The sequence below is a fragment of the Megalobrama amblycephala genome, linkage group LG5 (genome assembly GCF_018812025.1).
Source record: "Megalobrama amblycephala isolate DHTTF-2021 linkage group LG5, ASM1881202v1, whole genome shotgun sequence".
Lineage (NCBI taxonomy): Eukaryota > Metazoa > Chordata > Actinopteri > Cypriniformes > Xenocyprididae > Megalobrama > Megalobrama amblycephala.
In genome coordinates this window covers 630019-774197 of record NC_063048.1, presented here as the reverse complement: position 1 = coordinate 774197, position 144179 = coordinate 630019, and the positions used below count along the sequence as shown (strand labels likewise).

The 144179-nt window shown below is 39.0% G+C and overlaps 5 protein-coding genes across 7 annotated transcripts in view; 2 read left to right on the top strand and 3 right to left on the bottom strand.

Annotated features, from left to right (window-relative positions):
* paplna (papilin a, proteoglycan-like sulfated glycoprotein) overlaps positions 1-39731 on the bottom strand; it is a 42616-nt gene extending 2885 nt beyond the window's left edge. Inside the window, exons 1-25 of one of the 2 annotated variants that reach the window (XM_048190333.1) lie at positions 39594-39731; positions 36931-36968; positions 36758-36844; positions 33854-33957; positions 31733-31793; positions 30971-31073; positions 29663-29793; positions 28299-28422; positions 28136-28216; positions 27880-28052; positions 27403-27526; positions 23056-23182; positions 22792-22863; positions 16588-16792; positions 15790-15966; positions 15532-15682; positions 15009-15092; positions 13303-13468; positions 13053-13140; positions 9598-9718; positions 7483-7813; positions 3018-3176; positions 1356-1483; positions 630-702; positions 389-529 (exon numbers count right to left, since the gene is read on the bottom strand). In XM_048190333.1, the coding sequence (XP_048046290.1) occupies positions 389-529; positions 630-702; positions 1356-1483; positions 3018-3176; positions 7483-7813; positions 9598-9718; positions 13053-13140; positions 13303-13468; positions 15009-15092; positions 15532-15682; positions 15790-15966; positions 16588-16792; positions 22792-22863; positions 23056-23182; positions 27403-27526; positions 27880-28052; positions 28136-28216; positions 28299-28422; positions 29663-29793; positions 30971-31073; positions 31733-31793; positions 33854-33957; positions 36758-36808 (2975 nt within the window). In that variant the 5' untranslated portion in view covers positions 36809-36844; positions 36931-36968; positions 39594-39731. The remainder of the gene's footprint in view (positions 1-388; positions 530-629; positions 703-1355; positions 1484-3017; positions 3177-7482; positions 7814-9597; positions 9719-13052; positions 13141-13302; positions 13469-15008; positions 15093-15531; positions 15683-15789; positions 15967-16587; positions 16793-22791; positions 22864-23055; positions 23183-27402; positions 27527-27879; positions 28053-28135; positions 28217-28298; positions 28423-29662; positions 29794-30970; positions 31074-31732; positions 31794-33853; positions 33958-36757; positions 36845-36930; positions 36969-39593) is intronic. The other variant, XM_048190334.1, reaches the window with a different exon arrangement.
* Positions 39732-46541: 6810 nt separating this feature from the next.
* Positions 46542-60662, bottom strand: psen1 (presenilin 1). 2 transcript variants are annotated; one of them, XM_048190331.1, is made up of 11 exons: positions 60535-60662; positions 59908-59986; positions 56191-56462; positions 53948-54089; positions 53796-53863; positions 53302-53522; positions 51705-51803; positions 51528-51614; positions 50905-51072; positions 48670-48788; positions 46542-47585 (listed from the first exon to the last, which is right to left on the bottom strand). In XM_048190331.1, exons 2-11 carry the CDS (start codon positions 59941-59943, stop codon positions 47430-47432), a joined length of 1368 nt encoding a protein of 455 aa, XP_048046288.1. In that variant the 5' UTR covers positions 59944-59986; positions 60535-60662; the 3' UTR covers positions 46542-47429. The 2 variants fall into 2 exon arrangements, with proteins under 2 accessions (XP_048046288.1, XP_048046289.1); XM_048190332.1 differs by having other exon boundaries at positions 59908-59991; positions 60535-60618.
* Positions 60663-61788: 1126 nt separating this feature from the next.
* On the top strand, positions 61789-63409 carry adi1 (acireductone dioxygenase 1). Its single transcript, XM_048190330.1, has 4 exons — positions 61789-61976; positions 62468-62587; positions 62671-62850; positions 63033-63409. Exons 1-4 carry the CDS (start codon positions 61851-61853, stop codon positions 63147-63149), a joined length of 543 nt encoding a protein of 180 aa, XP_048046287.1. The 5' UTR covers positions 61789-61850; the 3' UTR covers positions 63150-63409.
* A 1646-nt stretch (positions 63410-65055) lies between these two features.
* trappc12 (trafficking protein particle complex subunit 12) lies at positions 65056-97434 on the bottom strand. The gene is given in 14 exon segments (XM_048190328.1): positions 65056-65570; positions 65947-66034; positions 68427-68530; positions 69590-69688; positions 70172-70245; positions 74837-74909; positions 75017-75129; positions 76299-76437; positions 80285-80398; positions 91266-91382; positions 93568-93695; positions 93698-93781; positions 93784-94722; positions 97303-97434. Coding segments are annotated over 13 exon segments (2295 nt in total). The 5' UTR covers positions 94703-94722; positions 97303-97434; the 3' UTR covers positions 65056-65327.
* A 65-nt stretch (positions 97435-97499) lies between these two features.
* eipr1 (EARP complex and GARP complex interacting protein 1) lies at positions 97500-140582 on the top strand. Its single transcript, XM_048190329.1, has 10 exons — positions 97500-97656; positions 98095-98178; positions 102806-102938; positions 109306-109462; positions 118669-118768; positions 124429-124565; positions 133422-133589; positions 135888-136055; positions 139961-140140; positions 140222-140582. Exons 1-9 carry the CDS (start codon positions 97615-97617, stop codon positions 140133-140135), a joined length of 1164 nt encoding a protein of 387 aa, XP_048046286.1. The 5' UTR covers positions 97500-97614; the 3' UTR covers positions 140136-140140; positions 140222-140582.
* The last annotated feature ends 3597 nt before the right edge of the window (positions 140583-144179 follow it).

The window sequence follows — 144179 nt, the reverse complement described above, 5'->3', positions numbered from 1 at the left end:
ACATTACTCTGATTAAAATGAAAATAGAAAATATATAATAGTATGAAACTACAGTAGTATAACAATGACACTAAAATAACTGCAAATTATTGCAGTGTTGTTTAATTTCATTTTATTTTATTTTATTTTATTTTTAAAAATTGGTGTGTTTGTGTGTTTTGTGTAGTTTTAAGGCTCAAAATCTAACTTGGAATCAACTGTGAATGGAGTCTCCTGTGTACTTTACTATTTGTATGACACAGAGTTGCTGCATATTTTTAGCATAACAAATCATTCTCTTATAAGGTCCATTGAGGGTAGGATGCTGCGTTCGAAGGGAGCTGCCCATGTAGACAGCACAGAGCAAAGCTGCTCACTAGGGTTTGAAGAGAAGTGCAGATGAAGATACCTGAGAGAGTTGAGTGGCTGTCCAGCTCTGCTCCAGTGAATGGTGACCGCATGTATGGCCGAGACTGGCAGCACTGTGCACTGCAGTTTGGCCGTCTGACCTGCTCGAGCCTCAACCAGAGACGAATAGTCAATCGTGAACCTGAAAAAAACAAGGACCATGATGAGCAATGCAAGTATGAGTGAGAATATGTGCTGCATAATTTACCAGCAGTGTGTCATTTAATGATTGATGACTGTACCTGGAAGATGAATGTGATGTGATTGATTGAGAAGAGTCCACCTCTGATATTCCTGCACCATTCTGGGATGTTCCTGTATTTGGTAATGAAAGAAACTGTTCCTTTAGTCAGAAAAACTATTGTGTGTATACACCAGGTGAAAATGTTAACCAGATAAGATATAAGTAAGAAAAAAGGTAAGAAAAGGTAACAGCACACCTCTCTCACCATTAACATTTAATAGGGTTTATTTAAAGGGAACATATCATGAAAGTCGGACTTTTTCCGTGTTTAAGTGCTATAATCGAGTCCCGGTGCATCTACCAACCAGAAAACATGAAAAAGACTGAACACCGTTACTGACAATCCTCATTTTGGCTGCGTGAGATTCTCCAGCTTTGTTGTTGTTGAGCTGTTAAAGCTCCGCCCTCTTCTGGAAAGGGGGCGGGAGCAGCAGCTCATTTGCATTTAAAGGGACACACACAAAAACGGCGTGTTTTTGCTCACACCCAAATAGGGGCAAATTTGACAAGCTATAATAAATGATCTGTGGGGGATTTTGAGCTGAAACTTCACAGACACATTCTGGAGACACCAGAGACTGATATTACATCTTGTGAAAGGGGCATTATAGGTCCTCTTTAAATCATTAACCCTGAATGCGATCAATAGTAATAGTGATGGTTGCAAGCATTGAATGAAGTATAAATGATTTGTAAGTAAATCAATAGATAGGCTAGAGCTGACCTGAGACAGACAGGTAAATGTAGCGGTGATCTCTCTCACGCTCTCTAGTGGCCACACACAGAAACCAACCAGAGTCCAGCAGTGTGATGGGCCCAACCAACAGAGAGCCATCTGACTGCTGCTGATGCCTACATGATCAAGTAAGAATTAGACAAAAAGTGCACATATCCAGCCGGCATAAAGCTCAATGAGGGTGCTCAACCACAAAAAACAAAAACAACAACAAAAAAACAATCACAACAAAGGAAAAGTTGGCACACTACAGATCCATAGATAGAATTTTATTTTATTTTTTGGAGTAAGGTGTTCATTGTTAGATCTAGTCATTTGATGTTTTTACTTTCAGTCGAGTTTAGCTGTTTGTTTTTGCTAAATTATTTGCTCGTATCATCAGATCGTGGTTGTATCTCTCTATTAGTGTTACTGGATCTTAGTGCTGCATTTGACACTATTGATCACAATATTCTTCTAAATAGACTCGAAATGAAACTATGTTGGCATTAGTGGAATTGCATTGGCATGGTTCAAATCATACTTATCTGACCGTTATCAGTTTGTAGTAGTAAACAATGAGATGTCATATCGATCACAAGTTAAATATGGAGTACCGCAAGGCTCAGTACTAGGACCGTTGCTTTTCACTCTGTACATGCTACCCTTGGGAGATATCATTAGGAAGCATGGCGTTAGTTTTCACTGTTACGCTGATGATACTCAGCTCTATATTTCTTCACGCCCTGACGAAACTTACCAATTCACAAAATTAACAGAATTAATAGCTGATATAAACAAGTTGGATGACCAGTAATTTCCTACTACTAAATCCTACCATAGATTCTAATTATTGGACCAAAAACCTCTTCACGTAATAACCTAGAATACTGTCTAACACTTGATGGATGTTCTGTCAAGTCTTCATCGTCAGTTAGGATAAAAAATAGTTATGTGAGAGTGCCCAGGAGGTGTGCTCTTTGCCATCTTTCATTTGAAAGCCACATTTCTAGCATCTGTAAAACTGCATTTTTCTAAATGACATATTTTTCTTACATTTCTAAATATATCTAAATTACGACATGATGTCTTTACTGCCTTTCTGGGGCTTGAAAGTGGTCATTTTTTGTGTAGGCTGTCAATGGAGGGACAGAAATCTCTCAGATAATTATTAAAACGATCTCAATATGTGTTTTCTGAAGATAATTAATTAATGACAGAATTTTCATTTTTGGGTGAACTATACAAATTTTGGAATCTGAATCTAGATTACATGTAATCAATTACTACCCCGCACTGTATATGACATTCATATTATACACCAATTATACACTCTTAAAAAGGTTCACTGGGGTTCTTGACTCAATTTTATACCAACAAAAGGTTCTATTTAGCCAGAAATGTCTTAAATTAATTGCATAATACTTTTATGTTTATCAGGTTATTTGAGTTTTTTTTTCTAGTCATAAAGTGATTACGACCTGCTTAATTCAAAAATTCAATAAAAATAAAATTAAATAAAATTAAAACAAATTTAATTAATTAAAACTAAATCTCTAAAATGATCCGATGATGGGAAAGGTTCTACATATGAAGCACTGACAGAACCCTATATATATATTCCCATATATTCTGAGAGTGTAGAAGGAGGTAAATGCTGCAGGTACTCACCTGGAGGGGTCAACAGGGTCACCGTCGCGTCTCCACTCCACAAGCACAGTGGAGGAGGGCCGTGGGGTCACCCTGCAGGGCAACACTACCTGCTGACCAACCAGCCCCTCCACCGTGGAGGGATCCGACTTGTCTATACTCACACCTACAGATGTCCAGCTGAAGTAAAGGAGTACGGAGAGAAAGAGGAAACAGACACAGGTACAGAGAATAGAGGGACAGAAGAGATGGGGTAGAGACAGACAGACATGCAGAAAGAAAGACAGAAAGAAAAAAGGGAGGAAGAAGAGAACACATATGACTTTATGCTGTACTATTGGGAACGGTCACCACAGCAAGCATAAAGATCCGCCTCGACCGGCTACAGCTGGAATACAGGACCCCAAAGAACAACACCAGCCCAACATGCTGACAACTCAATCAAAAGAGACCACAGGAAGAGGCTAACATATTCAGACAGAAAGGATCAAAACCTAAAAGTTAACCATTTCCTTATGGACCAACCATAGAGTGCTGCAGGAATGACGTATTTCGGTGGGTTAAAACCCACAAACAAGTGGCATTTTAGCACTTGTGGTTCCATCGCCCTGAAATCAATGGGTTTTTGAACAGGTTTTTGGTTAAATGCCTGAAATAAGGTCTGTGGTGAACACAAACTTGAGATGTTTTCATGTTTTATTCTAAGACCAAAAATACATCAGTAAGACCTGTGTGATTTTCTAAAGCTTTTATTTGTCTTGAAAAACGTGCTTCCTAACAAGTGTCTGAATGACGCTGCAGAGGTTGATGGGGACATTAAACATCATCACACTGAACAGGTAAACTCATCTACTCACTAGCAGCTTTTTACGTTTATAATTGTGCTCTTGAAAACTATTATAACTCAAACTTTAAGGAATTTCACCCTCATGCCGTTCCACACCCGTAAGACCTTCGTTCATCTTCAGAACACAAATTAAGATATTTTTGATGAAATCCGATGGCTCAGTGAGGCCTGCATAGCCAGCAATGACATTTCCTCTCTCAAGATCCATTAATGTACTAAAAACATATTTAAATCAGTTCATGTGAGTACAGTGGTTCAATATTAATATTATAAAGCCATGAGAATATTTTTGGAGCGCCAAAAAAAAAAAAAAAACGACTTATATAGTGATGGCCGATTTCAAAACACTGCTTCAGGAAGCTTCGGAGCGTTATGAATCTTTTGTGTCGAATCATGATTCGGATCGCGTGTCAAACCGCCAAACTGCTGAAATCACGTGACTTTGGCGCTCCGAACCGCTGATTCGACACACTGATTCATAACGCTCTGAAGCTTCCTGAAGCAGTGTTTTGAAATCGGCCATCACTATATAAGTCGTTATATATTTTTATTTTTTTGGTGTACCAAAAATATTCTCATCACTTTATAATATTAATATTGAACCACTGTACTCACATGAACTGATTTAAATATGTTTTTAGTACATTAATGGATCTTGAGAGAGGAAATGTCATTGCTGGCTATGCAGGCCTCACTGAGCCATCGGATTTCATCAAAAATATCTTAATTTGTGTTCTGAAGATGAACGAAGGTCTTACGGGTGTGGAACAACATGAGGCAGAGTAATTAATGACAGAATTTTCATTTTTGGGTGAATTAACCCTTTAAAGGTGGTGATGTTGAAGTCATGCAAACAAGCGTAGTTCATTATGTTTAGCTCTTTACTTCTGGTGATTTTATTTAGGCTTCAAAATTCATAAAAGCTGTTAAAATTCATAAAAGCTGTTTTCATTTGTGAAGATTGTCATGATGAACAAAAAGTGTAAAAATCATAAACTTTTGTTTATCACAGAGCTTATGTTCTGCTATATTTCAAAAGGCAATGGAAAAATATTATTGGTTTCTGTTAAGGGAACCAGCGTGATGCGAACGTTTGAGTTGGTCTACAAAAACACATCATCGCTGCAGCACTCTATTACTATCTCTCAGATCAGCATGTCTTTAAGTGTCATCAGTGAAGGGGACGTTTACACGACAAAGATGTACAAAAACGGAAAAGTGTTTACTTTGCTTTTTTTTTTGCATACAGAAGACAACATTTGTGTATTTGTAGTTTACACAGAGCCGATAACTGTATTGTTTTCAAAAACCTGCACTTTGAAACCGGTTTTCAAGTTTGGTTTCAGGCCCCCAAAATGCTGTAGTTGTGTAAATGAACGGTTTCCGTTTTTAGTTGAAACAGTGTCGTGTAAACGGACCCTGAATCTTCTGTCCTTTTCAGTTACTCAGACTGAGAGACAGCAAAAAGATTTTTTTTTTTTTTGTGACAAAACATTAATCCAATATTGCATTTTTGTGCTTTGTTTCATTTATATTGCTTACTGTTGTATGTTTAAAAAGGAATAAAAATACATTAGGAATAATTCCCAATGACAAACAGAAGAGGAAATTAAAGGGTAAGGTCTGGGTAAGGTCTTTAGTAAGTTGCATCAAGTTTTATATGGTCAGAAACAAAACAATTACTTCCTTAAAGTGATTGTTAGAACCATTTGACCACTTCACCAGCAGCCTTTGTCAAAGCAATAGTGCTGCCTTCCAGAAGTACAATTTATTACTTGATACTTTACTATATTTCGGACTTGGTGTTAGTATTAGGATGAGGGAATCAATAAAAATGCAGTCAACAGTTCAACATGTATTGTTGGCTCTGAAACATTCAGAGGGGAGCATGTAGATCAGGCCTCAACATCAGCCCTAAATCTGATTGGTTGATTGGAATCTTGTTCCAGAACCAACAAGGACGTTGATCCATGGACACTTAGCAAAATCACAGCAAGCATAAAGGCTCCGATATACTTCAAGCGAAATCACCGTGAGTATATCAGGGCTTAAAGATGAGGTGATCTACTCTACAACATTCTGTTTCACATGTTCACAGTCCACCTGAATCATCCTACAGCTTCATTGTAAGGACTTGGGAGAGACACACAGAGATAGTCAGGGATGACTGGGACCCGCAGCAGGTTTTATTAGCCATACTGTAATGAAATCATGTACCACACACAGACCTGGGGATGGGAGGAAAACTAAACCTAACTAAACAACACTAAAAGCAACAGAGAAAGGAGGTTAACAGTCTGCGTCAGGGCAAATAAACCAGTCCCAAAAGCACAGCAATGTCCAACACGTCGCGGTGAGGGGTGTACACTTCTGCAGGGTGTGTGTGAGAGTGTATGTTGATTAGTATGATTAAGAAGCGTGAGGCAAGTTATAATACATCAAATGACATTACACTGCATTAGAATTGCAAGATAACGTGTTACGAGTGTGTACACAGGGTCTAAAATTAACTCTGGTGAGGAACAAAAACTTGCTAGTTGGCCAATAACCTTTTAGGAACTTAACATCATACATGTTTAAGTTGAACTTTATGAATGATAGTATAATACTCACTGGTTGCGAGTGATTTCAATCAAAGACATACAAACATTGACATTTTATTGTCATACATTTATCTAGGATGGTTTGAAGTTTTTCTTTTTCTCCAGTACTCCAAATAATGCCACATATATGGAATATTCCTCACATTAAGCCACCAAAACTAAAATATGCCTGTAAATTATTTTTATTGAGAGACCAATCTATACTCTATAAAATGCTGGGTTAAAAACAACCCAAGTTGGGTTGAAAATGGACAAACCCAGCAGTTGGGTTAAATGTTTGATCAACCTGCTGGGTAGTTTTATTTAACTCAACTATTGTTTAAAAATGACTACATGTCTGGCTTAAAATGAACCCAAAATATGTTGGAAATTAAAAATCCGACACATAATTACTAGAGGCAACAATAATGATCAAAAGGTGAACATTTATTTATAAGCAATTTAATAAATGTTTATTGTTTAATTATTCATTAAACATATTAAAAATTTTTCATTTCCAAAATATTTTGGGTATCAATATCAATAGTTGAGTTAAATAAAACTATCCAGCAGGTTGATCAAACATTTAACCCAACCGCTTGGTTAAAACAACCCAATTGCTGGGTTTGTCCATTTTCAACCCAACTTGGGTTGTTTTTAACCCAGCATTTTCTAGAGAGTAGCTTGTATGTGATGTTGCATGTGAAACAATTGAGGACAAAGTCAATTTTTCATAAAAAAATACAGCTTCATGGCCATCAAAAATAGATATATTTTTACTCACCATTGTCAGATGAGGTAAAAAGTTAATTTTGGATCCTGTGTGTACATATGCTGCAGTCTGTTAGTGAAGCAATGCTCACTATCACTACCTTTGTGCATGTAAAAAGCATATGCATTTAAAACGTCTATGTAAGACTCTGCGCATGTCCCATGGGCTCCTCTCTTGGCTCTTCAGCAGGGCGTGAAGGGCAGACAGCAGAAGAGAACTTGCAGGGGCTTGGGATTGGGCCTGGGAGAGGAGGAGAGCGATCCAGGGCAAGTTGGATAATCTTACCTGGCGGCGGGGCTGCTCTGCTGCATGGCACTGGCGGCCAGCCGGTGAGCCCGGTGCGCGTGGATCGCACCACTAGAACTGAGATGGACACGTGCTGGGAAGAGACGTTCACCGTGCTGTAAGACATGCGCCTGGTCCCGCTGGATTAGTTCCGATCTCAGGCACATCTTCTGGCATTCCTCCTCCGAGGCGAAGTTGTTGCTGTTGCCATGGCAGCCGCCATACCAGAAGTGCATGCAGCGTGAGGCAGAGCGGTCATAGTAATAACGGGACGTCCACTGATCGCATGGCCCGACCGTATGGGGTAGGTCACAAGACAGAGAACCCTGTGCTGAGGGGCAGAGGGGTAAGAGACAATATGCAATATGACAATAATCTGTTCTAAAACATTCAATAGGTCAGCAACTTTCCTCAAACACCAGTGTTGTTGTTGAGACCAAGTCATTCAAGTCCAAATCAAGACCAGAAGAGTTCCTTGGCCTTGAATATTTCATTGTCTTGCTCATATTATCATGGTGTTGGTCTTGGTTCTTTCGGACTCATTCTTCTTCTCAGACTCAAATGAGCTGGTCTTGACTACAACCACTGGTGTAACTTTGTTTTAAAAAGTGTGTGGAATAGGAGTGTGTGTGGGGGGAGGGGGTATCAATAGTAAATTGAGTTAATTTATCACATAGAACTAATGTTTATTGTGATAGTTTCATCCTTACATCTACTGTAATACAATATATTGTTAGTCCCTAGAGCAGTGTTCTCAAACTCAATTCCTGGAGGGCCACAGCTCTGCACAGTTTTGCTCCAACCCTAATCAAACACACCTGATCCAGCTGATCAAGGTCTTCAGGATTACTGGAAACTTCCAAGCAGGTGAGTTGGAGCTGGTTGGAGTTATACTGTGCAGAGCTGTGGCCCTCCAGGAATTGAGTTTGAGACCACTGCTCTAGAGTCTTTAAATCAGTGAAAAAATACATAGAACAACATTTAACGTTTGTGTGTCTTAAGTCTGGTGGTAGAATTTTTATTGAGCGTGTCAGAGGTTCTGGATTTTAATCTGCAGTTCATGAATGTTCATCACTGATTGTATATCAAGAGCAGGGACACGTCTGACTCTCTAACCATTAAGCCACGACTGATTTCAACTAGATTGAAGCGCTCACCTTTTACACTGGGCTCGTTTGCTGCGGTCCGAGCCCAGGCACGATTATTCGCGGTGCCCCCTGCAGCATTGTTCTGGTTTCACACTAAACTTGATTCTATCGAACCCTGGTGCGTTTGCATTCATCTTACGTCATCACAAACATGCACGGCACATTATAGAAAACAGAACGTGGGTCAGTGAATTGAATTTTTTGTTAATTTGGTGCTATTATGTGCAGCAGAGTAAACAACACTTGTGTTTACTGTATGTGCGTCGCATGTAGACGGCTTTCTACTGCTTGCAAACAGCCTATATGGAGGAGACAGTCGATTGCCATTCATTTGCTGCTCTGATTGCACTCGCAAAGCGCAAATACACTGCAGGCTGTTATTGAAGTAAATACATTGTAATTAGCTAAAACGCATGCGCAGGTTACTTTACTTCCTGAACAAGGGCGCACCCGAGTCCGTGTTGCTTTCATATTCACGTGAACTGTGCCACAGTTCAAGTGCAACCAAATTTAGACCACCTCCTTCAGGTAGTCTTGGGTTCGGTACCCCAGTGCGCACCTGGGTTTGCACAACAGCTTTCAGTGAGTGAGTGGGGACAAAGTGGAGGGTCCCACCTGCCCCACCCGCAAATTACACCTATGACTACAACGTAGTCTAACTCTTCCCCAACACATTTTGCTCAAAAATATCAATATCATGAGCTCAAAATTATCAATATTCAGACAGGCATATTCTCAACAGTGCATGCATTACACCACAATACTCCACTTTAATTTTGAAGCAGTTTACATGAAAACCATCACTAGTACCCATTAATGTAATATTCAAAATCAATTTAAGCTAATTTTGACACATTGTGAAACATTATTCTTCAGCGAGGACAACAACTACTTTTGAAAATAAAACAACTAACATTTGAAAACTATTGGAAAAAAAGACGATCACTATGTCAATACTGTGACTTACTATTGCTGTGGGGGTTGGAGCACCCCTCCCCGTGAGTACCACCAGCTGCCGTCACACCATCAAAGCAGCAACCGTAGGTGGATGTTTGGCAGTCTGTGGGTTCAGATGGTAGGGTATCTGACTTTATAGGTAAAATAAAAAAAATAAAAAAACAGAAAGACAAAGACAGAGTGAGACATTAGGGTAGGGGTCATCAACTATATTTGTCCAAGGGCCAGAATTTTTCACTGCAGACACTGTAAGGGCCAGATACTCGTAATATAAAATAAAATTCGAATTGTATCCTAATACTGTATGTTATTATTTGATATACTAATTCTAATTCCAAATTTATGTTATTTTTTACATATTACCTGTACTGCAGCAAGCCACCAGGGGGCGATAGCGATATTTTAGGCTTCATATTTGTGAGGCTTTCAAGCTGTCCATCACTGTCACGCAATTGTGCGCAAATCCCAGGCAAGGAAAATTTTGACATTTGTGAAAAAATGAGCACGTGAAACAATAAAAGATGTTCAATGAGAGAACGCGTTTATCGTCATTCTTGACTGAAGGCAGGCTATGGCACAAGCTACTTTTCAGAAGGCTTTTTGTTTCGTTAGATTAAAAATAAAAAACGGTTCTCATTCCCCCTTGAATAAGGCCGGCGACACACTGGCTGCGTGAGCGACTCAGCTGCGTGGCGTGTCCGTTTTTATTTCGGCTCCCATATTTAACAGATTGGAGTTTGCACACTGAGACACGCGTCTCAGGCGCGCTCGAGCCACGCAGAAAACGCGTGCATGCTAGAAATAGAACCGACGCGTGTTCCAGCAACGGGAGTGTTCTCTGGCTAGAGCGCAGAACAGCGGAGTTTGTGCATGTCTGAGCTTGTGTTTTGTTGCTTTGACATTGTGGAAAATAGAATAATAGACAAAATGTATTAGCATTTTTACCCGTTATTATCAATCTAAATTAATCTCGTTTTTAATTTAACTTAATTTCGTTTTTCTTTGTTTAAATTTCTGTGTCAATTTGTTAGTCAGAAAATTATTAGACTACCTTAAAAGTATTGCTTAATTTAACAGACCTGTGTGTGTGCGTTTTATATCACTAGTGCAGTGTCCGTTCTCGGAGCATAAGCCCTGCCCGCGTGAGGTGCGCCGCTTCCCGCTCGCGCTGCTCTAACTGTAGTTTACTAAAAGTTTATTAATTCTGAATGTGTCGCGTCTCGCGTGTCCATCTATATTGCACCAAATGCGACACTGCACTCCCCTGTGAAGTCGATTGGATGAACGGTTCTCGAAATAATAAAAATGCAAACGGATATACAGACACAGATTCCTGCCTTTATTAGAGAGAAAAATATGTTCAGCCCCTCTCTCCGAAGCTTCGAATAGTCGATGTTCATCAAAAAATGGTATTCGGACCAGCCCTAAACTTTTTCCTCTTACAAGGCTATTCCTGAATTCAGTATTATTCTGGGGGCCGGATGGAAATCTCTGGCGGGCCGGATTTGGCCTGCGGGCCGCCAGTTGACGTTGCATGCATTAGGGAGTATCTTTCAGAGGGTGTAAGGTGTACAAATGCAAACAGCAGGTCATAAAGTCTCAATAATAAATGTAACCCGTTAACAAAAGTAACTCACAGTTCCACAAAAATGGTTTCTAAACAAAAGATCCAAAAAAGTAGTGGCAATTAACTTTCCTAAATTAAAAAGAAAATCACTAGACAGATCTTAGAAACTCAAATATGTAGATAATGCAATCTAAGAGCAGGACTGTCAAGAGAACATCACATATTTCCTCAAAATCCCCAAACAGTGGACAGGCATCAACCTCCAGAACATGTGCAACGGACCACCAAGAATAATTCCAGCCAGAAAGGGCAAGACCTCGAGGGACACAAGTAGGAAGTGAAGAGTCTGTTGAAAAACTAAGCTCACTCACAGACTGTTGGACATCGAAAATCAGTAGGCCAACTTGAGGGGTTCAATATAATGTGGTGAGAACATCTTTGAGACCATCTTAAGGGGTAGATGTTGTTTTTTTGGTTGACCTGCTCTGAGCTAGAAGGTGCCCCATGTTGATCTGTTTGGCATACAGTCAAGCTGCTTGCTTTCTTTAAAGCCACTTTCTTCTAGCCACTTCTCTTCCAAAGACATCACCCTGCTCATGGGCCATACCCGTCTTGGGAAGTCATATTCCCTTGCTGCACTGCCTCCAAAATGTTCCTCTGCGGATATGATCCCAGTTGTTCAATCGATGAATATTGTATAGCTTCAATCCAAAAGGGGGAGTGTACAGTTTTGCATTACTCCACTGAATTTACACCCTGATGGTTTCCCGAGGGTGGGATTTGGCAGCTCATTGGCACCCCTTCCTATATGGTCCTGCAGATGACATTCTGGAGGAGGTTTACACCCTTGACCTTTTGACGCAATATGATGATCTGGAGCAGGGATTTCCAATCCTGCTTCTGAAGAGCCACCTTCCTGCAGAGTTTACTTGCCTTGAAGTTTGACCATGGAGACCTTGATTAGCTCATTCAGGTGTTTTTAATTGGGACTGGAGCTAAACTCTGCTCAAAATCAGCCATTCAGCCCTGATCCGGAAGATCTTGCCATCAGGATGACTGGCTTTGTGTTGCTGCAATTGCTTATCATGGGCCTCTTGGGGACAAGGGGACTTCCTCATTCCCTCCTAATACTGATCCTGTGACCAGGACCAGGAGTTATGGAGTATAACTCCAATCATAAAATCCTTTGTGATGTCCACATGCCTCCATACAGTGGGGGCAATCCTTTTACAACTGCTCTGTCCTTGTGGACTTTGGGGCCGAGAGCAACTGCATTGGCTCCTCACTGATATCCAAGTGGGGCCACAAGGGGAAAGTGAACAATATCTGTGTGGCTCTCCAACAAAAACCTGCTAATAATCTCAGAAGCTGGCATGATGGTTCACTGGGTCCGTTGTTCAGGCTCCCACTCTCCCTCCATAGAGTCCTACCCATGAGTCTAGTGTTGAATGTGTCTGCTGTAGTTTTTCGAATCTTCGTGTCTCGAGTGCATGTTTAACCACCAGTAAGTGTCATTCACTGGGAGAGAGATGTTGGGAAAAATAGACATGGATGCACCTTGTCTGGGGAATGCTGGGATAACAACATCTTAAAAATATGTATATCAGAAACAGGGTTGTGTAATTTAGTTAGTATTTTTAGCATTTGTTAATTTGTGAAATTAGTTTTTATGAACCTATAAAGTCTCTTTGTTCATCAGACCTGCTCTGTTTTACTGTTCCTCGATCTTGTCTGATACACAACGGTGATTGTTCTTTTTCTGTTGCACGAGTATTTCTAAGTACACTTGCTAAATGGAAACTAAATGGAACAGGCAAAGTCTAGACAGGAACGTAGCTTGTGGAACACTGTTCTGGATCATTCCAGCTCAATTTGGTAACAGCAAATGGAACACTCACTGCTGGAGACCAGTTAGGCCAGGAATCTGGACAGCCCTCCTTGTTGGGGCCTTGGGCTATGGTCACACCATCATGACAGCAGCCGTACCTGAGAGAAGTGTTCATATGCATTATATTTTTGGTAAGGATTGTTAAGGATTGTTAAGGATTGTTAAGGCTGGATCTGCAAAACCAGCAGATTTTTTGTTTTAGGCTCATGAATATCTGTCAATTAGTCTTTGTAATAAACCAAGTCCAAGTCCATGTGTACCTGCTCCATGTGCAGGATGCTAGGCTTTGGTCCTGGGGACAGCCTTGGTGCTGTGGTCCATTAGCTGGTGTACTTCCATCAGGACAGCAGCCATAGTGAGTCTGGCTGCAGTGAGGAGTGAGAGTCGTGCCATGAGGATTGTGGACTGCATTGTTTTGAGGAGTTTCTGTTGTGTTAGATAATAAAATAACAAGAATTTTTTTAAATGTTTCCTGCAGACAAAGAGCTTCTTCATAAAACAAAGTGTCTGATAAAATGTATGGTCGCTTGACTATGTCATCTTTTCAACACCTTATTACAGGACACTTACCATATTTGATCAGATCTGTCCAATGGAGAGACAAGTTTATACTTTGTAGTAATTATTATGCTGGGAAAACCTAGTGTTTTACACACCCAATTATATGTACTTCTGAATTATTAACCATAACAGTGTCCCCGAATTTGAATATCCAATAGTCATACTGATGCCTCTATTCAGTGGATTTTTTTTTCTGGACAAAATGAATAATTATGACAATTCAACAATATTGTCACAGTCTTGTTTAGTTTCTATTCTTACCCTGCATCCCAATGTCCATACTATCCATCCTAAATAGTATGTGAGATTACAATAAGTGTGTCCCAAAGCATAGTGTGTCGAAGAGTATGCCGAAATTCCCCGGATGGTCTGCTATTTCCGGTATATTTTCGAAGTGTGGATCTGTGCACACTATAACGCCTAATATTGCCCCAAACCCATTGTGCTTTGGAGGAGGATTCAGTTCAGAACTACAAACACAAATAAAAAGTGTTTAAAAACTACAAACATAGTGCATGTGTGCAACTGGCAGTTTAGATAAAGGGGTTTTAGTGACTAATAATTTAACTATGTGACAGAGACAATTGTATAATGTGATAGTATGTCTCAAAGCTTGGATACACACTCAAAAGCATGTACTTTTTATCACAAAAATAGTAAACACTTTTAGGGCGTAGTATAAATAGGTGAACTAGGATGCAGCATTAGTTTCACTGTCACTATTTGTCTTGAGTTCTAGTCATTCATTAGTTGTCTTGGTTTCTAAATAGTTTACACCTGTGCCTTGTTTTGTCATCATCCTCTGTGTATTTAAGCCTTCAGTCTTCCTCAGTTCATTGTCTGTGTTAAAATTACATTCCAGTGTGTAGTGCTTTCTGGTTCCTGTTTATTAAAAAAATATTATTTAGTATCGTTTATTCTGCAACACACACCCCTGACAAATATATTTGAAAGTCATATTTTTTTTTAACATTTTAACAATAGGCATAAACTGTTAATTATCAGCATTTATGAACAACTGCTTGGCAAAAAAAGATGTTGCATTAATTCTGTTAATTATTTTAAACATGTTAAACAATCCAAAAAGTGAAAAGTAGAAATGATTGTTTTATTTTTCCCTCACAGACTCTGTGAGGGAAAAATAAAATGCATCACAAATTTATTTTATTGGCTCTGATCAAAAAGATCAAATTAACTAGTCTTTGTTGTTGTAAGCAGGGAACTGCACACAAGAACCAGCTTTAACGAGTATAAATTCCCATGCTGGTCTAAGCTAGTTTGATGCTGGTTTGATGCTGGTCTAGTCTAGCCGATTAAGCTGGTTAAGAACTGAACTCGGGATCAGACCAAGATTAACCTTACAATGAGATAAAAGTATGACGGCCAACTATGCTCAGAAACCAACCTAGTGAAGGATCCTCAAGGGTGTACGGCAGGAAGCCCTGGACGGTGTTATCGTGACCTGTCGGGTCCTGCATGCTGGGAACCTCTGTTCATACCAATGTGAAAGAGAGAGATAAACTTAATAAACAATGTGGATCAAACCCATTTAAACACTTTAGAGTTCTGTACATCTACACTTGCTCTCAAATGTTTTGAGTAATTAAGTTTTTTTAATGATTTTGAAAGTCTCTTCTGCTCACTAAGGCTGGATTTATCTTATTTAAAATACAGTAAAAACAATAATATTGTGAAAAATTATTGCAATTTATTGTTTTCTATGTGAATATATAGTAAAGTGTAATTTATTCCTGTGATCAAAGCTGAATTTTCAGCATCATTACTCCAGTCTTCAGTGTCACATGATCCTTCAGAAATCATTAATTTATTGTGAAAGAAAACTGTTACCATGAATGGAAATGTGGGGAGCATATAAAGGCTCAAATGAATGTGCTGAGGCGTATGTGATGTGGAGAGGTGTTGTGTACCCTGAGGCCTGTAACAAGGCTGGGCGTTGCATCTCTCAACGGTGGGAGGTTTGGGTTTGGCCTGGCACTCCTCTACCCTGTACATGTTCCTCTGTCTGTCTGAACAGATCACCTGCCGTTCCCGCAGCCCCGAGCCACAGCTCTTAGAGCACTAGAGAGAGGGAGAGAGCAGGTAAGGTTATGTCATATATAATCAAGAGGGAGGGTGCATGCATTTCCAAAGGTGTGTCTGTACATGAGGTGTGGATTATTGCTCACCAGGCCCCAGTCTCCTATATGCCAGCCAATGGGGCTCCTGCAGACGGGCATCTCGCAGGCCTGTGTCTTGGGTGGCTTTGGTTGAGTCCCACATGCATAGTCTTCCAGAGAAGCTCCGTCTGAACCCACACACACCACATCTCGCATCTGTTTCCCAGAGCCGCACGTCACAGAACACTACACAAACATCAACAGGTTTGAGTTCATGCACGAATCTGCTGCATTATATATAATCAATTACTATTTAAAGCATTGGAATATTAGGAATGTCTTTAGTAAGAGTTTACAGACTGACAGATCTCTAATTTCTCCCAAAAATCAAAAGGAAAAAAAAAAGACAAAGAAAAAGAAATATCTTATCTTAACATTACATAATCATGTTGGAAAGGTCACACGTGACGTAGGAGGAAGTACCGATTCAGTGTTTACAAAGTGAACGTATAAAGACTAAGTCAAACGGCCTTTACAAAAAAAGGTAAAATCACGATGTCGGATGATTTTGAACTTGGGGGACAAAATGAGATGGAGTTACGGTACTTCCGCCTAAATCAAGTGTGACCTTTTCAGTATTTCTGCTTAAAAATTATATATATATTCTTTTTGACTCATCTTGGATGACAAGGGGGTGAGTAAATTATCAGGAAATTTTCATTCTGAAGTGAACTAATCCTTTAGTAGTCATCAAAATAATACCACAATGCACAAATAGGCTTAATTTTCTTCTACTTAATTTTGATTTTGGTGTGAAATAAGACTCTGGCAGGTTCAGTCAGACAGCATTACATGTAGTTTACATACCTGACTCCAGCTGGAAACTCTGTATTGAGCGCATTTCTGCATGTTACAGTTCTGTTGGCTGAGAGGTCTGGGAGTGTAAGCAGCACACTGCGAGTCCTCAACCACTCGTGATCCTGCCGAGTCGTGAGACGTACACTCCACTCTCCTCACCTGAAGGCCCCCGCCGCACGTCACCGGACACGGGTTCCACTCGCCAGTCGTCCAGCTGACACACATACACACACATCACCAGAAAGCAAGGACAATCTGAGTGAGTTCTAGCATTTACAGTGCCAGTCTAACCCAAAGAAGCTGAACACTTACATTCATGGACTACATGAATATCCCGGGTTAAATACAACCTAAGATCTATTAGCACAAAAATATTTTGACTTGTCTCTCGGTTGTTAAATGCAATTTACAGTATTGCACTTTCAGTGGCAAGTGGGTCAAAGCATAAAGCCATGCTTTTGAAGTGGGAATACTTTTCTAGCAGATGAACATTTGATTATGCATTACAGAAGTAATTGCAGTATAGTTTGCTCCATGTAAACAGACTTTAACATTCCTCACAGGTCCCATTCTGGTAAACACAGATAAAGAAACGAAAGTAACTGAGTTAACAGGGTTTGTTATTGATTCTATCAACTGCAGTCACATCGATTGTTTTAACAATGTCTTTAGTACCTTGAAAGGAAGGACAAGCAAAGGTGGGACGACATGAGAGTGAGTACTTAATGACAGAAATTTCATTTTTGTGTGACCTAACCTTTAAGTGCACAAATGTAAACACCCTGTAACTTGCAATTGTTACCTTAAAGAGCTGTTTTTTTTACTTGATTTAATGCATAAAAATGTATTTTGTTGGTATGAATTAATGTATTTAGGTGCATTCAGCAATGTTAAATAATATTATTTAAATTAATACAACCACTTAATTTAGATGTTATTTTTAAGTTTTAAGTCATTGTTATTTCATATCAGCACAGGCCCATTAAATAATATTAATTATAATATATATAATAATATTAAAGTAAATGTTGAAATGAACATGGACATGAACATTTTGTTTGTTTTTACAACATTACAGAAAAGTCAAAATTATTTAATGTGGTAATTGATAGCATGCCCAAGAAATTGCATTTAACCTAGAATATTCAAGCGAAAACACAAAAGGTGTTTTAATAGTTTACAAATAGGCCTACCACTACACGTACATTAAACAAACATATAAAGATTTGTGCATTCTGGAAAATTAGAAGGACAAAGCAAGTGTTCAACAGAAACACTTCGCCTGTCAAAGTCAAGCAGGTGCTCCCAGAAACCTGAAGATGAGAGAAAAAAATATGAAGATATGAGTCACGGGGGACTAAAGAATTTGGTCTTTCCCACAACAAAAAGCAAAAGCACATGTTCTCTGGCAGGTCGATCTGCTCAGGGACCATGACAGCTTCAGGTTTCTGTACATAAACATCACAGGAAAATCCCAGAGGGCACCACCATGACAAGTCAAAGGCTTTTTTGTTTTTAAAGATCAAATGCTGCTTTCCGTTTCACACGCAAATATATTCAGGTATTCAAGGCAAAGTAAATCAAAAGAACACAGAAGACCAAAGACACCCAGATATAGTGCACTCATCAACAAAACATCTATATAATACATGCAGGCCGTGATTTACTAAAGGATTGCATGTAAAAAAAAGTCTTAGCTGATCTACTAAGGACTGTGTTTTTCAGACTTTCAGAATAGTGTCTTGTCAGTCATATTCATTCATATTTATTTTTACGTGCCAGATTTTATCTCATAATAAAACATACATACGTTGATTCTCACAAAAGATTCAACATATGTACATTTATATAAATAGTTTTAATATACTCTAACATTCAAAATGGGGTAGCTTTTTTAATGTTTTTAAAAGTAGACTCTTATGCTCACCAAGACTGCATTTATTTGATCAAAAAAATACAGTAAAAACAATAATATTGTGAGATATTATTAGGAGGAGGCCGTGGAGCCAACAGAGGGAGACACCAAGGAGGAGATGATGAAGGGTGGAGTCAGGGACTAGACGATGGAGGAAGGAACCATGGAGTGACCCAGGGCAGACCCATTAGGATGAAGGCCCATAATGGAACCGATGGAGGGAGGAGCCAAGGTGGAGCCAGGAGCCTCACAGACTGAGGTGGAGCTGGAAGGGGTAGAGACCCAGGCAGAGGCAAGGAGACAAAGACCCGGGATGACACCATAGGCCTGGAGGGAGTGAGAAAAATGGCAGAACCGGAGCAAAGGCAGAGCCGGGTGGAGGGTTGAGGCATAGCTGGAGACCCAGAAGTCAGAGCAACGATGGACCAAGGTGGAGCCATAGGGACGAGGAAGCCAGGCAGAGCCTGAGGGATGATGGAGCACAGTGGAGCCGAGGAAGCATGGAGACAAGCTGAAGCCGATGGGAAGCAAGGCCTAGGTGGAGTCTAGTGCTCACAGGCTTGAAGTGAAGGCAGGGGATCAACACACCAGGGTGGAGCTGGTGACCTGGAAGCCCAAGGTGCTACTGAAGGAGGAGTGAAAGGGCTGAAGGGAGCCAGCAGAGGTGGGGCCAAGGAACTGAATGCCAGGAGGGAGTGGGAGGCTGGGCTGAACCAGCAGCAGCGAAGGACACTTGAGGCTGGGCAGGACCAGCGGCGAAGGACAGTTGAGGCTGGGCAGGACCAGCGATGGCGAAGGACACTTGAGGCTGGGAGGGACCAGTGATGGCGAAGGTCACTTGAGGCTGGGAGGGACCAGCAGCAGTGAAGGACACTTAAGGCTGGGCGAGACCAGCGGTGGTGAAGGACACATGAGGCTGAGAGGGACCAGCGATGGTGATGGACACTTGAGGCTGGGAGGGACCAGCGATGGTGAAGGACACTTGAGGCTGGGAGGGACCAGCGATGGTGAAGGACACTTGAGGCTGGGAGGGACCAGCGGTGGTGAAGGACACTTGAGGCTGGGAGGGACCAGTGGTGGTGAAGGACACCTGAGGCTGGGCAGGACCAGCGGTGGTGAAGGACACTTGAGGTTGGGAGGGACCAGCGGTGGCAAAAGACACTTGAGGCTGGCAGGGACCAGTGGTGGTGAAGGACACCTGAGGCTGGGCAGGACCAGCGGTGGTGAAGGACACTTGAGGCTGGGAGGAACCAGTGGTGGCGAAGGACACCTGAGGCTGGGCAGGACCAGCGGTGGTGAAGGACACTTGAGGCTGGGAGGGACCAGCGGTGGCAAAAGACACTTGAGGCTGGGAGGGACCAGTGGTGGTGAAGGACACCTGAGGCTGGGCAGGACCAGCGGTGGTGAAGGACACTTGAGGCTGGGAGGAACCAGTGGTGGCGAAGGACACTTGAGGCTGGGAGGAACCAGTGGTGGCGAAGGACACTTGGCAAAAGACACTTGAGGCTGGGAGGGACCAGTGGTGGTGAAGGACACCTGAGGCTGGGCAGGACCAGCGGTGGTGAAGGACACTTGAGGTTGGGAGGGACCAGCGGTGGCAAAAGACACTTGAGGCTGGGAGGGACCAGTGGTGGTGAAGGACACCTGAGGCTGGGCAGGACCAGCGGTGGTGAAGGACACTTGAGGCTGGGAGGAACCAGTGGTGGCGAAGGACACCTGAGGCTGGGCAGGACCAGCGGTGGTGAAGGACACTTGAGGCTGGGAGGGACCAGCGGTGGCAAAAGACACTTGAGGCTGGGAGGGACCAGTGGTGGTGAAGGACACCTGAGGCTGGGCAGGACCAGCGGTGGTGAAGGACACTTGAGGCTGGGAGGAACCAGTGGTGGCGAAGGACACTTGAGGCTGGGAGGAACCAGTGGTGGCGAAGGACACTTGGCAAAAGACACTTGAGGCTGGGAGGGACCAGTGGTGGTGAAGGACACCTGAGGCTGGGCAGGACCAGCGGTGGTGAAGGACACTTGAGGCTGGGAGGAACCAGTGGTGGCGAAGGACACTTGAGGCTGGGAGGAACCAGTGGTGGCGAAGGACACTTGAGGCTGGGAGGGACCAGTGATGGCGAAGGACACTTGAGCCTGGGATGGAACCAGTGGTGGTGAAGGACACTTGAGGCTGGGAGGGACCAGTGGTGGCGAAGGACACTTGAGGCTGGGATGGACCAGCGGTGGCGAAGGACACTTAAGACTGGGAGGGACCAGCGGTGGCGAAGGACACTTGAGACTGGGAGGGACCAGTGGTGGCGAAGGACACTTAAGGCTGGGAGGGACCAGCGGTGGCGAAGGACACTTAAGGCTGGGAGGGACCAGTGGTGGCGAAGGACACATGAGGCTGGGAGGGACCAGTGGTGGCGAAGGACACATGAGGCTGGGAGGGACCAGTGGTGGCGAAGGACACTTGAGGCTGGGAGGGACCAGTGGTGGTGAAGGACACTTGAGACTGGGAGGGACCAGTGGTGGCGAAGGACACTTAAGGCTGGGAGGGACCAGTGGTGGCGAAGGACACTTGAGGCTGGGAGGGACCAGTGGTGGTGAAGGACACTTGAGGCTGGGAGGAACCAGTGGTGGCGAAGGACACTTAAGGCTGGGAGGGACCAGTGGTGGCGAAGGACACATGAGGCTGGGAGGGACCAGTGGTGGCGAAGGACACTTGAGGCTGGGAGGGACCAGTGGTGGTGAAGGACACTTGAGACTGGGAGGGACCAGTGGTGGCGAAGGACACTTAAGGCTGGGAGGGACCAGCGGTGGCGAAGGACACTTGAGGCTGGGAGGAACCAGTGGTGGCGAAGGACACTTAAGGCTGGGAGGGACCAGTGGTGGCGAAGGACACATGAGGCTGGGAGGGACCAGTGGTGGCGAAGGACACTTGAGGCTGGGAGGGACCAGTGGTGGCGAAGGACGCTTGAGGCTGGGAGGGACCAGTGGTGGTGAAGGACACTTGAGGCTGGGCGGGACCAGTGATGGCGAAGGAGAAAAGCGGCAGCAAAGGTGACAGGAGGCAGGGTGGGACCAGTTGAGGAGGGAGGGCTTGGGACATGTTATGGACTAGCAAGTCATCTAATCCCCACGGGACCAGCAGGGGCAAAAAAATCCTCGGCTCTCGCACCTGGTCAGACTCAATCTTTTGTGAAACTAAGTCTGTTACTTTTGATAAATTGAATGCATCCTTGCTGAATAAAACAAATAAAATATATTTTAAATATGAATAATAAATAAATTATTTATTTTCTTAAAAAAACAAACAAACAAACAAACAAACAAAAAAAACTTATTGACCCCAATCTTTTGAATGGTAGTGTAAGCCTATATACAGTGTATTATGAAATAAATAAATAAATGATGGCATTCAGTGAGAGCTGTGGCTGGTACTTGGTACAACCTCCACATGCAATAGCCTCGTTTTAAAAGAGGGATCCAACCTATATGCATGTATCATCACTTGTGCAATTATTCTTCAACTAAGTGCAAACACTAATTAGTACTCTCTGATCCTAGTAAATCAGGGCCATCATGTATATAAAATCTATATATATAGAAAACAGATCTATAGTGCCCACAAAATAGACACTGAAACAGACAATTCCCTACCTAGAACACAGACAGCAGCTCAGCTCAGAGCTCCACAGTTCATGTCATGTGAACGTCAGGAATCGGTGAAATATTTACTGAGGTGAAACGACTGCAGTGTCTATAAAGCAAAAGAGAAAACCCTCCTCTGACATGAGGGAGGATCAAAGAGATGTAAAGCTCTGAGCTGAACAGTTGCCCAAGGCCTTGGTTCATCTTCACATGTGAAGGAACAAAAGCAAACAAGACTCTAACAAATAAGAATCGCACTAAACATGTGAAACACTGGTGCAAACTGAACTCAAACACATATTAATGATGTGAACAATCTCTTAGCTGTGCCAGCCTGAGTTATTATAGCTAACTAAACAAAAACTTAAATAATAGAAGAAAAAGATTTTTATTTAGTTTAACTTGAAGTACTAAAAAGCTAAGACCATAGAGGCCATAAAAGACATACATCAGTGTTATACTGGTGATCCGTTTTTGATATACGTACAAGGAGAGGATGGGAAAACAGTTACACACTTAAAATTCTTCAGGAAATATCATGATGTAGCCCAGATTTTGTGACCCAGAGCATGAAGTACTTGAGATTCCTGAGAGATTGCACAGACTGGACACAAATGTGTGTTTGAGGTCATGCGCTGCAGTATATCAGCCTCTGAAGGCTGTTACCTGTACACTTGTACATAGACTCGTGGTGGTTCCATGGGCCTCCACAAACGCGGCTCGTACACATACGCCATCCTTACAGAACAGGAACAGTACAGCCAAAGCTGTGAGACCCAATGGTTCTCCACAAGTCAGACAGCAACCGCACAGTTTTAACACATTTGTCGACAGAAATCAGTTTCTGGTATTCAATAAAAACTACATTGTTAAAGCACAAAACACATGCATTACAGTTGGCTTTTAGCCGAATATGTCGTGTTAATGTACCTGTGGGTTTGTGGGCACTGCTGCTCATTGCATGTGCGGTTACTGAGGGGTCGAGGGAGGGAGGCACACAGGTAATCAGAGTAGGCTTCATTATCAATGGTACAGAAGACAAGACGGGACTGGTAACCTAAAATATATGGAAGAAAAATATGTAAAATTGGAGAAGTGTAGAAATCCTTTTTTAATACAAATTCACCAACCATGGGCCCTATTTTAACGATCTAAACGCAAAGTGTAAAGCGCACGGCGCAGGTGCACTCAGGGCATGTCCAAATCCACTTTTGCTATTTTAACGACGGAAAAACGGGCCGTGCGCCGGGGCGCATTTTTTAAATGGGTTGTCCCTATTCTCTTAATGAGTAATGGGCGTAACGTTCAATAAACCAATCAGAGTGTCATCTCCCATTCCCTTTAAGAGCGAGATGCGCTCGCGCCATGGCGGATTGCTATTTACATGGCGTACACGCGATGAGTCAGTTAATATATATGTGTGTGTATTGGCACGATTGTTCAATTAATTAGCCAATTTCGTTCATCATTATAAGTAGTAATAGGCTGAATTGAAAATAGGTAGCCTAATTCTAATACACGCAATGACTATTCATCATTACATTTTTATATTTATGTAGCCTACACAATAATATTCTTTTACACTGTAATCCTTTTGTTTTTAATATTTGGCATGTTTGTGTGACGCGCATCCCTGTGTGTAATAAGCAAAGTCAACGCGCACTGTGGACCCGCCCAGAGGCGCAGTTTCTTCCAACGCGCTCTAACAAAAAAATATTGCGCCATTGACTTTAGACTTTAGACCAGGTTTGAGTTGGTCTATGGCGCAGTCTATTTTCAGCTCCTTAAAATAGCAATGCGCCTGAACACACCTCTTTTTTAGACCAGCACGCCCATGGGCGCACTAACTGGCGCAAATGCATTTACTAATTTAAGGACGAGGCGCTGAACGGGAAAACGCGAACGGCGCCGGACGCAAACTAGCAAACACACTTGCGCTGCGCCTTGCGGCCCCATGAATTAATGCATTACAAATATGGGAAGAAAACCCAATCATAACAACTTCATGTGAGACATAACATTAGTAGCCTTTCTCAACCAGGGGGCTTCAGCAAGAAGGCTTAAAATGATTTAAAATAAGACAAAAAACATTAAAGGGGTCATGAACTGCGTTGTTTTATTGTTTTATAATGTTTCCTGGGGTGCACTTATAATGTTAGTATGCTTTTCTTACATCAAAAATGGATTTAGAAATAAAAGGCATTTTTCCTACCCTACGCTCTGTTTGATTGACAGCTCCAGTGATTGTAAAGGGAGCGTTCTTTGATCTCTTTCTATATATAATTTAATCATAGTTTAAATAACAGATTATTTTCATCCTACTAAGAGAATCAAGGTGAAGTTGAGCGTTTAGTCGCTGGTTTGATTTACTGACACACAGACAAAGATCATGTGACTGCACATGAATCATTAATATCAGATCAGGCATTAGAATGAACACAGTTACTGACATGTTGTTGCATTACTGTCGAGTTCATATCGTAAAAGTCTGTTTGCGCCAAAATGCGATTGATTTACCAAAGAGTCCACAGTGAAATGTACCGAAAACAAATAAATAAAGCTCAACTGAGACATTCAGTGTTGAAAATAACCATATTCCTGCATTAGGATCCTTTGAAAGGTAATGTTATTTTAGTCCTGTATCGCTCTTCTCTCCTCCTCATCTCACTAACACACCAGTGGGCGGGGCTAACGTTGCAATGATGAAGTTATTCTTATAGTACGATGACCTCTTATATACACTATATTGCCAAAAGTATTGGGACACCCCTCCAAATCATTGAATTCAGGTGTTCCAATCACTTCCATGGCCACAGGTGTATAAATCAAGCACTAGGCATGCAGACTGCTTCTACAAACATTTGTGAAAGACTGTGTCGCTCTTAGGAGCTCAGTGAATTCAAGCGTGGTACCGTGACAGGTTGCCACCTGTGCAATAAGTCCATTCCTGAAGTTTCCTCACTACTAAATATTCCACGGTCATTTGTTAGTGGTGTCATAACAAAGTGGAAGAAATTGGGAACAACAGCAACTCAGCCTTGAAGTGGTAGGACACGTAAAATCACAGAGCGGGGTCAGCGCATGCTGAGGCTCACAGTGCGCAGAAGTCACCAACTTTCTGCAGAGTCAATAGCTACAGACCTCCAAACTTCGTGTGGCCTTCAGATTAGCTCAAGAACAGTGTGTAGAGAGCTTCATGGAATGGGTTTCCATGGCCGAGCAGCTGCATCCAAGCCTTACATCACCAAGTGCAATGCAAAGCATCAGATGCAGTGGTGTAAAGCAGCCGTCACTGGACTCTAGAGCAGTGGAGACGTGTTCTCTGGAGTGACCAATCACACTTCTCTGTCTGGCAATCCGATGGACGAGTCTGGGTTTGGCGGCTCCAGGAGAACGGTACTTGCCTGACTGCATTGTGTCAAGTGTAAAGTTTGGTGGAGGGGGGATTATGGTGTGGGGTTGCTTTTCAGGGGTTGGGCTTGACCCTTAGTTCCAGTGAAAGGAACTCTTAATGCTTCAGCATACCAAGACATTTTGGACAATTGGGAATGGCCCCTTCCTGTACCAACATGACTGCGCACCAGTGCACAAAGCAAGGTCCATAAAGACATGGATGAGCGAGTCTGGTGTGGAGGAACTTGACTGGCCTGCACAGAGTCCTGACCTCAACCCGACAGAACACCTTTGGGATGAATTAGAGCGGAGACTGTGAGCCAGGCCTTCTCGCCAACATCACTGCCTGACCTCACAAATGCTCTTCTAGAAGAGTGGTCAAAAATTCCCATAAACACATTCCTAAACCTTGTGGAAAGCCTTCCCAGAAGAGTTGAGGCTGTTATAGCTGTAAAGGGTGGGCCGACTCCATATTAAACCCTACGGATTAACAATGGGATGTCATTAAAGTTCATGTGCACGTAAAGGCAAGCGTCCCAAAACTTTTGGCAATATAGTGTATTAAAAGCTCAAGGAAAAGTTGATTTCTCAATTCATAACCCCTTTAAAATAACCTAAAACTACTAAAAATGCAAAATGAAAGATGTATTTCTGTTTTGTAATTAGTTCCCTTAATAACTCATTTTTGTTAATGAACCAGGATTCTCACAGTGTTGGATACACGAGGGAAAATGTGATTTTTAGACCTGAGAAAGTCATTGAAATGAATAAAATCATAAAACGTTGTGGAAATTTTTATGATTTTCTTCCTAGTTAAGTCAAGTTCTAAAAGATTTTATTGTGTAGATATTGTTGATAAATTGCTATCTGTGTTTAAAAAAAAATCCTGTAAGAAGATTTGGTTATGGAATTGTGAAATTATGGAATTTAAATGATTTGTAATTATTTTATTGTATTATTTTAATATATTAACACTGATCCAAACACTGAAAGTTTGGAAATGAGCAGCTCTGTCATTAAAGCAGAAGTACAAGAAAATACCAGTTAAATGTTCAAGCTTTTTAAAGTCTGATGGATTCTGCTTGGCTGTCAATGTTTTTAATATCCATCAGCTGGAAAAAAAGCGGTTTTGAGAGTAATTCCAACATTATCGTTCCTCTGTGTCGTTATCATTATAGCTGTAGTGTGGACTTCCCTATTCTCATTGAATTAAATCGAATATTAAAACTTTATAGTAATTGTCCATGGTGTAAACACGCTTTAAGGATTAGGCTGCTCTATCTTGGCGCACAGGCTTTTTCTGCTTTCCTTCTTACTAGACATTCATAAAGACTGTTATTATACGTCATTGGATTATCATGTCATCTTATTTGAAGCCACGAAGAGGAGTCTTTCCAAGCTGTGATGATACGCTTCTCCTGATGCCCCTTAGTGAAATAACCTCCAGATTGCCTAGACACTCCTGATGAGGCTGGCCTTTCATCAGAGATGAAATATGCCAAAAATTAAGCACGCCCTTCAAGCTCTTCAAACAGTGCCACTTTTGAGCTTAAATACCTCAGGATGTAGTGCTCTGCTGTAACCGTTTGCCTCGAAACACACCCTACCTATCCTGTTCAGTTCAGTCCAGTGTGCTGGTGACACAAATCTTCACCAATGAATGCACTTTTAACAAAATTCACAAAAAGCTTTACTGGCTTTTTCTGGCAGTAATTCCAAATTCACAGAACTACAGTGACACTCCCTAAGACACGATAGGGTAAAACTACTAATAGATATCACCATACTTTCACCAGTTGATTAATCACAGTACATTTAGGACAATTTGTGGTCTGTAGTGTCTTGCATGAAGTGAAACACAGACAGATTTCCTTTGACACTGACCTGAGCCACACTCTTTGCTGCAGGCGGACCAGGAGCCATAGCTCCAGTAGTAGCCCTCGGTCAAGCGTCCGTTCGGCAGGTAATACTCATACTCCACGCCCTCATTGGCCTCTTGAGTGATTAGCTGTAGATCAACAAAGACACTGATGCTCACAGTATTCAATGTGAAAAAATGCCTAAAAAAGATGCATGTAGTATGTTTAGGTTGATTTCACTGGCTCTTCTTCATTGCAGTGGTCTTGGATATATATTGGCTGTCTTTCAAAAGCCCTTAAAGCTTTTCTCTCTTGTTGATATGTGCTTCTCATTACAAGTTTGTAAAGATGGTTGGTGCATGTTTCATTCCTAAATGCACGTTCATATTGAGCAGCATTAACTGCTCGAGACGCTCTGAGATGCTGAAAACACTGGTGGATCATGAGCTGAACACGTGTAAATGAACACAGTGCTGTGCTTCACTCTGAAACTGGCTCTCACCTCTATCACCAGAGGCTCAGTTGTAGGGCCACGGCCAGTGATTATCTCAGGGGTGTTTTCCCCTTCTGTTCCCCTCCGGTAATACAGCACGGTGCTGGCAATGTGTGCGGCACGAGAGAAATCGATCACCCAGTGTCCGTTGAGGTAGTACTCGCCACGCAGGTTCTTGATTGCTGTTAGAGAAAAAAATGCAATGATAAAAAGGTTGATGCTGATGATGAAAAGATTAGGATTGCGATCGCATTCACACACTCACCAAGGTAATTGCGTGTTGGTACAGTTTCCTTGATGCTAATAGTGGTAGCTCCAACAGGGATGATGAACATTTGATTGTAACCTGTAGGTAAGGGGTGAAACTACTTTTTTAGGCATATTTGTCCATATATTTCTAAATCCGGTTGGATCTTAGGTGAGTTTACCTTTGGGCAGGTTGCGCATTGAGAAACTGTTTTTGACTGGACTGCATGACTGTCCATTTCCTCCACACTGCAGGCAGGGATCCTCCTCCTGGGGCGACTCCAGCATGTTATCACAGCCGAGACGCTGTGAGCAGACGAAGGACAGAGATGGAGCAAGAGTTCTCACAACACACCCTTCACAGTCACGGCGAAATACAGGGACAGTGTTTGAGGCTGCGCTTCTTCACAAGGATTCTATTGTTCAACTCCACGCCCATAAGGCTCTCCATGTCCACGGAGAAATCTCAAACAGGCAATTAAAGGCTCTTACATTTTTTGACACAATAAATAAAGTTCATGTTTTCACTGTTCACTGTCTTCAGTGTATCTGCAAGGTTTTTAAGGCGAGACACCCCAGGTGAATAGGGTAAAAATTAACTAATAGATATCACCATACTTCCCCAGTTGATTGTTGATTACATTAAAAAATTGCAAACATTTTTCGTATTACAAGTTTTCTGAAATGTTTTGTTTAAATATGCAAACAAGGCATTATCTAATTAAATATGCAATAATTTGCATAAATGTCTAGAACAAAGAAAATTGCAATAATTTGCAAAAATTTCTAGAACAAAAATTCTTGTTTCAATCAGTGTTTCAACCGCATAAATTATCCGCCTGTAAACACGTGATCTCACATTTACTTCAGGAAAGCCATTCAATGTCCATAAACTCATTAGTCAACTAGAAATAATAAGTCTAAAGAGGTGCTTTTGGCTAAATATATGCACTACTAAATTACATATTTGTTTTATTTTTAGTTCATTTTTGCTATTTTAACCTGTTGTCTTCAGTATTTAATGTATATTTGAATAAATCTGTCATGAAACAAGTTTTAATTTAAACAGCAACCGTTTAAATGTATATATTTCAACAACGAACTAATATATCATTAAAAATGTATATAAAAACTTTATTAAAAGTTAAAGTTTTATATTTAAAGTTTTATATACAACTCAGCTTTTATTTGAGTGCTGATTATTAAATTTGATTAATTGATTATTAAGTAAACTTTATTATTAATTTTGGTTTTTGGCTAAATGAGAACTTTAATTTCGGTTTTGATGTTTCATTAAATAAATAATTTCAGTGCATCACTAATGATTATGATAAATTAAACACTTTTTCGTCAAAAAAAAAAAAAAAAAAGATTTAGTCTGTACTCAGGTAGGTTGGTATTGTTATTGCGAATATTATTGTCTCTTTTATTGATCCTCTTGTTTAAGTTGCTTTGAATAAAAGTGTTTGCAAAATGCATAAATGTAAACGTAAGTTGTTTAAAATAAGCGATAACGTTGAGTGTTCTAGAAGATCGCTGTGCTAACCTTACAGAGCCCGTCCACACAGATGTCCTTTCCTCCAGGGTGGCAGGGTGTGCCGTCCACCACCGCAGACTTGTGGCGAAAGTAGAAATTCTCTCCTCTGGGAATGCAGTTCAACTCACAGGGATTCTCTCCTGAACAGAAGAAAGAAGATTCAGCTTAACATCAGCACTGTCACTGTACAGAATACTGGCAAAGAGCCAAAACATTAAAGAGATAAAACACTATTTAGATCTACATGATCTTTAAGAATGTAGATAAAATGAAACAAAACTATGTCACATTCATTGTAAATGCTGTAGCATTGAAAGCATGAAATATAGCACACACATCACATGGGCTAGTTTTATATTAGTCATGCACTGAACTTTTGGGGGCCAAAAATGAATTTTCAGTTTGAAAATGATGCAATTTTGGTAGGCTGAAATAAATGACCAAATTATCACTTCTCTGATGGCGTATTTTGACTGTGTCAGTGTCTTTTCTGTGAAAAACATTGATAAGCTTCAACATGTAACATGTCAGCGGTGTGGACACGAGGGCTGGGCTGCAATATCGATTTCTTGATTTGAATCGATCTTCGTTTTGATGAAGCGAGATCTTTTAGTCTGTGCTGTTTTCAGTTGATGTGTGCACAAAACTTCAGTAAACATTATTTGTTGCGCCTCACATCCAATAATCACAATAAGCTCTGTGCTTTGTTACTTTTGATGTGAAACAAAGACACATCTTTCAAATTCTGTCTATTTTCTTACGAAATTCAGTCAATAAATGTGGTTTTGTGGCTCTTAAATGTGTGGTGACAGATCCCTGTAGTTGAAGCGATCATCTCTTCCTCTTTACTATAGTTACAGCACCAAATAAACATGAACGATCATCAGAAGATACAGAACAACTCTGAATCACGTCTCATGTAATCAATCAATCAGTGTTTCAAACGCAGAAAGACAGCTTGTAAACATGTCATGCAACATTACCTATTCATTGTATTTTTACTTAACCTATTGTCTTGATTAATGTATGTATAATTATATACTTAGAACGTTTATATAAAAACTGTCTTATGTGCAATTTATATTTTTATATATTTATTTGAGTGCTAATTATTAAATTAATTTGATTAATTGATTATTAAATAATCCTCATTTTTGGGTAAATGAACATGGTACATCATTATTTTATGATGTTATTGTGTGGAAAAAGTAAAAAGCAGGATGTTAAACATTCTGCTAAACTTCCAGTTGTACAATAGTCAAAAATTTGGGGAACTATCAGCCCTGACACAGAAAATCACTTCCTGTCTGTACATACCACCATAATATGGCAGCCATTTGTAGCGCTTTCCTTGAAAATCAGTGCCATCAAATTGAGAGCACTGTTCTTCTCTGAAATCCCTGGATCCCTCCGGACAGTCCTGATAACTCAGAGAATTCAGATCACATACACTACCGTTCAAAACTTTGGGGTCAGAAAGATTGTTTTAAAGAAATTAATACTTTTTAATCAACAAGCATGCATTATATTTATCAAAAGTGAGAGTAAATAATTCTTTATAATTCTTTTAAACTTTCTATTCATCAAAGGATCTTTAAAAATAAAAAGTATCACTGTTGCCACAAAAATATGAAGCAGCACAACCGTTTTCAACATTCATAACTGAGCATCAAATCATCATATCAGAATGATTTCTGAAGGATCATGTGACACTGAAGACTGGAGTAATCATGTTATTTGATCACAGGAATAAATTACACTTTACTATATATTCACATAGAAAACAGCTGATTTACATTGTAATAATATTTCACAATTTCACTTTTATTACTGTATTTTTGATTAAATAAATGCAGGTGAGCAGAAGAGACTCTTGAAGAGACCCAAAGCGTTTAAACTAAAGTGTAAATATTAATTATGTAAAAAAAAAATAATAATTTAAAAAAATCAATATACAATGCTAAAAAAGAATAATTCTCAAATATATGAATGCCATTAATTGATCAAGTATAAGATTTAATTAAGATATTTAAATAAAGATTCACATGGGTCATTGAGTAGAAGACCTTTGGTGTGTACCTGGACATTACATGAGCGATGGGACTTATCTGGACCCACACAGCTGTGACCACCATCAGTCCTGCAGAGAGAGGACAGATGAGTACAAAGATGGCACAGCGCTGTCAAAATAAAAGTCCCACTCACAACACTTATTGGCCAAGCCTGATGCTGATAATTAAAAACTGCTAAATATCAGCCGATAATATCGGCCTTATATCAGTCGACCACAACATGATGCATGTTATAAGACTTCTGCCTCATTTGGACTTCAAAAGTGTAAAAAAAACCCCCTAAAATAGCAAGTGTCTCATATTATAGACATGTCTAAGGATGCATACAAACGCACACCCTCACTAACGAAACACACACCCACACAGACACACAAACGCACAGAGATCATAAGTGTTTATGGGTGTGTTGAGGGCTGATGCCTCAATCTCTTCTGAGACACAACAAATTCACAAGAAATTCTCAACCTGCTCCACGTCATCCTGTTCTTCTGTACTCATGCATCAATAACATTATTAATGAGCGGATACAGCTGCATGGACTTTCCAGTATTTCTAAATGTTAAGTCAGCACATGACAGACAGTAATATTGTCAGGGCGTGGTGCCTGATTCATTCAGCCGGCGAGACTAGAGCGCACAGGTATAAACACTTGCAACAAGCTGGAAGAGAGATGTCTGAAAGTCTCAGAAAGATCGCCTCAGGGGGACGTTTTTGTGTTGAGCGAGAAGTGTATTTAGGAGCTCACATTTCTTCCAAGTTACTGAGATCAATGTCAAAACTGTTTCTGGGAAACTGTGACACTCATAGATTGTTAGATTTCTCATGCATTTTAACTTCATTCAAATACAGTAGCATAGATCAGACAGAACAGATTCGGACTGGTAGAAATACCGTTTGTATTGTTCAGTTTCTATAGGCATGGGCAATGGGTTTGTATTAGACCACAGAAGTATCATTTACTAAATAAATATGGGCTAGGCAAATAATTTAAAGAGGAGTGGTAAGTTGATGGACAATCTTCCTCATTTTCATAAGCACCATTCACAGAGTAAAATACAAGACAGAACAAGCAGACCAGATTCCAACACCCAGATTTATGGCCAAAGCTCTCAATGTCCTGGTGAAGACTTTCCCCAGCCAAGTCCCTATCACTCAAACGCATAATTATACAATGTAACGAGTTCCACTTAAAGTGCATACTTGACCTTGCATACTTGACTAAACCAGTGTGTGACAAAAGAACTGTTTCAAGCGTTTCGAGTTCCATAAAGAATCTTTCAGTGAACAGTTCTTAAAAGAAACACATTTTCCTTTAGTGTAAATAATATTTTAATAATCTAAAGAAACTTTGTCCACTATAAAGAACTCTTTCCCTGTCAGCGTTTTAGTTTTAAGTTGCCAGTTTTTAAGTTTTTGATCATATTCACAACTTTCATGACCAGAATATTTTATTGAATAAACACTGTAGACACTCAATGTAAACAGTGAAGAACAGAGCCTCTGCTTTTAAACAGAAAACAAAAGCATTCTAGCTTCATTCTTTTTTAATCAAAACTTGAATTTGTGGGAGGAAAAAAGAAAAAAAAAAGTCGAACAAAAAACTGAGAAAATCACATTTTTGTCAAAGACTTCAGAGCGATGATCAAAACATGAATTATCAGAGATCGAGTCCATCAACACCCCAAAGCTTGCACAGTCGTAAACCTCTCGTAAACATCCACCTTCTGGTTTAATCAGATCTTATTCTTTGCTTGTTTTTGGATTCAGAGATGCTGTACTGTTTCTGAAAATCCATAACAGTGCCCCCTACTGTATAACAGCGAAAACACAAATTGCCGGAGTAACTCATCAATGGCGGGGGAAGCGGTTGTGTCATAAATGACGGAACATTTCATCAAAGTTAAGTGTGTAAAATAATATCTTAGAAAAAGAGATATTATTATTATTTATATCACTTAAGGACAGGGATGGTTCCCATGAGGCTTCTCTATAAAGGAGAAGAGGTATTCAAGGGTGAACTATAAACTCTGTGACATCTGTTCTACCCTTGAAGCATTGGGTGACACAACTCAAGTGTTATTACAATTACAGTAAATAAAAGAGTCTCTCAAAGACAAAGTCCACTTACCGCTGGGTTACACACCGCCTGGTCCTCAGGGTAACCCCACCGCCACAGCTGCGACTGCATTCTCCGTACGGACCCCACTCGTCCCAGAAATCACCAGTGGGTTGCTATAAACAGTTAAGAAATCATGCGTTTCTATCAAATAACATATGAAGTTAAAAATGCAATGAAACAGAAGTAGCGGGAGATATTTTCTTCCTCATTGTGATGTACATCTGATTATAATAGATTGTATAATGAATGGGAAATGCTGAGATTAAGGATGGCTCCATACCACTTTTTCATGTCCGAAACCGACTCCGCAATCTTGAGTATCTGCTGATATCACTGCCAATCCGATACTAATATTTACCAGAACGTTTTTGTTCTTGATCAGTTTAGAATATCTATAAAACATTAACTACATACTATTTCATTATAAATAAAGAGAAAATATGGATTTTTAGTTAGTTTCTCTTCATTTGCCTGTTTCTTTTGTTCTCGTTTCCCACTAGTCATTAGTTGTCATGGACACTCATTAAATAATCACACCTGTTTGTTATTTTGTCATCATCACTGTGTATTTAAGTTCCTCTTTTTGCTCCATTCAGTTGTCCAGTATTGTTTACATGCTGTTTCGCTACCTTCTTCGCACCTGTGGGTAACCTGAGTTTGTTTTACTTAATAAAAACTTTTGTTTTGGAACCTTTTGTATCTTTAATGTTACAGAATACTGGACCTGAAAAGTGAAGTCAATAACCATAAACATAGCTCCAATGGGGAGATTTTCCAAGCCCAACGGGGCTATGATTTTAATTTTCCAAGGAGGAAGAGACCTGGAAGAGTACTGGAAGGAGTTAATTAATGCCAGCCACCTCGCCGTCTGCAATGACATCATGCTCATGGAGGGATTTTGGATAGGTCTGGACTACTAGTGGTGATGCCTCAGGGAAACTCCTGCTGGACACAGGCCGAGTACATCAGCTACGCCCTGTGGGTCGACATATCTTCTTTTGCAGTGGATGAAGTAGAAGAGGATCCCACCGCCAGCATTCAGCCCCACTCAACATCCGTCACCACCCCAGAGCCAGGCCCAGCTCCCACTGTGGATAAGGAGCTGGAGAATCAGCTGATTCCCACCACAGAGATCGAGCCTGAGCCAATGCCTGCTATGGAGCTAGAGCCAGAAGCCACATCCATCCCAGAGGAGTAGTCCGAGGTCCCGGCTGACCAGGTGTGTGAGCCGGCCATGACATCCGCAAAAGTGGGGGTTTTGGTGGACCTGGATTCAAAGGAATGGATGATAGACTTGGAAGCAGAGGTAGTGCTTCCCAGCGTTCCCACCCACGAACCTTCTCTGCTGCTGGTCCCTTCCTGCACAAATGTATGTCTGTCATGTATGTTTGTCACCTCTGTCTTCATTATCGCCGCTGGTCCCATCCAGCTCGGAATCTTCTATGCCTTCATCGCTGCTGGTCCTGTCCAGCCCTAGTTCATCGTCGCCACCAGTCTCAACCATCAGAGTGTTCTTCGTTGCCAGCAATTCCCTCAGCTCTGCCACTGCTGACTCCAGCCCTGACATGCAGCCCTAATCTGCTTTGGGGCTTCCTGTCCCCAGCCCTGCCCTGGCATGAGGAGTCCTGGCCTCTGCCTGTCAACCAATCAGCTCTGCCCTGGTTCCTCGCCCTCTCGGCTCCACCTGGGACCATCGTCCCTTTAGCTCCACCAGGCTCCTTCGTCCCACCGGCTCCATCTTGATCAGTCATCACTCTACCCTCACCATGGACTTCCGGCCTTCGGCTGCGCCTCATCCCTCCACCCCTGTGGCTCCATCAGGTTTCTTCCTTCCCCCTGACTCTGCCTCTGTTCTCACTTACACCAGCATTGCCTCAGTCCTCCAGCACCCTGGCTCCACTTTAGCTGTTCGTCACTGGGACTCCGCCTTGGCCTTCCAGTCCTTCCATGTCAGCAGGTCTCTCTGTCCCACAGACTCCGCCTGGGCCTCTACATTTCCAGGTGTCATCGCTGTTAGTTGGTGCTCCAACTACCACCTTGGCCCCTCCCTCCATCACTGCTGCCCTGGATTGCCTCCCTCATAGCTGTCTCCTGGTTCGCTTTGAGATCTCGTCGGCCATCTGTTCCCTGGATCCTACCACCATCCACGCCTCCATGGGTCCTTCCACTGTCATTTCCTGCATGGCTACTCCCACCGTCAACTCCTCCGTGGGTTCATCCCCCATCCTCAACTCCATGGCTTCTTCGGCCATCTGCTCCGCCCTGTTTCCGCCCACCTGTTCGCCTATCAGTTTCCAGCGCCTCGCCAGACCCTCGTCCACCCATCCAGAACCTTCCCAGGTGGGGCCATTCTATCACGATCTGTGTTTACTTTCATTCTCTTGAACTTTTAGTTTGTTTCTCTTCAGCTACCTGTTTCCTTTGTTCTAGTTTCCCACTAGTCATTAGTTGTCATGGACACTGATTAAATCATCACACCTGTTATTTTGTCATCATCACTGCATATTTAAGTTCCTCTTTCTGCTCCATTCAGTTTTCCAGTATTGTCGTGTCTATATGCTGTAATCATGGCCTTCTTCATACCTGTGTTTTGATGTTTCCCTAGTTTGTTTGTCTGTTATCGTCGATGTTAAGTGTTTCTGTTATCTGCTGAGTTTTAGAGGGTGGATATTAATAAAGACTGTTTTGATTTTCTATTCCTTCGTCCAGTGTGTCTCTACAGCACCCACACGTGACATTAAGTGTATATCTGGTAAAATCATGATTTTAAAAGAAGAAAAGTAGATGAGGTTTGTTCTCTCACACCATGTACTGGTTACACGTCTCTGTTTCAGGTTTCGTAGCTGTAATGTACATTTCATGGTGAAGCTAGTGTAATTTATTGGTTGTAGTGTACTGCAGTATTTCACTCACCATAAAAACAGAAGCCAGTAACAGCTGCAGACAGACCACAACCGACAGCATCCTGATCGCTCCTGATGAATCCTCACTGATGCAGCACTATGGTACAGCACACAGCAGATATGATGAAAAGACAACACCTGCGCCACACAATATTATGCCCACATGACACGTGTAGAACATACCTGCTTTGTGCCAATTCAATGCTCACACACCCAACGTCCTGCAACAGACAAAGGTGTGTGTTAGTTTTCTGTTGATTTGGAAAAGCCCCTGAAGCTGTGCATGCTCAAACAGACAAGACACATCACCTCATCTGAAAACATTAATTATGAAGAAAAAAAAAAAAACATTAGTAGGAACGCCTGCCAAACATCCTCTTCAAATATCATTTGACATTTGCACAAAAAACAAAAAACAAAACAGGGCATCAAACACTAAACGACACACTTCCGAACTTTCAAGTCATTCCAAACACAAAAATTCACACAGAAACAAATGAAAACATGTGCTCTAAAATTGGCTCAAAATATCAGACATGTTTGACATCCTCCAACTGAACTGATTCAGTCTGAAGTAAATAAAACAATCAAACAAACAAAAAATCTGTGCCTGTCATACACACATTTTTCTGTGATATTAGTCAACTCAGATTTCCCAAAATATGTATAATGCCTCAGAAATTTGGCAACTAGTGTTGACTCAACCAGACTGTGTACTCTTAAAGGTTCTTTACTGGCATTGATGGTTCCATGAAGAACCTTTCTATTGCACAAAAGGTTCTTTAAGGTGGAATAAGGTTCTTCCGATTATTAAGATGTTCTTCACACTAAGAAAAAAATGGTTCTTTTAAGAACTGCTCACAGAAAGGTTCTTTGAAGAACCAAAAAACAGTTCTTCTAATGGCCAATGTTGGGCTGTCGGTGAGCGTCTGTCAGGCTAGTTTTTGCAGTGTGCTCCACACGTCGGCTGTAGTCGGGCTGCCGGTGAGGGAGATCACTCTGATTAACTGTTCAGTTTAGCAAATGAGTCAGTGCATGAGAATAAAAATCAAAGTGATGACAGCGAGCAAAGAAGTCAAGATGGTACAGACAGAAGGCTGTTCTAATTTTATGTCATCAGTTCAATACGCAAATATTTTCATAACACCCTGGAATGAAGAAAGTGATCAGCATGACTGATATTCAAAATGGTAAGCAAGCGCTGTTTGAATGATGAATATAAACTATTGATACCTGCTGATATACAGTTATTTCCTTTCATGCAGGTGCAGAACGCACATGCTAGTTGGTTATCGACTGTAGTCTTTGCAGTGTGTTCAAACACAGCTTTATGGCTTTCATCAACACTATAGTTCTTTGACGTTGGTTTGGTGTTTCTTTCTGAACCTATATTTTTAAGATTGTAAATCATCCTGGCAAAAGTCGCATACTGTATTCCAGTCTTTAGAATGACTTTAAAATTCATATTCAAATACTGATTAGAACTGAAGTAGCAAACAGGATACTGTTTTGATGGATGCATCACTTATTTTGGAACGGTTGTACATCAGATTGCATGATGCACGTCATGACCAAGCCTTAGGTCCCAATAACCTTGTAGTACACAGAAGCACTTTCATGACTGTGATGCACAATTTTCGACACTGCCAGAATTTCAGAGGCTAAGATTTATTGAGATCGCAAATAAAATGAACATCACACCCAGTGCAAAGACCCAAAATCTGCCTCAGGTGGCCAACCATAGCTTCAACTCAACTTTAGTTTAGTTTCAGTTGAGAAAAAATATTACTCTACATATCAAAATCACAAGTGTGATGAATTTCTTTACATTGCAATTCAGGACCTAAATTTCTAAAATTCAAATCCCAATTCATCATCATCCTGTGTTCACTTCAAACCCACATGCCAGTTCATAATGTCTGAATGTGTGTGATGTTGCAGTGATGTGGTTTGTGTGTGGCACAGGAAATGACCGGACCTGTCATCTGGGGCGGCCAACAGTGAAAGCTCTTCAATATCCACCAATGTACGTTAAACTTCTGAGTAATTAAGCAACAAATCATGTTCTATCAGTCTGAAACAAGCTACAAATGATCTTTATTGTAAGAAACGGCTGTTCTGCTGCCTGTCTGAGCATGCTGCCATCTGCTAAGATGAGACTTTCTGAAGTGAGAAGAAGACTATAGGTGATTTTGAGCCCACAGATAAAAACTTTACTTATGTAATCTCTCCCATTAACACAGCATACAGTCATCACATATTGCCAAAACATGCAACTACAAATATACCAAGACTATAAATCTGACAAGAAGCCAGTTTATGACTGTCAGGATGATATGCATCTAAAACCAAACAGCATGTTAATCAAATAATGTTGTTAATTAAATTACACGAGACTATTTAAGTAACTGTAAAGGGTGATTAAAATATTGCTACATAACAAAAACGGTTATAAAGTATATATATATATATATATATATATATATATATATATATATATATATATATATATATATATTGATTAATCTGAACTTGCTTTGTTTCATTTAATGTCATCCGTTGCTCTTTTACCGTTTACTTTCATTTCAGTGTTTCTACGTTTTTGTTCTTTTTTCTTTAAAAATTGCATCCAATGACGGCATTCATCCAGATGAAGAAAACTGCTAAGACTCTTTTTAACAAATAATCCAGCCCCAGTTAAACACATTAACCCTCATCAGAGATCAAACTATCACTCAACAGGGTTTGATGCTCATGTTTCAGCGAGAACGTCAAAAACTTTTAGTCTCACACAGAAACACACTGAAAGAAATGAACATTAGCAAAGTCACACACATATAACTCACTTTTTTCCCGGATGTCGAAAGAAAACAGAGCTGATGTTCGCATCTCACGGTGATGAATCTGCTCTCTGAGCTCTCCTGTTCCCTCTGAGGCGCGTGAGAGAAGACTGGTGTTAAATGTCCACAGTGCGTCACACACACACACACACACACACACACACACACACCAGCACTGAGAAAAGAGTGGGAAAATCTCCCCTAACAAAAATACCAAGATAACTATTAATAGCATACCTTACAACTTCTGATTAAATGTATTATTATTATTATTCTGAGGCTGAAATTGTAGCTTCTAATAAAGGTGCTTCTAATTTAATAATAACAGCTCCAAACGTTTTACAAAACACACATTGATCTCTGCACCACTTCATGTTATACTGATAAATATCTAATGAATTGAACTTACACTGGAAAGTTTTCCTCTACATCTCACATGAGTTCCTGAACATGATGAATACACCACCATATCAAAAATAACAATGTATAGTGAGATGTTTACAAAATATACAACTCATTACTTTCACAAATAGCTAACTGCAATGGCATTTCAAAAATATGTTGAGGCATGAATGTGTTGCTGACATATATAACAAATACGTCATGAAAAGAATATTTTTTAATTTATATTTATATTTTGACATATCATATTTTTGTTTATTTAAATGCAGATGTAACTCCAGAAACAGTGCAGTGTGTACGTGCCCGCTGGTCCCCGAACCCGTTCATACAGACAGTATTGGAGCCAGTACTGTAAAGACATGATGGAGATTTCTGTAGTCACATCATTACTTCAACAGGCGGCGATAAGTGACTTTCTTTATGAGCGAGTCATTGAATCATTCGCTCACGCTATTCGTTAAAAAACAATGAAACTTTCCTGTGTGTTAATCGGAGAGGACTGTTTTTTCATCCCGTTTGAAGTCCACATATTCCCTATTTACTTTGTTAGTGCATTACTAGTCTTGTGGTGAAAATGAATCCATGCAAATTAATAAGACAAAACATTTTATGCAATTTAAGAAGATGATTCAAAATGATTAAACAACAACCTCCTCTATTGTTTTCAGTTTCGCTAGGTTACTTTTTAATACTTAAAGTTGTACATTTTACTTTCACTCATGTTTTTTGAACAGATATGTGTTTTTGAGTAAAATGCTTGTTTAATTGAAATTTATTATTAATATTCAAGTCTAGTTTTCAGTAATGGTTAAACTTCTAGGACTGCATATTTAGCCTTTATTTAAACAAAAAAGGAGATGATCTAATAATTAATTGTCATTATTCTGTGTAATCAGGATGCATTTGCCTTGTTGGACTCTTGCTGCACCCTCTAGCTTCAAGAGCTGGTATTGACAGGATTTACCTTTGTCGTAATCTCATTTACACTCTGATCAGCTCAATGACAAACTGCCGAGGCAGAAAAGCATCATGAAATCATCCATGCACCATGATTTAATGTTAGAATGGGGTTCCTTTTGGTTTATCTCACTACGGCTCATGGGAATGGCATTAGTGATTAATTTCAGACATGATCCTGTGATAAAGGCATGGGGTGAAGGAACATTTTAGCCACAGAGAAACTACATTTCTGTCAATTTACATACAAAATATGTTTGTTTGGGGTTTTTTTCTCAATATAATGTTTTTAATCAGAGGACCTTTTTCAGTTTCGTTGAAATGACAATCACACATTAACACTAAACATTAAAAATAATGTTGAAATTTTTAAAGGTAAATACATGTTTTCATGCAATGACATTGTTCACACTGCATAAACCAGCATATGCAGAGAATCATCAGAGAAGCACGCTAGCATTAGAAATCATAACACACATCACAGCTTCATAACACTAGTCATATCACAGCAAGACTGTGGGTTTTATTCAATGACATCCAGGGTGGTATACAAATGTTTCCCCACAATGCTCTGCAGGCTATGTAGTCTACACTATAGCGTAATTACTTAATTTTCCAGTGTATGAGGACGGTACAAAGAGATTGGTGGTTTCCGAAGAATTCGTGTATGGACGTAGTAAGGTATGGGTCTTTGAAAAATGACGATCCAAAAGTGATATGATGAAATGACACACAATTAAATCCACATGTTAACATAAAACGATGATTTATACCAATATTTTACAAATTGCTGAATCAAATTGGAAGGCATTTTTAATGTGAAACCACAGTGTAAATAGAGAATTACTGTGTTAAAGAAAATAAAGTGGACTTTAAAAAAGGTAGGGCTTGGGAACAGGCAAATTACTGGCCCTGGTTTATTAGGCTTAGGACTTAAAAAAAAAAAAAAAAAAAAACATATTGCATATTGTGAAAGGGCCCAAAAAGGCATTAGAGAAACATCTATTTTTTTTCTCTTTAATAGAGGAGTTACTTGTGTAATGTTTAGAGTATAGGACGAGGAAACAATAATTCAAGGTGAAGTCATTCAAAGTCATTTTGAAAATCAATGCAGAAGGCAAAGCTTGATCTAGTCATTTTTCTAAACCGATTACCTGGAATGGGATATTTTTGGATATAATCTTTGTAACTATACAGGGCACCAATACCCATGTTGGCGCAATCTATACTCTAACCACCAGGGTTCAAAAGAGAGCGTTTCCATGACTATTTCAAAAACACTGACCTTGCATGTACAGTCTCCCGCAGTGATTTTACATTTGATTAGATAATCCTAGATAATGTAGTCTGACCATGTGTTCAGGCATTAATCAACTACAGTGTGATTTTACTTTGCTAAATCACAGTGTCATTGTCACAGTTCCACAACCACAACTAACTTCACATTTCAAATACGGACAGCTAAGTATTCTAGTACCAAGGCTTTGTTTTGACCCATGTCCCTTTTTCAACCATAATAATCTGCAGTTTTGTCCATCTTTCATTGCATTGAAACCAAACATTTACAGGGTGAACTCAAGTACAGCATCAACATCAGTATTGGCATATTTTACATTGATTCACTCCTTGGCCTAAAACACCCCCAGCAGGAGCACACAGTGTGTAATCATTACAAATACGTTTCCACATCCACGTAGTTTTCTTCGCTTTTTTGTAACAGGTCTCTGCAATTAATAATATTCCCAATAACGTGCCACAACGTTGGGTCACCAGGTCGATTTTTGTCTTTCAGAGTTGTCGGCTGAGCTTCTGGGCTTGCCTCTCCTTTGCGTCGAAAGCGTACTTGGTGTCCTGCAACTGTTCGATGATTTCTTTAGCCTCCTTCATGTCCTGCGCCAGCTGGTTGTACTTCTCGGCGAGCTCCTGGTTCTCCCGACGGAGCTCCACTACTAGCTGGCTCAGCTCCTCACTCTGCCGGCCGCAGTGCAGCTTCAGCTGCTCCATCTCCACGAGGGTCACCTCCATGCGCTTCACCAGACCTTCTAGTTTTTCCTTCGACATGGTTGTGAGTAGAAGGTGCAGGACTAAGTTGCAGAGTGTAAGAGTGGCTGTGTCCTTGGTGCCTGCGATGTGACTCGGGATACGTGTCCCAACTAATCACTTATGGCCTAATCCTTCAGCGCCGGCTTGTCTTGCGTGTCATAGGACACTCCCTCACACTTCTGGTAATCCCCTTAGAGGAGCTATCCTTAGCCACATCTCCTGTAGTCTTGGTGGTCTAAGTGCTCAAGACTCACCTCAAGAGATTAGAATGTCTTACACCCTTGCATGGCCTCAAGTAAGCCAGCTTAATACCTTACCGGGAAATCAATGGACAGGCTATCAAAACAATGAGTGATCAAATTTAGCTCTGCTTCCTCACACTGGCATAAATAAATTTCTTTTAAAGATCAAACTGAATTGAACCAACTACAAGATTGATGTAAGGTATTCTGGGTGGTTGCTCATTGGCTCAAACTCAAAAGAGTACATCCCTCATTCTCTGTGATGTTCTAGCATCTCATTTCATATTTTCAGATGCTTGAAATTATTTACATTGCCTTCAAGGTATACTGTACATCTCATCAATGCATTCCATGGGAATCAAGCCCACAACCCTGCTGTTGCTAGAACCATGTGTGGCAAGCAGGACAAGCGATGACAGTGAAGGTTTTGTTTACTTTTGTTTTCTGTTTGTTTATTTTATATGATTAAAGTTATTGTTGAACATTCACAAGGGGCGATGGGGATGTGTAACAAGCAGGACAAGGCTGAGGGCAGTGAGAACGGCATGAAGCCGATGGCATGATTGATAATGAGTGCCACCTGCGCGCTGCACCGGTCTCGTATCTCACAGAGGAGCCCTGAAGCATAAAAGGAGGAGCAACAGCAGTGAAGGGCGAGAGAGGACCAGGCCTGGGGCCTGTTTCATAAAACAAGTTTACCAAATAATACAGGTTTATTTCAGTAAGTCTGATTTATTGTCAGTTGATTTGGTTCAAAATAATCAGACTAACTGAAATAAGCCTAGCTTATTTGATAAACTTGTTTTATGAAACAGTCCCCTGAAATATTTTACGCTATGTTTTATGTTTTTGTTTATGTGTGTGTGTCAGTCATCCATGAGGGACTGCCACATTTACTTTTGTTTTGTGTTTGTTTTATATGATTAAAGTTATTGTTGAAAGTTTGCCGGTTCCCAACTCCTTCTTCCCTGGGCCAACTTCCAGCAGTTTAGCTCTAGTCCCAATTAAACCCAGATGAACCAGCTAATCAAATGAAGTGACATGTAAAGGCCAATACTTGGAACCCATTCTTGGAATTTGTCCACTGCATTTAACCTATCCAAATTAGTGCACAGGAGCAATGGGCAGCAATTTTGCTGTGGCACCAGGAATGACTTGGGTGCCTAGGTGCCTTTCTGCCAATACTGAGAATCGAACCTGCAACTTTCGGGTTACCAGTCTAACTCTCAAACCACAACTGCCCCAAAGTCTTCAGGATCTTCCAGGCAGATGTGTTTGAGCTAAACTCTGCAGGAAAAAGGCCCTCCTGAAGCCGGATTGGACACGCCTGACCAACAGAAACATGTTTGGCTTAGATCAGGGCTCTTCAACTCCAACCCTGGAGGAGCATCCTTCTGAGTTTAGCTCTAACCCCAACTAAACACACCTGATCAATCAAGATGTTAAGAACTAGCAAATTACAGACAGATGGGTTAAATTGAGATTAGTACACAAGTCTGCCAGACGCTGGCCCTCCAGGACTGGATTTGAAGAGCCCTGGCTTAGGTCCTTCATTCATTGCAAATCAGCCATTTTATTGTCCACCAGGGAAAACTCACAAGTCTGAGAGCAATTTGAGGTATCACATATGCTTCAGTGTTTCTGCTTAAAACATGAGTTACAATAGCATCAGTGACGTGTCAGTACCTGATGTGTTTTTGTAAAAATAATCTCTGTTGATTTGATGAACAAGATAATTGTCGACTTCAGGTGAAGGCTGAGGTGGAACGTGAAGGCTCAGCTTGATGCAAATCACCAAGGTCCAATCACAAAGGAGAGTGCATGCCATGCCAAGCGGTTCCCAGGGAAACTACTACTACCTCCAGAGTTTCAGGCAACATGCCAGTTCCAAAGGGTCAGGGACTCGGTAAAGGGGACAACAGTCCTACAATATTCTGGAATTTCTGAAATGTTCCCACCATTTTCAGGCCCTTCGGCATCAGGGAGACTGAACAAAAGGTCAAAAACAATGAGCCCCACAGTGATACACAATCACATGAGATTAGTCACACACACAATGTCCTCAATATTGGAGAGTTCAGATAAACCTTACATCAGAACTACTACAGGTAAACAAATGTGTTAGGTAACATTGGGTTAAATACTCTTTCATGCACCATTGTACTGAATTGATGGTAACAAATTAATATAAAAACATAGAAGTGGTTCACAAGTTTGTCCTGCAAACGTCTTCTAAAAGCAGTATGCTCTTCGGTCAACAAAAGGCGTTGCAGGAATACTATATTTTCTTTTGGTGGCCTTGCACTAGAAATTCATAGTCACTTTTTTGACTGCCTCCAAATGTGATGTGAATGATTGGATCACAAAACTGTTTGAACAGCCCATTTACATGATATTTACTGTATACTCAGAGGCCGCTTTTCCACTGTCGGGCCAGTGCGAGCCAGGGTTAACAACGTGTCGGGCAGGGTCAATAGCCTCGGACCTCCAGCACCAATATCAAGTTGCGTTTCCACTGTCGGGCCAGTAAAACCCACCCTTAAATGATTAGTTCACTTCAGAATTAAAATTTCCCAGAAAATGACCAATCGTTTCTCTAGATAACACTCTTATTCCTCATCTGGGATCATGTAGAGCTCTTTGAACATTTGGACCTTCAACCCATTGAACCCTGTTGAAGTCCACTATATGGAGAAAAATCCTGTAATGTTCTTTTCGACCGAAGAAAGAAAGACATGAACATCTTGGATGACATGGGGGTGAGTAAATTATCAGGGAATTTTAATTCAGAAGTGAACTAATCCTTGACCTCACCATTTCACCAGCTGACTGAAAACTAGCTAGACAGAAGTAAACATATGATCTTTACTTAAAAACTTAAGATACCAGCATCTAGTGTTTTACAATAAAAAAAGGTTACAGTAACAGTAATTTCCATTTCACATAAAAAACAACATATTAGTCCGGTACGGGAGACCGATACAAAATAAATATACGATTGAAAATTGTTTTAAATGTCTTAAATGTTGAGGTTATCTGGTAACCTGGTATAACGTGGGATATTAGCAGTGGTGTTTGTTCATGTTCATGACCCATCCTCAAGGCCCAGTTGGCCAGCTTGGGACCTTTTAGAGGTATTCGGCAGGCCAATAACCCCTGGCCGTTGGCCTGAGGAAGCTCCGATGAGGCCTGATCAAGCCCCGGGAAGTGACAGTGGAAAAACGGCTAGTGTGTAATCAGGGCTGAAGAAAAATCAACACCACTTCAATTCTAAAACTCTTTCGACAGAAAATAATGCAGGAGTCTGAAATTTGCTCACAAGAGCAACCCCTTTATTTGTGAATCTTTCAATTTAGTTACAAAACATTTGCATTTTCTTGAAATGACAAAAGGTGTGGGTAATATGAAAGTAAAAGTCATTCATAAACCGTTTTGCTGGTAAATAAAAAAAAAAAAAAAGAAGAGAAACAAAACAAAAACACTGAAAACAAACAGCTCCTGAAATGTTGTCCAAACATGAAGGAAATTTAAGAGAAAGTTTATACATTCCAAAATTATGCTCCCAGACTTTCTAGGAGATCAAAACAGTAGCTTGGATCAGCACTTGATTTAATGCTAGAGTTAACCAGAACATATGATATCATCTGAAATGGTCGAACGGACTCTGTTGGTGTTAAAGAAAACTCAAAGCATCACAGGCACCCTCAGAAGACCAACAAAAGCCATCAATACCTACCTGTGTGCGTGCAGCCATATCATTCAGAGAGCTTTGGGTTAATGCTTGCTATATCGCAGCTGGAATTAACATAATGCCTACAGAGTGAATCCGAGATCGGGAGGACAAAGCAAGCTCTGGTCCCATTCCATACAACAGAGTTGATCAAACTCCGAATTAAGTCTTAACCACTGTCATCCACTTACGGTAATGCATTCATACATGTAAGGTGACTTTAGATGGCCTCTGCGTTTTCTCCCAACAAACAAATGTTCGGAACAAACCGAAATAATTATATATCAGGATCAGATGAGTCACTGGAGAGGCACTGTAATTAATAAAGAGTCATTCAATGCCAAAAACAGCAAATCCAGTCATGTGTCCAGAGGAAGAGGAAAGGTGTGCTAGTTTACAGGGATCACGTTCCCCGAAAGAAGGGTTCTGGGAATTAGCTGTGAGTGGAGTGCATGAGAAGTGACCTCTCTAAATGTAGAACTGATGAACAGCCAGCTGATCCATGAACGGCCGCACCAGGTTATCGGTGGCAAAGTAAAAGACCAGGCCGAAGGTAATGGAGATGGGGAGAGCTGGAAGGGCCTTTTTGAAGATCGCCAGGAGGAGAAGAGTTAGACATAAACCCTGAGGGAAAAACAAACTAAATCAGACTACTGGAAATGCGAATACAAAAGTGAGTAGGTCATTTGCATCCTGGATTAAATAATACTCCAACATCATTTGCTTTAAATTATCTAATGCTATTACATTGTTAAACTTATTGTGAACGATTCATCTGTGCATGTTATTGCACAGAAAAAAGCATCAAAATATAATAAGCAGCTCCACCTCTAAAATGACTTTATTTTTCAGATGCTTTCACTACTTTTCACAATCTAATCAATTCTCCTGGATAAAATCAAGTCCAATGTTTCTCCTCACTTCACACTCAGATGGGTTCATGTTGAGGGCATTTTCAGATCTGTAGATTGTAACAATTTTAATCCCTGTTTTGGAACAGGAAGCTCTCACAAGGCCAAAATATGTTAATGGGTCAATGACATGGCGTGCACATTTTTGTGTGTCCAAGCACATTATTTCCTTTTAAAATATTTTAATAAGTTCATGACATGCATCACTTTATTCTATAAAACCTATTTAGTTTGAATTCATTTTTAGTACATTTAAATAATACATATTAATTTATGTTTTGTTATCATAAACTCCCAAAATGTCAGGTTGTGCAACTGTCTGGACAAATGAACTGTTTAATAAAATGAAAAACTAATATTACCTAGTTTGTTAATATTCCTAATGGCATCATTTTAGGTTTGAAACCTTTCATATAAACAAATTTCATAAATATCAGTAGTTTTAAAGCTGTTGAGATGATTGAAAAACAGCTATTTGAATGTCAGGGTGGAACAACTGAACTGATGTTGATGGTCCACTGAAGTGGTTCACTTGCAATCTGTCCCAGAGTTCATATTCAAGAGGGCCTAGACAAATTAGATTTTTTTTGTTGTGTATCCTAGTGCGATTACCATGTTCATACATATGCCTAAACAAAATGAACTAAGGGAAAAAATGGGTCCAAAACAAACACTCCAAACAAGCCAGGTGTGAAAACGCCTTTAAGTGTGTAAATAATAATTTTTGGGGCCAGTGTACATGACTAGAGAAGACCTGAAATATGCCTTATTCAGTGAGTTTTCTGAGGGATACTCACGATAAGAATCGCCACAAAGCAGGCCAGCGTCGTGTTCCAGTCACCGCTGGCTGTAGCTGAAGCTTTACCCACCAGCATACTGTAGAAGATGAAATCTCCCAACCCCAGCTTCACTCCCCCTGAAACACACACACACACGTCAGAAAGTGCACAAAATCCTGCTCAAGACGGCTACAACAGGCAGTGAGGGTTTTGTTTGCAGTTAATATTATGCAACTTCAAATGATTTTCTAAAAACATCCGAAATAATAGGCAACGCAATTTAAACAATGTTTAATTTTTCATATCACATATCTCATTACAAGCACAGATATACATTTGACCCATGCTGGCAAAATGATTCAGAATGCGCACAGGATAATTTTGAGCTACAGGCAAAATAAGTCAAAAATGTCGATTTTGGTCGGATTTGAGATTTTCACAAATATTAGTTCATTAAGCCCTCGTCTAGTGATCCCAGTGCATCAAATAGCAATTAAACATCTAAAAGTATCTTTATTTGTATGTTTTCTGAGAGGAGTACCTTTCCTTTGACCATGAAAAATGCTGTTTTTCTCTGATCACTTCTGCACTCACACTTCCCTCAGCAACTTCTTCATTTAGTCCAAGTTTGGTATCGTTTTAAAGCGCAACATTCCAACTTTGTGAATGTTCATATGTTCATAGTGAATTTTAAACCAATGAAATGAGATTTTCAAACTCATGCTGATGTAAACAAATCTATCTTACTGACAGATCCGAAGCGCGCGCACAAAGACGCCTCAGATCCTGATATACACATACACACAGAATTACAGTACTTCAAAATATTGAAGTAAAATATTAGAAAAAAAGTTGAATATATATATATATATTTCTATAGATATGGGTTATGATGAGGTGTTTTGGAACCTTCACTAAACTTTAACTCGATTTTTCTCAAAATTGACTTTCAGACTCCATCGACTTCAAACAGGTGTAGCTCAGATTCCAACAAACCATTCAACATTTTGAAGGTTTTTAATAGAGAATTTGTAATAATAATTTTTGTAAATGTGCTCATTGTGACTCATTTTGTCAGCACGGGTCACATATAGTAAACAGATACATACTAGGCCTTGATTCTGTAATCCTATCATCAGCTTTATTGATTCCACAGTCTAATCTGTCCCTCACAGTTTCATAATGAACCCAAAAGATTTTTAACCTCTCATTATAACATAAAAGATCACTCACGGTGTATTTTGTGCCATCACTTTGGCAATCGAACTAAAACGAAAGTGTGATATGGCCTAGAGCGCTTATCAAATCAAAAGGCTGAATCATACGGTCTGATGCGTTTCAAAGCGAAACACAAAGTTTACTCTCATGAATCAGTGTTTTCAGCATCTCAGTTTGCAGTAAATGTCAAGTGTGTGTCTCTGCATGTCGGAGAAATTAGTGTGCCAAAGCTCTTCGCAATTGGTCGCAGAAGCTGTCTCTTAGCCTGTGACCCCAAGCAGACATTGCTAATTTTACTTACAGCACACAGTAAACATGACTCAGACACTGGGTTCTCAGCGCTGGTAAAATAAGAGTCTGATCAAATGTAATCGATCATTAAAATAACCAAATATCGGCTGATATATGGATTGGGCATTATTTTACAGCAGTGTTGTTCAGCAGTGAGCACTAGAGCATTAGCTGTGGTGTGAAGACACACACATGCTGTCAGGTCCAGTTCACACCGGACATTAACACGAACCTCAGATGTGTTTCCTCTGAATTCAGGACTATATCCATCTCTTGCTATACAAGCATGTCACTGCATGTTGATCAAACACTTGAATCAGAACTACATTTGAATGTCATCTAGGGGTGTGTGATACTGACAAAATGATATCTCCATATTGTGTGTGTTTTTGTGCTGGTGTTTTGACTGGTTTAAGCCTGTTGTTGACAGCTGACTCCATGACTCATATTCTACATATTCTGTGCAGCGAGTTAATAATTTAAAAAAATGAAGTGATACTTCAAATAAGAATCTATAATAGATCGATAGATGAGTCATTCATTCAACTGATTCATTCAAACGATTCATTCAAGAACAAAGCAAAGATCAATGTAAAGTCAATATCACATTTTCAGTCATGCTGATATTCAGGAAAACCTCACACTTGCTCATGTGATATTGAGTAACTATATCATATAGAAACATCGCACACCCCTACGTTTTGATCAGAAAGCTCATGGTCATGTGACCCTGCTGATACTCACTCTCTTCTTCGTCGTCCACAGGTGGCGGCCGTGCGGAGGGCATCTCCTGGATCTCTCGTCTGCTATCCTCAGTGGACTGCATCGGGCCGAGCTGGTGCTGCTGATGATCCACCCATGCTGGCGTGAAACCCCCATCATCCTCCGGCTGAGCTGTGGGCGCCACCGCAACTACAGGAGACAGAGAGACGCCACAGGGTTCATACGGACTGTGAGTTTAACTATTAATTTGTAGTTTGAGTTTAATACTTTTATTCAGCAAGCGTACATGAAACTGATAATCATAAATGTTTCTTGAGCAGCAAATCATCATATCAGAATGATTTCTGAAGGATCATGTGACACTGAAGACTGGAGTAATGATGCTGAAAATTCAGCTTTGATCACAGGAATAAATTATATTTTACTATATATTCACAATAATATTTCACTGTTTTTACTGTATTTTTGATCAAATAAATGCAGTGTTGGTGAGCAGAAGAGGCTCTTTCAAAACCACTAAAACAAAATAAGTTTTGAACAGTAGAATACAGTATATTTAATCAAAGAGCTCATCTTTTTAAGTCATAGATCTGAAATGAACATTTCTTCTGTCAAGCAAACAGTGTCCTCCTCCGAACACTCACCCTGGTTCTCCTGTTGAGGAACCGGATGGCTGGAATTATTCCTGGTCTCCGCAGTGTCCGCCATATTGAACAGCCACACCATGGTTGCTGACGAATCAAACGAGCGCACGAGTAAATGAGACAGTAACAACTAAAAACACTGATTTGACACAGGCTGAGAAGAAGAGGTTATCTTACAGGAGTAGATGAGAGCTGGGAAAATGGGTTCGTTCCTCTCTTGAGCCGTTTCCACCAGGATACGCAGAGGTCCTTTAGGGCACAACACTGCCAGCAGATCTACAGAAGTGAAGAAGACATGATTGAGTGTTAATTCACACCACAGGGTCAAGTCTTAGGAGCTCACAAAAAAACAATACAATAGTTCATATCTAAAAATTCTGACTTTTTTCTCAAAATTGTGATATAAACTTGCAATTACAAGAAAAAAAGTCTGAATTGTGAGACATGAAGTCCCAATTAAAAAGATAAGTTGCTATTACCCTTTTTTATTCTGTGGCAGAAACAAGTCTCCATAAATACCTGACATGACCTAAATATTATTTTATTCATGATTAAAATAATCAATATCAAAAATTGGCATTAATAACGGCATCAGTTGTGGACACACTCAAGCTCTTATGATCTCCATTTTGAGTCATTTCAGTGAACTGAGACCGGATCATTGCTGCAATCAGATCAGTCCAATTAGCGAATCACGGGTGTTGATTTTTTCAGATTGAAATAATTAGAAATTATATGTTTTTATGAAATGAGGTGTTAAAAAGTAAGATATTATGTTTTGGAATGTACAGAAGTAAGTTTCCCCAAATAATTTAATAAAGTAGGGCTGGGCGATATGGCCAAAGATTTTATCACAATATTTTTTTTCATATCATATGATATTAATATTTATCACGATATTCATTTACCATTAATGGGCAGAAATGCTTTCCACAGATCTGTTAGACTCTGAGAATGAATGCACACATGTAAACTTGTTTGTTCACAATTAAACTCCACAGAGTAGATGCTTTTTAAATCAGAGCCCCATTAAATCCTTTTTATTTTTCTCTAAATTCTGTGTTTTCCATTTCATTTTTTGGGGGATTCTGTGTTTTATGATTTAACACAAATTTATATAAACTTTAAAAATGTAATCCAGTGAAAATATAACAATTAATTTACAACAAAACTTTGCATTTTTATGATTTGTCAAATTTACTGTATAAATTTAAAACACGGATGAAAAATTATCTTGGTTGTATGATATTTTTTAGAAATAATATTATTATTATTGCTTTGAGAAGTACAGTTTAGTATACAGTAGTGATATCTTTCTGTCAATTAATTGAAGTTAAAATGTTTTGTTGTGAAGATCTTTCAGTTTCAGTGTGAATTTGACAGTAGTTTTCCTCAAATTAAAGCTCATGAAGAGACTCTCAAGCATCTCTAGAGATGAAGTTCACGTGTTCATATATAGAGACGGCAGACGATGAAAACACTGCGAGTGTCACATGATGTGTGTGTATCAGACGAAACCGTGCCGTTCATTCACACAGAGAAATCACTTACTAGCGGCATCCACTTATTTCTGCCGTGTGATTAATCCATTATATCAAGTAAAAACATCCAGAGCTCATCATCATTTTCGACATAAATTTTATCACGATCTTGATGTGATATCGTCTATCACCCAGCCCTACGGATATGTGCAGATGCTTGGAAAAAAGTAAGTAAAACTACAGTATATAACTGTAAATATGAACTCAAACAGAAGCTGTCCTCAGTGACTGACCGTAGACAGATATAGAAGCGAGGATGAGCCAGGCGGTCCACTCGGGGAGGTACTTGATGAAGACCAGAGCCATGAGAGCGCTGATCATGATCAGATACGCCTGCTGGAGCCGCAGCGGACCCTTCCAGTGGATGCAGATCATTCCCACCACACCGAAGTTCCAGATGATCAAGGCTAGCGTGAAGTAGTCCATGGCCACGTTGTACGTCTTGAACACCTCCCTGGTGTGAAGAAACACAGTGCATCTGTCATCAGAACCAACGCTTTCACGCCACAAGATGGGCTTGATCATTGTTACTACATTTGTACTGCACTTTCCTTCAATACTGTCAATAATGATAATAATACTCTTCCCACCACAGGTCCAGGGTTATTATACTTAAATAATACAAAAAACATTTCTGTTACTTGCAATAAAATTAACATTAAATGAAATAAATGATTATTTCTGCTAGTTGCTCTGTTAATTACAGCCCTAAAGCAGCAACACTCACCCCAAATAAATGAAGGAGAAGAAGAAGAGCAGGAGAAGGTTGGAGAAGAACAGCCAGGCTTGAATCACCTGCAAGAAAACACAAAAACAAATGGTGAACGCGCTCAAGACCAGCTGATGTGAAGCGTCACACAGACACGGGAGCGGACGGACCTTGTAGCATCTGTACTTGTAGAGCACCACCAGCACCAGCGTCATGACCACGATCACACTGATCATGATGGTGGCGTTCAGCATGGAGTTCAGGGCGCGCTGACCCACCGTCTCTGTGTCCTCGCGGAACGGAGTGTAGATCCTGCACACACACACACACACACACACACACACACACACACACACACACACACACACACACACACACACACGTCACTCTCAAACCTGTCCAATACACCTGACAGACTTCACAATAGCAAAAAACCTAAACCTAGCAAAAAAAACAGGTTTAACTTCAGATTAAAGTTGTGTTACACACACACACACACACACACACAGGATATGGCATAACAGGAATAATACTGTTAAAGGGTTAGTTCACCCAAAAATAAATTTTCTGTCATTAATTACTCTCCCTCATGTCGTTCCACACCCGTAAGAGCTTCGTTCATCTTCAGAACACAAATTAAGATATTTTTGATGAAATCCGAGAGGTATATGACTCATAGACAGCAATATAATCAACATTTTCAAGGTCCAGAAAGGTACTAAAGACATCGTTAAAACAGTCATGTGACTGCAGTGGTTCAATCTTAATGTTATGAAGAGACGAGAATACTTTTTGTGCGCAAAAACAAAACAAAAATAACCACTTTATTCAACAATCTCTTCTCTTTCCTCTCATTATCTTACGCAGGTGACGCAGTGAAGCTTCCGTGTTTACGTCTGAATGCCGGCTCATTATTGGCCAAAGCTGATCATGTGATCAGCACAACGCATGCGTGTGATGCTGACGCAGGAGCCGGCCAATAATGAGTCGGCGTTCTGACGATGAACCTGGAAGCGCTGGACGTAAACAACGTATGAAAATGACACAGAAGAGATTGTTGAATAAAGTTATTTTTGTTTTGTTTTTGTGCACAAAACCATATTCTCGTCTCTTCATAACATTAAGGTTGATCCACTGCAGTCACATGACTGTTTTAACAATGTCTTTAGTTCCTTTCTGGACCTTGAAAGTGTTGATTATAGATATTGAGTCATATACCTCTCGGATTTCATCAAAAATATCTTAATTTGTGTTCTGAAGAATGAAGAATGAATGAAAGTCTTATGGGTGTGGAACGACATGAGGGAGAGTAATTAATGACAGAAATTACAGTTTTGCATGAACTAACCCTTTAAATTGTACCAAAATATTATTTGCATTTATTAACTATAGTATGCATTTACATTTATGCTGATTTAAATGCTAGTATGTGTCAGCATGTTATTCATACTGATAATAAATCTAGTGATAATCACTATTGATAACTCAAAAATAAATAAATAATTGCTTAATTATAAAAAAACATTAATTATGCTAAATATTACAATGCAAAAAGTGTTTTTGGTTCATAAAGAAAGATCTCAACTGATGAGATAAAATTATCACACTGAGTAAAATCTAATGGTTATGAGAAACGTAGATTTACAGTAATGAGGGGTCATTAGCGCTGCCTGGAGGACAGTCACTGTAACTGCATCGCTGGACACACTGACCTGCTTCAAATGATTCTTCTCTCATACACACTGATGATTTAAACTACTGCACACATGATGACTGTACGGGGCAACAGACTGAAATATGGTGTGTGGGAAATGGATACAAAATGGTGCCAGAGCAACTGGATCATTTCAGAACAAACAGTTGGATCTGAAGAACATATGAATGATGGTGTTTACTGTGTAAAAAAGCTCTGATCTTCTGAAGATGAGGCTCAGCCCCTCCTTCAGTGCAGATACGGGAGTGTTATTCAGACATTTCATCATCAGACAGATAAAAACATTAAGTCAGATGTTTAATATTTGGTGTTTCCTCCAGCAGGAGTTCTTCTCTATATCAGTGTCAGTGTTTCTGAACTTTTTCTTCACAATATTCCTCATTTGAATAATTCATGCGCAGAATAAAGGGGCGGGGCCTGGTTGAGTTAGTTGAAACTGGCGGTTATGGTAAGGGGCGGGACATTTCCCAAACACCAATCACAACACACTGCTCCAGCCGACCAATCAGAGCACATTGTGCTTTTCAGAAGGAGGGGCTTCATAGAGACAGGAAGTAAACAGAGCGTTACTGACAGACTGGGAAGAGAGGAGCTGAACAATGGAGAATATGAGGAAAATAATCAACATTCAATCTAGTAGAGCACAAAAACAACATCAAGAGTGTAATATGAAGATCTGATTCCAGAGATGATACTCACAGCTGCTGCCCGTCCTTTTGCGTGTAGAAGCTGACGGATTTGATCGTCGCCACCACCACCACCATACACAGCGTGACGGGGATAAACAGCATGATCACATGTTTAGCTCCATATTTGAGAGTCAGTTCCTCGTCCTCGTCTTCCTCGGCGTCTGTGACCACCTGTGGGGGTCGTGCGGTGGGCGGCTGTCCGTTGAGCTCCACCTCGTTCCGGCCGGGAGCCGCCGTGCTGCCCGTCTCGGTGTGCCGGTTGATCTCCGCTCCGTCATGTGACTGCAGAGAGAGAGAGAACAGAACGTGTGGCTTCATTCACAAAAGTGTGTCGGTGAGATGGTTCATAAAGAGTCTGCGTTAATTTGATCAAAAATACAGTAAAACAGTGAAATATTATTCCAGTGTAAATCAGCTGTTTTCTATGTGAATATATAGTAAAGTGTAATTTATTCCTGAATTTTCAGCATCATTACTCCAGTCTTCAGTGTCACATGATCCTTCAGAAATCATTCTGATATGATGATTTGATGCTCAAGAAACATTTATGATTATTATCAGTGTTGAAAACAGTTCATATTTTTGTGTAAATTATGATCCATTTTATTTTTCAGGATACTTTAATGAATATAAAAGTTCAAAAGAACAGCATTTATTTGAAATATAAATCTTTTGTATCATAAATCAGTCTTCTTTTTCTGTGACAACAAGAACTCTGAACCTTCAAATACAATAAAACAATATTAGATGATAAAATGTATGAAGTAAACAAATGATTCAAACTGATTACAGTGCAAAAGAACAACTATAAAGAATCAATCAGTCTAGAACATGTTTTTGTGTAAACAAATGTTGAACACCGCAGCTCTAGAAAGTGCCTCCAACAAACGTCTTTCAAAGATGTCAAGCCATGAATGAACGTGTGGAAAGAAAGGACATTAACATCAAGAAAAGGAACAATGTTATCTGTGGACTCCTTTCATCACGTGAGCGCCGCCTCGTCCCGGAGAGAGTGCCAGAGTTTCCAGCTGTGATTACTGGAGTCAGATAAGACGAGCGACGCCCGCAGCTACAAACACTGATGAATACCTCCGTGTCACATGGGTGCGGTGCGCTCTTACACAACCTCTCTGAACACTCCTCTTCCCATCTACGGCCTTATCATGAGGAAACGCTCTCGATGCGCCAGCGCGATGGTCAAAGGGCCGTTTCTCCACTCTAATGAACCGACACTGACCCTTACATCTCAAGATCTGATCTCTTACTCTGTGAGGTTTTCAGCTGATGAATGAACAAAACTTCACTAAACATTATTAATCCAATAATCACAATAAGATTGGTTGCTTTTGGTTTGAAAAGGTCTCAACTTTCATATTCTGTCAGACAAAATTCAAACAATAACATCCATATTCCCATTTTATGTGTTTTTATGACAGCCAGTTTAAATATTTACTTTTTAAAAATCAAACTGGATTAAAAACATGACTGTGTCATTAAAAAGTTATTATTGGGTCATTGACGAATAAGGTTTGTAAAAGTGTAAAAACATAATGGAGATATAATTCATTTTGAAGTTTCATTAAATGGTTTTTATAATCAATTAACACTGATTTTGTCATTTTTTACAAGATGGACAAAATTTGTCTCAAAAAAGTCATTCAGTTTAACCAAAATTTCAGTTTTACCGAATGACGATATTTTCAAACAATGATAACAAGCTGATATCTAACAAAAGGACAATCAAACATTTTATATTTAATACAAGTTTTTAAAATATCACATCATTTTCCATGTTTTATAGCGGTTGCACCGAATGACCTGATGTTTCGGGACATGCGTATGATCAAGAGAAAACATGAATTCATCAAATAGTTAAGAGAGAGTTAGTTACTTTGCTTCATGACCATGTGATCCTGTGCAGGTGTCTGAATGATGTCACATCCTGTCACATGATATTGACCGCATGACTCGATCCAAAATGGTCCCTTTATATCGGTTACTCCGAATGACATCAATGAAATTAATTTTTCCGGACATTCTTTCTCATAACAAAGCAACGACTTCTACACATAATTTTAATATCATTTTGCACTATGTTGATATATGATGTTATAAAATCATGCCAGAATAAAAAATATATACATTTATTACATTTTAAGATATTTTAATCACAAATGAACGGTTGGACAGTTAAACGAACGACCTTTTGACACTTCAAAATCTTTAAAATACCTTTATATGAAGCAAAATATAATTAAAACCTTTTGGATTCAATAAAAGAGATCTAGTTGTGCTACCTTACATAGTTTGGATGTCATATATTTGTTTTTTATTATTATTAAGGCCTTTGTCACTGACCCTATTATAAGAACTACATTATGTGAAATGTAAGTGTTTGAATACACCAGCTGTTAATTTTAAACTTTAATATTACAGTAATGTAGTTTACAGCTTTAGCTGAGAGATTTCCACCTGTACTCCACATCTGCTGTACCTGATATATTCAATCAATCAATTAAATTGAGATTGAAACTGAATCGAACTGAAATTAAATTGAGTCATGAGATTGGTGTCCTACTAATAAATATTAAAAAGAACTAATCTACATATAACATTTACTTCTCCAATCCCTAAAATACATAATAATATGTGAGTATGTGAGTATATATTATATATATTACAGTACAGTCCAAAAGTTTGGAACCACTAAGATTTTTAATGTTTTTAAAAGAAGTTTCGTCTGCTCACCAAGGCTACATTTATTTAATTAAAAATACAGTAAAAAACTGTAATATTGTGAAATATTATTACAATTTAAAATAACTGTGTACTATTTAAATATATTTGACAAAGTAATTTATTCCTGTGATCAAAGCTGAATTTTCAGCATCGTTACTCCAGTCTTCAGTGTCACATGATCCTTCAGAAATCATTCTAATATGATGATTTGCTGCTCAATAAACATTTATGATTATTTTCAATGTTGAAAACAGTTGTGTACTTTTTTTTTCAGGATTCCTTGATGAATAGAAAGTTCAAAAGAACAGCATTTATCTGAAATACAAAGCTTCTGTAGCATTATACACTACCGTTCAAAAGTTTGGGGTCAGTAAGAATTTTTATTTTTATTTTTTTGAAAAGAAATTAAAGAAATGAATACTTTTATTCAGCAAGGATGCATTAAATCAATCAAAAGTGGCAGTAAAGACATTTATAATGTTACAAAAGATTAGATTTCAGATAAACACTGTTCTTTTGAACTTTCTATTCATCAAATAATCCTGAAAAAAAATATTGTACACGAATATTTTGTACAATTGTGCACATTAAATGTTTCTTGAGCAGCAGATCAGCATATTAGAATGATTTCTGAAGGATCATGTGACACTGAAGACTGGAGTAATGATGCTGAAAATTCAGCTTTGATCACAGGAATAAATTACTTTGTCAAATATATTCAAATAGAAAACAGTTATTTTAAATTGTAATAATATTTCACAATATTACTGTTTTTACTGTATTTTTAATTAAATAAATGTAGCCTTGGTGAGCAGACGAAACTTCTTTTAAAAACATTAAAAATCTTAGTGGTTCCAAACTTTTGGACTGTACTGATATATATATATATATATATATATACACACAGACTTTACGTTAGATGAGATTAATGGATTTGACATTTGAAACAATGCCATAATCAAAGATGAAGCTGGATAATCAGACTTACCACATTATTGACGGGATTTTCCACATGATCAGCCATGGATGCAGTGAAGAGACCCAGAGATCATAGAAACAGCTCACCTCTGCACTGACACACAATAACAACATCATCATAATGTGAAGATGATAACTGAGGTGAATGAACATCTCACTGATTATCACCCTGATGACTCACTGTTTCAGATGGACATATTATTCAGCTTTAATAAATATAACATCAATATATATATATCTCAGGACCACCCTGTTATTCACACAACACAAGAGCACACAGAATCAGTTGTGTGTGTCTCGGGCTGTTATCAGGGGTTTGATTGAACCACACAGTTTCCTCAGATGTCACTCTGCGGACACACGGTTTCCTCTTCAGATGGAGGAACACAGATCAGACTGAAGAAGAAGGTTTGAAACATGATCGAGCAGCGCTTAATGTCATAATGTTAGCTCGAGGCTAGCTAGCGCTTCTGATAGCTCGATTCTCTGCTGTTGAGCCGATAAATCACACTAATAAGGTCTAAGATAACACTTCACAACTACAAGAAAACAGCCCTACAGTCATACACCACTTTATGGAAAATTAACAAACGGAACTGTTGAAATAACATGATTTCTAGATGAATGTCTGACAAACCTGGAGTCTGAATTCACTCTGATAAAAGCCCGACACTGTGAAGCGAGACACGACCCGACAGAGGCGAAACTGTGAGGCTTTCAAAATAAGAGTCTCGTTCCGCACACGTTATTAAAGGGTTAGTTCACCCACAAATTAAGATATTTTTGTTGAAATCCGATGGCTCAGTGAGGCCTGCATGGACAGCAATGCCATTTAATCTCTCAAGATCCATTAATGTACTAAAAACATATTTAAATCAGTTCATGTGAGTACAGTGGTTCAATATTAATATTATAAAGCCACGAGAATATTTTTGGTGCACCAAAAAAACAAAATAACGACTTATATAGTGATGGCCGATTTCAAAACACTGCTTCAGGAAGATTCGGAGCGTTATGAATCTTTTGTGTCGAATCATGATTCGGATCGCGTGTCAAACCGCCAAACTGCTGAAATCATGTGACTTTGGCGCTCCGAACCGCTGATTCGACACACTGATTCATTTATGATATGATTTATGATTAATCGGCCATCGCTATATAAGTCATTATTTTGTGTTTTTGGCGCACCAAAAATATTCTCGTGGCTTTATAATATTAATATTGAACCACTGTACTCACATGAACTGATTTAAATATGTTTTTAGTACATTAATGGATCTTGAGAGAGGAAATGGCATTGCTGTCCATGCAGGCCTCACTGAGCCATCGGATTTCATCAAAAATATCTTAATTTGTGTTCTGAAGATGAACGAAGGTCTTACGGGTGTGGAACGACATGAGGGAGAATAATAAATGACAGAATTTTCATTTTTGGGTGAACTAACCCTTTAATCTTTCTAGTAGGGTTACTAGTACTAGTATTTATTTATTTTTTTATTTTTTTTATAAATGCGTAATTGTAAAAAAAAAAAAAAAAGGTCAGAAATGTGAGATATAAACTAGCAATTGCGGGAAAAAAGGGTCAGAATTGTGAATTAAAAGTTTTTTATTTTTATTCAGTGTCGAAAAACAAGCTTTCATACTTAAGCTTTTAGGTGCACCTTCATCAAAATATGTTAACCTTTTAACATTCATATTTATTTATTTATTTAATATTATTTAATTGTTTTTTGTTTCATGAGATTTATCCAAAGTCCAAACTGGAATATCTGGTACCCTGGTTGGTATCACTGAGATAGTTTGAAATAGAAATATAAAGCAACATACACAGAAATCAAAAGCAATATTTATTTATTTATTTATTTTGTTTGTTTGTTATGGGACACTTTTATTTTGAAAAGCACACTTCCTGTCAGTGGTTTCTGGGCTCGCGCATGAGGAATAAACTGGAAGATGAGTGGGATCGAGGCATGGTACATGGATGAGTCCAGTGAGGACCAGAGGCTCCCGCACAGACTGAGCCCGAACCGGCCCGTGACCCGCGAGCAGCTCGAGCAGATCGGAGTTTACCACTGGAAGGTCCGAGCAGGAGTCTCACATCACGTGACACACACCAGCACCAACTCCGCGATATCTCCACTGTTTTGATGAGAGTTATGTTTAACTTAATTTAGTTTTACTGCAAGTATCTTGATACTACCATACAAATATACCCTGGTATTCTCTTTCAGTTACCATAGTATATAAACCATCAATATTTACAACATAAACCACCACAGATAGACTTTTCCAAACGTTCTCCACATTTATAGTTAACTAAAATCAACAAAAACATTACTTGTGTTTTTCATTACTGGAAATAATGGAAATACAATAAAATATATAAAAACTTAATTTATTTCCAAGGCAACATTTCTCATTTTTGTTTAGTTTAAGAAGTGGAAGCACTAAAAAAATAAATAAATAAATAAAAAAGAGAAAATATAAGCTATATATAAAAATTATAATTAAAAATATTAACAGAAACTATTATATTATGACAGTTTTTGATGGTTCTGCTCTTTTTTCAGTTAAATGCTGACATTTATGAAAACGACCCTGAACTGCAGAAGATCCGTGAGGAAAGAGGTTATTCCTATATGGATATTATAACTATTCACCCGGATAAACTTCCTGACTATGGGAATAAAGTAGGTTATGCGTATCTACGTGATTCGTATGAGATGAGAATAATGTTCAGCATATGCTAATGAGATCCATCTGTAATCCGCAGGTGAAAATGTTCTATGAAGAACACCTCCATCTCGACGACGAGATCCGCTACATCCTGGACGGATCGGCGTACTTCGACGTGAGGGACAGAGATGACCGCTGGATCCGAGTGGCCATGTCTAAAGGAGACCTCATCACGCTGCCGGCGGGGATTTACCACAGATTCACCGTCGACGAAGCCGTACGTTGGTTCTCAAACCAGTCCTGAAGGTCCCTGTTTCTGACACACACATTTCAGGTCTTGCTGTCTCTCCTAATGAGCTGAATCAGGTGTGATAGATGATGTGCAGGGCTGGAGGTCCTCCAGGACCTGTTTGAGAACCTCATCCAGTCACTGACCAGAATCTCTGCTTCTCTCCTCAGAACTACACTAAAGCCATGCGTCTGTTCATCGGGGAGCCGGTCTGGAAGGCCTACAACCGTCCAGCCGATGACTTCGACATCCGTAAGGCCTACGTCAGCTCCCTCGCGTGCTCCTGATTGGTTTGGAGTGGATGAAGCAGCCAATCACAGGACTGATGATGTGATCTTCATCAGAACGAGGCTCTGTAGTGCCTTTAACCAACTCTCTTGAGTAGATCTGTGTGACAATACTAAAACACTTTATTAGTAGAAACACTTTATACAGTATTAGTGAGTATTTTGATTGTTATGATGATGAATTGTAGAGTTTAATGTTCTCACATGTTGTTGAATTTCATTTAATTCATTTAATATTAAAGATGTGAGGAACAACTACAGACTGCTGTGTGCTCATGTTTTATGTTTCTGCACAAAGTTGCAAATGTAACTTTATATCGAATATGTTTGTAAGAATGATCTCGCCCCTCATTGGCTACCATAGTATTTATTTTTCCTACTATAGTAATCAGCGAGATCTGTTTGGTTACTGACATTCTTCCAAATATCTTCTTTGTGTTCACATTCAGACATTCATCATGTTTGGGTGAACTGTCCCTTTAAGGTCAGACACTAGAGGTGAAGAGGGTAAATATATACCACCATACTTCCCCAGCTGATTGATTACATGAACAATTTCATTTTTTTTTATTGCATGTTTTTTGAAATGCAATGTTTAAATATGCAAATTAAATATGCACTCATTTGCATACATTTCCCGAACATAAATCTGAACAGTGGATGAAGCCAGATTTATAATTTAGTTTAATTTGGGTCACATATTAAGAGTTTTTGAATTAGTTATATTGGGGATTTTTAACCTGTTAGCTGTCACCCCCACTTTAACAGACATGAAAATGCACTAATTCAAGAATAACTTTGGAATATAGACATAAGGCTGGATGAAATTTGGCAGATTATTGTAAAAGTGAAAGAACTTATGTAGGTGAAACAGAAAAAAGTTTATGAAAATGTAAAAATACTATATTTTATATAAAATATATATTTTACAAAACAAGTTTTACTCTAAAACTGCGAAGGAAATCAAAACCAAAAGTTGCGTTCCAAATTTCAGGTTGATATCTCAAAAAATGAGCTTTCAGTAAGATTTTGTTTGGGCGCAGTACCACACTTTTTCACTAGATGACACCCAAGCTCCATTACTGACCATATAAGGGCGCCTCCATTTCCATATATGGTTTGAGTGATCTGAACCATATATTTCCATTATTTTCATACTATTTATGAAGTAGACATCCTATATAGAAGTAGTATGGGAAGTTTGGCAGAAAATTGAATATGAATTCAGCCTCTAATAAACATAAAAATAACATGTATGTGGGTTATAGATCGCCGCCGCAATCATACAATGTATTTTTTTTTTTCTATTAAAAACATTTTCAGACATTTTTTTCTCAAAAAATTGAATGGATGTTATCTTTTGAACTCTTGGCATGAAAACAAACATGTTTCAACCAATCTTTAATGACTTTTTCACATTCATCACTATTTCAAAAGAAAGGTCTGAACATGCCTTATGAGTATGAAAATATGCTTGTTGCAAATTGATAAATTACTGCTCCCATGTAATTTATTTTGAAAGTCAGTCACCAAATATGAAAACTAGAGATCGTAAGCTTTCAAATGATATATAGTTTGTCAAGATTAGTTAAAGACTGTTTTAAATATGTAATGGCTGTGGGCCCAACCGCTGGCTAATATCTCTTTTTATCACTGCATAAATAAGAAAACACTGTCAATAGCCAGAAAAAAGATGTGTTATTTTATGAATAAAATGTATAAAATCAGGCGAATGATATATGAACAGCCTTCAGAATATAGATTTGAATGTAAAGCTGCTGAAGTTTTTGGTTCAGTGAATGAGAAAAAAATAATTCAATAAATAGTCTGAAACAGCACATTATTTTAAGCCAAAATCACGGAGCTGGGACTCATAAATGACACTCAGCATCACAGCAGGCGTTCACACAGTTATTAACAAGATTTTATTTTCTCATTTTCAGAATACACAGTACAGTTGTGATTAGCTTACACTCTTGGAAAACAATCATTTAATGTGTTTAAAAGCATTTCTCTTGATTCCTGAAACACGGGGAAAAGTGTGCGAGCCTTTTCCTGTCCTGTGCGGAGCGTCACGTTAACATTGGTCCTGTCTGTACACTGTAAGACTTGTAAAAGCTTCAAACAATATTTTCAGCAATATTTACGGCCACAGCTTGTTCACTCAATCCTCTGGTCTCATACCAGCTTGAGGCACTGGATGTTGAAGCTGTCTCCTTCTCGACAGGCCGCGGCCTCCAGCAGAGCCTGTTTCTTCTGCGTGCTGCGGGACGACTCCAGCTCGTACATGGTGGTGAGGTTGAAGAGCACGCTCTCGTGCAGGTACAGCGCCGGGTCCTTGTGCACCAGGCTCTCCAGCTGGCCCAGGGACTCCTTCAGCCTTCCCAAATACAGGAGACACACGGCAGAATTGTTGTTCGCCTGAGGAAAAACGGCTGAAACTGTTAGTGCTGTCACATGCGTCCAATATTCATCAGCTGCCGTTCTTCTAGAGGTGTTACAGTCTCCCATGAAATCAAAATGACAATTCTTGTTTATTATGGAATATGGCAGTATTACAGCATGTTTCTTCTCTTCTCTGATGATGAGGGCGGGGCAACCTGTCACTCACGTGAGATCCACCAATAGCAAACCACAACCACCCAATCAATTCCCCACAAACAGAATCAAGCCCCGCCCTACATTTGTTCTTGTTTGAGAAGCGTTTCACTCGGATATACAGCACAATAGAAGGAGAAAAGACCTACTTCATGCCTACTTTAATCATCACTTGATCATAAAGAGAAGCAGCACTTACCACGGGGTTCTTGGGATCAATCTTCAGAACGCTGGAGAAACACACGTGTGCGTCTGCGTAGTTATTCTGACTCAGATGAACAAAAGCCCTGTCGACAACATCACAGACGGGTTAAACAGAAGCACAGACTGTACACGACTGCTCACACGTCTGGAGTAATTATGATTTATTAATGTTTTTGAAAGAGTCTCTTCTGCTCATCAAGATTGCATTTATTTGATCAAAAATACAGTAAAACAGTGAAATATTATTATAATATAAAATAACTGTTTTCTATGTGAATATACACTGTGTGCAGAATTATTAGGCAAGCTGAACTTTTCTGATCATATTTTTTTTCCAAACACATTTTACCAATTTCAATCCACATCAATCTTAATAACTACTATTAATAATGTTTTTAATCATTTATAAGTGATATATAATTGTTCATGAAGGCTGGAAATGAAAAATGCCTTATATTCAGGTGTGCAGAATTATTAGGCAGGTTTGCTTTTACAGGCAAAATGAGCCAAAAAAGAGATTTAACTCAGACTGAAAAGTCAAAAATGATTAAATACTCATGAGAAGGACGCAATACTAATGCAATACTAGAAATTGCAAAGTTAAAGCATGACCAAGGGAAAGCAAAATGCTCATTGGGTCAGCGGGGTCATACAAAAACAGGTGGAAAAGAAAAGACACAAGTTAACTGCAAAAGAGTTAAGAATTAAGGTGAAGAATTAAGTGTGAAACCATCAGGAACCCTTTAGTCTCCAGCGCCACCATTTTCCAGAACTGCAACCTACCTGGAGTCTCCAGAAGTGCAAGGTGTCAGGATCTCAGAGACTTAGGTTAGCTAAAGAATCCTAAAAATGACCCGCTCTTAATAAGAATCACAAGCTGAAGTGTTATAAAATACATGAAGACTGGGTTTTTATAGGCCTTATAAACAGACAGCTTGAGAGTGACTCCTGAAGGACCAGCACCACATCCTCTTGTAAATTGATCAAAAGTGACAGTAAACACATTATAGATATAATAAATTCTTCAAACAGTGGTACAAGAGGATGTGGTGCTGGTCCTTCAGGAGTCACTCTCAAGCTGTCTGTCTATAAGGCCTATAAAAACCCAGTCTTCATGTATTTTATAACACTTCAGCTTGTGATTCTTATTAAGAGCGGGTCATTTTTTAGGATTCTTCACCTAACCTAAGTCTCTGAGATCCTGACACCTTGCACTTCTGGAGACTCCAGGTAGGTTGCAGCTCTGGAATGGTGGCGCTGGAGACTAAAGGGTTCCTGATGGTTTCACACTTAATTCTTCACCTTAATTCTTCCATCTTTTGCAGTTAACATGTGTTTCTTTTCCACCTGTTTTTGTCTGACCCCGCTGACCCATGAGCATTTTGCTTTCCAACATTGATCATGCTTTAACTTTGCAATTTCTAGTATTGCATTAGTATTGCGTCCTTCTCGTGAGTATTTAATAATTTTTGACTTTTCATCTGAGTTAATCTCTTTTTTTGGCTCATTTTGCCTGTAAAAGCAAACCTGCCTATAATTCACACCTGAATATAAGATTTCTTTCCAGCCTTCAAACAATTATATATCACTTATAAATGATTAAAAACAATATTAATAGATTATTAAGATTGATGTGGATTGGAATTGGTAAAATGTGCTTGGAAAAAAAATGTGAAAATCACTGCCTAATAATTCTGACACAGTGTATAGATTCCAGTGATCAAAGCTGAATTTTCAGCATCATTACTCCAGTCTTCAGTGTCACATGATTCATATTTTTGTGGAAACCATGATACACTCCCATTCCAAAGTTTTGTACAAGTAAGAAAAAAAGAAGAAATTAATACTTTTATTTAGAGAAGATGCATTAAATTGATCAAAAGTGAGAGTAAACACATTATATATAATGTTACTAAAGATTCTATTTCAAATAAATGCTGTTCTGAACTTTCTATTCATCAAATAATCCTGAAAAAACAAGCATCAAGGTTTCCACAGAAACTGTTTCCAACATTGATAATAATCATAAATGTTTCTTGAGCATCAAATCATCATATCAGAATGATTTCTGAAGGATCATGTGACACTGAAGACTGGATAATAATCTGAAAATTCAGCTTTGATCACAGGAATAAATTACACTTTACTATATATTCACATAGAAAACAGCTGATTTACACTGGAATCATATTTCACTGTTTTTACTGTATTTTTGATCAAATAAATTCAGCTTTGATCACAGGAATAAATTACACTTTACTATATATTCACATTCACACTGTTTTACATTGAAATAATATTTCACAGTTTTTACTGTATTTTTGATCATATAAATGCAGCCTTGGTGAGCAGAAGAGACTCTTTCAATAACATTTAAAAAATCATAATTATGACACATATTTGAGCGGTAGTGTAAACATGAACAGGTTTCAGTAAGCGTCTGCCATCATGCTGCAGTTGTTGAGTCAGTTTTACCTGTTCATCAGAACTGAGGTGTCTTCATGAGGTGTTTTTCCCTTTGATTGACAGGCTTTTTCCACATCCTGAAAGTACTTCTCAGCAGTTTTGATGTCTCCAATCTAAAAATATGAACAAACAGAACATTAATTACCTTCTCTGTGTGAAGATAAAACATGAAGAGCAAAACAGACTCTTTGATTCTCTTCAAAGAAAAGACACTGTTCACTCATCCACTGATAACACGCTGTTTTCTGCAATAATCACTTGCAAAAAACTAAAAAAATATCTTATTTTACTCTGCGTAACCTGGTCTGGGCGTAACCAACAGCAGTTTACATTGAACTAATCTTTCTGTACTGAATACTGAATATAACAGTAATTAACAAGGTTATTATTATCATTATTATTATTGTTTTTTTGTTTTGCAAACCTTATATATATATATTTCTAAGAAATGTTACTCATGTTTGACTCATAATGTTTGTTCCACATTAAAAATGTGACCAATACTGAACTCAACTTCTTTCTTGCATTTATGTGCATACTGAACTGTGATTGGTCTTTTTTCTTTCTTTCTCTGCATCTTTACACTGCAGAGATGATGTGTGTTGATTTTCATACACTACTGCCATTCAAAAGTTTGGGATCAGCAGATTTGTTAATGTTTCTGAAAGATCTTTCTGCTGCTCACCAAGGCTGCATTTATTTGATTAAAAATACAGTAAAATTGTGAAATATTATTCCAATGTAAATCAGCTGTTTTCTATGTGAATATATAGTAAAGTGTAATTTATTCCTGTGATCAAAGCTGAATTTTCAGCATCATTACTCCAGTCTTCAGTGTCACATGATCCTTCAGAAATCATTCTAATATGATGATTTCAGGATTCTTTGATAAATAGAAAGTTTAAAATAACAGCATTTATTTGTAATAGAATCTTTCATAACATTATAAATGTCTTTACTGTGACGTTTCATCAATTTAATGCATAAAAGTATTAATTTTTTTTTTAAAAATCTTACTGACCCCAAAACAAGACACATACTAAAACTTTGCCACTATTGTAAAGCGCTGCTAAAATGCCCCTAACTCTGTCTTGCAGTATGTCATGTGATCTGGTGGCTCTTCCTGACGTCAGGTGAGTGCTGCAGTGGTGTTCAGGTGTCTCTGCTCTCACCTGTAGGAAAATGCGTCCGATTCCACTCAGCAGCTGCACGCTTTGCTCCGGCTCGTACTCGATGATGGAGTGATACGTCTCCACCGCCAGCACATAGTCCTGAATGTGACAGGAAGGGGAAATCATTTCAATAACATGACATATATAGAGATATAGAGAACCTCTTCAACAGTTTTTCACCTCACAAAACCCTTGTTTTGGCTTTGCTAAAAATCTCGGGTAATCCGAGTGTGACATTTATACAATATATGTTCAACGGTGTTTGTGAGTTTCTTTGTTGTATGTCTGATAACCACTACAGTCTTTAGCCAGCAGATGGCACTCGTTTAACATGATAACTTGCAAAAATCAGGCGTATATTTCAGCTACTGGCAATGCAAATCTAAGTGTATACTATACAGGTATGGTATGTGCGCACAGACACGTTTACCAATAGAACCAATAATCAGAAAACCAATTTTATCCCATTTCAGCACTATCTAGTTTGAAGGATTCATAACCCTAGATAGAGGATGTTTGTATGCGCACAGATATGATTCAGCACTGAGTGCATGTGGTAGGCGTCTGTGTTCGCCCACGTACCTTCATCATTAGCAGACAGTTGGCCATGGAGTACATCACCCTGCTCAGACGTGACCTCCACAGCTGGATCGAGGCTGAAACACGGAGCAGAGAGAGAGAGACCGACTGAGCAAATGGAATGGAATTGAAAATTGCAGTCTTTGCCTCCTTTTCCCGGCTACAAACCATCAATTATTTGTCTGCTGGTGGGAATTATAGTGCAGGAGGAAAAGACACAGTGACAATCACATTTATTTTCCCTCTCTGGCTCACTGTAGACCCCCATCAGCGAGCCGATCTGATCTCAGATCTGTGTGTGTGTGTGTGTGCATGAACAGACTTCAGTGTGTGTCTCAGTACTGATGGTGTGTGATCACAGCTGAAGAAAGAGAACGACACACCTGCCGCAAAAACAGACAATGATAATTATGAGAGCATCCCTGAAGTGCATATAAAGTAAAATTACAATTGTACAATATATATATATATATATATATATATATATATATATATATATTTTTTTTTTTTTACATCTAAAAAATGTTTGCATGTATTTTTTTGTTGAGCATCATATTTGAGCATCATATTTCATCAAGCTTTTATGGCTCATGCTGATATTTATATGGACAAAGGTTAAGATTAAATTTTGATAGTTTGTAATGTAAATCAATGAGTACAGTATAGCAGATACTTACATAAATACATATAAATATGCTAAATGTATTACTGCCCCCCACAGGTCAAAGTTTGAACTAAATTGTCATATACAATATGCTAGTGCAAGTATATAACAATTAGTTAAAACTCTGACCTGTGGAGGGCAGTAATACACTTAGCAGTGTCTACACTGCTGGAATTCTAATAGAGAAGAAGAAGAAGAGAGCTAGTTCAAGATGAGCATTTATGGTTAAAACATATCAAATTTTAATTTTTTTTTAGAAAATGAACAATGGTTTCTCTAGATAAGATGCTTATTTACTGGAATGTTTTCCTCAAAAACCTTAATTTCTTTTCGACTGAAGAAAGAAAGACATGAACATCTTGGACCACATGGGGGTGAGTAAATTATCAGGAAATTTTAATTTGAAAGTGAACTAATCCTTTAAACGAGTAAAAATCTAAATAAAATACATTATTTATTGCTGTCACATTGTTTTTTTGTGGCATTTTATCAGTACACTAAATGGAGGACAGAAAATAATATTGATTATATTGAAAATGATATTGCTTTGAACCTGAGCCACCCCAGCTCAGACAAAATTTGCTCTTTCAACGCACATTATAGGATGCTTGCCATCAAACTGAACCCATCCTCCTCGGATTAACCTCTCATCCTCACCAAAACACCTTCACGCTGCCAGAGGCAAACGGGAGCAATGAACAGCCACACAAAACTCAGGGTGAGAGTAAAGGGGGCGGCAGCAGTCTGTCAGCACTTGGCAGCTCCCTCAGAGACATGTGCCCATGACAGAGGGAGTCCGTCCCGCTGAAACCACATCAGGAGCACAGGCGGCGGGCCGGTGGGGGGCTGCTGAAATCACAGACTCTCCTCATAGCTATGCTGAAGCATGTATTTATCTCTGTCTTCACCAAAACAACATGTGAGCAAGTCAATCGAGCATGCAAGACTTACAGAATGCGTCAGCTCTCTGTTCTGATAGATCGCTGCCATCTACGGCTCGCTCTTGATTTCTCTCTGGCTGGAGGAATCTTTAGACTCGAATTATAAAGGCGATGGTAAATGGTGATGTTTTTTAAACATTTTAAACTTTCTATACATTTGAAATAAATTCTATATGTTGTGAACATAATGTGTTTGTATTTTTTCACAATGAAAATAAATGTCAAAATATATTGCAAAATGTATTTAAAAGGGCATGAAAGTAATTTCCAATCTTAAAATACATTTTGGGTAAATTCAATTTTTTTTTTAAATAAAAGCTTCTGTAAATAGTATTTAATGGACTTGAGCTCACATGAACTAACAATGAACGGTAAAGAATAATAAATACCGTAACAAATGTATTGCTTATTGTTTGTTAATGTTAGTTAATGCATGAACTAATGTTAACTAATGGGACTTTACTGTAAAGTATTACCAGTGATATTAATTAACAACTTGTATTTACTATAGGGCTAGGATTAGGAATAGGGCACCATGGCAGAGCAGAAGACCACGGGTCAGGGGACCATGGCAGAAGCAGGGACAGGGAGCGCAGAAAGTTCAGGGGTGTCCTCTGTGACCATGACAAAGAGCACAGAGAGTTCAGAGTAGGCCTCTGTGGTGGATACCACCGCCTCATGGGAAGTATGTGCAGCCCAGACACATAAAATGGTGGTAGCCATTACTGGAAGTGCTGAGGACAGAGGAAAGACCTCCAGGACCACCGGACTAGAGAGTATTGGGACCACCAGGCAGGAGAGTGCTCAGACCACCTTGTTGGGGAGCGCTGAAACCAGTAGACCGGGAAGCACAGAGTCCAGCGGGCTGGGGAGCGCTGAGACCACCGGGCTTGGGAATACTGGGACTACCAGGCTAGAGACAACTGGGATGGGGAGTGCAGACACCATCAGGATTGGGATCGCTGGGACCACTAGGCTAGAGACCACTGAGCTGGGGAGTGCTGAGACCACTGGGCTTGGGAATGCTGGGACCACTGGGCTAGAGACCACTGGGATGGGGAGTGCTGACACCATCAGGATTGGGATCGCTGGGACCACTAGCCAGAAGAGTGCAGAGACTACTGGTCTTGGGAGCGTTGGGACCACCAGGCTAGAGGCGACTGGGTCCGGGAACGCTGAGACCACCAGGCTTGGGAGCGTTGGGACCACCAGGCTACAGACCACTGAGCTGGGGAGTGCTGAGACCACTGGGCTTGGGAGTGCTGAGACCACTGGGCTTATGAGAGCGGAGACCACTGGGCTTGGGAGTGCTGAGACCACTGGGCTTGGGAATGCTGGGACCACTGGGCTTGGGAGTGCTGAGACCACTGGGCTTGGGAGTGCTGAGACCACTGGGCTTATGAGAGCGGAGACCACTGGGCTTGGGAGTGCTGAGACCACTGGGCTTGGGAATGCTGGGACCACTGGGCTTGGGAGTGCTGAGACCACTGGGCTTGGGAGTGCTGGGACCACTGGGCTAGAGACCACTGGGATGGGGAGTGCTGACACCATCAGGATTGGGATCGCTGGGACCACTAGCCTGAAGAGTGCAGAGACTACCGGTCTTGGGAGCGTTGGGACCACCAGGCTAGAGGCGACTGGGTCAGGGGACGCTGAGACCACCAGGCTTGGGAGCGTTGGGACCACCAGGCTAGAGGCGACTGGGTCGGGGAACGCTGAGACCACCAGGCTTGGGAGCGTTGGGACCGCCAGGCTAGAGGCGACTGGGTCGGGGAACGCTGAGACCCACGGGCTAAAGACCACTAGGACAGGGAACACAGAGACTGCCGGGCTTGGGAGTTCTGGGACCACTGGGCCGGGGAACACGGAGACTAGAGACCACTGGGCTGGGGAGCGCTGAGACAACCAGGCTAAAGACCACTAGGTCGGGAACTCAGAGACTACCGGGTTTTTGAGTTCTGGGACCACTAGCCTGAAGAGTGCAGAGACTACCGGTCTTCGTACCGTTGGGACCACCAGGCTAGAGGTGACTGGGTTGGGGAACGCTGAGACCACCAGGCTTGGGAGCGTTGGGACCACCAGGCTACAGACCACTCAGCTTGGGAGTGCTGAGACCACTGGGCTTGGGAGTGCTGAGACCACTGGGCTTGGGAGTGCTGGGATCACTGTGCTAGAGGCGACTGGGTCGGGGAACGCTGAGACCACCAGGCTTGGGAGCACTGGGACCACCAGGCTAGAGACCAGTGGGATGGGGAGTGCTGAGACCACCGGGCTAAAGACCACTAGGACAGTGAACACGGAGACTGCCGGGCTTGGGAGTTCTGGGACGACTGGGCCGGGGAACACGGAGACTAGAGACCACTGGACTGGAGAGCGCTGAGACAACCGGGCTAAAGACCACTAGGCCGGGAACTCGGAGACTACCAGGCTTTTGAGTTCTGGGACCACTGAGCCGGGGAATGCAGAGACTACCGGGCTTATGAGTTCTGGGACCACCAGGCTATAGACCACAAGTTACCAGGGTGGTACAGGTGGTGTACTTAGCAGCCAAGCTTCGCAATTGCCAATGCAATAGGTGCATAGCCCCATAAATATATTTATATATTTTTATAAATATATATATATATATATATATATATATACCAACAATATTAGTAATACACTGAAATAAATTTTAAAATATATCTGAAAGTATATATAGTATATTTTTGCCATATGGGTGGTTTCATTCACACATAATGAGCGCAGTTTTCTTTCTTGTGTTAACATTTTTCCAAGCACACTGAAGGGATTGTATAATTTATAAAGCTTTTTATATACAAATTTTTGATATCTGTGATTGCAAGATAAGTCATCAAAAAGAAAGACTGTAAAGTCTACAACTGTATATCTGCCAAAAGTCTAGGATGTAATTTAACACAGGCATCATAACAGATATGGAATCTTATAAATAACCATTTTGCATGGTGGTGGAAACAAGAATGAGTGAACAATGACGGATTTTTCATTCTTTTTGTATTTGACATGCACTAGGTCTAGAGGAGAGATTTCAGTGGTCTGTACCGAGTCTGTTGTCCTGTGTGAGGTTCATCATACTCCCGTCCTCAGCTAAACCCTCCTGCAGGTTATTCAGGATCTGTGAAAGGACGAGAACAGTTTTACAACACCAATTACAGCTACGCTAATTAAATTTCAGAGCTCTGTGGAGCAGGTGCAGCCGGTGAGGTGTAAAGTTCAGCTCACCTTCTGACAGACGCTCTTTATTCTGTGGAGGCGGTCCAGAGTTTCCTGAGGCTTCTGCAAATACTGAGGGAGCTCGGCGTGCAAAACACGCATGGAGAACGGCACCATCGAGCCTAGGCCATCCAAGACAGAGGGAAATGACACACACATTTAGGGATATTAATACTAATGCATACTCTTTCTCTTAAGCAAAAACTAACAAGCACAAATGTTCCATTCTTGCTTCTTTTTCTGTCAAGAAATACATTGAAGAAACAGACTCCATGATGGTGAGACGAGGGGCTGTAGCTTTGATCACACCACTCTTTGAAATCAGGATGGATCCTGTAACGCAGACCTGAGTCAAGGGCTGTATCTTCAAATTTCACCTGACCGACTGCAAAAAGGTTGACTGGAAATAAAATTCTGTTGGGTAATGGGCTGATATTATGATTGCATTTGAGAAGGAACTAATTGCTGGATTTGCCAAATTTTGCCAGGTTTGTGGCATCATTATAAAGATATCTACAGTACCATTCAAATGTTTGGGGTCGCAATCTAATAACACTTTAGGCACAGTATTAATTACACAATCAGTGATTACAGATAGTCATCAGTTACTAAAATTCAGCAGCAACAGTTCTATGTGAATATATAGTAAAGTGTAATTTATTCCTGTGATCAAAGCTGAACTTTCAGCATCATTACTCCAGTCTTCAGTGTCACATGATCCTTCAGAAATCATTCTAATATGATGATTTGATGCTCAAGAAACATTTATGATTATCAATGTTAAAAACAGTTGTGCTGCTTCATATTTCTCCCTGGTTTCACAGACAAGGTTTAAATTTAATCCCAGACTAAAACGCATGTTTGAGCTGTTTTAACTGAAAGTACATATTAAAATATATGAGTGTCATTGTTTTGTCTCAAGATGCACAACAGTCATGTTTTTTTGTTTTGTTTTTTTGTTTTCTAAGGCACGTTTATAAAAGCTACTTAAATGTCCTAATTGAACTAAGGTCTAATCCTGGCTTAATCTAAACCCTGTCTGTGAAACCAGGCCTTAATGTTTCAGGATTCTTTGATGAATACAAGAACAGTTCAAAAGAACAACATTTATGTGAAATAGAAATCTTTTGTAACATTATAAATCTCATGAATGCATCCTTGCAGATTAAAAGTATTCATTTCTTAAAAAAAAAAAAAACAACTTGTGAACATTGGATGGGAAGATATAACTTAATATATCAGAATAACTTAATATTGCCTTGCACATAAAATGTAGTTAAACAACTTTTACCTCGTCTTCCAGGATAAACCGTCGGATAATATTCATAGTAGAGGTTTGGATGGTCAAGATTCCCAAAGGGCTCAAACTCCAGTTCAGCGTTCTGGAAAAGGTTGAGCTTCACCAGAAGAGCGAGACGCACAAACCACAGCTGTAGAGACAAAAGAGGTGTCTGCTTCAACAAAACAACTCAACATATTGTTCTTTCTGTAACTTAGTTGTGCAGTGCTTTCTGATCTTCATGTATTACAGACGAGCTCTTCTCTGCAGCAGTACGTGCGGAGCCGCGTGAGGCCGGCACATCAAAGCGAGCGGGTGCTTTGATATGAGCCGCGGGCCCGTCAGCGGGTTACTGTGGACTGAGTGGGAGTCGGGAGTCTCGGGACGGCAGCTAAAACACCGACTGCTCTGCGCTGCTTCACATGTACAGCGTATCAGTGTGGGAAAACTGAACACAACTCTAGGACACAAATTTCATAGTTCGATTTCGATTCACAAGCTTGCGATTCAATTCGATTCGATATCCAATTATATATCAGTTACATTATGTGTCAATTTTTCTCAACTAATGCAGTAAACCATACAGGGAACACTGTCAGTTGGTACATAACTATAATATTTAAGTGGGTTGTAAACAAACATTTAAAGGTGCAGTAAGTGATTTCTAAAAAATGCTGTTGAAAGTGGATCGGACCGAGCAGCACAACAAACTTGTAGCCAATCAGCAGTAGGGGGTGTGTCCAACTCATGATGGGGGAGGAGAGAGAGTGAGCCAATCAGCAGTAGGGGGCGTGTACACATGATGGGAGAGGAGAGAAAGTGAGCCAATCAGCATTAAGGGGTGTGTGTGTCCACTTATGATGGAGAAGGAGAGAGAGTGAGCCAATCAGCAGTAGGGAGTGTGTCCACTCATGCTGGGGGAGTAGAGAGAGTGAGCCAGTCAGTAGTAGGGGGTGTGTCCACTCATGATGGGAAAGGAGAAAGAGTGAGCCAATCAGCAGTAGGGGGTGTGTCCAACTCATGATGGGGGAGGAGAGAGAGTGAGCCAATCAGCAGTAGGGGGCGTGTACACATGATGGGAGAGGAAAGTGAGCCAATCAGCATTAAGGGGTGTGTGTGTCCACTCATGATGTAGAAGGAGAGAGAGTGAGCCAATCAGCAGTAGGGGCGTGTCCACTCATGCTGGGGGAGTAGAGAGAGTGAGCCAGTCAGTAGTAGGGGGTGTGTCCACTCATGATGGGAAAGGAGAAAGAGTGAGCCAATCAGCAGTAGGGGGTGTTTCCACTCATGCTGGGGGAGGAGAGATAGTTAGCCAATCAGTAGTAGGGGGCGTGTCCACTCATGATGGGGAGGATAGAGAGTGAGCCAATCAGCAGTAGGGGGTGTGTCCACTCATGATGGGGGAGGAGAGAGAGTGAGCCAATCAGCAGTAGGGAGTGTGTCCACTCATGCTGGGGGAGGAGAGAGAGTGAGCCAGTCAGTAGTAGGGGGTGTGTCCACTCATGATGGGAAAGGAGAAAGAGTGAGCCAATCAGCAGTAGGGGGTGTGTCCACTCATGCTGGGGGAGGAGAGATAGTTAGCCAATCAGTAGTAGGGGGCGTGTCCACTCATGATGGGGGAGGATAGAGAGTGAGCCAATCAGCAGTAGGGGGCGTGTACACTCATGATGGGGGAGGATAGAGAGTGAGCTAATCAGCAGTAGGGGGTGTGTCCACTCATGATGGGGGAGGAGAGAGAGTGAGCCAATCAGCAGTAGGGAGTGTGTCCACTCATGCTGGGGGAGGAGAGAGAGTGAGCCAATCAGAAGTAGGGGGTGTGTCCACTCATGATGGGAAAGGAGAGTGAGCCAATCAGCAGTAGGGGTGTGTCCACTCATGCTGGGGGAGGAGAGATAGTTAGCCAATCAGTAGTAGGGGGCGTGTCCACGCATGATGGGGGAGGATAGAGAGTGAGCCAATCAGCAGTAGGGGGCGTGTACACTCATGATGGGGGAGTAGAGAGAGTGAGCCAGTCAGTAGTAGGGGGTGTGTCCACTCATGATGGGAAAGGAGAAAGAGTGAGCCAATCAGCAGTAGGGGGTGTGTCCACTCATGCTGGGGGAGGAGAGATAGTTAGCCAATCAGTAGTAGGGGGCGTGTCCACTCATGATGGGGGAGGATAGAGAGTGAGCCAATCAGCAGTAGGGGGCGTGTACACTCATGATGGGGGAGGATAGAGAGTGAGCTAATCAGCAGTAGGGGGTGTGTCCACTCATGATGGGGGAGGAGAGAGAGTGAGCCAATCAGCAGTAGGGAGTGTGTCCACTCATGCTGGGGGAGGAGAGAGAGTGAGCCAGTCAGTAGTAGGGGGTGTGTCCACTCATGATGGGAAAGGAGAAAGAGTGAGCCATTCAGCAGTAGGGGGTGTGTCCACTCATGCTGGGGGAGGAGAGATAGTTAGCCAATCAGTAGTAGGGGGCGTGTCCACTCATGATGGGGGAGGATAGAGAGTGAGCCAATCAGCAGTAGGGGGCGTGTACACTCATGATGGGGGAGGATAGAGAGTGAGCTAATCAGCAGTAGGGGGTGTGTCCACTCATGATGGGGGAGGAGAGAGAGTGAGCCAATCAGCAGTAGGGAGTGTGTCCACTCATGCTGGGGGAGGAGAGAGAGTGAGCCAGTCAGTAGTAGGGGGTGTGTCCACTCATGATGGGAAAGGAGAGTGAGCCAATCAGCAGTAGGGGGTGTGTCCACTCATGCTGGGGGAGGAGAGATAGTTAGCCAATCAGTAGTAGGGGGCGTGTCCACGCATGATGGGGGAGGATAGAGAGTGAGCTAATCAGCAGTAGGGGGTGTGTCCACTCATGATGGGGGAGGAGAGAGAGTGAGCCAATCAGTAGTAGAGGGCGTGTCCACTCATGATGGGGGAGGATAGAGAGTGAGCTAATCAGTAGTAGGGGGTGTGTCCACTCATGATGGGGGAGGAGTGAGAGTGAGCCAATCAGTAGTAGGGGTGTGTCCACTCATGATGGGGGAGGAGTGAGAGTGAGCCAATCAGTAGTAGGGGCGTGTCCACTCATGATGGGGGAGGATAGAGAGTGAGCTAATCAGCAGTAGGGGGTGTGTCCACTCATGATGGGGGAGGAGAGAGAGTGAGCTAATCAGTAGTAGGGGCGTGTCCACTCATGATGGGGGAGGAGAGAGAGAGTGAGCCAATCAGTAGTAGGGGGCGTGTCCACTCATGATGGGGGAGGATAGAGAGTGAGCTAATCAGCAGTAGGGGGTGTGTCCACTCATGATGGGAGAGGAGAGAGAGTGAGCCAATCAGTAGTAGGGGGCGTGTCCACTCATGATGGGGGAGGATAGAGAGTGAGCTAATCAGCAGTAGGGGGTGTGTCCACTCATGAAGGGGGAGGAGAGAGAGTGAGCCAGTCAGTAGTAGGGGGTGTGTCCACTCATGATGGGAAAGGAAAAAGAGTGAGCCAATCAGCAGTAGGGGGCGTGTACACATGATGGGAGAGTAGAGAGAGTGAGCCAATGAGCAGTAGGGGGTGTGTCCACTCATGATGGGGGAGGAGAGAGAGTGAGCCAATCAGTAGTAGGGGGCGTGTCCACTCATGATGGGGGAGGAGAGAGAGTGAGCCAATCAGTAGTAGGGGGCGTGTCCACTCATGATGGGGGAGGAGAGAGAGTGAGCCAATCAGTAGTAGGGGGCGTGTCCACTCATGATGGGGGAAGAGAGAGAGTGAGCGAGAGGGAGATGAGCGAGAGGGAGATTTGAAGAAAGACTGTAGAAAGAGAGATGGCTGGATGCAGAGGTTGTGTTGTTTCTGCTCCATACGTGAGTAACGTTTGTTTTGAGTGTGTGCTGCTGGTGACTAACAACAAACTTTTGCTTGTATATACTCTTGTATACTATATGTTATTTTTTTTCTTCCTTGTCATTCGTTCATGATCTTCACTTTATTTTTCGTGGGCCTTAAGCTTTCGCCGCAGAGAGACCATGGTGCTCTGCTCACCTGTAAGGAGTCTGTGGTGTGGCTGGTGGGCTGGCCGCTCTTGCCGTAGCCCTGGCCGTGAGCCGTCAGCAGTCTGCCCGTCAGGTCCACGGCCGCCCTCCAGTTCTTAGTGCTCTGTGTGCCGAGAGAGAAGATGAAGTCATTAAACAAACAGCTGCTCGCTCAGGAGGAGGCGTGAAAGAGACGACAAGGTCACTGTGAGCACTCGCTTTACATGACGCTGGCATTTGTTACAGCAAGACTTCAGTTTCAAAACTTGCATATGTTGCAAAATAAATGAAAATCAACTGCAATACAAACTAGGGACTGACAAATTAGGCTTGTTCACACTAAAGTTTTCTTCACATGTGGCATATTGTGCACATACATCTGATTTGTTTTTCAGATCTGATCTTCAGGACAGAGTGTCTGCAGTGTTATTTTGCATGGATGAAATCTTGATCGGTTTGTTCAGACAGTGCGGTTTTCACATTTTTACAAGCCCTGCCACAAAATAAATTAATAAAATAAGATGGTTATTGTTGTTTAATTGTTAATATTCTAATAAATAGCTTATTATGACACCAGAATTTTAGATACCAGTGAAATTTCACAGTGAATTTCAATACCACAGCAAAAACTACTAGCTGGACTAATATAAAGTTCAAACATTATGAAAGTGAACAGTCAATAATAAAATAAGAACAAATAAACAAATTACGGGTATTTGACATAATTTTTATTTGTGTATTTGTCCGTGCAAGTGAAGAGAAGAGAACTCAATTCTGTGTTCAATTCCATCAACTGTTAAAGGTGCAATATGTAATATTTTTGCAGTAAAATATCCCAAAACCTCTAGGTCAGTGTTATATATTTTGTTCAGTTGAGTTCTTACAATATCCCAAATGTTTCCAACTATTTTGTGAGAAAATTGCAGTTTTAACCAAGGCTCCGGGACGTGTGAGGAGTCGCCTGTCAATGGCGTCATACCCGCGTTACCCTCGGTTTCTGGTTTATTTTGTAGAAACCATGGAAACACCAAAGACGCTTTAATATATTAAATGTTTTAATAGACAAGGGAACAACTGTTTTGATATATTTATAGACAGAAAACTAATAGTTGTTATATAGCTCAACACATTAAGTCTTATTGTTTAAATCCAATTTTCTTGATGTTTTGCGAGTACCGTGCTTTACCATGCCTCAGAGAAAAACACTATTTTGTGAAGTAGCTAACATAGCATAATCAGATGCAGCTTTATTTTTAGTAACAGTAATACAGCATTTTCTCCATCATACAATACATTTTAAAATTAATTGCATGCCATTTATCAACACAATCATCCAGCATTTAATATGATATTGTAAAATCGATCTATCTTACTGCAGTGTGTAACAGTGTCTCACAGCAGCCGCCGAGCGAACGCACAGAGTAACGTTATAACATCATTTTCAACACTCTCAAATGTATCTAATATGATAAACAGAGCTGCGTTACCTCATACTCATGACCGGAAAAGCGGCAGCGGCGCCGGCGACTGTGTCATAATAAAAGTCCCGCTGCTCGTGAGGCGTGTGTTGATCAATCGCTCCAGCTCCTCGTTCAGCTCCACAACACTCGCTCCTGCTCTGCTTCATACTACAGTAACGTTAATAATCTCATCCATGAACATGATTTCTTCCCGAGTCCAATCCCGATTCTTTTGCACCGTCCGTTGAGGTGAAGACCACATGTCCCAAGATTCCTCTCTAAAACTTGGCATCATCAAGCTACGCCTTTGTTTTGAATAGACCTCTAGTGACCTCTAGCGGCCAAAATTATTACATATTGTACCTTTAACAATCAATCGCTAGATTAATCGACTAATTATTAGTAACAACCCTAAAATCTATCCCTCACAGCCTTCATCCACCATACATTCAATATCATGTCTACCCTTACTATACAATCTATAAAAGACTATATTCACATTGTGAATTCATTCAGACTCACAATTTGACATTGTGCAATTTGCTGGTTACACTCCATGCAATGTTCACACCATTCTAACTGTGGATTTGAGGAGAACACTGGATTTTGGCACTTTTTGCCTATGGTGTGGACATGTGCCTTAGATGGCATGCTGTTTTGTTTTTCTCATCCTGAGACTTTAGTCTTTCTTCTATATTTTCACAGGCATTGAAAATGCTTGCTCTTTCCTTCTGTCCTGCTCTCTCTCTCTTCTGTCGGAGCCTCTAAATCTTCATTAGAGGGGCAAATGAAGCCGAAAACCACTGGCAGGGAAACGGGCAAAAGCAGCAGCTGCCACTGAGATAAAACATAACAGACGTCAATGACGGTGGAAACGAGGGTCCTTTCTGATGTACTGCACACTTGGGGACTCCAAATGCACGCACAAGATGGATCAGAGACTCAGCTCTTTTAAAGGGATCATTCCCTGTCATCATTAGGGGCTTTTGCACCGGACGAACGTTTTCATGGTTTCTATAACTATTGGCGGAAGAACACGCTGGGCCTGGAAATGATTTTAGCTATAGAAACGACTGTTAGGGAGAATCATTTAGCTCCTACTTTAGAGTAGGGTCTAATGATGCATTCCAGACAGATCGGAATTTGGATTTTTCCCACCAGCTTCAAGGAAATAATGTCTGGAGCTCAACTCAAAGTCGGACATTCTGCGTGTGAACTCGATCATCCCCAATCTACAGCGAGACCCGTCGGCAAGTCTTGCTTTCATCGAGCTTAAACATAAAAACAAACTTTAACTTTAGACATTAAGTTTATGTAATGATACATTAGTTTTTGCTTTTTGTCAGCTGTTTTCAAAGCGATTCTATGTTATTTTTATTCTGTATTTGTATTTATTTTTCCTACTATGGTAGTCAATAGGGGGCGAGATCTGTTTGGTTACTGACATTCTTCCAAATATCTTCCTTTGTGTTCAGCAGAACAAAGAAATTCATACAGGTTTGGAAGTGAGTAAATGATGACAGAATTTTCATTTTTGGGTGAACTAACCCTTTTTACTGCGTATAGTTCACACTGAATGTTTTTGAACACTGTCAGCAAATTCACCTCTAAAGCAAGACATTTCATTGAAACTAGTGTTGGGTTCACACCATATTGTAAGTACCATAATTACGAGATGACAACACATGACACTCCACTTGGAGCTGTTTACGTCCTCAGACTCGGAATTACGTGTTTCTGTGACAATGATTCAATGACTCACTCATAAAGAGTTTGCTTGTTTCATTACTGGATGAATCAGCATTATTGAATCTTTTAAAATGAATGATTCAATGACAATACATGTTTCAACAGTCTCTTGTTGCCACCAACTGGTCATTGGACAAAAACACAGAATATGTGAAAGAGTAAAATTAAAATAGTTTTGGGTTGAAGAAGGGTTGTACACCATTCAGAGTTGAATTATAATTCTGTTTAAACTCCAATTAAATTATAGGGGGAAAAAACCCTACATAGACAGTGAAAGCATTGCATTTTATTTACATAAATATGTAATAAATTTTTCATTAATTCTATACAGTGTACTCATATAACCATGGAAACTGGATCTATGAGAGTAAGTTCACTAAGTTCTGTTTATAATTTCATCACAGAGACAATAGCAGTGTTTCCTGATTTTGACCCACACAGTTCCCTCGTTTCTGGAGAAACCAGTAATATCCTTGTTAGCTTTTCTGAGCAAATAAAAAGCGTCTGGCAGGAAAGAAGGCTGATCAGAGACTGAGCAAATATCACAAGCTTAGTAGTGTATTATAAAGAAGAAAGAATTCAGCAATGAGTTCAAACAACCTAAAACACCAAAGAAGACTGTGGTAGACCCTGCTGGCCAGAGGTTAATTACTGAAAGTAATCCATGCTAACCTCATTGAAGGCTTTTCTACATACAGCACAGAAAGCTGCTGCTGTTGTCGCATTGTTATCTTCTCAGGTTGGAAAAGCATCTGTTAATGTTTCAGACAAATCTGATATATATAAAAAATGCTCATGTAAGGTATATGGTGTTAAACATCAACCAAATATTCCATATCCTCTGAAGGCCAAAGCTAATCTGAATAGGAGAGCTAATGACACAACAGGCAAGCGTTAGAGCCCATGCCAGCAGAGCCCAGGCTGAATAATGGACTTTGTGTGATGCCGACGGAATCAAAAGTCCTGAATCAAACAGCTAAAGTAACAGCAACTCATTAATTAGAATTGCCATGTTTTACAGCTGCACGATTAATCGATAAAAGATCACAATCTCAATTAAAACACCCACTTGATCTTAGTCATAAATTACAGCAGTTGGGCTCTGTCTATTAAACCTTCGTCAAGTACAATCACAGCGATCATTCAGATCTGCGTTCTGATCCATAGAGAGCAGCTGTCATGGATAGGTATGAAACAGCTCTTTTCAACCACAGAGTTCATTATTTCTGTCTTACAAACACTCATATTATCACAGAAGTACTGAGATAAAAGTTTATAGTTCAGATATAAACACTGATGTCTACGGTAGCGATCAAAATAGAGTAAATCGCCTTTTGAAAGGAACTTGATGCTTCAAATAATGACTGTATCGATTACAACGTTACCCTATAGGTGGAGACAAGTGACTGTTAAAAGTATGTTTGTCATTGAATCATTCATTCAAGAGATTCGTTCAAAAAATGCTGATTCATCCGGTAATGAAGTGAAGTCTTTATGAGTGAGTCATTGAATCATTCACTCAAATCTATTTAATGGACTGCAGCAGTTAACACTTTGTGCATTACATGTTATTTTTGTTTAGATGTCTGTTCAGTATTGTGGGAGAATTGTGATCTCTATTTTAAACAAAAAATCATGATTCTCAATATATCCAGAATCATGCAGCATGTTTTAAACAATCTGGTATAGTCAGTAAATTCATGTTAAAATGATAATCATTTTATTTCTATTAATAAAAACGTGGCAAATTTAGGTCAGTGACCATCTTTGGATGCTTTTAATGAAATTCTTACTCATTTCAGACATTCAGAAACCATGGACTTGATTATCTCTGCTTTCTTTGACAGTTTGAGACAGTAAAGGAACATCAGGACTATGGTCCGACAAAAGGAAGAGTCTCATTTAAATCTTTATCAGGTTTCACAGCTTGACTTCACCTCAACACCATCAGATATTTATTGAATCGTTATTAAAAATCAAGCAATATCAAATTCAGTCTTCATCCTGAAAATTCTCCATTTCATATTTCACCTGCTAGTTCAACAAAATCACAAGATCTGGTGAGTTTTTAATGATTTTATGCTTATACTTAAAGTATCTTCAATAGATGAAGCTGAAAATCAGTTTGAAACCATTTTGAATGTAAATGCTAGAGAAGTGAATGCTATATTTGTATATATTTATACAAATGGTTTTTGTAACTGACGTTGTAAAGACAAAAACACAAAAATGGAAAAGACAGCCTTGGAGATGAAAACCAACAATCTTCAACTTTAAAACGGTTTCATTATAAATGTAAATGTTAGCTGTCTTTGTAACTCTCTCACTGTCTACACTCAATGCACACTCATGGGCTGCACTGAGAGAGATTCAAACCTTTGCGGCCAAGAAAATGAGATAGATAACAATATTATGAACAGCTGGAGAGGAAGTCCGGATGGTGCCGCGAGAAATAAGACCAAGATTAAGAGCTAAAAATAATCACTGGAACCCCGTGCGGAGACGACAAGAGCCAGACCAGAAGAAAAGAGAAATGATCAGACAAGTGGAAACATGGGCGGCTGAGGCATCCGTCTTCTGTAGAATGAGTGATTTTCTCTCAGGTTCAGATGAACGGCACATGTTGTGGTGTATGTGAGACTTTCTCTCTGTCTGAGCTGTTTTTACTCTGGGGATGACAGATCTGGATCAGTATGTACTTCTACACTAGTCCCAGTTCAGGACCATTTTAACAGTTACATCTTAAATATATGTACATATATATATATTACAACAGTTCTTTCTGGTTCTCGAATCCGATTGGCTGAGAGCCGTGCGATATTCTCCCAGTCTCAGCACTGGAACCGTTTCACCGTTTGTATCATTCCACTTGCAGCGAGTGTCAAGGCGGTCAAGCAAATCCATCATATTTTTTCAGAAGTTGTTGTGTCACAAAATGTGGTTTTAATACTTTTTTAGGTGATAATGTAGTTATTTATACCTCAAATATGTGACTCATATATGAAAAGTTTTGTTTAGACACTTTTGCAAATGTGAGCTCCAGGCAGTCAGCGGTCGTTCAGTGCTCGTGTACCCGCTGAGAACAGCTTCATCTCAGCCGATGCTTCGGGAATTTGGCTGGCTCGTGGTTAAAAATATAATTAATTTGGGGTATATCAAACAGGTAACCTTTGGTCTTATTAATCTATTACTTGTTCCAGAGCGAAACGATTTGGGTTAAGGGGAAAATTTAATTTCATAAAACTAATATTTAGGCTATATATAAGAGTGCTACTAGAGTGCTAATTTTGTACGTTTTACTAAATTGTTTGCTTATGTTTATTTATTTATTTGATTGTGTTTATTGTTTGCTTGTGTTTATGTCTTTTATAATGGCTATTGTTGTTAATTAATTTAAATATTGTTGTTCAATAAATATTATTTTATATTAAATAATATACAGTATTTGGTATTGAGAAAGAGCCCATCAATAGTATCAGTGAAAGTTACATTATTACTCCATTAGATGGCGGCAAAGACTCTCTTTATGACTGAGTCAGAACAAGGAAGTTGTTTTAGCGCTGTGGGAAATCCCCTTAACTTTTAAAAGGACAAAGACAAAGATGTTGTGTTCCTCTGCGGACATTCAAACTGACTTTCTGTAGTGTATATAATATTATGAGCATCGAACTGAATGAATGTTATATCAGATGCAGGTAATACACTCGTTTAGTCCATCTCTCTCTCATAATACTCTACATATTACAGTGAGTTTCAATGAAGCGACTCAAGGTTCTTCATTACTAGTTCTGAAGTGACGTTGTAGAATTAGTAACAGATCTTGTGCTCAACTGTTAAACTGTCAACTTGAGATTTGAGTCTGTGGCGGAAGGAAGTAGTTCCTCACAAAAGAGGGTTTTAAAGACACTCCATTGTTGTTCTTATTTATTTACACACTCATGCCATCGAAGTGTTGTATAAATGCAATATCACACTAGTAGCCATGCATTATGAGCAATATATATACATTTAAATTTAAGATGTATGTATTTGAATTTCATATAAAATTTCCATCAATTTGATAACACAGTTTTAACATAAAGTCTAATAAACTTAACGTGATGCATATTTGTCAGTCACAGATAAATGAAACAGATAGCATAGTTTATTATTAACTATTTGCATTCATTTGATTTATTTTAAATAGTCCTATTTTCAAAATGCATTTATTCAGATTGCTTAGAATTATATCTGTTAATTGTGAAAACAACTAAATTTACTCTGTTAAAAGAACCATTTTTCTAGTTACTAGTTGTACTTACTGTAATTGTTGTAACTGTATACTTCATAGTGCCCAGCGATAATCTGCTACAGTAACATGCATGCTCTGTTTCGGTTCAGTTTCACTGTGTTTTGGTTCTGTTTTTTTTTCCTCTTCCTCTTCTGGTTTGTCTGTGTTCCCTAGTTAGTTTCCTTGGTTGTTAATTAGCTCTACGCTCCTGTTTCTGTCCAGTTGATTACTCTCCCTTGTAATTATGCTGCCTTCACGTACTATTGGAAATTTGATAATTCCCTCTTCTGAAGTCATTATTATGAACTCATCGCATTCAAGTTTTTAAATGCGAGGGCGTTCATGTGCAATTTTTACCTAGGAAACTCGTATTTATGATATTTACGCATTTCAATTTATTTACGATTCCCGAGAACATGTCAAGGCAGCATAAAACCCTCAGTTTTCTTTGTTTCATTTTCCGGTATTGTTTATGTTAAGTGTGGTTGTTTCCTGAGCTTCTTCCCTGTGATTCTCCTTACATGTTCCTAGTGGAATTTACTACCAAAGACTGTTTTTGTTCCTTACTCCTTTCGTCGTGTGCTTAACCACAACCAACCATGACAATATTAAGATGTTACAAACATTAACATCATGATTTTCTGGAATACAATGTGTATTGTGAAGAGGGCTATACAAATAAATTTGACTTCATAACGCTCAGTATGAGGCCTGTACTCCTGGCTTACAGTTCAAAGAACCAGACAAATTCACATGCTCAATTGCACATTATCAAAACCAGTTTCTGACTACATTTAAAGTAAAAGTTTAAAGTCAAATTACCACATGACCTCAGCAAGTACGTGATATAATTCAGCATAACAATTCAACACACAGTGGCGCTTCTCCCTCAAGGGTTTGAAGTTTAACACGCCCCAGAGAAAAGCCAAACAGAAGCAGTGAACCAGAAAATGACGGTATTTGGAAACACATCTTACATACCCTTCTTAAAGGTTAATTTAGGCATATTAAAAAATGAAATGGCTTGATGAATTCAGTTTTCTGTCCACATTTTCTATTGAAAGTTTGAATGGGACATGTCAAATTACATTTTTTAATTGCCAATATTTTTTAATTAATTGCATTTTTTGTCAGTCATGTATTTATCAATATTTGGGGGGCACACAATCAAAAAAAATATGATCAGTAAGTCAACTTAGTACTTAAATGAGATTCATCTAAAAAAAAAAAAAAAAAAAAAGTTTATTATAATTTAAGTTGAAATGACTAATTTGATTTAAGGCAACCGAAGTTTTTAAGCTGAAATATCTAAACATTCTTAAATCAAGATACATTTACTTTAGAAGCAAAATGACTGAAGATATTAAGCACTGTAAACAGAAAATAATATTAAAATTAAGCGAGTTTATGCTTAAAACAATATATCTGTCAATAAACTTAATTCAGAGAGAAAACAAGACTATTTTTCTTCTGCTATAGGCAGATATTTTTTTTGTTTTTAGCACAAATTCACTTAATTTTGAACATTTTTAAGATTTAAAATCTTATGTCATTTTGTTTCTCCAGTAAATGCATCTTGATTTAAGAATGTTTAGATATTTGTACTGGAAAAGAAGACAGAAATACAGAGTATTTTTGCAGTGAAATGAATGTATACCTTGAATGCAATGTTAGTCACTTTGGATAAAAGCGAGATACACATGTAACTGTATTTGTTAACACACATAGGGTCTTTAAGAGCGATACAATGCAGTGTCTGTGAATGTCTAATCCTGCGTGTGTCTCAGTAACTCTGAGCCTCAAACACGTTTCTCCTCTTGATCCTGCCTGTGAAGTCCGGGATCTGGGGATTAGAGCTCATGCTTCCACACTACAGGCTGCCTCAGCACTAACACACACACACACACACACACACACACATGCAGTGTATCCTTGTCATCCAGTGAAGGACGTGGGCACAGCAGGCAAGGCTGTGCATCTCAGGCCTGTCTGCATTAGTCTGACGCTCGTGTTCAGAGGTAAATCAGTGAGGCAGTCATTTTGAGCCCCTAGGGCTACAGCTGGCACTTCATGCTGCCTGATACAGCACTGCACACACACACACACACACACACACACATGCCACAAATATATCAAATATTCCTGATATACATTCTCTTACAGTCGTGTTCTCATTATAACTTCATGTAGTCTATATGACACTGCACATGTATTTCCTCATCTAAATGATTACAATCATATTTAAAGCCATTCAAAACCATCATGGTGACCAGTGCACATCTGAAGTGTCTCAATTAAAAGAATACATTATTTATCGGTGCACACGTACACCGTATTTTTCAGTATTACCAAGTCGTAGTCGTAGCTATCTACACAGCTGGGATTGCTTGATGATATTTGCATGTGGGAATAAGGAACAGACATGTCTTGATTTCTATAATTTCAAGCAAGAACGTGTGTGGATATCATGTGGATGTAGTCTGGATTTTAGAAATCCAACACAGAGCTGAACACATTGTGTGACATACTGGCCATTGCTGGAGGTGGAAAAATCAGTCCATCAACCTTGGGCTTACTGTAAAAAGATTTAATTCAATAACTATATTGTGAGTGACTACTATAGTACTGTCATACTATATTTTGATCATCTGCTCACCCCTAGTTTCAGAAAAACACTGCCATTTTCCAACTAAAGGCTGGAATTCATTACAGCACAAGATTTTCTCTCTGATTTTGAGCAAACTGAGAATGGTGAACAATGGTGAAAGAAACTGAGATGGTGAACAAGAACACAAAGCGGAGCTGCCATTAATGCCACCCACCTCCAACTCTCATTTTAAAGGGGACCTATAATGCAGATGTAATATCAGTCTCTGGTGTCTCCAGAATTTCAGCTCAAAATACCCCACAGATCATTTATTATAGCTTGTCAAATTTGCCCCCATATTGTGTGTGTCCCTTTAAATGCAAATGAGCTCCGCTTTCCAGAAGAGGGCGGAGCTTTAACAGCTCAACAACAACAAAGCTGGAGAATCTCACGCAGCCAAAATGAGGATTGTCAGTAACGGTGTTCAGCCTTACATTGTTCAAACCGACACTGATGGAGAGACTCAGGAAGAAGTTACAACTTTTAGACGTTTCTGAATGGTTAGTGGATAAATTGATGTAGTTGCTGTGGAGTTGATTCAACTCATCCACTAGCATGTGCCGTCATGTTCATCTTTTGTGTTGAATTGACCCTCGTTTGTGAAGCAGTCCGGTGTTCTGACGAATAATGCTACCTATTAGATTGTGCTAATAACACTATATGGGTGTGGGTGGACTTTTACAGATATAGGCTGGTTGTTTACACACATCTGTGTTCAAACATGAAAGTGAATTTTGCATAAAAGGTCCCCTTTAAAATGTGTACTGTATTCCAGCCTTAACACACATACACGTGTATGTCTTTGCTGAAATGAGTCAAAAACTAGGAAGACGTGAAGAACTAGCAATCATGATCTGCTACTCACTATCAGTCGCTTGAGTCCCAGGAAGTTCTGCTCCACTGAGTTGGCCGAGAGCACCTGTCTCTTCATAGCTGCCTGATCGCCCAGAAAACGCTGCATGAGATCTTTCACCGCGTCGCCCTGCAAATCACAGAGATTACGTTTCTGCTTCGATTCCTGTTTCAGAGCGTTCCCACACTGAGAACAATGAGATTCATCTCGATTCGTGTATTGATTCTCTGAGATTTTCCCGATGCATCGTGATTCTCTCTCAAATTGATTCTGGGATTAGTTTTTAACAGCAGATGGCGCTCTAGACTAGTTTTTAACCACATGCTCAAATGCTCATGAAGAAGAGCGCTCGTGCATTCGGCTGAGTCTGAGAATGTGTTTGCACCTCACAATGTTTTTATGAAGTGAGATTAATGTAAACAGCCCAACCTTTTTGAACTTATTCGAAATATGAATGATTATTTTATAGAAGGTTGAAGTGGTGTGTGTGAAAGAACTGGAAGCAAGCAGAGTACGGCTGTTTCTAAAGCACGCAGCGCCATCTGCTGTTAAACACTAAGCTCAGAATCGATTCAATGATTTATTGTCCCAGCCCAATTCACCATGTCTTCACTTTTATTCACTGCATTTTAAAGACCACATGAAATGGACATACACTGTTTGGGGTCGGTGAGATTTTTTTTAATGTTTTTTAAAAAAACCTTCTGCTCAACAAGGCTGCATTTATTTGATTAAAAATACAGTAAAACAGTGAAATATTATTCCAGTGTAAATCAGCTGTTTTCTATGTGAATATATAGTAAAGTGTAATTTATTCCTGTGATCAAAGCTGAAGGATCAAAGTGTCACATGATCCTTCAGAAATCATTCTAATATGATGATTAGATGCTCAAGAAACATTTATGATTATTATCAATGTTGGAAACAGTTGTGCTGCTTCAGATTTCTGGGCATACCGACGCTCGGCCAGTTTAAAAGCCATTTGAAAACATTTTTTTATGATAGCGTTCGATCATAGAAGTTGCGGAGGTTGCTAATATCATATATGCCTCTTCTGATCCTAGTTTAAGATGTACTTTGATTGTCTTAAGGTTTATATTTTTACTCAGGCTATATAACTATATGGATGTGATCCTTTTTTAAAAGTTGTCTTCTTATTGTGTCATTGTTTGTACAGCACTATGGTCAACGTTGCTGTTGTTTTTATTCAGTGCTTTATAAATAAATTTGAATTTGAACAGCATTTATTTTAAATAAAAATCATTTGCAACAATGTAAAAGTCTTTACTGTCATTTTTGACCAATTTAATGCATCCTTGCTGAATAAAAGTATTAATATCTTTAAAATCCTTTCAAACATGTTAGCCCTCACGTATTTCCAATCGAAACAGAAAGTTAAGGTGAGGTGCATGAAAAGCTTTTTTTAACCTTTAGTTATGCTAAAATAACCCTAAATGTAACATATCAGCCTATAATAGATGGACTCAAAGGGCCCTATCACACACCCGGCACAATGCGACGGCAGGCACGACGCAAGTTTGCTAGTGTCAGCCCGACGCAGTTATTATTTTCAGGTCCTGCGGCACATTGTTTAAATAGCAAATGCACTCGTGTCCATCTGTCCACCCATGGGCGTGCTGGTCTGAAAACGAGGTGTGTTCAGGTGCATTGTTGGCGTGTTGCTATTTTGAGGAACTGAAAATGACTTCGCCATTGACCAAGCAAAACCTGCAGTATTTTTGTGTTATTTAAAGAGTGTGTTAGTAATATGCGTCTATAGGTGGGTGCACAACACGTGTACACTCTCCTTATTGCACACGTGCAGCAGCACACAAACGTTTTTAAATATTAAAAGGATTCCTCTCTGGATAAGCATTCAGTCTTTCCATTTGCAAATTCCGGCATGTAAATAGCGGATCCGTCATGGCGCAGGCGCAACTGGCTTTTAAAGGGAATGCGAGATGAGACTCTGATTGGTTTATTGCACGTTGCACCCAAAACACACCCATGACTCATTAAGAGACTAGGGAAAACCATTTTTTCCGTTGTTAAACTAGCAAAAGTGGATTTGGACACGCCTTAAGTGCACCTGCACCTGCGCTTCAGACCATGTGCTTAGATCACTTAAAATAGGGCCCAAAGGCACAAAACTCGACTTTTGAATTCATGTGGACTTTAAAGGAACACCTAAAATATAGTAAAATTCTGTCATTATATAGTCTTATTTCATATCAAATCTGCATGCTGTTTTTGTTTGCAACACAAAAAAATAAGTTAAAAGAATCCTCATGCACCGTTTTACAATTGCACTGACCTGTAGGTTGTCAAACCTGAGTCCAGGCATGGCCAGCTGCTCTCTGTCTATCTGAACAGGATTGATCTGCTGTGTGGCCACTGATATCAGAACTTTCCTGGTGTCGTCTGAGGGAAGCCAGGCGTCAAGCGCTTATCCAGCTCACTGGTGATCAGGGCACATGCGAAAGGGTCGTCGCCGCTTGAGAACACGGCCTGGAGCTTGTTCACGGGCTCGCGGGGCTTACTTGTGGTTTTGTAGCAGCTGGGGTGAAGTAGGTGCTGGTCGGCACAGCTTCCTGAAGCCCGGGGGCCGGCGGAGATTCTGGAGTGGTGGCCGTCTTGGGCAGCTCTGCATTCGGGTTGCTGATTGATATGAAAGAGGTGGATGTCGTGAAGGAATCGAAGAAGTCCGAGGCGGGATTGACCACGGCGTTGTCTGTGAAGAACTTACTGAGGCTGGGACTGGGCTGGCACACTTGAGGAATGAGTTTGTTGGGGGTTTCTGAGCTGCCGATGGTAAAACTGGGAGATTTTACTAGCGTGGGCTGAAAGCCGTCGGGCATCAGGGCTTGTGCTTTGGGTTGCACAGCCTGGCTGAAGATGGTACACACCGGGACAGGCTCCTCTTTGGGGGACGTATCTATATTTATCTCGAGCGCTGTCTCCTGAGCTTTGGGAGACTCTGGGTTTGTGTCGTCCGGGGGAACAATTTCCCTTTTGTCATCCATCTGTGCAGTCTTCTCTTCGTTCTCTTCATCCTGTAAAGGCTCCGATGTCTCCTCAGGTTCGGCAGCACCGTCGTCTTTTCGCTCTTCTGTATCTCCATCCGGTGTTTTGGACTCCAACACATCCTCATCTTCATTCTGGCCCAGAAGTGAGTCGATGGGAACAACGTCCTCTTCCTCGCTGTTGGGCGAGTCTGAGATCATCACGCTCTCCATCATCTGGTCGTTCAGCTTGTCCATTAAGCTCACAGAGTGAGTGCTGTCATCCTGCGGTGACGTGAATGCTTCGGCGTCCAGGTCGATGCTCTCCTCTTGGAAAGATGCTTCTGCGGTGTCGGTCTGGGGCGGGACAGAGGCTTCTAGAGTCTCACCGGCTCCATCTATATCCAGAGTAACAGGCCTGTGAGCCGGACCTTCACTGCTGTCCATGACTCCAGCCTGGATATTCCCTGTGATTCCCAGGCAAACAAAACAGAGATCAATCAATCAGGCTGAGGAATTATACTCACATAAACACCCTTGTGAAAAAGAAGTACACTTTAGCATTCTTATTACAGATATGTGTGAACTAAACGTAATGTTTTCAGACACTTAACTGCATGATATTTACCATTTAATGAAAATGTATTATGGCTTAAATGAATATTAAATACAGTTAGATGAGTGTTTTATGAACCACTTAATTACAAATTTATGTAATTTCATAATTCTATTGTCTTGAACTGACAAGCATGTATGATAAACTAAAATATACTTTAATGTCATTTACATTGAGATTTGTATGTCATGCATTTAAATATATTTGTAATTAGACATTTGTAATGATGAAGCTGTTAGTTAATGTTAGTTAATGTTAGTTAACTTCTTTAAAGGGGTCATGAATTGAGAAATCAACTTTTCCTTGAGCTTTTGATATATAAGAGTTCATCGTACTATAAGAATATCCTGTAAGTTTCAGAACTGAAATCTTCCTTGTTAGTCCAATAAAAGCTTTTATTGACTCCAGACCCAGAGAACGACTGATCCTGGAATGTGTCTATAGATGGTGAAACTCCGCCTCCACAGAAGAAATCAACGCCCACTTCATCATTACAGCGTTAGCCCCGCCCACTGGTGTGTCAGTGAGATGAGGAGGAGAGAAGAGCGATACAGGACTAAAATAACATTACCTTTCAAAGGATCCTAATGCAGGAATATGGTTATTTATTTTCAACAATGTGAATGTCACAGTTTCACTGTGGATTCTTTGGTAAATCAATCGCATTTCAGTGCAAAGTTTTACGATATGGACTCGACAGTAATGCAACAACATGTCAGTAACTGTGTTCATTCTAATGCCTGATCTGATATTAATGATTCATGTGCAGTCAGATGATCTTTGTCTGTGTGTCAGTAAATCAAACCAGTGACTAAACGCTCAACTTCACCTTGTTTCTCTTAGTAGGATGAAAATAATCTGTTATTTAAACAGTGATTAAATTATATATAGAAAGAGATCAAAGAACGCTCCCTTTACAATCACTGGAGCTGTCAATCAAACAGCGTGAGTTTATCAGTGACTGAGTTCTGGACTCGAGCCAAAACTCCCGTTTTATTCAATGAATCTCTTAGTTACATCGAGTTTGCACTGTTAGTTATGATGAAAGCATTCGTTAGTGTGCAGAAATTGAGTTTCAATGACGAGATCACTGCTTTCATGAGCTCAACAACATGTCTGTGATCGACTACAATGTTCATCACTGCAACCTTTCATGCCACGATCTAAATATAATGCCATAGATCTACATGTGATGCTATAATCAACACTTTTCACGATTAGTTAACCTTGAGATCTGTAATAGTAAAAACATGCTAAAAGTTTTTTAGAGAGTAATAATTAGTTATTTCAAATGCAAAGATGTCAGCCAATCACAGCAGTGGGCGTTTACACTGAAGTCTCACAGAGACACGCCCCTTAAAACAGAGCGTTCAAATCAGAGGATAAAATCAGGGTAGAAAAAATGACTTTTATTTCTAAATTATGAGAGTTTTGATGTAAAAATCATACTAACATTATAAGTGCACCCCAGGAAACATTATAAAACAATAAAACAACACAGTTCATGACCCCTTTAAAGCATAAGCAGTGTCGAGGGTAACGCAGTACATGTAATGCAAGTTACGTAATCAGATGTTTCAAGCAAATAGTAAAGTAATGCATTACTTTTCAACTTACAATAAAATATCTGTCACTTTTTCAAATAAGTAACACAAGTTACTTTGTTTCCCCATGTAACGCAATATTGACTGGACTCGTAATGCAATATTGTAATGCATTGCTCTTAAGTTACGTTCCCCAATTCTGACCTCAAGATTATTGAAACATGATTTAAAATGAGGTTTAAAGTAAAACTTTTAATTTGACATTATTGCAAATTGCACATTTTTTTACAAGCATACATAGTCATTAAAGTCATTGATATTATATTATGTGCAAATACATTTTGTTTAAAATATACTTTTAAAATTTATAAGTAATTGTATAATTCAAGCACACTTTTTCACAAGAGCATTCATACTGGGGTTTCTTATATTCATATAACACAAGACATTTGCAATATTTATATTTTTTGCTGGATTTTGCGAAATAATATTCAAGAAAACGTTAATTTATCGCATTAAGTTACTTATAACACAAATCAGCTGTCTAAATAACAGAGAAATATGCCCATTTTTTAATAATGATAAAACCTTGAAGCTTGATCGTTTCTGAATAATAAGAATAACAGAATGTCAAATGAGCTTCGTGGACTCATTATATAAACAATGAAAGAAATCAAACATTTTGGAGGATAAACATAATTAAAACACAGTCTATCAATAATATCATGTCTGAAGAGCTCTGTATCAACAACATGATGAATGTAGACTAAAATACAACAACTGTTGAACTGACATTCAGGAGACCGTCATATTCTTCACAACACTAACGCAAAGAGAGAAAACTATACTATAGTAAACTATAGTAAGAGAGTAAAAGATGATTTTACCTTCAGTGAAATGAGCGCTGATGACAGCAGTGTAAACACACGCATGCGCACTGACGTAGGAAGAGAACCCTACGGTGTGCGAAAGGTGTCAAACATCTGCGCTACGGAGAACGCTGCTATTCTCGAAAACACTTCCGCTCACAAAACACTACGCACGAATTTACACAGAACAGAGTTACGCGAGTTCCGTACGCCGTTTTCGTAAGTCTTATTTTACTTCCGCGGAACTGCTGTACTTGTCATTAGTGTGTGATAAACAGAAGAATGCTTTGCTCAGAATTAGATCATAAATGAATAAATGAATGAGTGAAGATGGAGGATGATGCACCGGTTATTTATGGGCTGGAGTTTCAGGTACTGCAACTCTGTTTACCTTTTTATGCTTACACACAACAATCTCATATAGACACACTAGTGCCTGTGTTTGTAAAATGATTAATATCAGGCGTTTGTGTATTAAACATGGCAAATGGAGAGATATATATCCAAATATCATTGTATGTGTGGAAGCAGATGGTAGGACAGGCTATCATAACACTATGATTGACATTTTCATATGTTATATGTCATGGCAAAAATAAAAGAGAAGGTGCATATTGCTGAATACACACATATATATATATATAAAACATGGCATTTTGTTTGTGCATGCTCAAGAACACACACTAATGAACACACCGATGAAATGCAGTCTAGGTAGGCAGCAGCTGGCAGGCTTTTTGTGTCACAAATGTACTGTGTTTTGGCTGTGTATGATTAATGCATGGCTGTATTCCTCTGCGCATGTTTCAGGCGCGTGCTCTGACAGCTCAGACAGCTGAGACAGATGCCATCAGGTTTCTCGTGGGCACACAGTCACTCAAGTTTGATAACCAGGTGAGTGAATGTACACATGCTGCAGATTTATCCTGAATCCTCATATTTGCTGTAATGATTGCCAGGGATGATGTTACACAGGGGAATTCAGGAGGATTGGGACATTTTTTCCCAGTCAAAAAGACCCTGAATTCAGCCCTATATTCAGAACAGAACTCTTTTGAACAGTCGGTGTCATATTTACTCTTAATTCATTTCATAATACACTAACTAATGTTAGGATGATGCCACAGAACTACATCACAACAAATGAGCTGCTGCTCCCGCCCCCTTTCCAGAAGAGGGCGGAGCTTTAACAGCTCAACAACAACAAAGCTGGAGAATCTCACGCAGCCAAAATGAGGATTGTCAGTAACGGTGTTCAGCCTTACATTGTTCAAACCGGAGTCGACACTGATGGAGAGACTCAGGAAGAAGTTACAACTTTTAGACGTTTCTGAATGGTTAGTGGATAAATTGATGTAGTTGCTGTGGAGTTGATTCAACTCATCCACTAGCATGTGCCGTCATGTTCATCTTTTGTGCAAAACCCGTATGGACGCCCGCTATACATAGCGTAAAAAATATCGCTCAACCCAGTAAATGTACCAGAGACACGTATGTATGATGTGATGTGTCCCATTTAATAGTGACTGTTTGCAAACAAATTTCCCAAAACTCCCACTGTTTGAATAAGATACTTAGCCTTTAAGATGACAGAGTTGTGCTCATCAGAAACTGTTTATATTCACTTGTAGTGAAGGGCACAACAATCAAGATTCAAGGAAAGAGACTTTAATAATTAAATCCAACGAGCACAGGAAAACTCAGGAGAAAGAGTATACAACCATGAATAGCACAAACAATACCGGACAATGAGCTGAGGAAACTAAGGGCTTAAATACACAGATAGGGTAATGAAGGTAAAACAGAACAGGTGTAGAGCTAATTAATAATAATCAAGGAAACTAATTGGGGAACAGAACTCAATCAAAGCAGAACAAAACACGATGAAACTAAACAGATATAGAACTACATGTTACAAAAAATACATTAAAGGGGACCTATTATGCAAAATTCACTTCTGCATGGTGTTTGGACATAAATGTGTGTTGGCAGTGTGTGTACACAACCACCCTATAGTGATAAAAATACACCTGCTTTTATTTTTTTTAATCCCCTATAAATCATAAGCAGTGTCTCAGAACAAGCCGTTTCCAGATCCCTGGCAGTGTGACGTCACATTAGCCACAGGCCCCGCCCACGAATGTTGACAGACACTGCCGTTTTAACATAGAACCGCCCTGAGCGAGTTCACAGCAAGTGTACACAGTCCACCATTGTTGCACTGACGAGAACGTCTCCCGAGCGTTTTAGGTGTTCTGTAGCTGGATGGATTAATCCACAGAGCTCTCTCCATTTACTCCTGAAATCTGAGCCGCTGAAGACGAGGTGGATTCATTTTGTTTTCAAAGAAAATGCTCCTTCAACTCTACCGAAATTTGTTTATGTCTGCGCGAATCATTTCACTCTGGACAGTTTTGTGAACAAATGTCAATACAGAGGGACAATACAAAACAGAGACTGTGCTAAAATGTGTTACTCAAGGATAGATCAGTAAACTGTTCGTGATCCAGCTTACAGCCTCCAGAGTGATACTGGATACGGCAGTAATGAAGGCGAGAGCACTTTATTACAGTTCATCGGAGTTGATTTACAGATATAAAGTTTACCAGTTTATTAAGCACCACCCGAAAAGGCATAAGGTCTGTATATATTTGTGTACTGTTAGTTGTAACGATTGTTTCTGTGTAATTTGCTGTGTATGTTGATGATAATGCAAGGGAGAGAGAGAGTTTATGGATAATATTTTAATGCACGGTTTGCACTGTTTTATTAAGCTCTTACAGTGATTTCCTAGAGTGAAAACGGACGCTTCATCTTTTGTGTGAAGTACAATAAACATCATAAAACTCATCGGTAAACAGGTTTGTACTAATATAGTGGATAAAAACAAGAAGACAATATAAGTTTTAACCGTAATTAAACTCAACTATACCTGTTCTATCTCCATGCAGCATATATTCACAGTTTCTGTCATTATAGCACGTCCTGACTGAATCCGAAGAATCAGCTCTTGAAGCTCCGCCCTCTTAGGCCAAGCTCAGCAGCTCATTTGCATTTAAAGGGACACACACAAAAATGGCTTGTTTTTGCTCAACCCTAAAAATTGGGATGGCAATTTTAACATGTTATAAAAAATTATCTGTGGGGTATTTTGAGCTGAAACTTCACATACACACTCTGGGGACATCAGAGACTTATTTTACATCTTGTAAAATGTGGCATAATAGGTCCTCTTTAAGGTCAATAATAAATAATAAGATAAACAATAAGATCAAGGCGATTAATAATAAATACCATCACACATTAGACATCAAAATCCAAAATCTTTTAATTTCACATTTATTTAAATAAACTATATTATTACATTATATTAATTAATTATAACTAAGATATAAAATAATACATAGTATAGTAATGCAATAATAATATAATAAAATAAATAGACAAATAAGAAAATAAGATTATTAAAAAGATTAATATTAAATAAGATTATACATTATTTGCCTTAAATAAACTGCATAACATATATTCCAGATAAAGCAGTAACTGAAATTAAGCAAATGATCCTGATATATTATAAGAAATAAAATAAAAAATGTTATTATTTAGTCACTCATGCTGTTTCAAATCCAAACCTGTTTGGCTTTATTTCTTCTGTGGAACATAAAGGAAGATATTTTTGATGTTCACACAATGAAACTCAATGGGGTCAAAACATTAAAACATCACTGGAATTGACTTTCATTCTTCAAGATGTTCCACAGGAGAAAGTCATACAACATTTAATCATTTAACTCCTGACTGTTTGCAAACCTCTATAATAGCTGTGCATGAGTTCTGTAAAACTTACACTTTCATGACCTGCAGGATATTTGTCAAGAATTGTGGGCGGCTTCACTGGACAAACCAGATTTATGTGCAGCTATCATAACAGAGCATTAGGAATGGAGGATATGTGTGTCAACTGCATGATTTGTGTAAATTCAGTATTATTTTGTAAAGTATCTGTGAAATATCATAGCTTCATCAGGGCAGGGCTGTATTTAAAATGTATTCTTATTATATAGTTATAAATCCTTATTTATAACTTATGAGCACAACTGTATGTCTTTAAGAGTATTTTCTCATTTGGAAGCTGCCAAATAGTGTATTTGCTCTTGTTTTAAGCATATACAGTATCAACATTATTAGTATGGTAGGAAAATGATTATTTGCTGTGATCAAAAGCACTTGGTCTTCATAAATGTGCCCTGCAGCAGGTCGTTTCCTCGACACACACCGAGGCCTGTGTGTCATTACTGATCCGAGCGTCCTCGGGTCGAGAGCTGGGCCTGAATGAAGCTAAAGTGCAGGCCATTCTCTACCTGAGCCCCTGACCCCTCCTTCACATAATGACTACGGCAAGAGACGAGGCCCATGTGATAATTCACTCGGCATCTGTAGAGCACGGGCTGATAAATCACGATGAGTCTCTCCAACCCCAGCGCTCATTACAGAACCTTCCAGTGCCTCCAATTATCCTGTCCAGCCATTGGAATTTATTTGTATTGCTTCCCTCCATAAAATTATAACGTTGCCTAATAATTCTCCTTCAGTGCAGTCCAACCCAAGGTTAATGGCTTCCTCTCCAACTTTCAGCAGCCTGAAATGCAGAGATGCCCTCACGTATGCATGCGCTTTCTCTGTCTCAAGCCCTGGGTATTCTTCGTTTTTTACACGTTTGCTAGTGTACACGCGCGCAGCCTTGCAAAGTACACTTCACTTGACTCATACGCATGCACAATTTTGAGCAATCTCTCTGAGTTACAACCCATGTAAACATCTTTGTATTCTATCATGCTAGAGTTGTGCAAATGAGGATACTTTCTGACCTCTTCACACAATCTCCCGTCTATATAGGCCTCCATTGTCGCTGTAGCTCGCATGCGTTCCTGTCTGTTCTGTTTATGCAGGTTTTCCTTGTGAATCGACGCCCTCAGGGCACGGCTGCCACCTTGTGGATAAACTAATTACGCGGTGCGCGTACTCTTCTGATGACGAAATTTGCGTCGCACACTGTAAAAAGTGAACTACTAAACTAAATGTAAATACTGAACTATACAATATAACAATGTTATAACTGACAAAATTCTTCTTTTTATATATATATATATATATATATATAGTGGACTTCACTTCACAGGACAAAAACACAGATTAGAAGTATTTCTGTTTTCGAACAGGATTTTGCAATTACTCTATGCACACAATGAAATCACTTGGAGTAGAATATTACCCACAGTGCACCTGCGGTCTCTCAGTAAAATAAAAACTCTTCAAATGTGTGCTGCTTTGCGTAACTTTTATGCATCTAACATAAGAAGATTCAAAAGTCACTTCAAAGCTGGGAAATCAGTGTCAGGAGTGTGTGAAGTTAAAAAGCGTTTGAGATTTAATTTTCTGTCATATTGAAGTAAATATCTGCGAGTGAAGTCCCAGCTCTTTTAACTGCCTCAGCGCTGTGCTTTTTTCTCTTCCGCAGATTCACATCATTGACTTTGATGATGAGAATAATATGATTAATAAGAGCGTTCTCCTGCACGATGCGGGTGAGATATGGCACATCAGCGGCAGCCCTGCAGACAAGGCCGTGCTGACCACATGCTACAACAAGAGTGAGTCCTTCTCTTCCTCTCACAACACAGTTTGTGTTTTACGACTGCCTACAGATGTTCACGTTGAGCAACCAATCACAGAAATGTGCAAGTTTTCCGCCAAATGACTAGAGTCTTTAAAATCAAGGTTCATTATTGGCATCTGTGGTTCCATGAAGACACTTTAACATCCTTTCAAATGCACAAAAGATTCTTTATAGTTCTTTAGATTATTCAACCGTTCTTCACACTAAGAAAAACATGGTTCTTTAACAACTGCTCTCTGAAAAGTTTTTGGGGAACCAAAAATGTTTCTTCTATGGCATTACTGTGAGAACTTTTATTTTTAAGATTGTAGGAAAACACACAAGAGACAGACATGTTTGAACTCTTAAAGAGGTCATATTATGCTCTTTCACAGAGTCTTGATTAGGGTTGCAAAGGGGCGGAAAGTTTCCGGTAAAATTCCAGAGGAGCTTAACCTGGGGAATTTTGGAAATATTCCAATTTGGAAACTTAACAAGAATTTATTTACAGGAATTTATGGGAATTAATTGGAAATTTTGGGAAACTTATATAAATTTATAATATTTATATAAAATGTATCATATAAAAACAGATATAAATATTTTGTTTGGTCATAACATGAAATAACAGTTATTTATTTTTTGCATTCAATTAATTCTAATTTAGTAATTATGTAAAATAAATATATTTTTATTGCAGCAATTGTTGTGTGTTATTTATTTCAGTGTCACATGATCCTTCAGAAATCATTCTAATATGATGATTTGACACTCAGTTATTATCAAAGTTGGAAACAGTTGTGCTGCTTAATATTTTTTTGGAACCTGTGATACTTTTTTCAGGATTCACTGATTAATAAAAAGTTAAAAATAACAGAATTTATTCAAAATAGAAATCTTTTCTAACAATATCACTTCAATATCACTTTTTTATCAATTTCACACATCCTTGCTGAATAAAAGTATTAATTTCTTTCAAAAAAAAAAAGAATGAAAATAAAAAAAATACCTAACCCCCAAATTTTGAATGGTAGTGTATATTGTTACAAATTATTTCTATTTTAAATAAATGCTGTTCTTTAAATTTTTATTCATCAAAGAATCCTGAAAAAGTATCACAGGTTATAAAAAATATTAAGCAGCACAACTGTTTCCAACATTGATAATTGAGTATCAAATCATCATATTAGAATGATTTCTGAATCTTTCTGAATGATGCTGAAAATTCAGCTTTGCATCACAGAAATAAATTATATTTTTATGTATATCAATATGGAAAACCATTATGTTAAATTGTAGTTATGTTTCACAATATTACTGTTTTTTTCTGTATTTCTGATCAAATGTGCATGTTATGGACTGGAGGAGTGCAGGGGGTGTGTCCTCAATAGTCCTGCAGTAAGTCATGTGATGTGTGAATGTGATTGAGGAATGTGCAGGGTAAAAATTCAACTGAAATTGCATTAAATCTGGTTGTTTTAATCAAAATGATGCTGCAAATTTTTTTTTTTTCAACTACATTTAAGTAGCCTATAGACTAACCTGCAATTTTGCAAATTCCCTGTTTATTCCCATTAATTCCCGTTAATTCCCATATATTCCCATTAATTCCCATGCTCCTCTCTTCCCAGTCTGTCAGTAACGCTCTGTTTACTTCCTGTCTCTATGAAGCCCCTCCTTCTGAAAAGCACAATGTGCTCTGATTGGTCGGCTGGAGCAGTGTGTTGTGATTGGTGTTTGGGAAATGCCCCGCCCCTTACCATAACCGCCAGTTTCAACACACTACTGACTAACTCAACCAGGCCCCGCCCCTTTATTCAGCGCATGAATTATTTAAATGAGGAACATTGTGAAGATGGAGTTCAGAAACACTGACACTGATGTAGAGAAGAACTCTTCATGCTCAAACAGCAACATTACACACTAAACAAAGATGAAGATGGAAAAAGCATATTAGGTGCTCTTCAAAGATAAATTGGACAGTATTCACTTTTTAATGCACATTCCTGGTCTTATTATGCACAATTCATATTTCAGTCAGAAAGACATCACATTACAGAATTCAAATGGCTCATGAATGCCTTTTCATTTTAGCGTTAAAGATGCACTCAGTAACTGTTTGTTTAATCACTTTAACTATAAAATAATTCCACCTAATGAAACTTAAAAATGTAAGTTCAGTTGCTGCCTTGAACTTTCACAGTCAAATTGGCTGTAATTTCCACTCATGTTTTAAAGTATACTTTGATTTGAAGGTATATGTACGAACTGCATCCAGTCAGATTATTGGTATCATTCAGAATATTTCATCCAGATCGGGCTACATTACGCCAGCATTTGGTGGGAGGGGGTTAGTCTATTATAATAGTCTATTTTAAGTCCATTTTGAAAATGTAAACTCATCACAGTGCGTTCTGAGATTGCCACATCTGCATAAGGCTTTGTGCAATGCTTCAATATTTTGATCAAACAATATATCTTATATGGCAGCTTAATTTTGCTACAGCTTTTTTTTAATCACAAGCATGACTATGATGTCTTAAAATGTTGTGGTTTGATTTGTCTTGTCTTAAAGTACTCAGTTTCTCAACAAGTATAATGTTTTCATTTATGATTCCTCTGCTATCTACAAGGGTTTTGTACTTGTTTTCTGTTTGTTAATAATTTTGCTTCAGTGTAACATCATGGGTGACAGTCCACAAAAGACTTTCTATGTGCTGTGAGTTCATGTCACACAGGCTGTTAATGCAATATATGACATATTCTTGCACTCGCCTCGAGGCAATTAAAAAACGTAGACAAACATGAAGAAACAATTGAAAGAGAAAATTTTAATTAAATCCTGTGTTTATGAGACTGACGCCCGTGGCTGGTTACTGACAGTTCACATAGTGGGAAAAAAAGATTTGAGTGAAAACTAGGATATGACTTTTTTTCCTTCATTTCTCCTTCCATCTTCATTATGATGAGGCCAATGTGCAAGATGTCATAGTGGAGTTCAAAAGAGGAATGTAATTACCGTGACATTCAAGCTAATGGAGTAGCCGGGCGGCACGGAGTCTGCCTCCATCATCACCCCTCCCGCCACCTTATGCTGCGCTGAGCGCTGAATTATCTGATCTGAGAACAGCGCTGATGCTGACGCTGCCATACGCTTGTGCTCCAGTACATTTCAACAGCTTTACTAGGGAAGAAGAACTGCAGAATGAAATCTGACAAGCTTAATTAGTGGATTAGTGAATATTACAAACTGTAACTATTTACATTACAAAATGTAACTATTTTTCAAAAAATTATGTCTTTTACAGAACAGAAATTTTATAAAAGCAATAAGCCGTTTGTGGCTGTGCATTGCAATGGTTTTTATCACAGTTAATCAGTGGTGGATGAAGTTCAAAAATCCCGTAAATACTGAAGAAGATATTCACTTCTTCTTTTCATTTTGTATCTACAGTAAAACTGATGCCACTTCCTTTCACTTCTTTTCTCTTCTTATTTTTGTATGTACTTAAAGGGTTAGTTCACCCAAAAATGAAAATTCTGTCATTAATTACTCTCCCTCATGTCGTTCCACACCCGTAACACCTTCGTTCATCTTCAGAACACAAATTAAGATATTTTTGATGAAATCCGATGAGGCCTCCATAGCCAGCAATAACATTTCCTCTCTCAAGATCCATTAATGTACTAAAAACATATTTAAATCAGTTCATGAAGCCACGAGAATATTTTTGGAGCGCCAAAAAAACCGACTTATTTAGTGATGGCCGATTTCAAAACACTGCTTCAGGAAGATTCAGAGCACAAATGAATCAGTGTGTCGAATCAGCGGTTCGGAGCGCCAAAGTCACTTCAGCATTTTGTATAGCACAATGGTAATTCAAAGTGCTTTACATAAAGATGAAGAATAAAAAATAGAACATAAGGAATAGAAATAACAGTAAAAACAGATAATTTTGCTATCTGGATGGAAGAGCTTGGAAGTCTTAGGGAGTTTTTGTTGTTGTTGTTGTCCGTCAGAGCGGATCTAAACGGATCTTCCTCACACGACAGTAACCATGACATTCTTCTCCTGTTTGTTATCATTAATGTTCATTGGGATGTTTAGTGTTCTACTCTGTTATTTAGCACGTTTATTGCATTATTTTAGTGTCATGTATGTTATGCTGATGGTGTTTTGTCTTTGTGACTGCAGGTGTGTGCAGGATCATTCATACTCACAGACCCTTACAGTAACAATCATGCATTATAGTCTTTAAGCACTGTAACAGTGGCCACACACCACAGACCCTTTTATGTGCATTATTTGCCCACAATACAAAATTTTACTGTGCTATAGTTTTAATTTATTTTCAGACTCAGTCTTGGTTTTGGTGTTTTATTATTTGTTGTTGGCACCAGAACCTCAGTTTATAGTTTTGTTCTTTTGTGCACATCATGTCTCAGAATGACAATAAACCTTCCTTGAGTCCTTGAACATTATGTCACTAATGATATATGGTTATTATAAGTTGTAAAACACTGGAAAGATTGTCATTTTTTACAGTGAATTTCTTGCAATCACAACTGCCAGTTTTTTTTGTTTTTTTTTACAGTATGAGTTATGAACTTTTAAAAATACTTGAGAGAATGCACAAACCATATGTTGTTGTAAGTGTGTAAGCATTGCCTACAGGTTTGATCTGTAACCCATAACTAGCAGGACAGTTTTCAGCAGATGCAGAAAGTGCTGATATGCATTTCTGGACATCTCCCAAAGTGCCCATTACACCAGAGGCAGCGAGAACACTATGAGATCGCACTCCAGCTGATTCTTACACACATCCTACGAGTAACATTATTTATTTATTCGCTTATTTTTCTGATAACAGTATGTTTAGAATGATTTCTGAAGGATCATGTGACACTGAAGACTGGAGTAATGATGCTGAAAACTCAGCTTTGATCACAGGAATAAATTACAATATGTTCTCATAGAAAACAGATCTTTTCAATTGTAATAATATTTCACAATGTTACTGTTTTTACTGTATTTTTGAGGAGATATATGCGGCTTTGGTGAGCAGATGAGACTTTTTTCAAAAACAAAAAACATTTTAATGTTTCCAAACATCACTTTTTTTTTTTTTTTTTTTTTCAACAAAAAAAAAAAATATTGGCTTTTGTTTGAACATTACAAAACAATAAAGTAAATTAAAAAAAAAAACACAAGAAACCTAGAACAGAACTAAAACATAAAATAAAGTAAGTAAAATACATCATATACATCACATTCCACAGCCTTTTATTATGTAGTTTAATTTTGCTATTTTACCAGTTATTGATTATTCTGCTGGAATACAAGGACTGGATCATATATTGGACATGTCCATTACAAAAGAAAAACAGAGATGGGTATTTCATCATCACAGGTTATCTGATCCACTTGGTTGCAATAGTGTAAAAATGGAGTCCAAATTTGATAAAAGTCTTTTAGTTTCCCTTTAACTACATATGTCAGTTTTTCCAAGGCAAGGTTGTTAGTCATTTCTTTAAACCATTGATTAGGGGATGGTCCTTGTGTCTCCTTCCATTTTAAAGCAATAACACGCTTGGCCTGAAGCAAACTAAAATCAATTAATTTGCGCTTCCTTGCATTCACCTCCAAATTTACTGGATATATATGAAATAAACAAAATTTGGGAGCAAGAGGGACATTTTCTTCAGTCAGTTTACCAATCATAAGAACAATCTCCTTCCAGAATCCTTGAATCTCATTGCACTCCCATATACAGTGATAAAGGGTACCAATTTCTTGTTTACATTTTAAACAACTGTCTGGAATATTGGGATTAAATTTATGTAATTTGACTGGGGTAAGAAGGAGCCATTTATAGTGCAGCAATTCACACCTATTGACACTGTTGTTTTGTGCAAATAAACAAGATTCCATCCATTCTTCTTTAGAAAGATCTCCAAACATCACTTCTGACAGGTTCTGTGTATGTGTACTGATCTTCACCAATCTTAATGAAAAGTGCAATGAGTGATCTGGCCTCCAGAGGCAGTATACGCTACACAGAGAACAAAGCTGCACGTCCCTGTGCTGCTCATATGTGCTGCTGGAAGACAGTCCAGAGATGCATCAGAAACAAACCATATTCATTACCCAGAATTACATTAACCCTCCAATAATATGATCAAATCTATTCACGTGATCTATGTAGGTGATGTGTGCGTTTTTATTTAATTTAGGTTGGTGTTCACTCAGTCTGCTTTAGATTACAATCGAGCTGAAGCTGTTGTGCATGTGTTTTAAGCATGTTTTGTGTATATGCATGCTTATGTGAGATTCTGAACGTGTGTGTGTTTCCTGTCGGCAGCGTCTGAGAGCCGTGTGCTCACGTGCGCGGCGGTGTGGAGGATGCCCCCGGAATGGGAATCAGGCAGCCACGAGTCCCCCGATGATTCATCAAACAACCCGCAGACCTTGGAGCTTCTCTGTCACCTTGACAACACGGCCCATGGCAGCGTGGCCTGGTACGCCACACGCTATCGATTCAGCCTTGCAGCTTCCCCATTCACCTCCCTCTTTCCTAGCTTTGCTATCGTCCTCGTCATGGCTTTTATTTCCATTTCTCTCTCTGCCTCGCTTTGTCTCCGTCTCTTGCAGCATTTTGGCTCTGCCTCCCTTCGATCTATTGTTCTGTTCTGTTCTAGATGCTACAGAAATCTATTTGCACTGTATTTCATGCACCCATCTGTTCGGTTTTATTTTCAACCTCCGCCTGTTTCTTTTGTCTCAGCTGCACGCTTTATTTCATGCACCATAATTCACAACACAGAATAAAGAAAAAAATCCTGCTTGTGTTTTGAAGCTTTTGCCAAATGGCAGGCCATCATACTCGCATCCATCAGATGAGGGAGTTGCACACATACTAATGGATCTTTGCTTCAGCTGAACTAAAAAATTCAACAAATTCAGATCTCCTGCTCACTGTATTGGAACATAAATGGCCAAGTTAAAGCTTAAAAGAATAGTTCATACGAAAATTTCAATCGTTTACTCATCATCATGTGGTTCTAGTTCAAAACCCATCTGATTTTTTTTTTTCTTCCGTGAACACAAAAACAGATGTTATGCAGAATGACCCAGCTGCTCTTTTCCATACCACCAAAAAAAGAAATTTAATTTCTTATTAAACTCTAAATAAGAAACTAAAACTGCCAGTAGGTGTCAGTAAATGTCTTAAAGTCGGCATGAAATCAAAATTGAAAAGTGAATATTATTAGTCTTGTGGTGAACAATTCATCAAGTAAATACACAGAAAAAAATTGTTTGTCATGGTAATCTTCAATCAAAATCTAAAAAGTTACTTCCGGTCTGGAATGGCGTTCCTTCTCAGATGACGTCAGTTTGACGGCTTGGGTTGAAAATGCGTAAACCACTCCTCTGCAACCGTTCGTCTGCTATGAGCGAGAGATGGAGAGGAGGAGCGCTGAAGTAAAACTCCACCCTCTATTCAATATTCTGTTTCACTTGGAAATACGTCACAACACTGGAGAAAAGACGTTTGAACTTCCGGTTCACGGGGACTTTAATGATGAAGTCGTTCATTAATTCATTCGATTCATTCTAATGGCCGATTCATTTGTGAAGTAAATGGTTCTCTTCAGGCTTGTTGGACTTGAAGCGGTGCTGCACACACCGATTGGTGTATGACATCAAAGTAGTAATCGCTCTCACCGTACTTTGATATCATACACCTATCGGTCTTTGTAGCGCCGCAGCCGCTTCAAGTCCAGTAAGTCTTTTATGAATGGTCTGCTGAATCTTTGATTTAACTCGGTTCCTTCGAAATATTGATTCGAACAGTTCTGCTTAGTGCAACAGGTCTGCTTTGTCTTTGAATTTTCATTTGCAAAATTGAACAAATAAAATAAAATAACACAATAGTATTTACTGAACTGTTGTATAAAACCAGTATTGCATTTGCACGCTTTATATAGGCTATAGGACAAAAACAGCACTCATGTAATATTGCACTCGTTATTCGTGTGATGTTGCTTAACTCTTATGATCTAAATATGAGACAAAAACTCAAACGGGGCATTTTTGCCCCAATATCTTTCTGACTGCCTTCTATAGGCTTCATCATGCAGTTGTAGCTCTGCATCATATTTGTCACCAATCAACTGTATGAAATATCAGATGAACTATATAGGTCTGGGGCAGGGCAAGTTCATTAAATGCATTAAAAATGTATTAATTTTTACCCTAACTAATTACTCTAATTAACGCGTTAAATCGACAGCCCCAGTTAGAACCGATGTCTTTTGGGGCCAAACTTGGTGCAACATTTTGCAACTTTGAATATGCATAAGCACGAATGAGGCTTGCAGCAGCCTTTTACTCTGTCCTCAAAAATTGCTTGATTGAAGATGTTCCTGGTAACCTCGTTTCCCCCATCATTCATCCGTCTGACAGGGGACAGTATATACCGCCCTGGGGCCATCGACAGCAGATGCCAGATTGATTAGACAAACTGCAATGGCTTGAACTATAACGTAGACGCCTTATAAAAACGCAGTGTTTGATAAACAATAGCATGATGATGAATCAGTATGCCAGAATCACAATAAACCCTGAATAACCCACATGTAGCTCTGCTAACGTGAGACTGACGTAATGATGGAACATTTCTTAGCCAATGCATCCATGACCTTGAACGGCATGGCAGATATTTTTTTCATCTGTTGTCTTTGCTGGAGAATTAGTCAACTTTCGAGCATTTGATATATTGTTTCCCCCCGACTCTGATTACTGTATAAGTAATCTACAAACATGTGGAGGAGAGCAGGGCGCAACCTAACACGTTTTACCCAAACAGCTTACTGAAGAATATTGCAAGCAGTCTATTATAACAGTCAACAATATTTGCGGTACACAATGTCAGGTTTCAAGTAACCTTTATTAGTACATTAGCTAGAGCAGAAGTGAAATGCAGAAAAGTTTTTTTTTTAAATAGTTTAGATAAGAAGTGCCTTTGGTTTTGGCAGATCAGGTGGAGGTTGGTAGCACATTCAATCAAAGACAAACAGAGAATGGACAAAATAAAGTTGTGCAATTTACATATAAATGCACCGGAGACAACAGAAAAACATATAGAGAGCAGCAGCTTTCGTTTCTGCTCTGACAGCCGCAAGACTGGCCGAACACTGTGAGTGTGTGTTAGAAATCAGGAATGGTGAGAGAACATTGTGCTTGGTACATTTTTCGTCTTCAAGCCAAACTTGGGTCTTCAGCCAACAAAGTGTAAATCCCGTCTGGCTAGAGCGTGTCCCATAATGTTTACGCATTAGGTCAGTAGGTGGCGAGTCAATGGTCTTTTGTGGCTGTTTGAACACATTCGACCACATGAGCGTCTACACTAAGAAAGCAATCCGGTTGAATGTTTTTTATTAAATACCCATGGAAGTGGTCAATAGTGGACAAGCTCAAAATGTTTTACATCCCATTTACACCTTGTCCACTTGTGATCTGATCGACCAAAATCTTAATACCAGGTGGAAACAGGGCCATGGAGACATCAGACTCTGTGAGAGGACAGAAGGAGGAAATTGGGGGTTGGTTGTGGATGTGTGCTGTACAGAACTGGTTGCTGATGGTCACTACCTTATCTGTGAAAAAGGTGGCAAAGTCCTCAGCAGTCAGAGAGATAGTGGGAAGACAAAGGCGATAATGTGAACAATTTGGAGGAGAAGGAGAGAAGGCATTGATACTGGCTCGGATTGGCTACATCTTTTGACGTATGCCTTTACCTCTCTGCAGCACTCAGCTTGGTCCAGTGGTCACAAAGAGTATCGATGAGCAAGTTGCTAGAGGGTATCGCACATTCTGGAGAGGAAAGGACAGGTATTTTCAGTGTTAAATTGGAGTATGTATAGAATCATTCACATCAAGTAAGAAGTAATTAGAGGAGGAAAGGGATGCAGGCACCACAGAGAAGAAGCATGTGGGGGAGAGAGTGCAAAGGTTAGCAAAGGTTACAACAAGAAAAACTAGCTGTTTCCCTGCTTAGTGTGCACCTGGGGTGTGCTTTCTTCTAAGGTCAAACAATGCCAGAAGAGCTAGGAAGTCAGCTGCTTGAGGTTTGTCCAGGTGAAGTGGAGAGCTATTCTCAGGGAAAGAGAACAACAGCATATCTAGCACCTCGAGGAAGATGCCGGTTGACCTGGAGGACAATAAATGACAACAACGTAAAGTTGGGCTGGATTGACAAAAGTGGTGTTATGATATTAATATGATACATTAAAAGGGGCCTATTATGCTCTTTTGGTTTTACCTTTCCGTAAGTGTTGTAATCTGCAGAGTTACAAAGCACAAAGTCCATGCCAAAGTGAGTTAATTTCTCCAACAGAAGACTCTTCCTTGCCATTGTCCTGCCATTGTTTCTTTGACATTGCTCCATCAACATGTAAAACATTTGCACAATGTCCGCCTACTGGCTACTTTGGCTCACCCTCAAACAAACGAACTTTAGTTATAAGGCTGGGAAGAGTTTTTTGCTATGAGTAAACACCGTGTTTTTGTTTGTTTGTTTGTATGTAAGGGCAAAACATCATTACATGGACTTCCAAAAGGATAAAATAAAATGTATTTTAATTGTATTTTAATGCACTCAGCAGTACATTTTGTTGTGTTGTGTGCTGTGAGGATCAATGCAGCTCAGCATGTTAATGGACATACAATTCACAAATCACATCTGAAATGTAAGAGAAGTATCAAATAACCACCACTGTGAAACGTCCTGCACAAGTCGTGCTTGAGAAGGTGGTTCAAGTCAATCAGCTTGTTGCTCTTGACTGTCATGATCGGATTTGGGCTTGAACTGATATGGCAAAAGTGATGCCTTAGTGTAGTTACAGTTACAGTGTTTACATCTCCTTTTTAAAGCACCGAGAGCTGAAACGTGCAGGTTATAGTAAAGGGCGTTACGTTTCCGACACACACTCTAGGCGTCTCCAAACTTGGCCCTGGAGGGTCACTGTCCGGCAGAGTTTAGCTCCAGCTTGCCTCAACACACCTGCCTGGAAGTTCCTAGTATGCCTAATCAGACTTTGAGTAGCTGGTTCAGGTGTGTTTATTTGAGGTTGGAGCTAAACTCTGCAGGACAGTGGCCCTCCAGGACCGAGTTTGGAGACCCCTGCTCTAAGCAGTAGACCAACATTCATGTAAACATATTCTTGTAGACCCCTAAACAAAATTATGAACCTGTAATTGAGCATAATAGGGGACCTTTAGTGCAGAGAGAAGAGAAAAGAGTGAATTACGAAGTCTTTTAAATTAGAAAACCTGTCTACCCACCTTGTCCAGTAGGACAGGAGGACTGTGTGTAAAAGTCCAGGTCAATGGTCTAAATGGTTCATCAGCAGCCTGAAGGCCACAACAGCAGTTTAGGCCACCTGTCACAAGCTGAAAGGTTGGTTGAGAGCAGTCAACCAGTCACGTCTGCTTGGAAGGCACAAGGCCTGCATGGCACCAAAGGGTATTTTGACTGTTGTTGGTGTATGTGGTTGGGTAAACAGGTTAGCAACTTTCACCAGAGCTATGAAGCTACGGTTGCCTTTATCATCTCTGGCAAGAAAGTTAATGTAGTACAAGGACATCAGATACCCATGCTGGGGTGGGGGAGGATGTCTGGGGTGTGTTTCAACTTTTGAAAGAGCTGGTGAACAGCCAGGACCAGAAACCAGGTCCTTGCATCTGCACATGGCTGGCATAAGATTTGCAAGATTTGGCCAGTGACTGTTGAAAAAGGGCTGGTAGGCAAAGTGTATGCTGATTTAGGTAAGGTTGTTTGGGATTTACAGTTTTTCTTCAAGGCCCTCAGCACATTGGCCATGACAGGGTCTCAGTCCTGGAGGGTCGCTGTCCTGCAGAGTTTAGCTCCAACTTGCCTCAACACACCTGCCTTGAAGTTTCTAGTATGCCTAATTAGACCTTGATTAGCTGGTTCAGGTGTGTTTAATTGGGGTTGGAGTTAAACTCTGACATTATTCTTTTGGAGATGACTGGTCTTTGGGAGGATCATTTGGAAAAAGCCCATGATAGGAAAATGGAACCATGAGAAGTAAAAGTAATATCAAGCTGAAAAACCTTCAAGATGTCTTATAAAGACAGGATGGCATGTCAAACAGCATAGTGCCGTGACCTGATCAATTGTACCTTACCTGGGTGAGGGTGACGATGTTGATCAGAGAAGCGTGGCTGGGTTGTGTAGTGACAAAAATCATTTGGTTGGCTTTTGGCAGCATTGCCAGAGAAAGTCATGGATTTAGGACCAACACTTAGTGGCAGCCAGTGTAGAGACCCACATGTAATTGATGATCCAAAGCTTTGGTGTAAGTCGATTGGTGGAATTTTATATGTATGATTTGCACTAATCTAATCATGTAATAGAAAAAGCTGGACAAGGAGCAAAATGGATCATTGGTTGTAGAAGGACTTGATTTTCCTTGCACTGTAAACCATAAAGCAGCAGAACTATGCAGTTGCTGCACTGTGGTTCACATCAAAGATGATCATATTGAGGTTTATTTTACGGACTTTCATATTTACACTTAATTCATTTATATAGGCTGTATGGATTCAGGGTTATGTCTGTCTCTTTTGTGTGCAATGAGAGTTTCATAATGTGTTTGCTGATGTGATATCAGCTGTTTAAGATGAATGACATGTCTTGCTTCCTCATATCCCTCATTCTCACAGATTGCTCTTGCTTAAAGGATTAGTTCACTTTAAAATGAAAATTACCCCAAGCTTCACTCACCCTCAAGCCATCCTAGGTGTATATATGACTTTCTTCTTTCTTATGAAAACAATCTGAGTTATATTAATAAATATCCTGATGCATCCGAGCTTTATAATGGCAGTGAAAGGGACCAACGAGTATGAGCTGAAGAAAGTTCATCCATCCAAAGCAAAACATAGTCCACACGGCTTCGGGGTGGAGGTGGGGGGTAATAAAGTCATTCTGAAGTGAAGTGATGCATTTGTGTAAGAAAAATATCAATATTTAAAAAGTTATAAAGTAAAATATCTAGCTTCCACCAGACTGCCTTCCATATTCAACTTGCGAAGAAAGTGTAAAACTCTCGCAGTTCAAAACGCTTATGCTATGTCCTACATCTTCCCTATTCAACTTACGAAAAATATTCTGTATTCAACTTTTTCTGTAAGTGGAATACGGAAGGTGGTCTGGCGGAAGCTAGATATTTTACTTCATAACTTGTTAAATATGAATATTTTCTTACACAAACGCATCGCTTCACTTCAGAAGGCCTTCATTAACCCCCCGGAGCTGTGTGAAGTACGTTTATGTTGGATGGATGAACTTTCTTCAGGTCACAGTCGTTGATCCCGCTCACTGCCATTATAAAGCTTGAATGCTTCAGGATATTTATTAATATAACTCCAATTGTGTTCATCAGAAAGAAGAAAGTCATATATACACCTAGGATGGCTTGAGGGTGTGTAAAGCTTGGGCTAATTTTCATTTTAAAGTGAACTAATCCTTTAACAACACATTATCCTTGTTGTTGCTCAGTCAGCCAAAGACAAAATTCACGCATACCTGCCCCAAAGAAAAAAGAAACTGTTGTCGTTGTTATTGTACATGTTGATCAAATAGTCAAGACTAGTGTTAAAGTGCAGGTAATGTTCATACCTTTCACAGACTTTCTCTGTTCTCTCTCTCAAATACATATGTTTTGAAAACATTCCAATTTAGGCTCCCCTGAAGAAAATAGACGAAATATCAATGTACCCCCCAAAAAAGACTTGTTGTCACCTCCTGTTTTATGTTTTTATGTTTTTTTTTTTTTTTTCATCTCACAGAATAGAATTGCTTCATTTTGAAAGCTAGTGGACGCCTCTTAATCAATGCCCATTGAGCACTTTGTGGCCAATGGAGCATTTGTGAGAATTTGTGCACAGGACGTGCTGAGCGCACAGTGATGGCAGCGTGAGACAGGCTAATGGCTGTGTGATGGGTTATCAGAGCCACCGCTGCTAGATCAATTGAAGCCTGAGAAGAAACGAAAGCAAACTGTGTTATATAGGTCAGTCAATACTTTCAGTAATGACGGAGTAATCTCTGCGATGTTCGGAGGCCAGTCGATGCTCGCACACCTTTTATATTGTGGACTTTTGCTACACATGGGTTCCCTTGCAATACCTCACTCTCCTCCTACTTTGCCTTCTTCCCTCAGATCAAACTTGAATCATTTACCGTTTACCCAAGCATCTAATATACACTTCTTCTATATACACTATATTGCCAAAAGTATTGGGACACCCCTCCAAATCATTGAATTCAGGTGTTCCAATCACTTCATGTCCACAGGTGTATAAATCAAGCACTAGGCATGCAGACTGCTTCTACAAACATTTATGAAAGAATGGGTCACTCTCAGGAGCTCAGTGAATTCAAGTGTGGTACCGTGATAGGTTGCCACCTGTGCAATAAGTCCATTCGTGAAATTTCCTCACTACTAAATATTCCACGATCAGCTGTTAGTGGTGTCATAACAAAGTGGAAGAAATTGGGAACAACAGCCACGTAAAATCACAGAGCGGGGTCAGCACATGCTGAGGCACACAGAAGTCCCCAACTTTCTGCAAACTTCATGTGGCCCTTCAGATTAGCTCAAGAACAGTGCGTAGAGAGCTTCATGGAATGGGTTTCCATGGCCGAGCAGCTGCATCCAAGCCTTACATCACCAAGTGCAATGCAAAGCGTCAGATGCAGTGGTGTAAAGCAGCCGCCACTGGACTCTAGTGCAATGGAGACGTGTTCTCTGGAGTGACCAATCACGCTTCTCTGTCTGGCAATCCGATGGACGAGTCTGGGTTTGGCTGTTGCCAGGGAAACGATACTTGCCTGACTGCATTGTGCCAAGTGTAAAGGTTGGTGGAGGGGGATTATGGTGTGGGGTTGTTTTTCAGGGGTTGGGCTTGACCCTTAGTTCCAGTGAAAGGAACTCTTAATGCTTCAGCATACCAAGACATTTTGGACAATTTCATGCTCCCAACTTTGTGGGAACAGTTTGGGGATGACCTTCCTGTTCCAACATGACTGCGCACCAGTGCACAAAGCAAGGTCCATAAAGACATGGATGAGTGAGTTTGGTGTGGAGGAACTTGACTGGCCTGGAGAGAGTCCTGACCTCAACCCGACAGAACACCTTTGGGATGAATTAGAGCGGAGACTGTGAGCCAGGCCTTCTCGCCAACATCACTGCCTGACCTCACAAATGTGCTTCTAGAAGAATGGTCAAAAATTCCCATAAACACACTCTAAACCTTGTGGAAAGCCTTCCCAGAAGAGTTGAGGCTGTTATAGCTGTAAAGGGTGGGCCGACTCCATATTAAACCCTACAGATTAAGAATGGGATATCATTAAAGTTCATGTGTTCATTAAAGACGCCTGTCTTTAAGTGCATTGCCAAAAACTTTTGGCAATATAGTGTATGTATTACCTTAACATTTTCTGATGTCTGGATAGCTAATGATGGTAGACTGTGTAGTTTGGTTAATTGCCCTACACTTCATACCCATATCAACATTCCTCATACATATGTAAAAAGCACCATTCAAACATTGTATTAAATACTAACTTCCATGAAATAGCTTTGAATGTGTGGTCAGCCATTGTCAATGTCCTCTCTCATGTCTTCTGCAGTGTATTATGGGAGCCCATGGGTGATGGAAAGCGTGTGATATCTCTGGCTGAAAACCATGTGCTGCTCTGGGACCTTCAGGAGAGCTCCAGCAAGGCCACAGTAAGATTCATTATTTTCATAATTGCCGTGTTTCACAGCCCTTCTCTCAGTACTGCAGCTGTGACACTGGCACCGCATATCACCATGTTCAGTTCCTTAACATTCATTTACATCTCGCATCTCTATGAGTTTCTTTTTTCGAAAAAAGTTCATGTGTTTTTTGTGGGGTTTTTTTTTCATAAAATGAAAGCATATCATGACCAATGGATGTCAAGCTCTGAAAATGACAAAAAAGCAAAAATCTCACACTGTATGTGCATTTTAAGATTTCTGGAGCGTAAAAAATGGATAACAGTAGCTTTAAAACCATGCCAGTCTTTATCATTTTTTGTCTATGTCAGTAAACACAGCCATGAAAAATTTTATGTAAAATAGCATTTTGGTTTAGAATGACACATTTTGAATTGGTAAATGATAACAGATTTTCATTTTTAGTTGAACTACTCATTTAAATTATGAGCACAGACCAGCCATTGACCAGTGTTATTTTATTGTCATTCAGATACTATTATAATTGTTATTTATTATATTTCAGTTTTTATTTTTATATTTTCAATTTTTTTTTTTCATTTTGGTTAAAGTTTTAGTAATATTGTTGTGTGTTTTGACTTTTTTTGCTTTTTTTTTTTTTACATGTCTATATATTTTTAAATTTTTTATTTCATTGTAGTTGTTTTAGTGCACCAATTTAAACATGACAGTGAGAAATGTTGGGAAACATGAGTTTAAGTTTTTTATATTTTATATTTTTTATTTCAGTTAAAGTTTATTTTATTTCATGTAACAGAAATGTTTTTTTTTTTTTTTTTTTTAATAGTTTTAGTTTTAGTTAACTATAAAAACTGTGCCATATATATATATATATATATATATATATATATATATATATATATATATATATATATATATATATATATATATATATATATATATATATATATATATATATATATATATATATACGATCGCCTGTGCTTCTAACACATCAACTTTGAGGACAAAATGTTCACTTGTTGCCTAATATATCCACCCACTAACAGGTGTCGTGATGAAGAGATGATCAGTGTTATTCACTTCACCTGTCAGTGCTCATAATGTTATGCCTGCGATATATAATATAATATAATATAATATGTATGTTACCAGCAATGTGTGAAAAGCAGATATTGTATAGACTGCCAAGGGAATATATAGAATGCGTGAAGTTTGTAGGCAAAGTATGAAATGTCTGTTTTTTGTGATTATGTTGCATGCTTTTCCTAGGTATTCTATACATTACCTAAGTATTATACAGATTGACAAGCCGGCTGGCCCTTTGGCATTGTGAAGAATGCCTAGGAAATGTGTGAAATATAAACCATTTCATACTTTGCCTACAAACTTCAGGCATTCTATATATTCCCTAGGCATTCAATACAATGCCGGGTTTCACACATTGCTGGTAACATATATAATATATAATATATTTTAATAGGCTAAATGACTGTCCTAACCACAGCCTATAAACACACTTGTCAAAGCCACACCATGTTCTAGTGCAGGTGTAAGGATAAGTAAATTTACTGAAGGGCTATCAGGAAAGTGCTACGAAGTTAATTAAATTCATCACAATATGCACACATTCATTCTTAATCTTATGCCTAATGTTCTGAAAATGTCTCTGGTTGAGTTGTTAACATCCCTAGATATTACCATTTCTATCGTAATACGGTTGCCACATATTAAACGTTTAGCTGATTACATCTCACATCTCACTTTTTGACTGGTAAAAATTGAAGCATTTTGCGGTTTAATATTGGCAGACACCAGTCCATATCATGATTTGATTAACTGTACAGCCCTTCTTTTGATTTATTCATCCAAATTTGGCCAAATTCCACGACATTCTTTGTTATACAGTAAATTCCATTTTTGACTGGATTCCACGATTCCATTCTCGTTTTTGCATCTGTCAAATCATAAGCCCTAAAAGCCTGATAGTCTAAACTTTAGGAGATTCACCGAGTAAGAAACAGCTTTCCACCTATTGTTCATTAATAATCAGCTGCAGTCGTTACTAATTAACGCTCTCTCGGACTGCAGTGTCACAGGCCTTTGCGAACATAACCTTGACTCGACATTTGACGCGGCATCACGTGCCAAAACACTCTCGCTCCCAACGGAGGCTGGAGAAAAGGCCCGTCGTTGACATCACACTGAGCCGCTCCATGAGGTCCCTCTAATGTCAGCTTTGCATGCAAAGCGAGGGGAGGTTATCGAGTGGCAAGGCCTGCTGAGTGCAGCGCGCCCATTAAAAACGAGAGAGAGTGAAACGAGGGGGAGGCTGAAAGAGAGAGAGAGAGAGAGAGGATGTTCGGAAAGCTCTCGGCACAGCTAGATTCCAGCGGTGTCGTGAAGAATGCTAATCTGCCTCATGCAAATCTTCCCTCATGCCGCCCCCATACTCACAACACACACACACACACACACTCGCTCATCCCTCTGTTCTTCAGAATAGCTCAGGTTGATGTGTTTATCACCACGCTGCGTCTGCTAGTGTTTTTATTCGGATATCGCTGAATCCCACAAAGCGAGAAGCAGACACCAGGCTCACGTCTACGTGTATCTGGGGCGTTTCCTCCAAAGGAAGAAGCATTCTCAAACAAATAACAGATCATTTTCATGCTACTAAGAGAAACAATGTGAAGTTGAGGGTTTAGTCTTAATTTACAAAACCTTTTTGGCTTAATTTACTGATGCATAAACAGTATTGAACAATTCTGAGACAGAAAATCTGTCTGAACATGAATAATTACACATCAGAAATCACTGATCGCAGATCAGGCATTAGAATAAACATGGTTACTTATGGTGTTGCTGTCAGATCCATATTGTCTGTTTGCAAAGCTTGTCTCCCTCGCCTTGTGGTGGCTTGGAATTCCAATGGGAATCGGATATATGTGTTCAGACGTAGGTCAGATGTCCACATATCGGATATGTATCTGATTTAAAACCACATTTGGAAGTTGCTCAGAACGGATGCAAAAAAACCAGATCTCGTGCAGAATCTTGTGTTTACACGTGTGCAACAAATTCCAGTCTGTGTCAGATGTGAGTAAAAAAATCTGATTTCTTGCACCAGTGTAAACGCAGCTATTGTTTTCTTCTCATTTCAGAAGTCCTACTGTCTGCTGACACACGTTCACCTGATAAACCCAATATCATTTATGGGAAAACAACCTGATAAACCCAATATCATTAAGCAAATTGATGCTGTCATTCTAACTATTTACGTCACTTCACATTTGCACACTTAAGCTCCAGAACCCTTCTATTGCCAACATGGGTGATCACTTAACATTAAATAGAAAACCAATTATTTTTCTTACCCGATTGGCAGATTTTTTTTCTTGTGTTATGCATAAACACTTACATTTTTCAGAAAATAAGACTTACAGTAATATCATGTCATTTTGCATCTCAAGTAAATGTATCTTGATTTAAAGAATGTTTTGATTAATTGTTTTGGAAAACGAGGCAAAAATACTGAGTTAAATCTTTTTTTGTTGTGATCTTAGCATGATGCTCAATAATAAGATAAAATAGCCCTAAATAAATACAGTATAGCACACAAATATTTGATAAAATATTCCTGTTTATTTTGATTGAGCTGTTGTTATAGGTGCTTTAATTAAAAATATTAATATATTTATATTTAGGGTTTCGCTCTGAATTTTTTTACTGAGCTTGTTTGAATGCATTCAGGGTTTCTTCTTAGCAGAGGACACGTGTGATGCTGCCTTAGAATTGAACTAAAAGTAGCATAATTATGATACAAATAATGACGCTCCCTACCATTTGGCTTTCACGTCGAGTGTGTGTTTAAAATGGTAGAAGTGGATCGATGTGTTATTGTTCAGTAGCTCAGGCTGCTGCTTGTGCTGGAATATTGAATCTGTTTTCTCTGTGGTCAATGAGCGACAAACCCTGAAAAATTAGCAGGAGAGGTTCAGAGAGAGGGAAAATCTGCTTCTCTTACAGCGTTCACAACTGAGCATAAATAACAAAGCCGTCCCTCAGTGCTCTGTGATTATTTATTAGTTAAAGGACCAGTTTTTGATTCATTTAGCAGTAGTTGTCAGGTTTGTCAGTATTTTAATATTGATATTTCAAATACTTGCGTAGAGTATATTCTGGTTTTACCTCAGATCTTATCTTAAAACCTGCCTCATACATATTTACATGCACTTAACAAGTGCATGATTTGCTTTGACTTTTCTAATGAAGTAAACTTGCTCTCTAGCTCAACTAGTACAGCATTGCATTTATGATGTGGAGTGTCCGGTTACAATAACAAAATGTTGCCAGATTGACGTTCAAATAAAGCCTCAAAAATAAACATAATATCATTATGCAGAAATGTCACCACATGCAAATTTTTCCAATGAGCCTGAGTTGTATTTGATCCATAAGAGAATTGATAAACATACCTTTAAAGACCAACCTGTGAGCAACAAGTTTGTTAATTGATGTAAATGCTTTGGTTAAAGGGGTCATGAATTGAGAAATCTTTCGATTATATAAGAGTTCATCGTACTATAAGAATATCCTGTAAGTTTCAGAACTGAAATCTTCCTTGTTAGTGCAATAAAAGCTTTTATTGACTCCAGACCCAGAGAACGACTGATCCTGGAATGTGTCTATAGATGGTGAAACTCCGCCTCCACAGAATAAATCAACGCCCACTTCATCATTACAGCGTTAGCCCCGCCCACTGGTGTGTCAGTGAGATGAGGAGGAGAGAAGAGCGATACAGGACTAAAATAACATTACCTTTCAAAGGATCCTAATGCAGGAATATGGTTATTTATTTTCAACAATGTGAATGTCTCAGTTGAGCTTTATTGATTTGTATTCGGTTCATTTCACTGTGGATTCTTTGGTAAATCAATCGCATTTCGGCGCAAACAGACTTTTACGATATGGACTCGACAGTAATGCAACAACATGTCAGTAACTGTGTTCATTCTAATGCCTGATCTGATATTAATGATTCATGTACAGTCACATGATCTTTGTCTGTGTGTCAGTAAATCAAACCAGTGACTAAACGCTCAACTTCACCTTGTTTCTCTCAGTAGGATGAAAATAATCTGTTATTTAAACGGTGATTAAATTATATATAGAAAGCGATCAAAGAATCAATCAAACAGCGTGAGTATTTGTATATGCATTTTTTTTTTTCAGTAAACTTGAAATATATTATTAACAGCTTTAAATCAATAGTTTTATATTTTTCCACCATTTTTAATTTGTCATTCACAATGCTTTGTGGGATTGTGGTTCTTTCCCTCATTAAAGCCACTAAGTTCACAGTCTTTTCGTCTGATTTTCATATGCTTTTTTATATTAACACAGTAAATAAATCCAATCAGAAGCAAATAAGGACATCAAGTTTACATTCTCTGATATAGTCAAACACCTCCATCCACGACACCAGTGGACTGTCATGTGTCGCAGATGTTTTCATTCTCTCTGGAGGTTGTGGAGACATTCTGAATGGATCTTTCCAGGCTGAGAGCACACTTTGCATTGAACTCCCAGTATAAACAGTGCTCTCGATCGCTGGTGAATATGCAGCCGTTGATTGAGATGTATGTGGATCGATTCTCCTCCCACAGATCTCGAGCAGCGCCACCCTGGAGGGCAAAGGGCAGCTGAAGTTCACCACAGGCAAGTGGAGCCCACATCACAACAGCACCCAGCTGGCCACAGCCAACGACACTGCCATCCGAGGCTGGGACCTGCGGAGCATGAGGTAAGACGAGAGAAGTCGCATTTGGATATCTTTTTTTATTATCTCAAATTTTTACTGTACAAACTCGGGCTTGGGTTGTTTCAAAATGCTTCAAAATTCAAAGATGCTGCAAGAGGGAGGGGAAGTTATTCTGATTATAGATTACGAGACACATATTTATAATAAATACTGCAATATCCCATTAAAAAACTGTCAATTTTGATTTCATGGTGACACAGAACATGCAAATCTCTTTATAGCTTCTCTTTTTGGAAGTTTAAAAGACTAAAATATATTTTGTTTCTGTTTGTATAAAAAATTCTGTAGTGGTACCATACATTATTACCATATTTGAAAGAAATGAATACATTTATTGAGTTAGGATGCTTAAAATTGATCAAAAGTGACAATAAAGACATTTATAATGTTTAAAAAGATTTCAAATAAATGCTGTTCTTTTGAACACATGCCTTGGTGAGCATAAGCGACTTCTTTCAAAAACATGCAAAAATCTTAATTACTCCAGTTTGTTTGACCAGTGGTGTAAGTACAGTAGGGATTCATCTCTGAAGGCATCTTCCTCTTCTGCAGCTTCACTCCTCATCCTCTGTCTTTCTGTCTGCGTTTCACTCTGCATGTGTTTTTTGTAGCTCTGTTCTGTGCATCTCAGTCTTCATTTCTCTTCTCTGCTGCTTCTCTCTCTCATCTCATTTCATCTCAGCTCATCAGGTCTGACTGTTACCCAGGGATCAATAGCGCTGTGATTATTATTCCTCCAGCACAGCTCGCATGAACATTCGTTTCACTCGGCACACAGCTACTCTAGCTTCCCGGATCAGGAGAATCTGAACTGCACAACCCATAAAGGAACCTTTAACAAACTAAGTGACATTTCTTCAAGATGTGATGTTTGACAATGCATTATTAGTGTTGGGAAACATGTTCAGCCTGATGTTCAAAGCATTCAGTGAACCTCGTTATTTCTAAATGATTCAGCTGCAACCTCTTTAGATGAACGCAGATGAGTACCAAAACTTACAATAGAAATGCTATTACCATAATGTTATTTTTTGACATTTATCATGATTATAACAAAGAATAGTGCACCATAAGATATGAATTACCTCACTACTGTTCATATTTCTTTGAGAGAAGTCTCTTCTGCTCATCAAGGCTGCATTTATTTGATCAAAAATACAGTAAAAATTGTGAAATATTATTACAGCTTAAAATATCTGTTTTCTATGTGAATATATAGTAAAGTGTAATTTATTCCTGTGATCAAAGCTGAATTTTCAGCATCATTACTCCAGTCTTCAGTGTCACATGATCCTTCAGAAATCATTCTGATATGATGATTTGATGCTCAAGAAACATTTATGATTATTATCAATGTTGAAAATTTAATTATTTATTTATTTGTGGCAACTGCCATAAATTTTGAAAGTTTAGGATAGTTAAGATTAAAAAAATAATAATAATACTTTTATTTAGTAAAGACATTTATTATCTTACAAAAGACTGATTCAAAGAAATTATGTTCTTATAAACTTTCTATTCAAAGAATCACTCTAGACTGCATGAGTTAGTCAGGATTTTGACTGTTGCCAGAAGATCTGGTCCACTTTTACAGCTTTTTTTGGCCGAAACGCCCACTTACAGTGCAGAAGAACACAGTTTCGATCACATGGGGGGTGTATAATGTAATTAATGTTTTAAAGATTTGATTTATTTTTAAATTAAGGAATTGATCATTGATTCCATCATGACTTTTCCAGACCATGTTCACACAAACATGCTGATGACAATAAAAGTTACTTATTTCTCTGTAACTAGCCTTACTTGATGAATGTTATGAGAACATGAGAAATCTGTCATACTTGCAGTTCATATAAAACAACGTATTACGCTTCCAAAGTTGGAATAACTTTAATGTGATCCTCTGGTAGAAAGAGCAGTCAGATTGAGTTCGTATGATGAAAATATGCTCTCCTGGTGTCAGGAGTCGTCATTTACAGCTCAGAGAGGAAGGTGTTAAAGGAAAACTGCTTCATCAAATTCTTTTTTTCCAGAATAATGTAAAATTTGCCTGAAGGTACATTCATTTACTTTGCTCTTGACAGTGATGAACATTGTCTTCCATCTGTTTCTATTCCAGGTGAATTTTTAAAGGGTCATAAAAAATATACCTGCACTGCACATGATGAAAGCCAGTGTTGACATCTGATATTTTCCATTTTAGGTATAAATCTGTTGAAAATCTATGGAATTTACTAATTTCATGCACCAGGGGCCTTTAGATTACACATACTAGACTGACTGTGATTACTGACCAATCAGAAATGGTTTGACTCATTTAAATTACAGCTTGTCAGTCAAACTTTGCATGTGCAAAATCCTGATTTTATCTGTTTATCTGCACAGAAAAAAACAGACATTGTAATTTGTTCTGTTTGTTGGATTGCATGTACTATATATAATGTTATGAATGTATATTACATCAATATAGTTAATGGATGCATTTTTTTGGTTTATTTTATATATTAAAAAATGTATATGTAAAATAAAACGTTAATATAAAATTAAACATGCAATACAATGAATTAAAAAAAATCTATAAAATGCACTATAACAAATTAAAATTGACCTGTTTTTTTTTTTCTGTGCTGTTATAGCTAAAAATATATTTTGCAAAATAATTAATGAATAAACATTTTTAAAATTAAAATTAAATTATTAAATTAATTTATTTTTATATAATAATTATTATTATTTTGTATTATTATTTGTCACTTCCCCTCAGGCATTTATTTATTTATTTTTGACAGCCCTGATCTAGATCCCGCAAGCATCATGTCATCATGTCTATACTGCAAAAAAAAAAAAGGCAATAATTTAATCTCCAGCTATCCACCTTATTTTTAACATAAGAGTGGATGCGGCCGTTTGTAAATTGAATGTGTTTGGCTTCCGGCCTCATCCTCTTCCTCTTAGTTTTAGCTGTACAAAACAGCTCCTCATGCTGCTTTATATTGCAAACTGCTATTTCTTACCATATTATTTTAATGTATTGTCATAACTATAAACACATTGTTTTGTAGCGCAAACAGTTTTACCATTTACTGCACTATTCCTCTCATTATATCTAATGAATCAGAAGACTCGCACATTCACAGAAAACAGTTTACTCTTGCGCATTGAGAAATAAGGTTATCAGCTGTTTGGACGACACACGTCAGTGTTTTAACGCTAGTAGAAAGGACGTCTTCACAGCATACATCCACGTACCGTCTCCTGACCTTTTAACTCTCCTGCTGTCCGTCTAATAACACACAGCCTTTAGAAAGAGCCATTTCCTGCAGAGCGTTTAAGAGCTGCTTCAAATCCGCATGCTTTTAAACTGTCTTCCTTCTAGACTGAGGCAGACATCAGGCCTTCAGCCCGTCTTAATCGTGATGTTGCCATGGAAACTAAGGTCCGGCTTCCCGAGCGTTGGTGAAACGCAGCCCGATCCGCTCGGCCCCGTCCATTTATCAGCCGTGCAGTGCGGAACAGGACGTTGGGAAGGGGATGCAGATTGACCCGCGCCGTGTCCGCAGGCATACGGATCAACGCCAACTAATCTCTGTCCGATTGTGTGGCGCGTGCTCACCCAGGCTCTGCCTGATCGGATCCCAATTTCACATTTACAAGCATGAAGGACTCGGGAGCGGCGCCGCTAACCTCATTTCCTGCTCCATTTCCTTGGCGGGGTCAGAGCTGGCTGTGGCTCCGGACGCGTTCCCTGCTCCTTAACCAGGATAAAGTTCACAAACCTTCCGTCTGCTGGAGGTCTCCTCTGTTACGCCTGCTCGGTTTGAGAAGGACAAGCAGCAGATCTGAATATCAGCATAAAGTCTGGTGCATCTGAGATCTGTAAATCTGCCGTCTGATTAGTTTTTAGCTGATGTTTAAGGGACATTCAGGGGTTTGTGTGAATTGTTTTCATTATACTGCAGGGACGTTTCATAAACCCTGTCACAGGACAAATGATCAATAGGGATGCACCGATGCATCGGCCAATAATCGGTATCGGTCGATATTATTTTCACTACTGGCCTTCAGCCGATGATCAAGGCCGACTATATCCTGTCAATCAAAATGAGGTGGAAAAGTGTCAGACTGCAACTAATACTGTGTGTGAAGAAAATCCCTTATGTTGAATTTAGTGCAAGTTAACGTGACAATAACACATTAACAATTAAAACATGGCTGCGTTAAAGCAAGCTCTGTTTGACCCCAGGAATCACCAGTTCAAGACGGGTTGACAAGTCTGCAGTCCAAACATTATTTGAATAGTCTCCCATCTAATAATCACAAAGAGCTCTGTGCTTTGTTACTTCTGATAAGAAACAACATCTCAGTCCATTTTATCATGTAAGTCAAACGATAAATGGCATTTTGACACTCTTCAGAGTGTCGTGACAGATCGCTGTAGTGCAGAGCGAGAGTCTGCTCTGGTTAGCACAAAATAAACATGAATGAACATCAGAAGGTACAGTACAGTCCAAAAGTTTGGAACCACTAAGATTTTTAATGTTTTTAAAAGAAGTTTCGTCTGCTCACCAAGGCTACATTTATTTAATTAAAAATACAGTAAAAACAGTAATATTGTGAAATATTATTACAATTTAAAATAACTGTTTTCTATTTGAATATATTTGACAAAGTAATTTATTCCTGTGATCAAAGCTGAATTTTCAGCATCGTTACTCCAGTCTTCAGTGTCACATGATCCTTCAGAAATCATTCTAATATGCTGATCTGCTGCTCAAGAAACATTTAATGTGTACAATTGTACAAAATATTTGTGTACAATATTTTTTTTCAGGATTATTTGATGAATAGAAAGTTCAAAAGAACAGTGTTTATCTGAAATCTAATCTTTTGTAACATTATAAATGTCTTTACTGCCACTTTTGATTGATTTAATGCATCCTTGCTGAATAAAAGTATTCATTTCTTTAATTTCTTTTCAAAAAAATAAAAATAAAAATTCTTACTGACCCCAAACTTTTGAACGGTAGTGTATAATGCTACAGAAGCTTTGTATTTCAGATAAATGCTGTTCTTTTGAACTTTCTATTCATCAAGGAATCCTGAAAAAAAAGTACACAACTGTTTTCAACATTGAAAATAATCATAAATGTTTCTTGAGCAGCAGATCAGCATATCAGAATGATTTCTGAAGGATCATGTGACACTGAAGACTGGAGTAACGATGCTGAAAATTCAGCTTTGATCACAGGAATAAATTACTTTGTCAAATATATTCAAATAGTACACAGTTATTTTAAATTGTAATAATATTTCACAATATTACTGTTTTTTACTGTATTTTTAATTAAATAAATGTAGCCTTGGTGAGCAGACGAAACTTCTTTTAAAAACATTAAAAATCTTAGTGGTTCCAAACTTTTGGACTGTACTGTATGTTGAAAGATACAGTACAACTTACCGAAATTAATCATGTTTCATGTAATCGATCAATCAGTTTCAACCGCGGAAAGATGTCAGTAAAACAGCTTGAGAACAATGTCACTTAACCTCAGGAAGTGTTCACAGTTCATTAGATAGCTATATAAAACACTAGAGAGGAGCTCATTTATTTAATTAGTCCATGAAGACAAGTGATTATGAAAACTACCTTATTTGCAACTGAGTTGTACACAAACATTTAATTTTTTATTTGAGTGTGATTATTAGCCTATATCTAAAAATAAATAGCAGCTGAATGTAATAATTTGGGCTCTGTTGTTATTTTTACCTCTAATATTATAGTAATGTAACAAATAAGAGGGTTCCCTGCATAGTTTACAGCATTAATTCGGAGAGATTTTTTTTTACTTAAGAAAAACAAACTATGGGTATCGGCAGATATCATTCTGGATAATCGGCTTTCATATCAGCAGAAACATGTAATATTGGTCCATCTCTAATCATCAACACATTTCGTGTCATTCTGATGAATTTCTTTGATGATTAATACCAAAGACTATAGAATAACACAAGACGTGTCACTCGTATTGTTTTGAATGGGAGAAAGTGTAACGCGCAATATGGCGGAATAAGTCCCGCCTTCTAAATAAGAGCCAATCGCCGACTGGTAAAGTCATCGCGTCACTTCAGCGGCCGTTAGAATCACCGGTTTCTATAGAAACAGTCAGACGCGCGCCTCCGAAGAGACACGCATTTAGGTCTGCGCATGCGCATTAGCTTGATCCAGCCTGAAAAATACAGTTTTTTTGTCATGATTCGAGCGTTTAGAAACTAAATGTATGAGCCGGTTGTTGTTAGATTTCATTGGTGATTTCAAATATGAAATTTAATCGTAAGGTTGGCAAACAGTTTTGGAGAATTTGATGTTTCCCCATTCAAAGAGATTGCATGATGCCCAGGATGCCCGAGAGGCGTTTCAAAGATGGCCGCCGAGTGAAATGACTTGTCTTAAAGGGACTTTGTTAATACTTATCCAAAAGACAAAATTTGTTTTTATTTGATTCAAATGATTCAAATGAAAACACTGACATCTTTCTGTAAATGTCAACTCAATAGCACAAATTGTGTCTAAACTCAATATTCTGATGAATATTCCTCCGGCCCTGATCATGTAAAGACTTGTGTCTGTATTAGTGAGTCTCTCATTTGTAGTCTACTTTAAGTCTCATGTCTATGAAAGCTTTTCTGCCACTGAATAAAAACAAAAAAAATGTAACTGCAACTTTTTATCTCATAATTTTAACTTCAAACAAATTGTGATTTTATATCTCGGAATTGCAAGTTATAAATTCGGAATTCTGAGTTTACATTTCGCAATTCTGTTTTATATTTTAAACACCTGACCATATGCACATGCAGAATTATGAGGGGAAAAAGTCAGAAATGTGAGATATAAACTTACAACTGAGAGAAAAAACTCAGAATTGTTAGATAAAGAGTCACAATTACCTTTTGATATTTTTATTCCGTGGCGGAAACAAGCTTCCATACAAATCAGTTTGATTGTCAGTTGTCACGTCAAATTTTAAACACAAAACAATCTGTAGAATTTACCAAAAATTCTATAGGATTCACTTTACAAATTATTTGATGGAGAACACTGAGAAAGGTGTAGAATAACAACATATTTCTTTCATAAGATATAATATAAGCTTTAGGTAAGCTTTATAAGATAAAATATACAGTACAGTCCAAAAGTTTGGAACCACTAAGATTTTTAATGTTTTTAAAAGAAGTTTCGTCTGCTCACCAAGGCTACATTTATTTAATTAAAAATACAGTAAAAAACAGTAATATTGTGAAATATTATTAATTTAAAATAACTGTTTTCTATTTGAATATATTTGACAAAGTAATTTATTCCTGTGATCAAAGCTGAATTTTCAGCATCGTTACTCCAGTCTTCAGTGTCACATGATCCTTCAGAAATCATTCTAATATGCTGATTTGCTGCTCAATAAACATTTATGATTATTTTCAATGTTGAAAACAGTTGTGTACTTTTTTTTTCAGGATTCCTTGATGAATAGAAAGTTCAAAAGAACAGCATTTATCTGAAATACAAAGCTTCTGTAGCATTATACACTACCGTTCAAAAGTTTGGGGTCAGTAAGAATTTTTATTTTTATTTTTTTGAAAAGAAATTAAAGAAATGAATACTTTTATTCAGCAAGGATGCATTAAATCAATCAAAAGTGGCAGTAAAGACATTTATAATGTTACAAAAGATTAGATTTCAGATAAACACTGTTCTTTTGAACTTTCTATTCATCAAATAATCCTGAAAAAAAATATTGTACACAAATATTTTGTACAATTGTACACATTAAATGTTTATTGAGCAGCAGATCAGCATATTAGAATGATTTCTGAAGGATCATGTGACACTGAAGACTGGAGTAACGATGCTGAAAATTCAGCTTTGATCACAGGAATAAATTACTTTGTCAAATATATTCAAATAGAAAACAGTTATTTTAAATTAATAATATTTCACAATATTACTGTTTTTTACTGTATTTTTAATTAAATAAATGTAGCCTTGGTGAGCAGACGAAACTTCTTTTAAAAACATTAAAAATCTTAGTGGTTCCAAACTTTTGGACTGTACTGTATATTTTTAAAGTCTGACCACCGATGATTTTTTTTTAAAAATCTATTGAAAAAAATAATTGTCAGATTAATCAATCGATCAAGTTAACAGTTGTTAGTTGCAGCCCACTATATTAATATTCCCACTCCATAAAACGGGACTCAGTGTTAATATCGTTCTCCAGCGGCTACGTTACACGCGACATGAATGGAGACTTAATTGAAGCTCAATACACACTGTCATGTCATATATTTCACTTCCTGTTTTAATGAGATTTTTAATTAGCAAGTTAATTGTCTAATGAGTGTGTGGCAAGATAGCCGGCTAATGGGAGTAGAAAAATCCAGACGTGATGGTGTAGTAATACGTCTGGACTGTGTTGAGTCCATACAGATGAGCCTGAGGTCATCTAAAGCACAGCCATCCACACACACACACACACACACACACACACACACACACACACACACACACACACACACAGCAGCTTTACAAGCAAATCCAGCCTAGGAAGTCGTCACCTTGCGAAAGGACGCGAGCAGCCTGTGCTTTATGGCTTGTCACACTTTTATACGACGCGTGATGGAGGTTTGACCTTCAGACCCAGACGCTCAGGCTGCTTTTGATTCATAAGAAGCGCTCCATCCTTATCTCTCTCTTTCCCTCTCTGTCTGTTGTTCTGCTCCTCTTCTCTCCATCACTCACATTGGTCTGAGGGTGTGATGTGATGTTTTTGTCGTACACAGTCAGATCTACTGCATTGAGAATGCTCACGGGCAGCTGGTGCGTGACTTGGACTTCAACCCCAACAAGCAGTATTACCTGGCCAGCTGTGGAGACGACTGTAAAGTCAAGTTCTGGGACGTGCGGCACATCAGCGAGCCCGTCAAGAGCCTGGAGGAGCACTCGCACTGGTTAGACACACAAACACACTCAAACATGTCTGAACATGTACACTTACACTACCAGTCTAAAGTGTGAAATAATTATGATTAATTAAGATTTTGAAAGAGTCTCTTCTGCTGATCAAGGCTGCATTTATTTGATCAAAAATACAGTAAAAACAGTGAAATATTATTACAATGTAAATCAGCTGTTTTCTATGTGAATATATAGTAAAGTGTAATTTATTCCTGTGATCAAAGCTGAATTTTCAGCATCATTACTCCAGTCTTCAGTGTCACATGATCCTTCAGAAATCATTCTGATATGATGATTTGATGCTCAAGAAACATTTATAATTATTATCAATGTTGAAAAAAGTTAATGAAACTTTTTTTTTTTTTTTTTTTTTGAAAACCATGATATATTTTTTTCAGGATTCTTGAACATTTATTTGAAATTGAAATCTTTTGATCGATTTAATGCATTTTTTGAATAAATGTGTTAATTTCTTTTTTCTTTAAATAATAATAATACTACTTGCCTCAATGTTTTGAATGGTAATGTAATGGTAAATATATAAATATTAAGCATATATATATATATATATATATATATATATATATATATATATATATATATATATATATATATATATATATATATATTTGCTCATTAAATACACTATTGTTCAGCAGTTTTGGGTTAGTATTTAATTTTTTTTAAGAAAGAAATTAACTTTTATTCCAGAAGGTTGCATTAAATTGATCAAAAGTGACAGTTAAGACATTATAATGTTACAAATGATTCTATTTCAAATAAAAGTTGTTATTTTCAACTTCCTGTTCATCAAAGAATCCTGACAAAATATGTAATGGTTGCCACAAAAACATTAAGCAGCACAAATCATCATATCAGAATGATTTCTGAAGGATCATGTGACACTGAAGACTGGAGTAATGATGCTGAAAATTCAGCTTTGATCACAGGAATAAATTAAATTTTACTATATATTCACATAGAAAACAGTTATTTTACATTATAATAATATTTCACTGTTTTTACTGTATTTTTGATCAAATAAATGCAGCCTTGGTGAGCAGAAAAAAGAAGAGAAAAAAAATCTTACCAACCTCAAACATTTGAATAGTAGTGTATTCATTTGATAAAAAAAAAAAAAAAAAAAAAATATATATATATATATATATATATAAATATATGTGTGTGTGTGTGTGTGTGTGTGTGTGTGTGTGTGTGTGTGTGTGTGTGTGTGTTTTGAAAATGTATTTTGTTTTACACACTAAATAGAATCAAATCTGTGAAAAAATGAGATTATGTTCAGTTTTAGAAGTTGAAATGTCTCCGGCTGCTTTTAAAACTCGCACGTCAAGGTCTGTGTGTGAGATCTCTATTAATTAGCCGTTAATCTATCTTACGTGACTTACCTTTGCAGCCACATTTATAACTGTATTTCAGTCACATCAAAGATAATCGAGGGTTTGAGGCTTGTGTTAGTACGATCTTCCACATCTCTCCTGAAACCGGCCACAGTCAAAGCCTGCCATCCTGTGCTATTTTATCTGTGCGTGTCAGGATCCAACATGGTTATCTTGAATGTAAAAGACAGTATTTTAATTAGTGTGTGTATATCTGTGCTCTTACATCTTGCTGATGCTGTAGTTGTGTGTTATATTGCTCAAGGGTGTGTTAGCGCAGCTCGTTTTAGCTCACTGCGGATCTGTTTCAGTGTGTGTGTGTGATTGTGCGAGAGTATCTGCTCGTAGGTGTGAGTCACTGGATATAATTGCCTCAGAACTGCGCGTATCACTTTCTGCACGCACGCGCACACACACACACACACACACACACACACACACACACACACACCACGTCAGCCACAGGATGCTATCTCTTAAAGATAGAGGCACCGAATCAATCAGAGACGTTTTGATCCTATTTAGATAGGAAAGAGCCACAACAACAACGTCCCGCACATGTTCCTCATTTCTTGTGTTTGCAGCGACAGGGGTTCGGCTAAGCCTCGGGCTGGGAGGTATTAGGGAATATTTTGGGATGGGAGACAGATTAGTTAGGGAGAAGTCTTGACTGAGCCAGATTTTACTGCTGACAGCTGAGTTATCCTCCCACAATCCCTGGCTATGAGGGCTCGGATCCTTTTCTGAGCTATGCCCGAGGCTTATATAGACAGAGGGAGAGAACAGAGAAATAAGTCTGGGTGTCGTCGGTGAGCTGGAGAAGCGAGGACAGAAGCGCAGCGTGTTTGAAGATGAGGATGTCACGCTGTGGTTTGTGCTGTGCTGCTGTTTCAGGGTGTGGAGTGTGAGGTACAATCATTCTCACGACCAGCTGCTGCTCACGGGCAGCAGCGACAGCAGGGTCATCCTGTCCAACATGGTGTCCATCTCCTCAGAGCCGTTCGGACACCTGGTGGACGACGATGACCTCAGTGACAACGAGGAGAACCAGCAGGAAGACAAGTACACGCCCCTTTCTCTTACTCGACCTTACACATGACTTTTTTTTTTTTTTTGGTCCTCATATTTTCTGTACTGAATTGTACTAAATTCAGTTTAGTTCAGTAGTTTTGAATCTAATTCAGTATCTTTCAGTCCGGTTTGATTCAGTTAAATTCAGGAAAAACATTTGTTCTTTTGAATCGAGTTTGGTACAATTCTATTTGATTTGGTTCATTTCAATCCAGTTCAGTACAATTTAGTTCAGTTAAGTTCAGTCTAGCTCAGTATCTTCTTTTAAATCCAGTTCAGTACAATTCTATTTAATTTGGTTCATTTCAATCCAGTTCAGTGCAATTTAGTTCAGTTCAGTTAAATTCAGTCTAGCTCAGTATCTTTCAGTCCAGTTTGATTTAGTTAAATTCCAGGAAATACATTTGATCTTTTAAATCCAGTTCAGTACAATTCTATTCAATTTGGTTCATTTCAATTCAGTTCAGTACAATTTAGTTCAGTTCAGTTTAGCTCAGTATCTTTCAGTACAGTTTGATTCAGTTAAATTTCAGGAAAAAAAAATGTGAGAAAAATGTCGAGTTCAATACAATTCTATTCAATTCATTTAATTTCAATCCAGTTCAGTACAATTTAGTTCAGTTCAGTCTTGTTTAGTATCTTTCAGTGCAGTTTGATTGTTTAATTCCAGGAAAAACATTTGTTGTTTTGATTTGAGTTCAGTACAATTCTTTTCAGTTCGGTTCATTTCAATCCAGTTCAGTACAATTCAGTTCAGTTTAGCTCAGTAACTTTCAGTCCAATTTGATTCAGTTAAATTCCAGAAAAGTAAATTTCTTCTTTTGAATCCAGTTCAGTACAATTTAGTTCAGTTCAGTTCAGTCTAGCTCAGTATCTTTCAGTCCAATTTGATTCAGTTAAATTCCAGAAAAAAACATTTGTTCTTTTGAATTGAGTTTGGTACAATTCTATTGATTTGGTTAATTTCACTCCAGTTCAGTGCAATTTTTAGTTCAGTTCAGTCTAGTTCAGTATCTTTCAGTGCTGTTTGATTCAGTTAAATTCCAGGGGTAACATTTTGTTGTTTTGAGTTCAGTACAATTCTATTCAGTTAGGTTCAATTTAGTTCAGTTCAATTAAATTCAGTCTAGCTCAGGATCTTTCAGTCCAGTTTGTTTCAGTTAAATTCAGGAAAAACATTTGTTCTTTTAAATCCAGTTCAGTACAATTCTTTTCAGTTCGGTTCATTTCATTCCAGTTCAGTACAATTTAGTTCAGTTCAATTAAATTCAGTCTAGCTCAGTATCTTTCAGTCCAGTTTGATTCGGTTAAATTCCAGGAAATTTGTTCTTTTGATTGAGTTCAGTACAATTCTTTGAATCCAGTTCAGTACAGCTCAGTATTAAATTAAGTTCATTTCAATTCAGTTCAGTTCAGTTAAATTCAGTCTAGCTTAGTATCTTTCAGTCCAGTTTGATTCAGTTAAATTCCAGGAAAAACATTTGTTCTTTTGAATCGAGTTTAGTACAATTCTATTTCAATTCAGTTAATTTCAGTCCAGTTCAGTACAATTTAGTTCAGTTCCATTAAATTCAGTCTTGTTCAGTATCTTTCAGTGCAGTTTGATTCAGTTAAATTCCAGAAAATACATTTGTTCTTTTAAATCCAGTTCAGTACAAGTCTATTCAATTTGGTTCATTTCAATCCAGTTCAGTGCAATTTAGTTCAGTTCAGTTAAATTCAGTCTAGCTCAGTATCTTTCAGTCCAGTTTGATTTAGTTAAATTCCAGGAAATACATTTGATCTTTTAAATCCAGTTCAGTACAATTCTATTCAATTCGGTTCATTTCAATTCAGTTCAGTACAATTTAGTTCAGTTTAGCTCAGTATCTTTCAGTACAGTTTGATTCAGTTCAAATTTCCAGAAAAAAAAATGTGTTCTTTTGAATCGAGTTCAATACAATTCTATTCAATTCAGTTAATTTCAGTCCAGTTCAGTACAATTTAGTTCAGTTCCATTAAATTCAGTCTTGTTCAATATCTTTCAGTGCAGTTTGATTTGTTTAATTCCAGGAAAAACATTTGTTGTTTTGAATTGAGTTCAGTACAATTCTTTTCAGTTCGGTTCATTTCAATCCAGTTCAGTACAATTCAGTTCAGTTTAGCTCAGTAACTTTCAGTCCAATTTGATTCAGTTAAATTCCAAAAAGTAAATTTCTTCTTTTGAATCCAGTTCAGTACAATTTAGTTCAGTTCAGTTCAGTCTAGCTCAGTATCTTTCAGTCCAATTTGATTCAGTTAAATTCCAGAAAAAACATTTGTTCTTTTGAATTGAGTTCAGTGGTACAATTCTATTGATTTGGTTAATTTCACTCCAGTTCAGTGCAATTTTTAGTTCAGTTCAGTTTAGCTCAGTATCTTTCAGTACAGTTTTGATTCAGTTAAATTTCAGGAAAAACATTTGTTCTTTTGAATCGAGTTCAGTACAATTCTATTCAATTCAGTTAATTTCGGTCCAGTTCAGTACAATTTAGTTCAGTTCCATTAAATTCAGTCTAGCTCAGGATCTTTCAGTCCAGTTTGTTTCAGTTAAATTCCAGGAAATACATTTGTTCTTTTGAATCGAGTTTACAATTCTATTCAATTCAGTTCATTTCAGTCCACTTCAGTACAATTTAGTTCAGTTCCATTAAATTCAATCTTGTTCAGTATCTTTCAGTGCAGTTTGATTCAGTTAAATTCCAGGAAAAACATTTGTTGTTTTGAATTGAGTGCAGTACAATTCTATTCAGTTCGGTTCATTTCAATCCAGTTCAGTACAATTTAGTTCAGTTCAATTAAATGCAGTCTAGCTCAGTATCTTTCAGTCCAGTTTGATTCAGTTAAATTCCAGGAAATGCATTTGTACTTTTGAATCCAGTTCAGTACAGCTCTATTAAATTCAGTTCATTTCAATTCAGTTCAGTTCAGTTAAATTCAGTCTAGCTCAGTATTTTTCAGTCCAGTTTGAATGAGTTAAATTCCACAAAATTACATTTGTTGTTTTCTATTGATATCAGAACAGTTCTATTTAATTCAGTTTAGTTCAAGTCAGTCCAGTTTTATCTAGCTCAGTATTTTTCAGTCCAGTTTGATTCAGTTAAATTCCACCAAATTCTTTTTAGTTGAACTCAGAAAAGTTCTATTCAATTTCTGCTGATTTCAACCCAGTTTAGTTCAGATCAGTTCAGTTTAATATAGCTTCAGTATTTTGTGGAATATAACTGAATCAAACTGGACTGAAAAATACTGAGCTTTTCAATTGAATTCTTTTCAATTGGTTTATTTCAATCATTATTCAGATTCATTTTAACTGAACAAATTGGATTTCTGTTTAATTTCAGTTCAGTCATTCGAGTTAACTACAATTTAGTTAAAGTCAGTCCAGTTTTATTTTCCACATTTGTTATTTTTTGAGTTCAGTTCATTTCTGTTCAAATTCTATTAATTTCAATCCAGTGAACTACAATTTAGTTCAGGTCAGTTCAGTTCATTCTAGCTCAGTATTTTTCAGTCCAGTTTGATTCAGTTATATTCCACAAAATACATTTGTTCTTTTCAATTGAATTCTATTCAATTTGGTTTATTTCAGTCAAGTTTATTCAGTTTCATTAATTTCAATTAAACAAAATGTGTATCTGTTAATTTTAGTTTAGTCAGTCCAGTTAAATTCAATTAAGTTCAATTCAATTTAATTTAATCCATTAAATAAGTCATTAAATACAGTAAATTTGATCGAATTTAATGTTAATCACTACATGCCAATTCAGTTGAGTTTGGTTCAGTTTGATTCACTTGCATTCAGTCTGTGTGTCACAGCACAAGTCCAGCAAAATATGAAGAGTATGACTTACTGTGCTCATGTATGTTGTGTGAAGGGGGAAAGAGCCCCTGCAGGACAGCATCATCGCCACATACGAGGAGCACGAGGACAGCGTGTATGCGGTGGAGTGGTCAGCAGCGGACCCCTGGCTGTTCGCCTCCCTCAGCTATGACGGCCGGCTGGTGATTAACAGAGTGCCCCGAGCCCTCAAATACCGCATCCTGCTGTAGAGCAGGTGAGCAACGCTTGAAGACGTATTCAACAATGAGTATGCGTAAGAAATAACAGCAAGATGTTTTTCTCTCTCTTTTCCCAGAATGAACTCACATTCCCAGCTTCTGCACGAGTGAAATCATACTGGACAGTTGGAGCAAACTCGTCAGCAGCGGCTGTGCTGTCACTCTTAGCTGTATTTGTGTCGTGATTTCTTAACACCTGATGATTTATTGGGCTGGTTTGCCGTGCGTTAGTTCATACAGATGCAGATATCGGTGTTTCTGTGTTTTTGCGTTTACTGTTTGGTGCTGTGGGAAATCAGAACCTTGAAGATTAATTATGATTATGTGTCTTATCATGTACACTGTAACAAAAGCAATGCTCTGTGGAGCTGTCAGAGAGAGCCTAATTACCCCTGTATGTTTCCCATAAAACAGCTTTAATTAAAGAGCGAGATTTGATGTCCTTCTCTCCTTATCTGCCTCTCCTCTCCTCCGTCTGTAATTGCGGCGTGAGCGTTCGTTAAAGCACCTCCAGTGACAGCCTGTTTTAATTGCAGCTTGACTCTCCACATCTCGGGCTGTCAAGGGATGGCCACGGTCCGATCCGTCAATACCAGGGCCGGTGGAACGAGTCTCTGAATGCATAATGTCAGTGCTCGCCGTCTCGAGTGGTGCGCCCGATCTTTTACGTACCGCCGTCTGTTGTCAGTGATGCTGAGAGGTTAAAAGGGTTTGGAGTTAAGGGATTTTCATTTTTTGCTCTGAAAGGGTCTGTCACAAGCCCTGCTGCCCCTGTTCTTCTGTGAACGTGCCGGATGTGAGTGCATGGAGAGATTCGACTCTCCCACCTGAAAGACTGTATATGTGTTATGCCTTCACATGCTTCAAAAATCCTAACAGAGCACAGCTGTGAAGTTCTGGAAGTAAAAATCTGACTCATTTTCTGCATACAGAATGAAAAACGTTTAACACCCGCTGTGCGCTCTGAGATCATTCAGTGATGATATACCATACAGTACACTTCTGAACTGCTGAATTCCCAATGAAGAACTACACTACCCATAATCCCAAAGAGAAATCCACCAATCAGAGAAGGCGCTGTTACTGTGGAAACACAGTTGATGAAAAAGCTCAGCAGCAATCACTCAGTGCTATAAAAGTTGGTCTCCAAATGTGGTTGTCACAAATTCACCATAAATAATACAGTGTAAAAAATCTGCTTATAACCACCAAAATAATACAGATGGCACAATAGAAAGACACATGATAAATCAGAGTTCATCATAAGTTACCAATTCATACACTTGGTCATGTATGGTGCACATAACCGCAAAAACAAAACACCATCAGGATAACACACACGACACTAAAATAATGCAATAAACATTACATAAATAACACAAAACAAAAAAAAGGAGATATTCCACCCAAAATACTAATACAGTATATGAGTTTCTTTCTTCACATGAACAAAGATTTTGAGAAAAAATAATCCATCTCTGTGAGTCCATATAATGCTTGTGAATGGGTGTCCAAATGCTGATGTATATGACCCCAGTGGACGAATCAGTGTCTTCTGAAGCCAAACGATAGGTGTGTGTAAGAAAGTTTTTTTTAAACTATAAACCAGCCAACTTTCAAAAATGAATGGAAAAAGTACTGCTGAAACTGTCTCTAAGCGAAACATGCCGTAGCACTGTCTGCATGCAGTGCACAGAACCGTCGGCCACTTTCTCACAGCGGCGCAGAGACTGTCATTCATCTGTGTGTTATAGCTCTGTGATATAATTATTTGAGCGTTATCTCTGTCTGTTTGGAGCTCTCTCATGTGTTTCTAGTGGTGTATATTTGTATCTGTCGTATTTAAATACTGTTAAATCTGTTGAATACATTCAATATTAAAACCACGGGGTCACTGTTGTGCAGTTCCCAGAGGGCCTTGCCAAAATTGGATTCAGCTGCTCGCAAATGAATTAAATGAAATTAGATTTCATTTAATAATTTATTTCTGTCTCTTGTGCAGGAGAGCGGCCCTTGGGGAGCCCAGGTGATGATTACCTTCACAAGAGCTCTGATTAGCATTCAGAAATAAACCCCAGCAAATGAAAAGAACGCACAAACTGAGGGATAGAAAAGCACTGGTTGGGAATGAGTAATCGGAGGCTATTGGGATGGCCTTGGGAATGTTTCTGAACTCAGTGTTTCTCTATTTGTGGAAACCTCACGGGGAAGATTCTTTCATATAACTCTCGCTGCATGGCTGCTTTTCTCAGCTTACGTCTCTCTTTCAGATTATTTGCATTTCAAAAGCGTTGAATGTGTTTGAATCCATTGCACAAGTTGACTAGTGTCCTGCTGTGTTTGGATAATGGTTCTGGCTCAGAATGACATTTTTCTGATAAAGGCCTTTATCAGTTCAAAAGTTCGGCTAGATTTTTTAATGTTTTAGAAAGGCTGGATTTATTTGACCAAAAACGCAGTAAAAACAGTAATATTGTGAAATATTGTTACAATTTAAAATAACTGTTTTATATTTCAAAATGTCATTTATTCCTGTGATGCGAAGCTGAATTTTAAGCATCAGTCTCTTCATGTTTCACCTTGCTCTCTGAGTGAAGGACAGTACAGTGCAGGCGAGTAATGAGAGCAGGCACTACTGTCGTTAAATCACTGTCTCGTGTCTCGGCGTTTCCTTCAGGCTAAAAGGAGCTGAAGCACCATTTTTGGGGGGAAAGTAGAGTTTTATGTGAGTTTGGGGCAGGACTTTCTGTTTATTTAACGGGGCCCCAAGGAGCAGTTCAAGTGTTTTGGAAAACCAGTTTGGATTAAAATTGAATTTATTTATTTGCAATTCCATTTGGTGCCACTAGTGGAGCTGAAATGACTTACATCTGCTTTAAAGGGGCAATATGTAAGAATTTTCATGTATTAATTGCTTTTTTATTGCCAATAAGTGAACAGCTTGTAATGACACTTAAAAGACTAGGCCTTAAAGGGGTGGTTGGTTATGATTTCACTTTTTTAATTAGTTTGTAATGTTTTTGTTTGAGCATAAACAACATCTGCAAAGTTATGACGCTCAAAGTTCAACGCAAAAAGAGATATTTTCTTTTACAGAAATAAACAAATGGCTGGTAGGAACAAGCTTCTTTCCAGGTTAGTGACATCACAAACCCTAAAATTTACATAAACCCCGCCCCTGAGAACACACAACAAAGGGGGCGGGGCCATGTTGGGCTGCTTTAGAGAAGAGGAAGAGTTGTTGTAGTAGAGTGTTGTTGACATGCCGTCATTTTACGCCGGACTGCTTCACAAACGAGGGTCAATTCAACACAAAAGATGAACATGACGGCACATGCTAGTGGATGAGTTGAATCAACTCCACAGCAACTACATCAATTTATCCACTAACCATTCAGAAACGTCTAAAAGTTGTAACTTCTTCCTGAGTCTCTCCATCAGTGTCGACTCCGGTTTGAACAATGTAAGGCTGAACACTTTCCTCATTTTGGCTGCGTGAGATTCTCCAGCTTTGTTGCTGTTGAGCTGTTAAAGCTCCGCCCTCTTCTGGAAAGGGGGCGGGAGCAACAGCTCATTTGCATTTAAAGGGACACACACAGAAACGCTTACACCCAAATAGGGGCAAATTTGACAAGCTATAATAAATGATTTGTGGGGTATTTTGAGCTGAGACACCAGAGACTGATATTACATTTTGTGAAAGGGGCATTATAGGTTCCCTTTAAAACAAGGCATTAAATGATGTCAGAGGATTTCCTAGGTTGCCTCTGAAAGCCTGTAGACTGATTTTTATGTGCATTTTTGCTGGGAAAGTCCAAAGGATGTGATGTGACAAGTAACAAGGCAGAGCGAAAATTTTATTGAAATAATGACTTAACATTTGATTTGACACAATATTTTCTCAATAAAAATGATAAAATTCTTAGATAAAGCATTGTGTTATATATCGGTGCACCAGCCATTCTTAAATCAGAACGTGAAGTCCACACTAGAGGCTTACTACAGGCTACTTTTCAACTAACTTTGTTTGCACCA

Coding starts and splice junctions, on each gene's coding strand:
- psen1 (XM_048190331.1), bottom strand. CDS start 59,943: ATGGCTGATCATGTGGAAAATCCCGTCAATAATGTG. Junction 56,463..59,907: donor AAAATCCCGTCAATAATGTG/GTAAGTCTGATT, acceptor CTCTCTCTGCAG/TCACATGACGGAGCGGAGAT. Junction 47,586..48,669: donor GCTTTGTGGCGATTCTTATC/GTGAGTATCCCT, acceptor TTTTTCCCTCAG/GGTTTATGTCTAACTCTTCT.
- adi1 (XM_048190330.1), top strand. CDS start 61,851: ATGAGTGGGATCGAGGCATGGTACATGGATGAGTCCAGTGAGGACCAG. Junction 61,977..62,467: donor TCGGAGTTTACCACTGGAAG/GTCCGAGCAGGA, acceptor CTCTTTTTTCAG/TTAAATGCTGACATTTATGA. Junction 62,851..63,032: donor GATTCACCGTCGACGAAGCC/GTACGTTGGTTC, acceptor TTCTCTCCTCAG/AACTACACTAAAGCCATGCG.
- eipr1 (XM_048190329.1), top strand. CDS start 97,615: ATGGAGGATGATGCACCGGTTATTTATGGGCTGGAGTTTCAG. Junction 97,657..98,094: donor TTTATGGGCTGGAGTTTCAG/GTACTGCAACTC, acceptor CGCATGTTTCAG/GCGCGTGCTCTGACAGCTCA. Junction 133,590..135,887: donor CTGGAGGAGCACTCGCACTG/GTTAGACACACA, acceptor CTGCTGTTTCAG/GGTGTGGAGTGTGAGGTACA.